Source organism: Odontesthes bonariensis, chromosome 21 (assembly GCF_027942865.1).
Source record: "Odontesthes bonariensis isolate fOdoBon6 chromosome 21, fOdoBon6.hap1, whole genome shotgun sequence".
NCBI lineage: Eukaryota > Metazoa > Chordata > Actinopteri > Atheriniformes > Atherinopsidae > Odontesthes > Odontesthes bonariensis.
In genome coordinates this window covers 17,479,048-17,600,943 of record NC_134526.1, presented here as the reverse complement: position 1 = coordinate 17,600,943, position 121,896 = coordinate 17,479,048, and the positions used below count along the sequence as shown (strand labels likewise).

At 40.2% G+C, this 121,896-nt stretch overlaps 9 protein-coding genes across 11 annotated transcripts in view; 3 read left to right on the top strand and 6 right to left on the bottom strand.

The window, feature by feature from the left end:
* Positions 1–524: 524 nt before the first annotated feature.
* Positions 525–8,918, bottom strand: jpt1b (Jupiter microtubule associated homolog 1b). The gene is made up of 5 exons (XM_075453954.1): positions 8,716–8,918; positions 6,188–6,327; positions 3,016–3,164; positions 2,544–2,574; positions 525–1,080 (listed from the first exon to the last, which is right to left on the bottom strand). Exons 1-5 carry the CDS (start codon positions 8,769–8,771, stop codon positions 938–940), a joined length of 519 nt encoding a protein of 172 aa, XP_075310069.1. The 5' UTR covers positions 8,772–8,918; the 3' UTR covers positions 525–937.
* A 358-nt stretch (positions 8,919–9,276) lies between these two features.
* On the bottom strand, positions 9,277–15,036 carry sumo2b (small ubiquitin like modifier 2b). The gene is made up of 4 exons (XM_075453418.1): positions 14,935–15,036; positions 14,164–14,295; positions 11,922–11,993; positions 9,277–9,954 (listed from the first exon to the last, which is right to left on the bottom strand). Exons 1-4 carry the CDS (start codon positions 14,953–14,955, stop codon positions 9,892–9,894), a joined length of 288 nt encoding a protein of 95 aa, XP_075309533.1. The 5' UTR covers positions 14,956–15,036; the 3' UTR covers positions 9,277–9,891.
* Positions 15,037–15,725: 689 nt separating this feature from the next.
* nup85 (nucleoporin 85) lies at positions 15,726–23,485 on the top strand. Its single transcript, XM_075453412.1, has 19 exons — positions 15,726–15,879; positions 16,621–16,711; positions 16,802–16,958; positions 17,110–17,180; positions 17,268–17,311; positions 18,202–18,271; positions 18,373–18,494; positions 18,590–18,724; positions 19,176–19,298; positions 19,471–19,602; positions 19,684–19,790; positions 19,914–19,997; positions 20,078–20,143; positions 20,264–20,415; positions 20,504–20,621; positions 20,969–21,069; positions 21,610–21,761; positions 22,886–22,987; positions 23,275–23,485. Exons 1-19 carry the CDS (start codon positions 15,847–15,849, stop codon positions 23,371–23,373), a joined length of 1,959 nt encoding a protein of 652 aa, XP_075309527.1. The 5' UTR covers positions 15,726–15,846; the 3' UTR covers positions 23,374–23,485.
* Positions 23,486–23,539: 54 nt separating this feature from the next.
* Positions 23,540–33,416, bottom strand: gga3b (golgi associated, gamma adaptin ear containing, ARF binding protein 3b). 2 transcript variants are annotated; one of them, XM_075453410.1, is made up of 17 exons: positions 33,200–33,416; positions 30,831–30,915; positions 30,674–30,749; positions 30,490–30,588; positions 30,274–30,397; positions 30,052–30,155; positions 29,769–29,849; positions 29,509–29,646; positions 27,826–27,907; positions 27,617–27,739; positions 27,270–27,521; positions 26,913–26,995; positions 26,690–26,826; positions 26,240–26,526; positions 25,933–26,102; positions 25,509–25,619; positions 23,540–25,398 (listed from the first exon to the last, which is right to left on the bottom strand). In XM_075453410.1, the coding sequence occupies exons 1-17, from the start codon at positions 33,237–33,239 to the stop codon at positions 25,288–25,290; spliced, it is 2,103 nt and encodes a 700-aa protein (XP_075309525.1). In that variant the 5' UTR covers positions 33,240–33,416; the 3' UTR covers positions 23,540–25,287. The 2 variants fall into 2 exon arrangements, with proteins under 2 accessions (XP_075309525.1, XP_075309526.1); XM_075453411.1 differs by having other exon boundaries at positions 27,270–27,518.
* mrps7 (mitochondrial ribosomal protein S7) lies at positions 33,009–36,210 on the top strand. Its single transcript, XM_075453416.1, has 6 exons — positions 33,009–33,268; positions 33,420–33,519; positions 34,187–34,378; positions 34,476–34,539; positions 34,621–34,788; positions 34,888–36,210. Exons 2-6 carry the CDS (start codon positions 33,476–33,478, stop codon positions 35,107–35,109), a joined length of 690 nt encoding a protein of 229 aa, XP_075309531.1. The 5' UTR covers positions 33,009–33,268; positions 33,420–33,475; the 3' UTR covers positions 35,110–36,210.
* mif4gdb (MIF4G domain containing b) lies at positions 35,334–39,289 on the bottom strand. Of its 2 annotated transcripts, none has more exons than XM_075453415.1 (6): positions 39,222–39,289; positions 38,244–38,348; positions 37,987–38,096; positions 37,678–37,833; positions 37,274–37,366; positions 35,334–37,020 (listed from the first exon to the last, which is right to left on the bottom strand). In XM_075453415.1, the coding sequence occupies exons 2-6, from the start codon at positions 38,320–38,322 to the stop codon at positions 36,793–36,795; spliced, it is 666 nt and encodes a 221-aa protein (XP_075309530.1). In that variant the 5' UTR covers positions 38,323–38,348; positions 39,222–39,289; the 3' UTR covers positions 35,334–36,792. The 2 variants fall into 2 exon arrangements, with proteins under 2 accessions (XP_075309530.1, XP_075309529.1); XM_075453414.1 differs by lacking the exon at positions 39,222–39,289 and adding an exon at positions 39,057–39,133.
* A 56-nt stretch (positions 39,290–39,345) lies between these two features.
* Positions 39,346–42,844, top strand: slc25a19 (solute carrier family 25 member 19). Its single transcript, XM_075453413.1, has 7 exons — positions 39,346–39,497; positions 39,769–39,924; positions 40,233–40,388; positions 40,461–40,631; positions 41,001–41,181; positions 41,710–41,840; positions 41,916–42,844. Exons 2-7 carry the CDS (start codon positions 39,793–39,795, stop codon positions 42,129–42,131), a joined length of 987 nt encoding a protein of 328 aa, XP_075309528.1. The 5' UTR covers positions 39,346–39,497; positions 39,769–39,792; the 3' UTR covers positions 42,132–42,844.
* A 946-nt stretch (positions 42,845–43,790) lies between these two features.
* On the bottom strand, positions 43,791–88,991 carry pitpnc1a (phosphatidylinositol transfer protein cytoplasmic 1a). The gene is made up of 9 exons (XM_075454654.1): positions 88,452–88,991; positions 61,098–61,246; positions 56,085–56,173; positions 54,692–54,699; positions 53,069–53,140; positions 50,393–50,488; positions 46,940–47,095; positions 46,307–46,370; positions 43,791–45,392 (listed from the first exon to the last, which is right to left on the bottom strand). Exons 1-9 carry the CDS (start codon positions 88,497–88,499, stop codon positions 45,082–45,084), a joined length of 993 nt encoding a protein of 330 aa, XP_075310769.1. The 5' UTR covers positions 88,500–88,991; the 3' UTR covers positions 43,791–45,081.
* A 19,949-nt stretch (positions 88,992–108,940) lies between these two features.
* cacng1b (calcium channel, voltage-dependent, gamma subunit 1b) overlaps positions 108,941–121,896 on the bottom strand; it is a 16,431-nt gene continuing 3,475 nt past the window's right edge. The window contains exons 2-4 of the mRNA XM_075454371.1: positions 111,729–111,803; positions 110,399–110,536; positions 108,941–110,081 (exon numbers count right to left, since the gene is read on the bottom strand). Coding sequence (XP_075310486.1) covers positions 109,849–110,081; positions 110,399–110,536; positions 111,729–111,803 — 446 coding nt within the window. The 3' untranslated portion in view covers positions 108,941–109,848. The remainder of the gene's footprint in view (positions 110,082–110,398; positions 110,537–111,728; positions 111,804–121,896) is intronic.

The following is a 121,896-nucleotide window of genomic DNA, read 5'->3' as shown; positions in this document are numbered from 1 at the left end:
TTCTGTGTCCCCTTTGCGGTTTCCCCTCTAATGCTTAAAAAGGTAAAGTGCTCAGACTAAAACCAAATAAGGAATCTGTGAGCAGAGTAGTTAAAGGTAGTGTTTCATAAAAACCGTCTTGCATGGATCACTTTACTTCTCTTGAATCTGACTTTTGTTTTAAAAACACCCCCCACCCCCCAAATACTTGACACTGAACAAAATGCAACACCCATCTTAAATCAAAAACACACGGCCGAGAGCCAAATATCCAGCGTATGATGTCATGAAAAGATAGTGCAGTTTTCCCTTTGACATAAGTAGCAGCAGCACTTCAGCTGGGAGGATTTCCAGTCCCGGGCCTGTCTTTGCTCTCAATGACTGCCGTCCTCGGGCTCCATTTCAGTAGACATAAATAACACGCACTTTGCTTCTGGACGTTTATGCACATGGAAAAATTTACATTGCATCTTCAGTTGTTCCAAAAAATAAAAAAATAAATAAATCCTACTTATTCTATAAAAAAGGAGACAAGAGTCAGCAAATTCATATGAATCTTTATTGTATTTAGAAATCCACGCATCAAATCTTTTTTATTATTTTTTCTTTTACCATTTACAACTGGGGAGAATGAGGGACAAGCTAAATGTCTTGCCTTTCCCAGCAGGCGCAATGCACTACAGGATGGGCTGAAATGGTTGGGGAAGGGAGGGGAGTACGGTACATAAAGTGCTTTTCTTCTTTTAATAGAAAAAAGGATCAAAACAAAAGGTTTGAGGGTGGAGGGAGAGGACACGAGGGTCCGTGGACGTGACAGCATGAGTGCAAGGCAGGTAGGCAAAGGAGGGGAGACGGTGAAATGTTGATGATGAGGAAGAGAGTAGTGGGGGTTTTTATCTTCAAAAAATAAAAAAAGCGTTTGAATGAAAAACAAAAGAAAAACAAAAGAAAAGTGGTCTCAACCCAGGATGAGGCTGGACTTGCCACCGGGAGGGTTTCTTCGGCCGCCCGCAGCAGCGCTGCCGGCTCCCGACGGGTCAGGGGACTGTGATGTCTCCTTCTGCTCCCGCTCTTCCTGCTCCTCCTCAAAGTCAGGACACTCTACAGATCCAACAAACACAGCATGTCGCTCCATATATGTTGGGGATATCACAGAAACAACATTTAGCTACTTCACTGTGACGCATTTAACTGCTGATGTTCGTTGAAGATATTTTTTAGCGCTTCCCTAAAACCCCAATGGTCACATTCTCAGTTCTGCAGCACTTGAATCTTTTATGAGATTCTGGTTCAAAAAGTACCTGAGTTTAGTGTACAATATGATGACACGGCTTCCAGTTTGTGAACTCATGGCGGCCATATCTAAATGAAAACCATCATGCACTGCCAATGGATGATGGCAGATGGGAAGGAGCCGACACAGCGTAAAGTGTGAATGCAGAATTTACACAACGAAGGGTTAAACCCATATTTAGTGTGCCATAATAGCAGAAATCTTAACTTTAACTAATAAAAATGGTTCAGTTTGAAACAATGTACTCATCTTATGCCTTTCAAGATCAATTAATTTGTACAAAATACACTGCACAACCTCTAAACTCAACTCTGTCCATAAGGGAAAAGCAGACAGCAAAGAGTGAATAAAAAAAGTGATAAATCACTAACAAGGTAGAAAGTAAGCAGATCTAACTTTAACCAAGCTAGCACCTCACCAGCTAGCTGTATCTGTGTTTATCTTTATCGTTTCATTTGCAAACTAAACTTTTTCCACCACTTTAGAAGTATTTTCTTAAAGGCAGAGCCGGCACAACTTCCACATATCATTGACCCGACAGTACCAGGAGTGGAAGGGCTTCTGTGACAGCTGCATTCCTTGTAATTGAATGAAACTGGTGCCATAGACACAAGGGCTGCATCACTTTGTGAATGTGGACATAGGTGTACAAATATTTAACCTCTGAGACGGAGCAAGACAACAGGTTCCCGTCTTCTTTAGACAGTCAAAGTTACGGTGAGTCATTGAACTGGTGGAAGTGCTTGAAAAAGTTCAAATGCATAGAAAACAGATTTCAAAGTGTCCACACATGCTCAAAAGCGGCACAAAAATGTGCTTTAATTTCAATATTTTCATTGAGCTGTGCGGTAAACCCTCCTACTATCCGAGGAGCCGGTAACTTTGATATAAACATGCACCTGGAGGTTAATAAAAAGCTTTTCATACTAAGTAAGGCCTGCCAACAACAAACAGCTGCTTAACTACAGATTATCATGCCATCATGACAGGGGAAACCACATCAAAGAGATCATATGTTGTTGACTTGAAAGTACAGTATGTTAAAAAAAAAAAAAAAAAAAAAAAGCTGTATTACTGCCGGTAGGGACAAGACAAGACAAGCCACCACAATGTTGTAGAGGCAGGCGGGAGTGGAATTACTTGATTTGTTATAGAGCACCACGGAGCTTTTCAGTGACTAATCTAAGTCATGCACTGCTGTTTAGAGACAAAGTGTGACAGTACCTTGGAAACCTTTTTATAAAATGGCTGCAGAGCTTGGGAGACTTACCATCGTTTGCTTGTTCTTGCCCGTTCTCAACCTACAAGAAAAACATGAGACAGGTTATCAGGCTGCCCACTGTAGCACTGTGTGAAATCACTGATAATTCTCTGGGTTTTTTTTTTTTTTTTTTTCTTGTTACAGAGTGAACCCCCCCCCGTGTTTTCTCATAACTCTCTCCGTTTCACTCAGTCTTTACCAAAACTGCTCGGTTCTAAAACTCCTTCCGTGTCTGACAGTGAGGACTTACAGAATAAAAACGAAACCACAAGGATTACAATTGTCAGTGGATATCTATCAGGAAAAAAAAAAAAAACTGGATTCGTTTCAAATAGAAGGATCAAGTCACCCATCCCCCCCAAATATATTTTCCACTGAACTGTTTGGGACTGCACTTTATCTACGACTGTGAGCTCTTCAGCCCCGACGAGGCCGCGGCTCTGTTTTGGAAACAGAGCCTGTCAGACTAAATGACAGTTACCTCTCGTCTCTGGTTCCAGACCATGGCGGCTCCAGAGTTGTGGATGGTGGTCAGTTCCGGCTCAGGATTCTTGGGAAAAAGGAGAGGCTGCTGGCACCGCCTCAGTGGGGCTGATGGCTCCCCGCACAGGGTTCCTGTGGGTGCCCCGCCTGGGTGGGTTAAAAAAATAAATAAAAATCTGCTTTACAACTGTGCAGACATCATGTACTAAGCACTCATGGTCATGCAAGTGTTTTTCTGTTATTTGGCTAACAGATTATGGTGAGGCTAGACACAGTCCGCAAATGACAAATCATGAGTAAGGCTTCAAAGCAGCAGAGTCATACCATATGGACATTAATCCAATTAGCCACAAAGCCAACCCAGACCTTAATGTCTTCAGCTCATGAGATAACCGCGCTCACTACAAGATTCATCTTCTCAGATTTGACAAAAATATCAGCTTTACGAGTAAATCTGACCGAACCAACGCACACCTAAATCTCTGAGAACCAACCGGAAACGTCGCCAAATCCTCTTGGACGGCTGCAACAGACCCAGAAACGCAGTGGAAGACTTCCAAGCAGACGACCTGAGTGCCAAAACTCACAAAACCCTGTAGCGCCTGCAGAAAGAGCATTAAAACACAGTATTGGCCCACTATGGGGAGGCAGGCTGTGCTACCCAAAGCCACATAAGGTAAAAGCCATTGCCCAGAGGGACAGGGAGTGGACAGACTGCCTTTGTCAGGAGGGGAACAACGGCTGCTGAAGAAGCAGAGGAGTGGCCATTGTTGTTAATGGAGTGTGGTGAATCAGCACTGTTGAAAGTCTATCACTCAACAAGAGCTCCTTCATTACTGGATCGATATATATCCGAGTCTGATTAGTTTACCGTCTAGTGAACAACAAATATGAAACAGCAGAGAATTAAACTAGATTGATGGAGGCACATTAAGTTATCATCAATACAAAACTTTCTTCTTCTTAGCCTTATGGATCTCCTGGATTCAAAGCATAAATGTAAGAAGACACTCAGACTGAAAAGCAATTGTGTGGCTGCTGGTGCTCTTAGCTTCCTCTCCCAGGCCAGGAGCTGAGGGCACTTAAACTAACCAACTCCTTAACATCCTGACCGACAACCTGCCAAAGATTCTGGCTGAATGTCAACAATGCTTATATGTTGGCCTGAACATTATAGCACATCCCTATAGTCAAACTAAAACAACAGTGAAATAATGTTTAGTTAAAAACTAAAAGACAAAAGGGCACGTATTATTGAACTCAAACCAACTACAAGAAATGTGGTTGAGGCCCTCTCAGCCAGCTCAGAGAAGAATCATCCAGCCTCTCCATCTTCATCTTCCTCCTACCTGCATGAAATCAGGCTACTTTAGCTGCACCTCACAAGTGGGAAGTCAAAACTCGACCATCAGCAGTTCTATAGTTCACTTAAAAATTTAGCTAATGATTATCTTTGCCAAGAGTTTCGTATCTCAAACAAAAACAATCTGCCTTCCTCTTTTTTCAGAAAGTTGGAAATTCCAAGTTGCCATTTATTAACAACAACGGCAGAACCTACCATTACAAAAACAAACTTAGAAACAGCTGCAAAACATTGTCTAAAATTAGACCTATAAAGACTTTAAAAAAAGCAGAGTAATAACAAAGATTTCTACATCAGTTTCATGTGTGGTAGTGTGAGTACTTTTAGCTCTTTGTGCTAGCGTGAGCTCTCAGGCTAGCTATGTTATACTTCAGGGGTAACGATTTGTGTCAAAATTGACATTTGCATTGCACTGCAAAGCTGTAAGAGAGATTTCAAGAGGCCCACTAAACTGAACCAGCTGCTTTGAACAGAACTGTAAAGACGGAGCTGGAACTGTTCTACTGTCTCCGAGTTATTTTGATCAAAGCACGAGTCAAATTCTGAAAAAAAAAAAATAAGGCACAATAAGCCTCCTTTACAAACACAGAATACTATGGATGCAAATGGCTGAAGCACTTAATGCGAGAATGTGTTCCCAACTCAGTGCAACATTGTTCCAGATAGACGAGACATGTCCCGAGTCTATAAAACGCATATTTGACCATTTCCTAAGGAATCTAGACCGCTCGGTGTGGAGGAACAGCAGGTCGTACACAGGCAGCACAGAAAGTGCAACACTTGTAAAGCATGCAATTTAGATAATTCTTCACAATTCCAGAAGAAATTAACATCCCCATTCAGTTGTACGCACTAAAAGTGGGACAAGTCTGAGAAGCTCTCCTGAACTTGACACGGCCCCAAGTGAAACAATGCATGCAGGAAAGGCTTTACTGTAACCAGCAGCTGGCTGCGAAGGGTCAGAAACTGAAGTAATGATTTTAGGCCAAATTCTTCATTGTCCACACACCAAGAAAATGTGATACACCATGTAAACAGTTTCTACAAAATGGTCAGTGTTTAAACATGTGATCTGTGGAATCTTACTGCTGTAGAGACTGAAATGTTCTCTTTATGCGCTTTATCCAAGCTTAACCAAACAATGATTAGGTGGATAAAAAGAATTCCATCCTTAATTACAAGCAGGGAAGCCAAAGCACACTAAAGGCTGAATGTTTGGCTCAAACGTTCCTTGGTTTAATATAAAGATACTGGAAGGCAATAACGTCAGATCGCATTTAAGCCTCTGTGGCCGTAAGTTTGCTGTGACCTTGAAATCTCATGGGTTTCCTACCCGCCCCTGCCTTCACTGGTCCCATCACGTCTAAGGCCATGAATTTCACCATGTGAATTTTTTCTAACTGACCTGCTATTTCCGTTGAGGACTGATCTTACAATTATCTAACAAAGCCTCGCTTCAAATTACCCTTATCCCAGTACTCTAGAGCTTTTTGGCTGTTACACATGTGGGATGTTGAGTCTGACAACCGAAACGGAAAACTCTAAATAAGCCTGCAGTTTGTATCTTTTCCAAGCTCAAGTCAGGGGAATTAATTCCATGGTGCGTTCTGCTTACTTAAGGCTTCTGCTACTTCTGTCTGCTTTTGCGAGATTGAGCTTGCCCTCAATATGTGCGAGTCTCTCGGTGTAAAACTCAAACTACAGTTATCTTTTAAAAGTAAAACAGAAAAGCTTTGATTCCTTTTGCTTTGATTGGTCACACGTAAAATTAACTCAGGTGGATTAGAGTGAAGTCGGATGAAGTTACTGGGTGGATTGTTCCTCCGATGAGCATGAGGGTCATCAGGCTCTGCGAAGATGCTAGAGGCCATCTTGTTCTTGCGCTGGGGGTTCTCGTCATCTGTGCCAAAGGTGAAGCTGGAGTCCCCACCTGGCGGTCGGAGTACCCTTAAGAACAAAAAGGAACAGATTATAATGTCAGTTGATTGACATCGTTTCGGTTGTGCTCCAAACCCCCATCCCACTCTATAGGCCAAACTACAACACATGGCTTTAACGTCACACGTCAATGATCAGCTGCACAGAAAAGAATCAATAGTCAAATAAAATGGGAGGATGCCCCCAAGCTGCTTGCAGGCTTCTCCCTACTCCACCCTAACGGTTTCATACACATACCACACACAGCAGATACCAGCATGGCCTCCACTCTCTAATCCACGGCTGTCAGCTTGTCAGACAGAAAGTCACAATCTCTACCCTGCAGCTGACTCCAGTCGCATATCATCACGGAGCTAGCCGGCTAGTTGCAGCTCCACAGCACAGATTCCTTTGCAGTGTAATGGCTGGTGTCTGTTTCTGGTAGAATCATCAGTGTTTGGCAAATAAATAAGTTATGTGATGCCTCTTTTAGCTCAATAGTGGTGAAAGATCTGAGGTCCACTGTAAAATAGGTCACGTAATATCAGCCTTCTGGAACAATCTAGGAAGCAGACCCGTGAAAGAAAAAAAGAAAGGCTACTTTCCACCGACATTCCTTTTACCAGCAGAGCAACAAAAGCAGCTCAATAACGTGCAGGGAAACCGTTCTTGCTTGCTGTGCTGAAGGACATTTGGGGTGGGTGACAGACATAGATGTGCTTGCACAGACCGTGTCCAACCCCTCCCTCTTTTTTCCAGCAAATCTTCAGAGTCCCTGAAGCCACCAGCTGACACATTGAGCAGCTGTCCACAGGCCAGGCTGGCAGATGGAGTCCAACAAACTCTGCTCCTTGAAGTACAATGAAAGCAACTAAAGGCAAATCCTCACAGCGTGGACCGCATCGGCATGATTCCTCTCACTCTTTTTTTTTTTTTTCAGCGCACACTGGTGTCCATCACACGAGACTATGACAATAATGCCTAAACCAGACTTCACCTCCTGGCCAGAAAAGATGAGCTCATGGTTTCCACACGGACTGCGACGAGTGAAAACATGGCAGCAGACCCCACCCTAGTGTTAAACTGCAAATAATATGAATTAAAAATAAAATGGAGGATTCGTGTTTAGGAGCAGGAGGGCAATATTTGGGGAGTTGAAGTCAGGGCAGATGCAAGAAATCCACAGCCAAAGATGGCATGTCTGATAAGGCAGGCAGGGTGGGAGGCCTTTGATGGCCTACTATGATTTCAGCCTTATCTCTGCAAAACGTGCTTCTCTACGGACCTCTTTGGTCAGACAGCAGCAGAAATGGCCAGCAGCTGGTAAAAAGGGGCTTTTTAAAAAAAAGGACCAAAAGCAAAGAGCTAAGGAAAGATTTACAGGCTTAGCTAGCCCCCACCCAGGCCCCTGCATCATCCGAAAACAGCATGCGACTTCACAACGTTGATGACTGACCGACATTTGACATGCTCACTCAGCTAAGTCTGGCAGCACTAATTTTTCTCTCAAAAGGGAAAAAAATAAATGTAATCTGTACGCACATGAGGCATGCAGAGGCAGCCATAATTTAAAAGGCATTGTTGCACTCTTTTCACCGCAAAGGGGGAGGAATGCATCCAGACGATACGCATCACTTACAGGAAGGTAATGACTGCGTGCTTTGAGGATGAGTCCTAGGTGGTTTCACATTCTAGATCACGCTGAACAAATTTTGAACACACACACACACACACACAATAGCGTAGACATATATTAAAACCACCCTAAATGAGTTTGTATAACTTCCATTCGCCCCGACCACATCAGAGATAACGACATATCCAGATCCAAGTCTAGCCATGGATCCCTCCTGTAATAAATCACATGCTTAGATTTAGCAGCTCCAACAACCCTTTATTAATGAAATGTAGCACAACGCAGAAAAATGATAAAACACTGCGTTAAACTTTAATGGAGACAGCTAGGAAACCAACCACGGTAGACGAGCTGCGACTTTTGACTACAAATACATTTTTAAACAAAGTTATTTTGTTGTCGACAACAGTCAGTGGGGAGTGGACGTTACGAAGCTTTGTCCACTTCTTGTTTGAAATAAAAGGAAAAGGAAAAATGCCGTTGGGCGATCGGTTTGTCCCACATGCCCAAAGCCCACACGGGCTAACCCAACTAAGTTAGAATAGCTAAAGGGAATGGTGCCTCTGCGACCCAATAAGATTAACTCAATTAGCGAGACTATGTGACAGTTGAGCTCAATCCAGAAATATCCCGCCCCATCCCAAGCGGGATACTATAAGAAGCAGTCAGCTTTTCGACAAGAAGAAAAAAAGGAAGAAAGAAACAAGGCGTTTGCTAGCTAAAAAGCTTGACCGCATCCCACTTCTTTTGTTCCTGCATGGAAGGCTTTCAGCTCCTTTTACCTGGAACTGCTTTTAGCACCAGGGTCCATTCCTTGAAAGTTGGTTGTCGTCGTCATCTTTGGGGAGTATTTCAATCTCTTGACGACGAGTAAACAGTCAAACTAATTAAAAAAATAAAAAAGTAATCCTCCTCCTTGCCCGCAGAGATGCGACGGGATGTAGACTCCACCCGATACTGAAAAACATAACGAAGACCAGATCCGTTGGTTCTGCGGTGCCAGCCCACGAGACCCAGCCCACCAGCATTTGACCCGCTCTGATTGGACAGGACACCGCAGAACTCCGCTCTCATTGGACAGAACCCCTGTGTTCGACTCTCTTGTTGGTGGCAGGTCTCGGATTCATGTCAGGGACCAGAGTATGGATCCCCGAGGCTGTTTTCAGCACGTCTATTGATTGTGACAATCAACGAACATTTTCTAAATTGCGAAAAAATGACGCGGGTAAACTTTGACCTCCGTCTGGGAAAATCCTGCGAGCCAGCTTTAACGGTAACATTTTGTCAGTCGAACTATTTGTTCAGTATCATGTTATTGGAAAAGCAAGCAGAATGAATGAACGTTTGGAAAAAAGACAGTATCTTTATTTTAACAGGCATTTAATAGACAATACAGATGTTTATTTATCTGAAACATCGCTTCTGGCTTCCCAAAATTTGAATTTGAAGTGGGCAAGTAAACACTTTTCTAAACATCCAGTACTATATATATAAAAAAAAGTATAAAATAAGAAAAGAAAAAATAATCTGTTGGCAAAAGAAAGTAAATACCAAAGCCCATTCCCAAACTGGGTAAATGGTTTTACTCACTAGGTGACAGCCGGTCCCAAAATTGTATACTTTAAGAACAGATTTGTTGAACAATGACCAAGCCTATTTCAACAACATGTGATCAATATTTGATCCGTTACCTCAACATTTACCACAATACAGCATGGACAAACAAAACCAGAACCCAAGGTGATCTGTATGTAGTTTATGTACAAAGACAGAAAAGTAACAGGGGCAAGAAATGAAAATATTATACAGCAGTTAAGTGTGGCAGAGAAATGAAAACTCCTTCTGCATGGAATTCTGTTGAGACAGTTGTTTGAGCTGCTAAGAACCAACCACTGGGTGTCTCGGGCTGGGGCTTGTTGGATGAGCTGAGGGTGAAAAATGGTGGCATATGCGGCTGATTAAATCAGGCCTCCCGTCTGTTGTTGAAACACGTCAATTGTGTCTTCATCTTCCATTTCCAACTGTTAAGAAAAGGGAACATGTTAAAATGTGTCTGATGAATTTTCCCACTCTTAGATCCACACGCGCATGTATTTTTCTTCAGCTAATTTTAGCAAAAAAAGGAAAAGGGCAAAGGTCGACATGCTGCAGTTGTTTGGCCTGAGGGTGACACTTTGTCAGACGCAACGTAAATTTTTATTTATTTTTTGTTTGTAAAGGCTACATATAAGGGCAATTCTGCCAACAGAATGGTACACTTTATTTTCCTCGACTGCCGCACACACACACACACACACACACACACACACACACACTGACTTGCCTGGCACAGCAAAAATATACAATAACAAGTTGTGACCACTTCAACCACAAACTGCAGGGAGTAAAACTGGCATCTGTCCATAGGGACATATCCAACAAGACGCACCAGCCAAGATTTAGTGGAGCGCATTCTTACAGCCTGAGGCATCAGAGGCTTCTTAAGTCAGCCCTGTGACTTGCACAAAGACGTGATTTGTGACAGGCTTCAGCCTACAGACCCACAACAGCATTAATCAAGTCTCTGAGAGACAGCGGTTGGATTTTTTTTAAAGCTGTTTCTGCATTACAATAACTATATTCCCCATGTATTTAACAGGGCCCAGAATAATAAGAGAACAATAGAAACGTATAGCACCAAAAAAAGAGAACATGCCTTACCAGTTAAAACATGATATAAACATGATATTGAGTACGGTGAATGTTGAATTCTACAGGTTGGAAAATGTTTGCTAGAAAAACGTGAAAAGACTGATCTAAGTAGTGCTGAAGTGTGGAATCAGACTTTTTAACTTTTTCCATCACTTTCGTGTTGATGGAATCATAGATTGATCAACTCTACTTTACATTGATGTTAACTGTGTTATTTGTCAGGGCAGGACGCTTAAATGCTTCTTAAGAATATAAATGCACAGGACAACAATGCAACAATCAATGTGGCATATTAGCTGAAACACTTTAAAACCTCTGATCAAATTGGAAGAGCGGCTTTTGAGCAGTTTAAACTTGTGAAAAAAATGCCTAACTGGGCCGAAACTATTTAAAATTGCTTCCTTGTTGCTTCTTAATAACACGGTCTTCCAGTTTCTTCGATAGTAAACCATTTATTTATTTTTTTTACATGGTAGATCTTGGGCCGCTATAACAGGAAGTATTGATGTATAATTGTCTCTCAAATGCACCAGCCTTCCCCTTCAACTGCCGCTGCAGTCCGCAATATATAAAGCACCGCTCCCTCTGCACTGCAAAGTTCTGTACTCTTGCTCAGGTGCATGAAACATCCTACCTGGGGGTTGGGAGCAGTCTTTGCCATGTGATCAAGACTTATTTTCTGCCCAGATGCTGGAGTCATGAGAGGACACAGCAGGGGCCCTTTCAGTGCTGCTGCTTCTTGACGTAGGGTTTGTTTATAAGAGGCCTAAGCCAAGTTATCCACCTAGCTATGGTGTCTACTGTAAAAGCCCTTTGGCCTCCATCATTTTGTCCCACTGACATCTGGTGCATTGTCAGCAATGCATTGGCCGCCAGTGAAGGCAAGCTGACCTGTATGCTTTGTTTGTTGTAGTAGCAAAGCTATGAACCTATTTCACTTCACACCTAAATGGGTTGATTCAGTCTCAACAAACTCAGGTCTGTTTGCTCCGTTAGTGAGATTTATTTAAGCTGACGTGAGAACGATGCCTTCAGTGGACTTGCCCAAAGTATTTTACAGCATGGAAAACACCTCATTTTTTACAATTTTGAAACACTTCATAAATTTTGTGCTTTTTTTTTTCCATTCATATTTGGCTGGGTGATTGTTCTGTGATACGACAAACTTACCCATAAATTACTGCTTTAAACAGACTCTCAGGGCAACAGGGTACCTCAAAATATCTCTTTGCCCATCCCTATAGACAGTAAATGGTTTGGAGAAGCAAAAGTCGTCGTTTAAAGGCTTCAGACTTACCTGTGCTGGTGTGTCTGTCTCATTTATCGGCTGTCCGTCAAATCTGAACCTGATTTGCCTCATTGACAGTCCCTGTAAAGAAATAAAAGCCTTTTATTCACACAAAAACCATTCAATGGTGGACCTCCTTGTAGCCTTATCCCTCTTTGTCACTACCGTTTCAGACACGAGAGGTAAAACAGTCAACAGTTGGTAACAACAGTCTGACAATAATGTCGCGTTTTCAATATAGAATAGAAATACTTTATTAATAACATCAATGACGGTCAATGGGAGCAGTTGAAAATGCTGCCCTTCCATATGTGTGAGCTTGTTGAACCTTTGGGTTGAAAAGGACAGTCACTGTCAACTCTAGGAAAATATCTTTCTGTTCAGTGGTGTTCACCATCAGCTGCGTGTGGGTCAAGTTTTCGCTCGTTTATTTGGGTCAGACATTGTGGAAAATAAATATATATATATCTTATCTTCAACCACAGAGTGGGAATGTTTGTATGGAAATGTTATTTATTTCTTGAACTCAGTCTGACAGATACCCCTCAAAAGCAGATCAAACGTCAAATTAAAAGAAACTACAGATAAGCGCGCCCATTCTTGAATGTGACTGTCGCAGATTAGACTCGTACTGTGTTGAGAGGGATATGTATATATGCAAGGTCTGATCTTGTAAGACTGTTGCCACCAGTTGTAAAATTGGAAAAGCAGCAGGATGCTCATTTAGGCACGACACCGACACGTTTAGCTGCCGTCAGGTTAATGGAAAGCAGTACATTTCTGAAAGGAGCTATAAATATATATATATATATATATATATATATATATATATATACTAGACATAAATAGCACTGACAAAAAAGACCTCTACCAACGGATAAAGTATTAAATAGTCTAACAGAGGGGATCATAGATCCCCCACAAACCTGCGTTAAAGGTACTTCAAAAAATTTGAATGCGTAGGCAATGTGTTTTTTTGTTGTTGTTATAACTAAGAAACTGGCAGGTCTTATAGTAATCGACACTAATTGTAGTTACCAATATTGATCCTCTATTACCATCAATAAACCATTAAAAAAACAAGTTATTACATATAAAAACACATTTATCCTTTTTCACGGACATAATCATCCAAAGCCAAGATAAGGAAAAACGAGCACATACTGCTGTAAAACATGGCTCCTGCGGTTTTAGAGTCAAAGAAACATAATAGCTATTGGAGTCAAACACTAAGAATAGAAAAATGAAGACATCTCCTCTTTGTTGTAGTTTTAAAACCAAGGTGAACGACAAACTTGTATTTTGCTCTGCTGATATTTCCATTGGTCGACTGCTAAGACTGATGTTAGGATTTGGTTATCAGTTTAACCTTGATTCGACTATCAAATGAAGAGGAGTGTCAGATTTCTAAGTGCAACTGTTGAGGGAATTTAGTTTGAAAGGTAAGGAGAGTGGTGTGAAAGCAGAAACTATACAGTTTAGGTACTGATAGAAGAGTTACAATGACTCTGTAGCCCCAAATGCACTGGAACAGGGTCACTGCCTGTAAATAATACATATATCAGGAAAGAAATTATGTAAACCATGACCATGATGGATAACTCTTTAATGAGAATCATCTGGCTTCTATTTTTGACCTTTTAGCTTCTTGTGTGTTGGTGTGACATGGTTCAAAATAGCCACTTTGATCATAGCCTTTTTGCTCCATGAGCAAGACTAACATAAGCACACTTAAAAGTTTTTCCTCTGACAAATGAAGTAATTCTAATAAGTATTTCTACATGATGGCGAAGTGTCCCAACTCAGCATCGCTGCTTTTGAAAGTCTTTAAAATATCAAGGCCCACAGGATCTTCACTATGCCAAAAACCACTCTGATGCCGTCAATGACAGACATTTGGACATGCAGGCAAAAGCTGAGGTGCAATTCCAAGGCCAAAGCACGGGCACAGCTTACAAATGGATTTAGAAAACGAGCCGTTATTCATATTATTAGTTTCAACCGTTTCTTCTTGACAAGGAAATGCTTTCCTGTGCAGTGGAAAAGACCAGATAACAGACAGTTTGGTTTACACAAAACACAAAGAAGGTGGTATCAAATGACTAAATATGTGAGCAGCAGTGGAGGTGCACAAAGGAGAAGCAGAACAAATATCCTTCAAATAAAACGACTGCATGTGCAATGAAAATAGCCGAGTGGAGTGATCTGTTGCTTCTTGGGTACATGTCTAATGATATTAGGTCACGCCCACCTGTCTCTCACAGTAGGCCTTCATGAGTTTGATGAGCGGCGTGTGTCTTTTGATCTTAAACTGCACAACAGATCCATCCTGACCTGCTACCTTCAGGTTTATGTGTTCGTTGTTTTCTGTCTTCACCGCCTCCTGAAAGAATAAGCAGAGAGGAAAAACAACAAACAGGGTTTCAGAGCTGGAATCAGGATTTGTTATTCGACGAACACACAAAAAAAAATCTTCAAAACCCTGATATATTAGTTATATGGCCCTGAATAACTATAAAAGTCCTCTACGGTGCATCTATTCCATTTGTTTATATTGAGTTCCAGTTGCTGCAAAATCAGAGCATGCCACAGAGATACTGAGCAGCACAGAGTTAATCCAGATTGAAAACAAATTGTGGTTGTCCTATCATGTACAAATTCCAATATGCTGAGTTATTACCATTGCTGAGAATAAAAACTCCCCCTGTTGTACAAATTAACCCACACGATGCGCAAACCTTTCTCCCCATCACACACACAGACATGAACACAAACATTGGCAGTGACACCAGCTGGTTGGCTGTATGTGATAAAGCGAGAAGCAATCTGCGCGCCTCTGGATGCGCGTTCACAAACCTTCCGGTCTATCAAAGTAGGTATATCTGATAGTTGAATTCTAGCGCGCAACTTTAAAAAAAATAATCAAAACAAAACGTGCGTAACTGCCCCTTTTTCTTAAAGCATCTATATCACACACCCGGTGAAAAACATTAGTATATGGGCACTCAGTGGAGAGACTCACCTTCGGTTTTTCATCAGCCATGGTCACTCTTTTGGCGCTTCTCTACGCTGCCACACAAAGAATACGAGTACGCGCACGTACGCGTGCCCGTTTAAATTATTCTGGCGAACGTGCGCGGTCATGTGCAAGTGCGCGTACACCTAATGTGGCCCTGAGTGGCTATGTGTGGTCACGAGGATTAAAGCGCAGTCTGGGCATGGGCGGGAGAGTCCCATATGCGCGCGACTGAGACACTTAACTCCACATGCACGCGCACAGCCCTGTTTTCCTTTTTGCGTTCAAGTTTAAATGTACAAATACTCCACAATATGCCCTCCATAACCCTAATGACCTCACGACAGCGTTGCGCAGTTCAGTAACCATCATCTTATGGTGTAATATCCATCTTTATGCATCTTTTGTTGTGCTTCTTTTTTAACCCTATAATTCCCTGTGGCCATCTTGTTTTTCTGTGAAGATGAAGGATGTACAACACCAAATGATTAACTTTACTTATATATAGGCGAGATTCATATCAGCACTTTCTTAACATATTATTGCAAGAATATTTGTAGGACTGGCTTGTACGTTTATAACATACAATAACAATTTCGAGATTTTGATAGTTCATTGTCTGCCTCTGGAGGGAAACGCTGATTATTCACAGCTTTAGGCTTCCGATTATTTAAGTTATCTCGCTTAATACATTGGTGGAGCACCAAAAGCTCACCCCGAGATAAACACAAGCGATGTAAAAACAGGCATGAAAAAGGGCAGCGCTTAATGACGCTTTGACGCATGCGCCGCAGGGGCTTTCGAGTGAAAGACAGAGGCGCGTAAGCGGTGTTGTACTACACATGTGTTTCATTGCAGTTTTTTTTAGCGGAATAGCTCGCAGTTTAGATTTTTATTGTACCGATAATATTGTGCCTGATGGAGGAGGTAGACGTTGAACCGGCTGTTACTGTAAGTGATCTTTATAGCGTAGTTTTTTCAATTTACTCCCGCCGAATAGCAGCTAGCAAGCTAGCAGTTTGGTGACAGCCTATCTAAAATAATTAAGTCTTAATAGGTTTACAATTATGAAGCAGTTCAGGAACGCACACATTAATGTTCGCTAACAGGAACATATAGTCTCCAACAACAATTATAAGTGTCAGTCCCAGGAACCCAATCAACACAAAGCTGCTGGTTGAGTTCAAGTATATTGGTTAGATAGATAGGTACTTTATTGATCCCGAATGAAATTCAAGGTTAAGTAGTTTGCTTAAATTGTAAGCAGGTTTACTCTTTAATTTTAAAAGCTAAAAGTTTGAATTGGAATTATAGTCACTCTTAATTGGGAAAGGGAATCAATAAATGTATAGTATAATTGTGACATGGAATTAACTCATTTACGCTTAATGTTTACATCTGGGTGTACCTATTACGATGTTAAGGCACCGCAGGTCTTAATGGGTTAATAATTAACTATTGTAAAATAAGGTTGTTAAACCTGTTAAAATTAAGAAGAATAATTGATTAATTATTGTCAAAGCCTGCCCAATATCTGTGAAATAAAAATGGGCACATATAGCAGTCTTCTTTTTATGATTTACTTTTTTTTAATTTTGGCCAATTGCTAGAAGGCACCAATACAAAACCATGACAACAACTTATTACAGCTTGTTTCTCTGCCGTCATTCAGTTTCTGCTCTTTAAATGCAGAATATTCCTGCTGTCCGAGATGGGAAACATATGGGATTTGCATGGGGCCCCGGTGATATCCTCATCTATGAGACCCAATATAAAGCATCAGGTATGTGCTTACATTTTTGAAGACTCTGTATGTTTTCACACTCTTGCCTCTTCACGTGTCCTCTTTTCCTGCCGCCTTGCTGTGTTTCAGGTGCTTCAGGATCTGGTTGCTTCGTCATCCACGAAGTCAGGAAAGACGAGGACATATATTCCCCCATTTTACGCAAACTCTTTAATGAGTCGCATCACATCTTCGTTGGCCTACAGACAATAAAAGAAGATCTCCCCAGCAAGAGCAAAAAACCCCAGTAAGGCCACTTGAAGGAGTTCCGTTTCTGTGCATGGCTTTGTATTACTTTTCAGAGGCATGACAAGTTACATGTGATCCATGTGATAAACAATTGCATGCATACAGTTTTAAACTAGCCTGGGGACATGTCTCTTATTTTTGCTCCGTAGATTTGTCAGCATCAGTAAAAACTATAGATCTGTGATCAGAGCCTGTATGGAGGAGCTTCAGCAAGTTGCAGGTAAAACCTTTATAGGCATAATTAGGATATCATAGTTTTCACTGCATTCTTGCTCAGAACTAATCACATTGACCCGCTTTCTTGCAGTATCTACAAAAGATGCAGAGATGGCCACGCAGTATGGAAATCAGGTATGTACTATTACTACAATTTGATCTTGAAATATATATCTTGACCCAGTTATTTTTTGCCGTTTACCAAAATATATTCAAGTTACAGTCGCTTAATGAGTGTGACTTTCTCAGTTTTGAGGGTATTCAACTCCAAATTGGATGAAAAGAAATGGGAATTAGAATTACAGCTCGGTCTACTGGAGGTCGGCATATCACACCAGACACTTCACCACAAGCCTTAAGACAGGACAAATTAAGCATGGCCAAAAAACATCTTTAAAGGTCAGAGCAGCCATGAAACTACATCCTACAAACTACAAAGATGACACTGAGATCAAGCTGCAACAGATGATGGGAAGATAAACCTTGCAGAAGAACCCACGAATATCACTGATGACAGCTTCCGTAGAAGATTAATAACAAAGTACTAAAGACATGACATCTTTTAAAGCTTACGTTAATTTATTTAAATACATAAAGTCCCTGCCAAAGAGGGTTCTGCATATAAAGAATTTTTTTCTATGCTGTTGGAGGTTAATTACCCTCAAATTGAACCTGACAGTTTGCACTTAAGGCGTGTATTCATTGTGTAACTATTACTTGGAGATGTCTTTATGAACCGCTAAAACGGCTTGGAGTCCCCACATATTCTTGCCTGCCTGTATGAGTACCGATATAGTTTTCATTTGGAAATTAGACTGATTTACAGACACGACCACCATGTGTGTCGTGAGTACAGGAAATAATTCAGGTGAACTTTTTTATTGCGTGTGTGCGTTTAAGTTCAACAACATTGTGACCAATCATAAGACCCAGTTCTGTGTTGTTATTTATGGGGAAAAAAAGGCACGCAGAACGTTGATCGTTGTGTCATTTTCTTAACCTCAGTTTGTTTTGCTTTGACACAGGTCTCGATTCTCTTGGCCATAGAACTGATCTGGAATCTGTGCGAGGTGCTTTTCATCGATGCTGCTCCTGGTTAGTCTGACTCTGTGTTTAATAAAATTTATTTCACTTTGGAATACCTTTTCCAATATGGCTTTGATATTTTGCCCTGCAACGTTTGTGTGTTTTCTTAGCGGGTTCTCTGTTGCTTCACCTTCTGGACTGGGTAAGATTGCACAAGGCTGATGTGGACGAGAAGGCCAGAGACGTGCTTCAAAGTGAGAGCCCTGCTGAGCATCGCGACTACTGGGATGTGGTATGTGCAGTATATGTGTATATTTAGATCTCTAAGACCACATTCACTCAAGTCTGACTAATGATGGCTACATGTCTTGTGTCTGTGCTGCACAGGTGCTGAGTTATGTGCTGCAGGGCAGGTTGGAAGAAGCCAGACAGATGTTGGTGAAACAGGCCACCCTTAAGCCGGCTGCAAGGAATATGTACAAGCTGATGGATGGCTTGCTCAGTAAGATGCCGTTTTACAATGTAAGTACGTTGTAATGTATGTTGATTCGAGGAGGAGGGCGGCAAGGTCATCTCACAACAAGAAGGCTTTTTATATTTGAAACTCTGTGTTTGCCTACCATGTCACTAACTTCCAAACCTTATATACTTCATTAGAAAACAGAATGTATGGTGTTCTGATATAATATAAATTGACTTGCAGTTCTAATGGTAACACCCTCATCTTAGAGGTAAAGTGCATTGCATCATAAGTGTGCTGCTATTGACAAAATGCAACTTGAACTTTATTATAACGCCGGGGTTAAAATAAACTGGTACAGGTTTTTCCAATATTTCCGGCACACATTCCTGACTGCCAAGTCTCCTTTCACATCATTCACACAGTGAAGGGATGAGGTTTGAACAGAGCATAGAACACATAAACCAACAAATGTCCGACTTCCTCTCTTAATGCTCTGGATTACTCTCTCAGCCTGGAGGCACTCAGACACTGACTGAGTTTGATGTGAAGTGGAGGCACTGGCACGAGGAGGTCGAGCGTTGCCTGCAGGACAACTCATTTGCCAGCAGCCGACATCTGGAGCTCATCTGCAAGGTCAGTAGCATCAGACTTTTGTACTGTGATTATCCATAGATCGGGGCTCCTGTGTGTGCAAAACACATTGTTATGCATTTAATACACTGTTTCACTGCAGAGTTTCTGAAGTTTCAACTATAATTCCAACAATAATTGAATCTTTTTATGTCTGCTTTTCATACAATCATAGATCCTGCTGGGTGACGAAGACACTTTACTGGGGCATAAGGAACTTCTGAGCACCTGGTATCACTTCCTTGTCACAAGACTTCTCTACTGCCACCCCACAGTGAAACCCACAGAGTTACATTACTATGCACAGGTCCGTCATATTCTGCAGCGTTTGCATTCACTGTTGCTGTATGTCTGTTCTACAGTACCTGTGTTTTTGTGTGCCCTGCAGTCATGCATGACAATGTTTCTGGACTCGAGGAGCGTCCCAGAGCCTTTAGACAGTATCCTGCTGGCTGCCTTTGAGTTTGACATCCATCAGGTTATCAAGGACTGCAGGTAGGACAGTAAGATTGCATCCAACCATACATGAACTTACACAATACTTACAGAGCCAGATACCTCTGCAGCTTGTGAGCTTTGACTCTTCCAACATTCAGTTTCTTCATTGTGTCCCTTCAGCATTGCTCTCAACAACTGGTGGTTTGTGGCCCATTTAACAGACCTGTTGGATCATTGCAAACTCCTCCAGTCACACAATCTACAGTAAGCATTCTGTTTGGCGGATTTTTTTACATCTGGAGATTCTCCGCATAATTAATCTTTATTTCTGTGTGTGTGCTCAGCTTTGGCTCCAACTTGAGGGAGTTTCTCCTGTTAGAATATGCGTCTGGCCTCTTCACTCATCACAGGTATACTTACCTCAAGGTTCTTGTCATCCATTCAATAAACTGTTCCATCTCGAAAGCTACCAGCACTTTAGAAGCATAACATAGTAGTTTGCTTACAGTGTGTTTTTCTTTTGTGTAAAGTTTGTGGCAGTTGGCTGTGGATTACTTCGACCACTGCCCAGAGTTTGGCCGCGTCTACCTTGAGCTGCAGATTGAGCGCGTTCCATTGGACACGGAGCGCAAAGCCCTGAAAGTCCTCCGGATTTGTGAGCAGAGGCAAATGTCTGAGCAAGGTAGCCTTTTGTCTTTTCGTGTCATATCCACCTCGGTTACAGAAAAACAGACACAAAAGTATATGAGTCTGTTTCTTTTCTCACCCAGTGCGGAGTATTTGTAAGATCATGGCTATGCGGGCTCTGAGGAACAACAGACTGGGTTCTGCTCTCTCCTGGAGCATCCGGGCCAAAGATGCTGCCTTTGCCACCCTCATCTCAGAGAGGTTAGTTCCGTGAACGATGTTTTAATCTTCAAAGAGCTCTGGAACTGGAGAAGGCCTTGATGTCATTTCTTCATTTTTTTCTCTTGAGCTAATTTAACTGCTCGTCCTGCCAGAGACTTTCACGTCTTCTAAACTTGTGCTTTAATGAATCTTATGATTAATGGGCTTGTACATTGACCTTTCACACAGCAGTGTAGAGGATTACATTTGGATGATTCAAAACAAATCCAAAGCTGAAGTTTTTCAACTCTCAGATAAATTACAGCTTTGTGGAGTCCGTTTTCTTTCTCACTTTGGTAAAGGGTTGCATCCTCCAAAGGATTATGAATAGTGTCTTTGTGTGTTAGGTTCTTACAGGATTACTGTGCCAGAGGGACCTTCTCTGATCTGGATCTGATTGACAACTTAGGTCCAGCAATGCTGCTCAGCGACAGGCTCACTTTCCTTGGTATGTACAGGGAACAGTCTCACACACACACACACACACACACACACACACACACACACACACACTACAGTAACAGCAACACAGCTCCTCTAATGTCTCAGCTGCACCCCTCTCACAAGTTCAGTCCACACATTAAGTGCCAGAACATTCAGTTAGAGGAGATGCCTCCCTCCCTCTTTCTTTGGCGATCACATGAGACCCAGACACAGAAACATGTGTCAACAGGGATCAAAACAGAGCTGTGTTGTGCTTAATGCAACAGCATGTGATGTCGAGGCTTACTGTATGAATATCTGGTAGAAAATGTTTGCAAAAGGGGCTTCTGTGTAATTCAAAACTACAGTTCAAAATGACTCGCTGTCGATGAAGTTCTATATAGAAATTTTCTCAAAATATTAAGCTGCACTTTTACACTGTGATAAAGTCCGGATTAGTGTTAGTGCTTTTTAGGGACATTAAAACTATCAACATGGGTGGCGATCAGATCACCGTGCAGCCCTGTGAGTCTAAAAAAAACTTTGCTGTCTTTTCACTCATCAGGGAAGTACCGTGAGTTCCACAAACTGTACGAAGAAAAGCATTTCAAGGAGGCTGCAAAGCTTCTTCTCTCTCTCATGACCGCCAAGATCGCTCCCCGAAGCTTCTGGATGACTCTGCTGACTGATGCCCTGCCACTGCTGGAGCAGAAAGAGGTCAGTCAACGCCAGGCTTTTGGTATATAATGGACATGTTTTTACAAGGACGAGAACCTGGTTCAGTTGAGATGTGCAGTTAATATTAGTGGCTTGCTGGCTGGCTTTTATTATAAAAGGCATTTTTATCTAAAATATAATTTCTTCTTTCAAAATGCGCATGAAACATAGTTCATGCATTAGTTCTGTTACTTTATTAAGGCTCATAAACAAAAGAAACTGAAAATGACAACTATAAGAGTAATAGTCTTTAGCTTTTGGAAACCATGAAAATAAACTCAACTACAGCAGGTATGTCACATTTTAGGTCCTGAGAAACAGATATTTAATATTAATGCTTTAAAAACTGACTGACTTCATTATCACTTTTATGTTTGAATGCAGGCATAACCTGTCTGAATTTCCACAATAAAACAGCATTTTGTTTTAGTCTCCTGAAAGTCTGGTCTCTGTGTACATTCCTGGGGAAACGGTGTCTTTTGTTAAAACAGAACTTTGCCGTCACATGCGGCCTGTCGTGTGTGTGTGTGTGTGTGTGTGTGCGCGCGCACCAGCCAGTGAAACAGAAATGTTTTCGAAACGTGTCAGTTACAGGAGAGGAAAATGTAAAAGTGTCATATCTGATTAAAGTAGAAAAATTCAAAAGGGAAAGAAAAAAGCTTGGATATTCACTGGAGACTAAATTGGTAAATGAACAAGATTTTACTCACATGTACGAGGAAAAAAAATATATATAATTTGCAATGATGGATCGACCTCTTCACAGCACAGATGCCGCCTTTTACTGTGTGTCACTCTCGCAGTGGATAAACTAATCAAATTATACCTCGCAATCAGGAAATACTCGTGATTTCGGTCCTGCACGATAAGCATGTGAAGCAATCTCTTTTGTATGTCAGATGCCACATCCGTGCATCTGTCAGGTTGCAGCCATGGCCAGTTTAAATGGGACTTTTCAATGAGTGGTCCTTCTCGCTGGTATAAACTAAACTTGATGGATTTTGCGGTCCTCCTCGTGGTAGACGAAGAAAGCAGGGACAGAATGTGACTTTTTTTTTTTTACATTTACAGATTCTGTCTTCACTAAAAGCTGACACACATTGACACTGATTCCTTCCTTTCAGGTGATCTTCTCTGCAGAACAAACCTATGAGCTGATGTTTTGTTTAGAGGAGCTCACCTCTTCGTTAAATACGGCAACTAGTGGCACAGACAAGCCCATGCAGGTACGGATGGCACGCAGCCTTTATTCTGCTCAGACATTACTTTGATCGGATCGTTGGAGAGTATTTCCAGCTGCTGCATTTCATCAAAGTACATTCTCCCTGGTTGTTCATTTGAAATGCCTTTCCACATTCGAGGTCAACAATTTGCCACTAATGCTTTACTTGGCTTCTTCCACACATAACTCAAACCATGGACCTAAAATTTGAATGCACATCACAATCAACAGCTGCTGCAGTGTCTACGACCCGTTGCACCTCTCAGTCTCTCAATGTTTTTGTCCTTTCAGGAGGAAGACATCGAGCTGACCAAAGTGGAGCTCCTGAGACTCGCTCTGGCCAGGAATCTGGCCACGGCCATCGTCAAAGAGGGAACAGTGGAAACATGATGGAAGGCCGACGTTTAAAAAGAAAGGATCTGTTCTTTTTGCATTTTTGTACTGTATATATAAAAGAAAAATCAAGTAATTCCCTTTTGATAATAAAATACTTTTGATGACGGTTTTTTTAGGACTGTGTGTTCAGCATGTCGAATAACCTCAGAACATCAAACTTTCATGAAGAATTTCTTTTCTTTTTTTATTGTCTTCAAGCAGCGAACAAATGGCACATCACATGTTCACAGGTCTTGCCAAACAAACAGCAGGTACATTACATTACACATTATGTACATTAAATAAACAGACTTCTGTACATCAACATGATGAGTTGAGGAATACCTAACATGAGATGAGCGCACAGGATTCAAATGTTTCAGTGTTTGTTCATTTCATTTCAAATACTTGTTTTGTTTTTCTATCATTTTTCTCAATATGCTAAAACGTTTTATTTTACATAAGTATTGGCACCGTTTGCTGTTGTTTAAATTTCGGTTAGTTTTGACCAATTGGGATTAATTATTCAGTGTTTTTTTTTTAACTTAATTGGGGTCTACACACAGCTGAGGAAAATTCGTACACCTCCTGCATAAAGCTGGCGAGCCACAGATCTCAGCTATGATACACAACCGTTTATGAAGCTCTGAAGACGGCTCTGAAAAAGCACAATTAACTGAAACCACACAATATTCCAAAGTTTGAACACTTGCCGACATTCAGTACGGTGTACTTTCGCAGATGCTTCCCATCCGATTTGGTTACCTCAGAGTGGTGCGATTCGTTTGGACTGCTCAAAAAACTCCACATAAAGTGTACAAATCAAATAACGGGAGGGATATGAAACGGTGAATCCAGTGTAACGACAGCTTGATGAAGCATGCTCTCAGCAGAGCCCCATTTCAACCTACAGCTGCAATACCGGAAAGCAATCTGACTACTGACGGATTTAAAATCAGGTTCACATATGGTTAAGAGATGGACTGAAAATACTATGACAATCAATATGACAAAACGTCTTCCAATACTGACACTGGTTGGACAATAAATACGATATTGATCCAGAACGAAACTTTGGATACCTGCTGCCAAAAACAACTGAAATGCTGACAATCTCGGCACATCGTCTTTTATTTACACTATTAAGGCTAAGGAATAAATACATAAAAATCAAATAAAAACCAGCGTTAGTCTCCAGTCCTAATGGCTCACCTGCAGTTAGAAATGACTGTCCAAGTGCTGTTGGTTACATTACCAACACAGCATTGTCAAGTGATCTGGCATGTGGCTAAATAAGACAAAACGACTCACTCATGAAGGTCAAAACTCCTGATGCATCAAACCAATAACGTCCCTGTCGCAGTGGTACGTGACAGAATTCTTCATATAAACTTCATCACTCGAGATTTTCACATCTCTGGATGTATTCAAGTATTTCTTGCAGGCTGTTAAGACTGTTCAGCCAGAGGAATAAATAAAAGCAGACCTGCTGGCTCTTACACTTTCAACTTCAAAGTTCATTTCTTTTAAAACCTTTGCTCAGCTTGCATCGCAACATTTTCCACAGCTCCAATGCAATGATTCATTCTGATTCAGGTCTGTTAGATTCATCTAAGGGAAAACCAGTAAAGTTCTAACTCGAATTACCTTTAAGCACCGTGGCTATCTCACTTTCCAGTGTTTAGCATCTTTGCTTTGTTTTCTATGTGCAATATGGAAGGAGCTATATGGAATGTAAAGCTGAAAGGCAGAGAGAAGCTGAGGTTCTCTACCCTCCTGTTCTGTCTCAGGAATGGAACGCACACACACACACACACACACACACACACACACACACACACACACACACACACGCACACGCGCGCGCGCACCCCTTCATAGAGTAAATACCAGCCTGTCCCTGCTGAGTAGTAGCAGGTCTTCACACTGCTATAGATGACTCCAAGTCTCTGGTGGGGGGAACTGGTCTACCTCTCCGACCTCATTGCACTGACGGTCTCCCAGTATGAACCCCAGCTTGTAGCGCAGACGCACTTTTTCCTGCGAGAACACAAACTCTGCATGATTCCTAACGTTTCTCCCTCGCCGCATTAAGTTAGCTCAGAAGTTCATTGTGATTTGCCGTCTATAAGTTTAGTCGTGCCACCCACCTTGGTTGGATTGGCAAGCAGCATGACTTGAGTGATGGAGGCTGGAGGTAGGATGGGGTTAAATGGTGCCAGTTCCGTTCCTGATGGGGGCTGAAGCTTCACCTTCATTGACTGTTGGAAGGTGACGGAAAGAGTCAACACTTTTTTTTTTTTTTTTTTTTCTGTATAAAAAGATGAATTTAAATGTTTTTTTCAAGAAGATCTTTGTGCACAGGTTTTCTGCGTGCTCCTTGAAGCTTGAAGATCATTATTAAGGTTAGGGATATATACAATGCAGAGATCCAAAGAGAAATATTCTCTTCAAAAAGAGCATTTAATCCAGTCTGCAGCTTGCTTAAATATGTATTAAATACAAATTTTCTCTTCTTTGCAGAACAAAGAACACATAAAATAGCTGAATAAACAAAAGAATGAATGTCTTTACCTTGGGAACAGCAGCTTGCAGAACCACATTGTGAACAGGCAGGGGTGCTGTATTGAGCATGGACACCACTATTACCAACACATCAGGCATCCCAGGGGGGCAGTCAGATGTGAAGTTGAGCAGCACGCGAACACCGTCCTTATCGTAGGCGGTCACAGGTAAGACTTTACCTGAGGACAGGCAGGACACAGCAAATCAGGGACATGCAGACAATAAAACAACCCTTTGATCTGCTGAGTTAAACAGAACCACACAGGAAGGCTCATCCCAACGATTTGCTCCTTTGCTTCATCTTGGTTGCTCTTACTCGGTCTGATGGCCTCCAGAGGGACGTGCACATTGCTGAGGGAGATGTCTGTGCCTTTGACGGGGCTGCCTTGGAGTGGTGGGTGGCAAGGTGACAGAGAGCGGAACAGTGGACTGCCAGGGGCCATGTCCAGGCTCTGGGCTTTGGAATGGGACAGGGCAGGAGAGCCGGGCATCGTGCCGCGGAGAAATGAGGCTGCGGAGGGAGAGCCCTGCCTGCGGAACAGTGGAGGTGTTGCTGCTGGCATCCCAAAGCCACCTCCTTTGGCTGCCGTCTGGCTGGACGACCTGAAAGACATCACATATTTTCTGTCACCTCACAGTTCAGTTTTAGAGAGTTTTTTTTACATTTGCCTCCCACAACAGATAAGGGCACCGACGTCACTTCTGTCAAAATGTGTACAACAAGGTGCTTTTTTATGAAAATGAAGGGATTGTGGAGTTTCTGTACTTCTGCTGATCTGAGAAGCCCATCATGGCCAGATCGTTTAGGTTCTGCAGACTGAGTGTGGCAGCTGGTTCCACTGGTGGTACCGCTGGACCTGAACAAGCTGCACTGCCAAACATATCCACACTAGCCGCTGGGGCCTAAAGAGGACAAGCCGAGACAAGACAGTTTACACTCCCCCGTCGCACACTGAGCAAAATTCTGCGGTAAACCATATTTGACGTACCTGCAAAGAAGCCCACTGACCGGACATTTCATCCAACTTGGGTTTCGTCTGGCAGCTTAGAGAGGTAGGGGGGTCGTTCAGTCCTGGAAAAAAGGTGCAGCCATTTGTATCAAACAAAAAGAGAAAGACTGAGTAAAAAGGAAAGAGGGTTGCTAATTATAGTCTGGACAATGTTCAGGGAATAGTTGCCAAGCAACCAGCGCAAGTTACTGTTAAACATGTTGTTAGAGCACTTTGAAAGAAGCAATGACTCATCTTAATGAATACACGTTACCATGTGTATACCATTGCCACATGTTAAGACTTTTTCTCAAAAAAAAAACAAAACAAAAAAACAGTAAGAAATATATACTCTACCAAGAGACAGCAGCTCATCATCAAGTAAAGAGAGCGCAGTGGCGGTCTTGTCAGGGGAAGGTTGACTTGGATTTCTACTCTGACTACCATGACAGCCAGCAATTTTTTTAGGAGGAGGCGGCAAGACAGGGATGGAGGATGCTGTGGGGTTGTTGGAGACAGGAAGTGAAGACTGGGAGGGAGGGGGAGCGGGTTGAGGCGGGCTGGGAGTATCAAGGCCGCTGAGGTCGATCAGTGTATCTGTTGTCTCTGCTGAATGACAGAAGAAAAGAGGAAAACTGGCTGCCGCGGCTGAAGCGATTTAAAATGGCGAACTAAAAATATAAAAACATAATAAAGTGTCTCACCGCTTCCACTCCGACCAATCGGTCGAGGTTCTTCACTGTCGCTGTTGATCGGCTGACCCTCAACAACCTTCTTGTACGAGTTGATGACCCTGGAGAGATCATCGCTGGCCTGGAGGATGTCACCTGATGAGTCAGAGGACAGTGGTTTACAGATTATACAAAATAACATGTGGAAAAAGAAGACAACAAAAAATACCAATCTGGCAAACCTAAACTGGTGTCATTGTCCTCCGTCTCAGTGGCCATCTTGAAAGCAGAACGCCTCAGCTTGTCACAGCGCTCGTAGAGCTCCTGGGAGGAGAAACAAAGGGAGTGCTGTAGAGTAAAATAATGTTGTGATATGTCAAGATGAGCATGGCAGTTCGTAAAATTTCATCTCTTTGTTATGCTTAAATTTTAAATGCGAACATGGCAGTTTATGTTATGACCGAATAGAAAGATTGTGTCGAAACAACACTTAATTAGCTAAGACAAAGGTAAAAATAAAAAAATATATATAAATAGAAACAATGTTTTTAACACAGTGTAAACTCATTATGCAACAGGTTAGAAGCAGAATAAAAAAATGTTTTCAGAACCACCTGCAATGTACTACGTGCCACATTTAGGCCAAATCAGTGCATTCGGCTAGTATAGAATGTGGTTCCAAAAACAATAATTGTAAATGATTGACTTTGACTCTTGTGGGTTTTTTTTATATTAAAAGACAAAAAACGTTTATGTGGATTGAAAATGATCTCTCCAGGGCTGAGGAGACCGACCGTCGTAGTTTTAAAACTGAAATGTTTTACCATCTTTGGATCAGGTTTAACTCAAGGGGGGTGGCCACTATTCTCTCAGTACTGGAGAACGCCGCGTCCATCATTCCATAAAAGAGTTTAATATTTTGATTTATCAAATAGCAGGGCCACAGAGAGATTGAAGAAGTGGCTGATATAGAGAAGCCCTATCATTGGCTAGAAAAGGCTGGTCTGAAAGACAGCAGAGAGGCACTAATGGCAGCAAAAGGAAAGGCCCTGAGCACAAGAGGAATAGAGGCCAGGGGAGGCCTCTGAGACAGTCAAGCATGTTGTAGCAGAGTGAGATCCAGGCAGGTATGGCATACATGGAACGCCATTAACCAAGTGGCGGGAATAGTGTACAGGAACATCTGTGGGTTGGAAGTCCCAAAGTTAAAGTGGGAGCTAAAGTGGAGAATGACAGAGCTAACATGCTGTGGGGCTTCCAGAGCCAGACCGATAAGCAGGTGATGGCTAATTAACCAGACATTCTGGTGGTTGACAAACTACAGAAGAAGGCAGTAGTGGTAGATGTAGCAATTCCAAGTGACAGCAACATCAAGAAGAAGGAACACGAGAAGCTAGAAAAATACCAAGGGCTGAAGGTGGAAGCTGAAAAGACTCCCAAACTGGTAGAATGGCTCCAACAGATCCCAGAAACAACATCTGAGATCTGTGTGCAGAAGAGCAGAGACGTAGGAGCAGCGAAGACACTGCGTGGAAACCTCAAGCTCCCTGGACTCTGGTAGAGGACCCGAGTTTGAAAAGGGCTATCTGCCCACAAAGGGGGGGTGAGTGGTGTGTTTTACATAGGGTTTAAATAATATTCCAAATATTACATTCTGTTTCTATTTGCACTTTACACTGTCACAAATTTTTCACAAACAGGGTCATGGAGAAAAGTTTATGCTGTCTGGTTGCTTGGATACACACTTTATGCTGTCTGGTTGCTTGGATACACACTTTATGCTGTCTGGTTGCTTGGATACACACTTAATGCCATCTGGTTGCTTGGATACACACTTTATGCTGTCTGGTTGCTTGGATACACACTTTATGCTGTCTGGTTGCTTGGATACACACTTTATGCCGTCTGGTTGCTTGGATACACACCTTAATGATCTCCTTGTCTGAGTCACTCGAATTGTCTTTATCGTAATGGGACAACATCTCAGTCAGCAACTTGACGTTGATGTTCACCTCCTCCAAAGTGTGCGTTCGCTTTGAAACCTTCTGCACCCGGACCTCATCCTGACAACAACCAAACACAACAACACTCGGGTCAGAAATAAAGCAAGAGCCTGCTTGAAGAGTATATGTAACATGAACGGGATGTCTGCGTTTAATATGCACTGAGCTCTGCTGCATCTCACCTCTTTCACCATATTTTTGATTAATCTGTTGGCCTCTTGAAGGTCTTCTGGATTTTTGCTCCGGAGAAGCTCAGCAAGCAGCTACACAGTTACAGATGCACACAAAAACATCCGTTGGTTTGTTACAGAGCAGTAGAAACGCATTGCATACAAATAGATGGACTGCTTACGACTGGCCAAGACAGAAGAAACATTAATATAACAGAAAGCAACGACACGTCGCATGTTTTCCTGAGCTACATCAATGCACACAGAATGCTTTGTTTTGCCCTCAGTTTCTCACCTTGCCCATGTCCTCGTTGTCAAACACCGGGTGTTTGGGCCGTGGTGGAGGGGAAGGGATCAGAGTCCTGTCCACTGGTTGCTCTGGAAGATCTGTCACAAGGCCTGGAAAACAGAGTGAGTCCTGGATCAATGAGCGTCCTTTAAGGTGGAGGCAGGTGCCTTTTCACATGCATTATGTCAGTCATGTCTCCTTATTGATCCACAATCCAGCAGTACACACCTTCAAGCTTCATCACGTGGTAGGCTTCTTTGATCTTGGTTTCATTGGGAAAAGCAATCGTCCAACTGTACACCATTTCAGCAATCTTCCTCTTCACCTTCTCAGGCGTACTGTTACCCACATACTGGAGATATAAAGTGGTCGAAATGAGGCTGGATCGTCATCTAGCTTATTTTCTAATTGCGTAAAATTTCGAACCATTTGAGGGCAGCTCACCATGGGAGAAACAAGTTTTACCAGATCGTTTAAAAATCGATACCTTCCAATTTCATATTGAAACCTTCTCCCGCAGTTCTTCATACATGCCTCCAGTACCTAAACACAAATTATTTACAGCGTGTGACAGGCTGGGACAGCAGCTTAAAAAAAAAAAGAAGAAAAAAAAGAAGCTGTTTCTTACTGTCAGAGCCTGAAGCGCCTCCCATTCTTGCGAGTAGTAGATTTTGCGTATAAGCAGTTGTACCGCCGTCTGAGGGCTGCAAGAAGAAAGTCCAGATGAAAAACTTCTCTTCGGCTGGTTTGAGTTTTGAAAAAAAATTGTTATGCATAGCACATACCCTTCCAGTTCCCTGTTGACCTGATCGCAGAAGCCGATGATGTACTCCCAGTCCTCTTGTCTGTTTGTTGGATGGGTGGCTTTGCCTATCAGAACAATACACTAAACTAAGCTGGTGTGTTTAAAGAGCATCATGCCAAGTAAGGCTCAAAAGCACATCATTAGGGTAAAAAAATACTTATTTTTTTATAACAGGTATGACAATCGGCTACATTTACTGTCAGTTCAAAAATAAATGGAGTCATTCTGTTTACAGACATTTTGACTTCCTTATGGCAGCATCTTTTGATCGATAGTGATTTGAAAATGTACAATGTGTTACTGCAGAGGCTTATAGCAGTAGATTTTTATTTTGTGTACGTGGAAACACACGCAGCCTTAAAGGGAGGTATGATTCATAGGTAAAAAAAATAGTCCTGTAGTTCATGATAGGAACGCAGGTCTAACAGAACAATAACAATCACACGGCGAGGGCTATAATTTTTTTTTTTTTAATTTGTCTTCTTTCTCCCAAGGTAACTCTCCAAGCCGACAGACCAATGCTTTTTCTGCTAGAAGAAGCCAAATGACAGGAGTACCACCATCTGTTCAATAGACGCCAATGATTAATTAAAGCAGGATTTTTTATAGGAAACTAAAAGTCGACCAGTTTCGGACTCGACTCTATGCCAACATTTTTTAAAGCAGAATCAGAAATGTCACAGTGATGGGTGCAGGAAATACAGCTGTGCCAGCAGGAGTGTTTTCAGTGAACATCAGCAGTTTGAGACCAAGTTTGAGTGAATTTTCAGTACGAGTCAGATTGCGCCACCATGGCAACCTTAACTGCCACTCAGAGCTCACAGCTGACGGACATTTAGTTATAAACAGCTTCTTGCCTCTCTGTTCTGTTGGCACGTGCTGAGATAAGTCCAGCTTAAGCATTTTAGCTGTGAGCAAGAGAAAAGAGATGGACAGTCTAAACGGTCCTGATTGTAATTTCAACTGAAATACATGGTACAGTTAAAAAAAAAAAGAACTATAAGGTTTTACTAGTTGCCAGAAAAGGACATTTTCACACATTTGTTTCTTTGGAAAATAATAATAATAATTAATAATATTAACAGGGAAAATATAGATGTGCTTTTATAAAACGACACAGACTTGCTGTCATTACAGTTTATGGGTGTTAGCCCTTCCTTTAGTTAGGTTGCTAGGAGACCTCCCGTGATGAACTGAGCTGACTTTCCTCGCTCTGCTCAATTTTTTCTCCATGTATGCATGTGATCTCAGGTGTCTGTTTAGTGTTATTGTGCTTGTTGACCCTCCTGCCCTCTCAACCTCCAACTGAACGAGGGTTAGGGTTAGACTTTCCTGAGCCTGGTTCTGCTTGAAGTTTCTTCCAGTTAAAAAGGGAGTATTTCTTTTCCGCTGTGGCCTTGTACATGCTTAGGAGGGGGGGGGGGGGGGGGGGGGGGGGGGGCTAAATCGAAAAGAGGATTCAGGATTCAGACACGTTTGTTTCCTCAGCGAGGATATATTTTTATGAATTGGCAAATTAATTTGAATGGCAGTGATAACTGTGACAGTTAGAAAAATAAACAATAAAATTGTGTCAATGATGCTTAATTGTGATTTTGTGTCAACTGACACTGCATAGATGACAGATTACTTTAAGAAGCTTTTGTTTTGCATTATTATTATTAAACAAAGATGAATTTAACTCAAAGTGATTATATATAGCCTATATTTTTGTCAAATTTTCTATAGATATGGAAAAAATATATATTGTGTCCTTAGCGTTCACATCCAATGATCTGAGAAGTTTATCTTTTGTCAACCTTTTTGTTAGCACATGTTAGTAATCATTACTGTAATTCTAACAACATTACAGCATACTGTACTTTTTAAATGTAGTAGTTTACTGTGACTATCATGTCTCTGTGAGTTATAGCCACCATAACAATACATTAACTCTGATCTTACTCACTACCTGTAATGACAGCCGTGGGCTTTGGTTAATTATTTAGAATGTATTTATTCATTCATTCATTCATTCACTAATTTGTTTGTGCCATGAAAGCTGCTTTGAGCTGTACTGATAGCAAACTGTGGAGCCTCTGCACAATCACTACACACACTGAGCCGTCACTGCTACGTGTGCCCCTGACACAGTGTGTATTACATCTCTCCACCCATTCTGCAAAAGATGCAGACACACACAGCCCAGACCTCCGATGCCTCTCCAACACCTCAAAAGCAACCATCATCGCGCTGACAGCCTCCGGACTGGCCGCTCTTATGTAAAAATCAAACGGAGCAATCCATCTAGCCAATTATGCAGTTATGCAATTTTTCAGTTAAATTGATATAACCTGATTATTCACTCACCGAGCCAAGATTCAAGCGTCTCCCCTTCCTGGAACGCCATAGCAATAAAAACATCGCGTGATGTCACCGGTGAGTTCGCGAGACTGCGACGTAATTGAATTAATTACACAAATATCACGAGACACATTATTCGTGAAATAATATATCTCGTCTCGTTTCTAAAATCAAAATTTGTCAAACGAGACGCTTTAAGTGAAAACCAGCTTTTTTCCCCCTCTAGAAGGCATCTCCGGGACCTACTAAGCTGGGGTCCTAAGAGATACTCACATTTTCAAGATGGCTGCTTCCATCTCAGGATTGTTAAAACCTTGGACACCAAGGTAAATATTTCAAATTTCGACTTTTCCCACTTCAATAAAGCGTGTTGGTTAATAAATATCCTCACGCCGCTGACTTATTTTCCTGCAATGTTTTGTCTAATGGTTAAAGTAACTGTTTTGACTTTCGCGAACTAGCTGTCTCAAGTGTAAATGACACATTTAAACAGTAGTGGCAAGACTGCAGCATTAATGAAGGTATCAATACGCCAAATGTACTATTGTAGTTATTTCTCACAAAACTGATTCGTTTATCATACCAAAAAGACGACACGTATTAACCGTCTCTCTCTTCCACTTATCCGCAATTATTTTTCCTTTAAATGTCACCCTGTCACAGCTGCCCAGAGAGTCGTTTTCACGTACCCCGTTTTTATTTAGTTATACAAAACAGACACAAAATAAATTGTGCCAGTAATGCATAAAATATGTACTTCATAAAATATACCTGGATTCCTTGCTACTAATTATGCATAATCCTAATTAGAAAACCATCATCGTTTCCCTTACAAACACATGGCAGTTTTTTTCTCTTGTCTGTAATACCTGGATTTTAATGATGATGAAAAGAGAAATCCTAACTGTCTTTATAAAAAAATAATGATAAAATGAAACAAAAACTTTACCAGAATCTGACTTTATTCAATGTTCAAATTACCTTTGCTGGTAGAGTGTTCCTGGTGAGATGGAGCAGATACAACCCTTACTATCTGGAGCCAGAGGTCAGCAAGGAGGCATACAGCCAACCAGAGTCAGAGCTGAGTGCTGAGGAGAAGGAGCAGCGCGAGCTCAAAACACTCCGACCCATCAAAGCTGCTACCAGCGGAGTCACCAGCTCTGTCTTTTACGACCCGGTCGTCAGGTAGTACAAACACTGCTGTTTGCTCAAAGAGAGTATTTCCTGCTTAAAGTTGAGCTTATGAAAATCAAAGGCAATCCTTTTTGTCTTTACTTTCCAGTAAATTTGTCAACATGATGATGGAACATGGAAACAAGGTTTTGGCCAGAGAGATCATGACACAGGTGAGAAAAGCAAACAAAAAAAGAGCTCAGGTCTTAAAATGAAGCTCATTTGATGGTGGCCTACCTCTTCTATTCTGTTAGACGATGGAGAACGTAAAGAAGAAACAGGTGGAGAAATACCACAAAGCTGCAGTGGGGAAGAAAGAAGAGATTGAGTGTAATCCCTACGCCATCTTTCACCAGGCTCTGGAGAACTGTAAACCAGTTGTTGGGCTGGCCAGCATACAGAAAGGTGGAAAGTACTACCAGGTTAGTCACACGGCACATCAACGCACCTTAAACTTGTGGCTACGATGTATGAATACACAGATGAGTAATCGTACCGTCTTTGTCTCCAACCCAAACTAGGTTCCAATCCCACTTTCAGACAACAGACGCCGCTTCCTCGCTATGAAGTGGATGATCACAGAGTGCAGGGACAACAAACACAGACGCACGCACATGTATGAAAAACTCTCCCAGGAACTGTTGGCTGCCTTCGAAAAGGAGGGCAACGTTGTTAAGAAGAAGTATGAGCTGCACAAGATGGCTGAAGCCAACAGAGCCTACGCTCACTACCGCTGGTGGTAGGCAGAGGCCTCTCGGGACGGAAACGCAGTTTAGTCAAGCAAGTCGTCGGTTGGATGGACATGGCTGCTCACCACACAAAACTCTTTCTGTGGAAGGACGGCAGTGTCGGGAGTACCTAAAGAGGAGTGAAATGTGGAGGAGAGCAGAGTACGGCCTCCTGCGTGGTGTACAATAAACAACCATGATTAACCGTTTTAGCTGATACAGAATAAATACAAACGGAGTTAAGAAAAAAAACTAAACAAGAATTTATTTGAACAAATACATTACTTTTAATGCACAACCCAACTGTAGAAAAATGGAACAGAGCAATGTAAAAGTATTGCAACATTGTAATAAAATATAGGTAGATAAACAGCAGTCAGCTCTGGGGCCTGTTATTAAGGGACTTAATGATTTACACTGTAAATTCTCAACATTCAGGCTTGTTTATTTCAAACCGTATCGTGTATTGAGTTTAATACTCAAATATTTCCATTTTCACCTCTGCTGTTTTAGCATTTTAAGTCAGTTTGGTTTTAATGTGCCATCAAACATCAAAGCTGCACGTTTTAATTCTTCTAACACTTGTAGAAAACTGGACTTTTAGCTGCTGAGCTTTAAATGAAACTCTTCAGAAATTATTATTTTCTTTTAATTCATCCAGATTTTAGTTGGATTTGTTTTACATTTAGCAGGTGTATGTAAAGAAAAAAAAGAAAATTTTCAAAGAGGTGAAATATCCGAACATGATGACATTGCACCAGTTTGCCTGAGTGACTCCAGCTTTGGGTTTGGAGACCGTAAAGCCGTCACTGAGGATCAACCGAGTTCAGCTACAATAGTGTCGCTTAGTGCTGATGGAACCTGAAGATCTTTTTGTTAACCCACCTGGTAAATGTATAAAGCACCTTGACCACAAATGACCATCTTCGACTCTATGGCATCACTGTTCTTGTTGTGCCGGCACAATTTGTTTAGTACAAATTGGTGATCCAGAACTCTATCAAAACTCTGCAGAGAAATGGCTTTCAGTGCAGTGCAACCAAACTTTTGGTCTTTTATTTTATTTTATTTATTGAAGTTGTAACGACAAAAGAAAACCTCCCTGAAATAAGAAAACAGTAACAGGAATCCTGCAGTAAAACTGCAGTTGAACTGCAATCCAAACCTTTAAAGTTTTTTTTTTTTTCAAATGATGGAATTATAAAAACACCTTTTGGCTAATTAAAACCACTAAAAAGTAAAGCGAAGATCTAATGCGTTTGCATCTGACTGGAATGTCTCTTCCGACTCTTAAGATTTGGTAAACTTAAATGGAAATGTTCCAACATAACAGGAATGCAAGAAAGCTTTAAAAACATACCTTAGGGTTCTCTAACTGGAATCGAACCTTAGAGGAAACTTCTCTCGGATACAGAGTGTATGAATGGGGCTAAACCTTGTTAACTGAAATCGAAAGCTTTGTTAACTATTGCACATTCCACATCCTCCGTATCTCAGTCATATAAACAAATGCAGGAAACTATCCAGCAAAATCAAAGTCTTTGTACAGTTTATAAACTACCGTCTAATCAAACTCCTCTGACCTGCAAGATGTCGCTTTCCGTCATAAAGCTGCTGGTTTTATAACCCGTGGTGACCAAGGAAAGGTGTCCAAGGCGCTTGAAGGGTCGGATGTGCCCTTCTCTCTTTGTGACCGTGTCAGTCTGCAATTTCGCTGTAGTAGTATTTGTGGGCAGTGCTGCTGAGCATCCAGCCTCCGGCCCTAAATTCCAGGATCTCCAGCAGCAGCAGACGGGCCATGGAGGTGAGGCCCTCCTGGAGAAGGAAGCCGTCCCGCAGCAGGAAGAACAGCTCGTCCATCCGCTGGCTGCTCACCTTCTCCAGCTGCTCTCCGATGCGGTGCAGCTGCAGCACCAGGCAGTCCACCTGCAGAGCAAACAGGAGACATGTGTCCCTATGAGATATAGATCATCAGGGAGCTGTGAAGATAATGTGAAAAATGCCTCAAAACTGGCATCCCAAAGAAAAGGTATTCCCCATCATCTGGTGAAGATTTAAAATGGACCATATGTCTATTTGGAAAGTAACAAATTAAGAATGTTTCCATCAATCGGATAGCACTTGCATGTTACCCAGGTAGAGAGACATATTTATCTGAAGCACATAAATACAACCGCACCTCTTCTTCATTCAGTAGAGCATCTGGCTGGCCCAGCCTCATCAGACAGTCATACACAGGATGGACCAGGGCCACCATCGGCATGTTATTCACCTAATACAAAAGGAGGAAATCGGTAACGCTGAAAAAGAGCCTTGTTTCAAAGTGTCTTTAGAAAATGTTTTGAGACGTTTCTGGACATTTTAATCAGCTACACTTAAGAGGAAAAAAAGGCTATGAATTACATCCCAACATGGTTGCTAGAAGCAAATATGTTAGAGTCATCTCGCTCAAACTCCAAAGCAGGGGAATTGAACCAAGCTGCTCCGTATTCGTTAAAAATACACAGAGAAATACGAAGGCACAACGAAGTTAGCCTATTGAGAGATCACAGTAACAGAGTTCAAACTGTCGCTGGCTCTTACTTTGAGGTAGTCAAAGACGTTACAGATGAACGTGACGTAGCAAACCCACTCCTGCAGCGAGCGCTGCCTCGTCTCCTCGCGCTTCTTGAACTCCTGCTGCAGCCGGTTCAACAGGCTCCTCCTGAACACACTTCCGTTGCTTTGCTTGGCCTCTGCCTGGACGAAGAGATCCCGAGAGATTTGGGACATATTGTGAAACGGAGGGGGAATGGACTAGATGTTCTTTAAATGTTTCCTAAATGTCCCTTCCTTATGACAAAAAAAAAAAGGAACATAATAATATGCCACAGGAGTGCTGTCAGGGCTGACCTGCACAATAGTGAAGCAAATGCGTCCAGCCTCTTTGCTGAACACCTGATCCTTCAAAGACTGATCAGCGATGACGTTGGACACCTTCTCCAGATTCACCGAACTTGGATCTGAAAGACAGGAAATGGCTTTAGATACACGTTTGTGGTCAATAAGTTTTGATTCCCCAAGAAAACCGTTGTGCAGATATTGCAAAAGGTTTGCAATACAATAAATAATTGGAATCATATAGAACTGGACCACAGTAAAAGACTGACCTTTCAAGGCTGTTTTCAGTAAAATCTGAGTGTCCAGGTCAAATGACTGGATCCTGTAGTCCTCGGTCGAGTTTTCCATTTTAGATGGCTGCGTCCAAATCACACCTGGAAGGAGATTAGACTTTTTTTTTTAACTGCACTTTTCAGTAGATCAAGACTGTTATTCGTCAAAAGGCAGCAGGTCTTTTCACACTCAACGCAAGCCTTTCAAACACACACCGAGGGCAAATAATACAGACAAGAGTACTCAGGAAAACAATACACACTAAATCCTGTAGAGTCATCAGTCTGGCTGTTCCCAGCAGCTCATTGACTGAGGGATGTGGGAACTGTGGCAAATACAGTCAGTCACAATAAAGTCAGCTAGAAACCGCTTAATACCGTAAACTAACGGGTTTAATCGCAACACGAGCGAAGTGTGCTTTTCTTCTGTGAGATGTAAAAGTCTTAACGTTAGCCACAAGTAGCAGCGAAAGTATAGTTAAAGTAACGACGAACATTAGCCAATCATCAACTTTGAAACGTTTTCTTCAAAAAAATTTAATTTTCATAATTGCATTGACAATTAAAAACGAAACTTTGACATAACAACAACATTGACCAATTAATGGGCGTTCAGTTAGCTTGGGCGCTTCGGCTGAGTTTCAGGACGCTGGCTGACGTGCAGCTAACGTTAGGACGAGCGTCAGGTTTAATGCCCAACTGAGCATTTCATCCACCCGCATAAACAGTCAAACATTGAACACATCGAGCTAACATAAAATTCAGCTCAATTTATTGGCGAGGAACACCGAAGGATATGTGAAAATGTACCTGTTTGGCGCATTTAAATTGATCATACCACTGAAGTCAAGGTAAGCTGGCGCTCATCGACACAACCTTTCAGGAATGAAATAGTAATGCCAAGAGAAGTCACTGCCCCTTTTCTTTGCACCCTACGCAAATAACGTAATCATTACCAAAACACGTTCAAGTTACCTCAGTTTCGACCGTAAGACCCCAATTCTTTTAGTCACAAGGCGCTTGATGTTGGCGAGGGTTACGTTGAATGTGCTCCGGTGGCGTGAGGTAGTGATACATCTTGTCGCGATATTTCTTCTTTGAAAGGCGGCGCATGCGCTTTCCGACCCAACGGAAGTAGCAGTAGTTTACAGAAAGTCGTAGAAACGTGTTCTTTGCATATTGATATTCACTTTAACGTCCTTGGTGTCAATGCATGGGATGTGGGTTTATTGATGAAGGACTTTTACTAAGGTAAACCGTTTTATTTTTTGATACCTACAGTAACGGAACAAAGTGAACAGCTTCCATGTTGTTAGCTTAGCTTAGCTTGACCCTATGTCTTGATCTCCCTGTCTGTCCTCCACACGTTGTGATCATTGATTTTTTTTTTAAAACTATAATATTATAAAAAAAAAAAGTAGTATATCATGGAGGGTGCGTCGCAACTGGTCACAAAAAGATGTTATGAAATAATCTCCTTTTTTCCCCTAAAATTAAATGAAAGCTCACTGTTTGTCTCAAGTGTTAATAGGAGGTTTGTGGGGACATGGTGGGCTATGACCCTGGGGCGCAGGGTGTTGCTCTCTCCTCCGAAGAGGTAGCCCTATCTGGTTCAGCTGCTGGGATGGTCACCAGAGCCATCATCAGCCCCTTTGATGTCCTTAAAATCAGATTCCAGGTAATGATGTAACAAGTGCTTATTGTGTGACATGTCCCTGCTGCATCCAGGTGGTGGCAGAGGAGAGCTCTGTAAAGCTCCTAACTTTAAAGAAGGCGAAAATCACAGTGAATTAACCCTTGCAATCGTGGCATATATGTTGTACGCACACTCAGATATGTAAACCAACTATAGGGATCGATTCATATTCTACAGTTTACCACGCAGTCACAATAAATCACATGTTGTACCATGATCATTTTGCTGTAGAAGTGGTACCAGTTCTGTTTGCCTTCTGTATATTTATTAGCATCAGTTTCCCCCCACAGCTGCAGATAGAGCATGTGTCTTCACAAAGGCGTGAGGGGAAATATTGGGGACTATTTCAGGCAACACGCCGCATTTATACAGAGGAGGGACTTCCTGCTTTCTGGAAGGGTCACGTCCCGGCGCAGCTCCTCTCCATCTGCTATGGAGCGGTCCAGGTAGAGCTTCACAAAATGAGAAACATTAACGATAACACAGAGCTCTCCTGATCCAATGTATGCGATTTGCAGTTTGCCACCTTCGAGTTTCTGACTGAGATGGTCCACAAGTCAACGCCGTATGACAGTCGGAAAGCTGGAGTTCACTTTGTCTGTGGCGGCTTGGCAGCCTGCTCTGCTACAGTGGTCTGCCAGCCTCTGGACACACTGCGGACACGCTTTGCAGCTCAGGGAGAACCAAAGGTAGGACACAATACTGCTCATATACTGCTGCTGTCGGTTTCTGAAATAATCTAAATCAAGTAAAACTAGATACATTATTTTTTTTTGCAATTTTTGATTTGTTTATATCAAATAATTTCCTTAGGTCTTGAAAAATTACCTAATTAAATCTCATATAAATATGAAATATTGTGACGTGGGTCACTGTTAACTGCTTTATTATGATTCGGAGATATAATTTAACAGCAAAGTTGCAATGGCATTACTGTAGATTGTGTTGTACTTGCCAGGTTTTTAAACCTTTTCGCCATTACATGTTGGTCATTTCTGAATTATTTGCAGATGTTGCATTGAAAAATTGATATTTCGAACCCTCACTTGTCTTATCAGGTGTACAGTAACCTGCGGCATGCTGTCTCCTCAATGTGGCGCACAGAGGGAGCTCTGACATTTTTCCGTGGCTTGTCTCCAACCTTGGTGGCGGTGTTTCCTTATGCTGGACTGCAGTTCTTCTTCTACAAAGTCTTTAAAGAGCTGTTGGCTCCTCCACCTAAAGCAGGAGAGTCAGGAGGTCAGTGAAGAACAAAACATACATCTTTGGGTCTGTTCCAGTACGCAGGTTTTGTGAGAACTCTGAGTTTGACTGTGAGATGAGGAAAACTCTCGAGAAAGGGACTGAAACTCGATGGCTCAGAGTTTCTCTGACTCTCTGACCCTGCAGCTGAAGCTGAACCTGAACCTGAAGCAGCTTTCTGACACTGTCATGACCTTATTGGTCGCATGGATAGAACATATAGTCAGAATTTTATGTTGGAGATTATTTCAAATATTTCTTAACTGATTTTGAAATCATTTCAGAATGTCTTCAAGCAGGTATGTTAAATTGCATCTAAAAATTCACTTTCATTTCACTTTTTTGGCTTTGTTACCCTTTCGTATAATTAAGTCAGTGAACATACTTGGAGTCTATTGAAGACAGTCTGATCAGCTGTTCAGGTGCCAAAGATTCTTGAGTTGGAGTTTCTGACCCCCTCTTTTTTTTTTACAGTCCAATATCCATGCACACATGAGCATAGAAACCTTTGTGTGTCTCTTAAAGGAAACCTGAGAAGCCTGGTCTGTGGCAGTGGAGCCGGAATGATCAGCAAAACCATGACGTACCCCTTTGACTTGTTCAAAAAGAGACTGCAGGTGGGGGGCTTTGAGGCAGCCAGAGTTCATTTTGGACAGGTAAGCTCTTCTACGACATTTTTTCACATTCCTGGAGCAGATAACAGTGGATAAAGATAGTCTCCTGGTTCTCAGGTGCGGAGTTACAGAGGCTTGACAGACTGCATGGTTCAAATAGCCAAAGAGGAGGGCATCCCAGGCTTTTTTAAAGGCCTCTCGCCCAGCCTTGTGAAGGCCGCACTGTCAACAGGATTCACCTTTTTTTGGTATGAATTCTTTCTCGACGTCATGCGTAACATGAAGACAAGGCGCAGAACAAATGGCCTCGCCAAAGACCCGGCTGAGAGATAATTAGGAAAAAGTTACAGATTGGGAAAATTACGCACATTCAAAATGCACTTATGCCATGTTATTTACTTGCACTGAACAAATGTATCAACTGGGCAGGTGGTGTTTTTTTTGTTGTTTACTTCTAAGAATGGGAAAATATAACCTTATGAAAAAAGTTTTCGGTTGTGTCATTACATCATAATGTCGTACAAGCACTTCAGCTGTCAAAATGTGTTTAATCTTGGTCTTCACATTTCTCATGAAATGTCTCACGTCATTCATGTCACCATTGTACACGTATCTGCCGAAACAATGGTTAGGAAAGAAATGTCATTCATAAACACATAAATCTAATATTAAAGGTTTATGAATGATGTACTTGTACTAAGAGTTAAATGTCAGGATGATATTTCATGTTGAAAATGTCGTGTTTTATCACCAGATTGGGAGAGGGAGTTAATCATACATCAGCTTTAAATTTGTGTGGTGGTATTGTGCATAGATGATGTGTGCTGTATAACAGTTAATATTTAGAATGTTGTAAAACATATTCTGGTGGAAGCAACGACACTGAATATGGATGATAAAAGCTCATTCAGAGATTTGACTTTGTCCTGCTAAGTTAAGCTAACTGAACTGTCACTTTGTGTGTGGTTGTGCTGCCATGTCTGTCCATTACTGACTCTCAGGTCTTTATTTTTCAAATTCATTAAAGGTCGACTTCTGTACAAAGACGGAGTTCTTTGTTGTCCATTGCAGTATGACTGACCTTGCTGTGGTACTTTGACTTCAGTCAGACTCACCTTATAAAATTATATTATATTACTGTCCAGTAACAATTTACAACATGGGGAACAGTTACCAGGAGATGAAATAGCAGTGAATTAAATGTTTTCAGGAAACAAACGAATTGATAAAGAATTAATAAGCACTTGGCTAATAATTCCCAATGGAGGCCGCATAGTAGATAATGAGCTGGTAGAGCACGGAGCAGAGGGTCCTGTTTTGATTGGGCACTGATTAGCTCATCACTATACGTCTTTGTAATCAGTCACACCGAACACTTCTTCATGTTTCCTGATTAACTCAAAAAGAGCTCTTGTGTTTAATTTATTTCATGCTTTACATGCAAAAGAGAATCTTAAAGAGCCACCCCAGCGGCTGCTCATTTTATAAAAACTTGTCTGTTCTCAAAATTTTAGATTTCAGGATTTTCAAGCATTGCCAAAAAAAACAAAAAAAAAAACTTCTCACAGACTGTAGCTATAGCTTGTGTTTAGACTATATTGTTTTCTCCATTGACTGAAGGGGGGTTGGCATAGCAGTTCCCAGCACACTAGGACAATTGAAGCCCTGTGGAAAGTAAAAAGAAATCAGTGGATTAGTGAATAAACCCAGTTGTCTCCAGATAAACCTGAATCTACCTCTGCTAAAGTTTAAAAATTTTAGGTAAGATATGAAGACATACAGAATCTGATATTGTGCTATCACAGACGTAAACATTCCAAGTCTTCACAAGAGAAGCAAGACACAATCTTTAGCCTCTTCGTGCTTCTACTGTCTTTACTTTGCACACACACACACACGCACACGCACACACACAAACAAAAACATCTCAGACAAAGATTTAATCATAATTTCTTTTAATTAGATGGAAACTGTTTGTTCTCATCCTTTAAATTAAAGAAAAGTAGCATCCCAAATCAGAGAAATGGTTTAACATGAAGCTCTAATGCAATTTGATAAGTGCTTTTATTCAAGACCAGTGTAAACAAACAAAACAGTGGATGACATGCGCCTCTTCTGGCTTCAGCTCTATATACTTTACATTTAACACACATCTAAATTCCTGATTTTGTCGGTTTAATTGTAAATCCTGCCCAAGGTTACAGATTTACTGGCTTTAAGAGGTTATGTTTTACTCCAAATGAATTCTATCAACAAAGACTCCTCACACTCATATGGATTCACCGGCATTTAAGATAATTTCTTATACTGAATTAAAAAAAAAAACATCACTAGTATGACCACAGCTGAAATTAGCATAGCAGCAAAACAACACCACATGGTCACTCTGTAAAAACTCATCATGTATGAGGCTGAGGTTACAAAGAAAACATTAGATTGACAAATATTTCAGTGATATCAGTGTCAAAAACAAGCCACCACATGTGATACTTTGTGACAGAACTCACTGTAAGCAAACATAGAAGAAGGGGGCTTGTCTGTTAAAGCGCACAACATACATTTTATAGCAGCTTCATCACTGGATACATGACATTCCTTTAAAAGCACTGACATTTGATCAATTAAATCATGTTCATACAGTATTTACAAGAACAATCCATCACTGTACACATGACTGTGAAAACCTGAAATACTCAACTGATACAGTGGCCAACAAAATGTGTCAAAAACTCTTAACCACATAAATACAAACATCCAACTATAAGCTCCAGTTAACAAACCCAGAGACTCCGGTGTTTAAAGGTAAAGAAGCAAAACGCCGTTTCTGTACATGTAAGGTTAACATCCAGTGACTGAGGCTCTACACAACTTCTCAAGACACCCTGAGCTTGGATGAAAACAAGATGATTCTCTGAGGGATAAATGTTTCAGGAATGTATGCTACACTCAGTTGGGCTAATTGGTCTCCATACTGACTGGTGCACGATGTAGGCTGGCTAATTTGTCTAAAAAGGAAATGAATGAGGAGCCTGCAGCTGCTTTTGTTAGACTCTTATAGGACTTCTTGCTGTGGACATGAGGCTGCCTGTCTGTACCTGCAAAGACAGTCTGAGGGCTGTTGGCTTTGCTGTGACTCGGCGACTTGGCTGGGGGTCAGGGATGTCCAGGAGAGTGAAAAGTCTCCGTCACTTCAGCTGGCTGAGGGGGGCATTGTTGAACGAGGTGGGCAGGCATCCCCTTCTGATCCACAGGTTGAGGGTGTTTGCCAGAGGTGCAGCGGTTCTCATTCAGGCTGCGGACTGGAGTTCCACGAGAAAAAGCTGGGCAGCTTGAAGATTGAATCCCTGCGGCCTGGATCAGGCAGGGTCAAGGTCTCCGGAGCAGACTTCTTCCTGGGACGCTCCTTGGGCACTGACAGGAAGTCTGGGGCTTCGGTTGAAAGGGGAGTGGTCGGGGCGCTGTTGGGTCCGCTGCGTGTGCTGGATGGAAGGGGGGTCTCTGAAATAGAGATGGCAGGGGGGAAGGTGCCAATCTTCAGGTTTGTGGCTTCTTGAGTGGCGCGCTCATACTCCCTGACCTCCTCCATGGTCATATCTGAAGAGATGGAGGCATTAAAAGACTTAGAAACAGTGACTAGGCTGTATGTTTGTCTTTAAGGACAGAAATGTATTTTGATTTTTGATACGCAAGAGTTAGGGCGCTTTATGAAAAATCTCAGTTTCAGTGAAATGTAGAATATTTTGAACTCATTTTGAACTTGTTTTTGTCTGATACAATTTTAAAGTGGAAAAAGAATGGACAGATATACTATACAAAAGGATAACTTTTTATTCCTTGTCCCACCGATCAGCCGCAATGGGCTCATTCACGCTGCCGCATGGCATTCAGGAAATCTTAATAATTTCGTATTGTCCTATACAGCAACAGTGGTGGTAAAGTTAAGGAAGATGAAGAAAACCTGAGCACTGCTCATAGGATTACGCCTACTGAACTGCGCCTTATTATGGGATACTGAAAGCCAAGATCTCACAGTAGATGCTTTTTGCAAGAAGAATTGATGGAAATTTCCCAAATAATAATTAAAGTACCATGGACTCTTTGAAAAAAGCTTCTGAATTTTAAAAGGGAGTGTCAGTATCATAGGGTGCTCAAACATGCTTTTTTTGTAATATAACAGGGACCCTCTGTACCAATAACTTATGATAATATGATATACACATATGATAACACAGTAATTACTCAGGAAAGTAAACAGACCTTGACAGGCATTTATTGTTATGTAGAATAATGAGATGAGCAGAAAAATGAAATGTTGTCCATCTTTGTTTTAACCAAATTTAATTTGTTGTGAATCCCTGCCAATTCATCACTTTGTCCTCCGTGTCTATTGACAAAAGAAATGGCCCTTTGTGTCATTATCTCCATTATCTGACATTATCAGTGCCAACATTAAAAAACTTAACCCACGATTTCTTGACGCGTGTTTATGCCATCTGTAAGAAACTTACCAATCCATTCATCCACCCAGGCAAAGGCCTGCCTGTGTCCTAGCAGGAGGACATCTCGAATCACCTGAGCCATATTTGAAAAAAATAGAGGAAAAGGAAGCAAAAGTGGTAAAGTCACAGAAGAAGAGGACAGGTACGGGGAAGGAAATTCAAGGTGAGAAGATGTGAATCATACTAACTTGGCCCCGAAGGCGAGAGAGATTTTAAAACATTTTGAAGTTCTTATTATGCTACCCTGAGAAATATGTCACTATTATGAGTTACTCCTGGTGTCACCTTGTGAGTAACGGCCCTAACTGTGTGTTAATGTGTGTTTGTGTGTGTTTGTGTCTCAGTGAGCCTCAGGCAGGGAAGAGACAGGGACAGTTTGACCTTAGGGACAGACGCCGCAGAGAGCCAGGCGAAATGGGTTAGGGGAAATAGGATATATGAAGTTTAAATGCTGCAGCCAGGGCGGGTACTGTAGTGGGTGAAAGCGGAAGATATGATTTGGTTCATGGCTTTGGATCACATGTTTTCACAGCAGAAAATTGGACGCCTCGGGCGCTGACAGTAATCTACACGGGTCAAAAAAGTTGACAAAGAAAAGGGTCGATTTCGGCACGGTTGGAGAGAAATAAAAAATATTCTGACCTTGTGCACAAACTGTTCCACACGTGTTTGCAGGCCCCAGACTTCGAACTTCACTGTGACCAGTTTGTACGAGCACATGATGGGGTCTTGGGTGTCGATCCATCCTTCCTGCAGAATCCCTCGGCTAGTCTTCTTTGACTTGAAATGCCGAAGATCCTGCAAAGCCACGAGACACCCTGTTCAGAAAAATCCCATACCCTAACGAGAAGAATCTTATTTCTCATACTTGCAGCCAGCATCGCACTCACATTGATCTATCCATCCCTCCCCACAGGAAAGGAACACCTGCATTCATCACCACATTCAAGCAGAGTGCAGCCAAGCCGCACACACGGCAAACTTTATGTACATTAATCACTGCTCCCTGTAGACTAATTATGCCGTGGTGCTCATTTGTCTCAGGGTCATGTATCTGACTGTGACAGAATGTGTGCGGGGGTGATACAACAGTCTTCAACCCTGCAGGGAATGCAGTCGCAGTGGAGGTGGAAGAGGCCTGTTAATTTGTTTGTGCATAGAATGTGCCATCAAATTTACTGCAAGAGAAAGAGGCAAAGATGTGAAATGGTAATGAGCACCGTAAACACCAAAAATATGGTGTTGGTTAAGCAATATCCTGCTGTGATAGGGACAACTTTTATTTTTTTAAATCACTGCAGGGAAACAACAGTGTGACCGTTTCTGCCAGTAGGTATGATGTGGAAAAATATGCAAAGATTTAAAATTTTATAATATCTTACTTTTGACTGAACATATTGCAAAGACAGCATCAAATATTGGAATTGACAGACCTTATAGTTTTTTGAAAAATCAATGCTAGTTCTGAATTTGATTACCAGCAACACTTTTAGATGTAGGTGGGATGGAGTGTGCTCAGAATGTGGTTTCGCCTTGTCTTGTTGAAATAAGCCAGGCATCTCTATTGAAGCATATGTTGCAGCAAAACACGTATACATTGTTCAGAATTTATCACTGTCACGTGCCCCCATACCATCAGCGATGCTCATTTAAGATGATCCAGGTTAAATGAGCGTAAGGCTAATGAAGGTCGTCCCATCTTTGAAGCTTGATTTGAATACTTTCCTCTTTGCATTGTACAGGTTTAAATTGCATTTGTGGATGTAGGGGTGAACTGTGCTCACTTACAGTAATTTTCAGAAGAGCTTGTGAGTCCATGCAGCGATTTCCAAAGCAAAACTGACTCCGTTTTTAATGCTGTGCTGCTCAAGGGCTGAGGGTCATTATTGTTTTTCAGCCTTGTCTCTTACATAAATGTCTCAGCGTTCTTTGATCCTGCCTTTCTCTTATACTTTGATATACTCTTTATTATACGTAATTGAATCATCTTTTGCTGATAACTTATTAGTTATGACATGTTCCACCAAGGTTTCTATTGTTATTTTTTTTCTTTAAAAAAGTACTTGTACATGACTCAAAACTCTTAAACCATGATGAGTTCAGATCCACAAAAACATCCAATATAATATCTGAAACTATCAGCATTCACAGAGATGTTTTATAACAACCTTCTGTCCTCTGCCCAAGTACATCCATATGGGCCGTTGGCTCATGCATGGCAAAACTAACTATACTTATGTTTGAAGTGATGTCTAGTGTTTATGAGAGCAACTGCATGTGAGGTTTAAAAATCGTGTTGATGACAATGACAAGCTCGTTGTTAAAAGAGCATTTCCTAACCCTAACCAGGTATTATTGTTACCTAAATCCAAATGACAGGAAGCCTAAAATGTTTTAGTACAGTTATGTTGAGTTAATGACCAAATGTTACCCAGAGATTACTTGACATTATTACATTTCGGTTAATGATATGAACAAATGGCCTACAAGATGATGCAAAAATAGATATTTTTTTCCGAATTGTTATTTTATGCGTCACTGGCACCATATTAAAATGATTATGCATATTTAGAATATTACCTGGTGAACCTATGGTGTATTGTTATGGTGGTTTCCTCTCCCAAAAAGACCAGGAGAAACTCATCCATGCATTCATCTCCAGTAGACTCGATTACTGTAATGCTCTTTTAACTGGACTTCCCAAAAAGAGCATTAAACATCTGCAGCTCATCCAGAACGCTGCTGCTAGAGTTTTAACCCGGACTAAGAGATCTGAACACATCACACCAGTTTTAAAATCTTTACACTGGCTTCCAGTCAGTCACAGAATAGATTTTAAAAGCCTGCTGATGGTTTACAAATCCCAGAACGGTTTAGGCCCAAAATACATCTGTGATATGTTCAGAGAATATAAACCCAGCAGAGCTCTTAGATCCAAGGACTCAGGCCAGCTGGTCCAGTCCAGAGTCCAGACTAAACATGGAGAAGCAGCATTTAGCTGTTATGCTGCAAACAAGTGGAACAAACTGCCAGTGGAGATTAAACTTTCACCAAATGTAGACATTTTTAAATCCAGGTGAAAGACATTTCTGTTCTCATGTGTCTATGCATGAAATATCTTTTAACTTATCTAGACTGTTGCCTGTTTTTAAATTCATTTAAATGATTTTATTTGTTTCTCTTTATATTCTTTTATGTATTTTTAATGCTTCTTGCACTCCCTGCTGCAATGCTTTTATTTTATGTAAAGCACTTTGAACTGTTTGTACATGAAATGTGCTATATAAATAAATTTGATTTGATTTGATTTTATTTATTGTATTGATGCAATTTTTAAAAAAGTTAAATGATTCATAAATATCTTCATTTTGCTTTTGTTCACAACGTCCACAGTATAGCAACTTTTCTGGAAACATGGTTGTGTGAATGTGGTACGGGTGTAATGAGCCAGATGAGGCTGTGAATTCCTGCTCTTTTTCATCCAGCTGTACAACCAAATGCACCTTGGCCTCGTTTTTAAAGATTTTTTAGAAATCCCTTTATTTAAGCCAGGAAATATCTGTGGTATGTTAAAAAATATTACAAAAAAATTCAAATAAGATATATGAATAAAATAAACAAACTAAAAAAACCTGTTCATAGTCAACTGGTCTTCAATCAAATGATATTTACATTTGCCATCTGATTTCTATGTTTAGCTCTGGACATCATCTTTGTGCTATTCTTAACTTCAAGTGTAAAAAAGCAGAAGACCATAAAGCCCAATGGGAGGTAGGTGTGTGTGTGAGGGTGTTGATAATAAAACATCACTGCAGTGGTGTCATGACTCCTCTTGATTATTAATAGCTTGGCTTCTTATGGCCATCATGCCCTGATAGATGGGCCAACGCACACGCATACAAATGTCAAATCACCTCAGTTAATGCCCATCATATCCCCCGCACATACGCATGCATTTCTCTTCCTTCCATTACTCAAGGGAGGCAGATGACCAGCCGGTAGTGCACATGACGGATAACACACAACTGCTCAAATCCCATTCCTTTTCTTCGTTTCATATTTGTCAACTCTCCACTTTGTCCTCGATTCCCTCACCTCTGACTGCTTGTAGTGGCGCTCGGGGATATCATCGTAAGCAATGTCCACAAAACACACCTCTGTTTCCTCTTCTCTGGGTTCGCTGCCAAAGATCTGAGGGACAGGGAGCAATTAAGTGTGGGAGGACAGTTATATCCTTTCTGCACTTTAGGTGAAAACAAATGGTGTGGGATGACGTGCCCTGATTGTCTCATGTCTTTTGGCCTGGGAGTAGAGAGACGCTTTAATGCATGCAGGAAATGAGAACCGTTTTATTTGGAAAGGTGGGAAAAAATAATCATGAAAAACCTAAAAAATAAAGCAAGGGCTTCAAAGAGGATAGACATGATGGCCTGTTAGATTTAGTATAGAACACCTTCTGTCCCCTTTCAGACAGTTCTCTAAACAAACTGCGAGTTACACCTTGTGTTCAGTGATGTCCTGTTGCGTGACTCACACAGGAACAATTATCTGCTCCTTTCAGAACAGTTTCACGGCTCCTGCGTCAGTGAGCCTTTATCAAACTTCCTAAACACTTTATATCCTTATATACCTGCTGCAGAAGGTAGAATGTGAAGGTGGATGAATGGAAAGGTGAGAAGAGGGAGACTGGACAAATGATGGGGGCGGTGAGGTGTTAACATGAGAGTGCAAGGAGAAACCCCTTCTATTCAGTGTGTGTTCACCCCAATTAGTTCCAACCTCTTTAAAATGTGAGGTAAAAACCATCTGTGAACCATCCGTGTGGGTGCAGCTCCCTTGATCTACCACAGAGTGGAGCTGCAGCCTTTTATTTTCAAATAAAGAATGCATAAGACAACATTGCATAACTGACAGTCTTGCCCTGACTGCCGGTTAAACTGTTAAGAGTCCCTGAAGGAGAGGTGGAGCGCAAGCAAAGTGCTTTTCACTATGAGGAAAGATCCAATAAATCAAAGGACAACTTTTTATGTCACTGCAGAAGATACTCAACCTTCAACCTCTCACTCAGTTTTTCCTTTCAAATCTTTGTTTAATTTTGATCTTGTTAATATACCACAGTGAGTTTTCTGTGGTAGCTACATGCTTTGGTTATAATATTTCAAAATGTTCAAAAATGCTGACTGAATTAAAAGGGAAAAAAAGTCAGCTGTAATGTCAGCAACGTCTAGCTGTTGACTGTGTAGTTACAACATGTTCTGACCGAGCTCTGGGAAATAACTCAAATTTTCCTCCACTGTAGTTAAAAAAGAAAAAATATGATACACAAAAAAAATGTTTCAGAGAGTGGCTGATGAGTCCCATACATGAGTTTGGAGGAATCTTAGGTTGATCCTCTGCACAGACCTGCTTTAATTCTGACATGTTGATTAGAAAGACAGATTTCTCACATGAAGTGCTTGATCAGGCCCTTCCACAACAATGCTGTCGGATTAAGTTTTGGACAAAACATTATCTTAGGGTTGTTGTGTCACCGTTTGATTTACTTTCTATCTTGAGTCCAGCCACAGACAGATGTCAAGGTATTATTCTATTGTATCTAGTGGTTTAAATCTGAATTCATTGCTTAATCCACAATAGCAAACCACCCTGGTCCAGATGAGGTAAAGTACGCCCATGCCATAATACTACCACCGCCACGTTTCACAGATGGGATGGGGGTCTTATGGTGGAATGCAGGACTTTGCTGTCTCCAAATAAAACTCTTCTTATTCAGATTTTGGTCACATCTATCCACTGAACATTTTTCCAACATCTTCCTGGCTTGTCCACATTATCTTTAGCAAACAACAGAAGGGCAACAATGTTTTTTTTTCTTTTTCTTCTTTCTTTTTAGCTCTGCTCAGAACATTAGTCAATGTTAATGTTCATGAGTTAATTAACAATTAATTGTTCACAAATTACCCTGGGTTCCTGTGTGATTTCAAGGACTATTGCAAATCTTACCCTTGAAAAAACAATCTTAGATTTCTTCTATTTGTACACAGCCTGTCTGACCATTGATGGTTGAGTTTTGGACTCTTCATCAGCCTGTTGAACATTAAAAATCACCTTTGTTCACATCAAGATACACCTTCATGAACAGGTAGATCCCTGTTCTTCAGCCCATTGACTGACCTTAAAATAAACTTCTATCGCTGGAGATTCACATATTTTTCCTCTCAGATATTTGATACTAGACCCCTAAATAAATAACCCTTGTTTTTAGGCCACATTTATACAGAAATAATGACACATTCGAAACGGTTCACAAAGTTTGAGGCAGCACTTTAAACTCTGTGTGATTAAAATATATATTTTTCTAGCAAGGTCGCAACTGTGTTGTTTGTGTCAGATACCACTGAGGTCAAATTCATTTGGACAAATGTCCCGATTTTACTGACAGACTCAATTATGCTAAGAGTAAAAACTCAACAATCTGTAAGAGAGCGAACATAGCTGAATGAGCACTTGTTCTTCTTTATAACCTTCAGTCACCATGATGCAATAATCCTCTGACAAAGAGAATTCATTAGCTTGGAGACGGAGGCTCCGAAGCATGACGTTTGGTGAAAATATGAGAAGAAAAAAAATGAAGCAATAAACCAGACCATAGAAGAATGGCAAATGAACATGAAAGGAGCAAACAACTGAACATAAACTCTTTATTTATTTTTCCTCGGTTCTACCCACACAATTCTTTACCAGCAACAATGCACTTTGAGAAATACTCACATTATCATTGCTCCCTTTGTTGTCCTCATATTTGGACTCTATGTGGATTGAAAACTTGGGCAGGAAGGAGCACTGGAGGGGAGAGAAAAGGGCCAAACAGTGAGAAATAATTATGCACCACGATGGTTTGGTCAAATGATAACTGCACTGTTTAAGGGTGTTTGGGCCAGATAACATGAAGAAGGACGAGACTGTTTCTAAGTTTTATCATGTAAAACAAATGAGCAGTAAGAACAGTCTCTTACTTTCTAGATTTACATGATCACACATGGCACACAATTTATTGCTTAAGGTCATGTTGAAAGCTGAAGTGTTGGTCATGATACTCAGTAAATGCGAGTGTGTGTGGAAAAAGTCTTGCACACAATCCATTCAGTAGGTTTTGGGATGTTTTAGTCCAAATGAATTGAACTCTCCTCCCCTGACAACTTATTATGAAACCCCACACCAGACTAAAACATTATAACATGGCAACCTACTTTCAAGAGCAGAATTACTGTCATTGCCACAAACAATCATTATCTTCATCTTATGCATCATCATCGGCCACCTCAGGCTAAGTGTGACAGCACATTCCCAAGCTGAATCACTCCCTGGAGGCAGCTTGACTACACAAGCACCAACAATACACTCTACAAATACTTCGGACTGTGAGGGGGCACCTGTTGAATAAAATCATGATGGTTGCTAAATTGAGAAACTTGTAAACTGCTTTGACAAAAAATGTATGAAAAAAGTAGCAGTTTCACAGGGATAACCTGCTGCTGCATTAGTTGATGTTTGAAACATTGATGTTTCTGTGCTGCTGCTGTATGTGTGTATGTGTGTATGTGTGTGTGTGTGCGCGTGTGTGTGTGTATATTGGTGTTGGCAACTCACGGGGCATGTCTCCCAGAGCAAATCATTAATGCTTTTTTTTGGCCACGGTCAATGAACCTGTCTTGCAGCCGAGAGCTGTGAGGTTCGTTAATGTCTTTGATGAGAAAACTTCCGTGATTAGTTGATATTGACAAGCAGACCAATGCAGCAGGGATACATGCCATGCTGAGGCAGGTGTCACGGCTCCTCTGGGCCCACAGGTGAAGCTCTGAGACCATTCACATCCCTACTTGGATCTGTGATTATGTGTGCTGGGGTAGTAAATGAAGTGATCTGATTTAAGACGTAAGCACGCAAAGCGAGCTACCTTTACAGGGGGTGTGGGTCTTATCCTGAATGGACAGGGGGAGGAGTTCGGATATCCTGAAAGCCTCCCTGCAGAGGCCTAGCTGACAGGCTTACAGCTCATTGAGAGATCCACCCTACCCCGAGGAAGCATCAAGCATCATCAATCAGAACTAACAGGGTGAAGGAGCCTGGTAGGAGTTACCACTGACCACATGACTCAGAGCAGTGTCTCAGTGTCTTAGGTGCTCTTAAAAGACGACAGCTGAGGTGATATTGATGATCTTCTTGATCTGAGAATTTCCAGTATGTAAATTATGTTTGAATTGTTATGCCACAAAATTCTTGTAATACTGTAATACTCTGTACAGTAATGTACAGCAGGAAAACATTATGAAGACTAACAAAACAATATACATATTGTATGTGTGTGCATGCATGGGTGCAGACACTACTCACCGTGTACTCTGATGATATTGTCAGCAAAGACCATCAGTATAATGGACAGGGAGGGGGGTTGTGAGTGGCGAGGGAGGAGACAGGTAGAAGAGAGCAAAGAAAAAAACAGTTTGAAAAGAGAATAAAGAAAAATAGGAAAAAAGACCATTAAGTCTGCAAAAGTGCACGAAGAGAGCTCATTTTGCTGTTACAGTTCAATTTAAAAACACTGATACTTTAATGTGCACGTGTTGATTGATTTGGGCGTGCGTCAGAACAGCTGCTTGTCCCTGCACGGCAAATTTCATGTTGTTCAGAGTTATTCAAGTTAAATGTAACCATTAGGTGATGTGATGTTTATAGGCTGCTGTATTTCTCTGACATTTCAAACTACTTTACCTCTTCTGAAAGAGGACTGTTTATCAAGGAAGATTACCAAATCATACACTCCCCAACAAAGTAAAGAACAAATTGCTTGACACATTTACAAAGACTGATGCAATCTTTGTGTGTTGTTTGTTTTGCAATTTCAAAAACTGAGGGACGTTGCTCACTACATGATGAAAAACACAACTTAAAGCGTCAAGTATGATATACATATATTATTCCTTTGAATGCTGCTGAACTGGTGCCGTCATATTTTATATAAGATGTCACGCAAACATCTCTTGCTGAGATATGTTGCAAATAAACAAAAACAGAAATGTTACATTGTTTTTGTATTTCTATGTGTAGGGTTCACCACATAGGGCTGTATTATGGTGTGGTGGTTAGCACCATCACCTCTCAGCATGTGGGATCCTGGTTAAATTTAAAATCCTGAGGAGTTTGCATGTTTTCCCTGTGCATGTGTGGGTTCTCTCCGGGTACTCCGGCTTTCTCCCACCATCCAAAAGAATTGCATTTCAGATTAATTGGTGACCCTAGGTGTGAGTGTGCATTTCTGTTTTGAGTCTCGTTTGTCTCTTTGTGGCCCTGTGATGGACTGGCGACCCATTCAGGGTGACGGATAGATGGGTTGATGTCAAGCCCATTTTGGGATGGTCTTTATGTTCATTTTGAATCGTTCCCATCACAAAATGTAATCAAAAAGCAAAAACCTAAAACGTTTAAAACCTTACTCTTTATCCCATTTTTTTTTAGAGTTGCACAGACAATTGCTTTCTTTTCTTCTTGCCCTCCTGCTGATCCAATATACCAGCTGCCAGCGGGTGAAAAAGATCATGTTTAAGGGCTGCCGAAAATTGAAGTTACTGGTGTCACAAGAAAACACCTTTTGAAAATAATTTTGAAGCAGTCATTTTTTTTGCTACAATATCTAAAGCTGCACTCTAAAGTTGAGAAAATGATTGAGTAAACACACGTGCATGACTGTGCACACTTATAGAGACAAGGGACAAACTGAAAGCGTTACCTGTGATAGTGTATGGGTAATAGTTCCAAGCCTTCTCAGTGACATAGAAAATTTTCGGGACCACTGCTCTGGCCCAACTGGGGAGCTTGCTGAAACACAGAGATAGCAGTAGATGGGTTAGTAAAACGTAAGAGGAAGAAGAAATAAGACAAAAGAACTGATGAGACAAATCATTTGTGTTCTACAGAGTCAGTACAATTTTCTTTGGAAGTTTCTTTTGTCCTGTCGACCAGAACAGTCATTGAGAAACATCCAGCTGTGTGGAACCATAATGGAGGCTCGACAATGCAGCCATGATGGACCCCTGGGGAAGTTGAATATGCTGATTATGGCCTGCACCCCGCAGGGGAGTTTCACCAGAGCTTGCACTGTGATAGATATAAGGGGGGACATGGTGGGCAAATAAAAAGGAAAATTTAGAGGAAAAGCTGTTTCTCAGCACAATTGGATTCCAAACGGCGAGCTGGAGTAAAATTACCTGGTCAAAGATTTGAGAAATTCACGGTTGAATAGAGCCGGCTGGCTTTTAAAACTGTGCAAACCTCCTGATTGGCAACATATATCAAGGGGATAGGGGGTGCAGACAGTCATTACTGAGTCCCATCTGAAGCAGTTTAGTCTAAATCACATTTGCAGTTTCTATTGTCTGAATATTAGCCTGTCTGGTACAGCATATAGTACCGTACAAGAAATTGATATATGCATAATTTAAGTTGTGCTAGGCTTCACTTTCAGGATAAATCTCTTTAGGCAGCCACTGATTATTTTAGCACCTACAATATTACCTTCTTTTTGTTATTCTGTGTCGAGATATCATAAAGGGCTGTCTGAGACTTTATAGACTACAGGGACATGAGACAGACGGTTCTCTGCAGCTCTCCAACGGCCTGTCAAACAGCCAAGGAAGTATCCAAACACAGCAGACTGGCCACATGTCCTCACAATGCTTTATTTACCAGCCACATACACATACACACACATGCACAGGTTGCAGCTATAACACTGTAACAGGTGGTTTGTGGGTGGAGAGAGGCAAGCTTGGTGTCCGACTGCGACTGCTCAAATTATCCATCACTTACAGTGACCTCCTCTCACTGTGCCCACACACACAGTGACAAACACAACTGAGCACACACCACACACACTCACACACACACACACATAGCACTGTGTCTTTTTCTTCTCTGAGTTTGCAAGCAGCACTTCATTTCCCAAAGGCCCACTCATTTCTCACTTCTGACCATAAAACTTCACCTTATCTGTCTCTTGGAATTGCATCTCTCTTTTTGGTCTTTTGGGAATAAGAGGAACAGACCTGTATGGTACAGAACTTAATAGTACTTACTGTGGACTGGGATTTCAGTTCCCTATAAAAGACTGATTATACAAAGAAGAATACTCCACATTACTAAACATTATTGACAACACTGCGCACCCTCTACATAACATAGTAATCAAATAACAAAGTATGTTCAGTCAGAGGTTTCTTCAACTCCGCTGCAACAAAGACGGTAAGAGGATATCTTTTCTACCCACAGCAACAACTCAACACGATGACTTTATTTTTTTACACTGACTAATGACTATTACCTGTTACTGATCATTTTTGAGCAAGACAGTTTTCCTCTTTGGGATTTATAAAGTATCATTCAAGATTTGAAATTCAATACGAATACTGTGAAACCACTGTCATGAAGAAAAATGTATGATTATGAAATGCTCTTCTTCATTTTAAACAATAAGAAATGTAAGAGTTATCAAAGTGTAGGTTTTACCATCACTCTTTAGGAATTACCATGAGCAACGGTGTCTTATAGTAATTCAATTTCAACCCCAGAAAGTGTAAAAGCTACTTTGGTCCACAGCACAAATTGTAGCAGTTTCACAAAGAAGGCTCAAAGACTGTAAATTGAGCACAGTTCTTGAGCACATATAACACATTATGGAGTGAGAGTAGGCTGCAGACTTTTGAACTATTTTGCTTCCCAAATCCAACCCTTGCTTGGAATATTTTCACAGACGCTTCTTTCATGCTCCACACAAAAAGGTTGCAATAATAACACAGAAAACATTACTTTGTTGTGACTCAAGTCATATCACATCTCCTCTCAATAACTGCATACATTTGAAGTTACCAAGTAGTGACTTTGATCTTGTGAACAATCAAAATACAATCAAATATAGCGCCCAAAGTATAGAATGTAGTGATTTCCAATTAGCCTACATGAGGATACCTACAGTGTTACAGCCCAGACTCTAGAATACTCTTTGTGCTAAGATTCAGAGCACTTTATCCCTGGATACCTTTAAGAAAATACCTCAAACAGCATCAATTCCCCAAAATTTACACTTTAACTTAGCTCTGCTTCTATAGATTCCATTTAATTGTTTGTGGTTTAGCATCCTTGGGTGCTATGAGAGGCGCTATATAAGTTTAAAAAATAAAAATAAAATCTACTACTTACTTCTACTTTTTTTACTACTACTACTACTAATGATAATAATAATAAACACTGAAACTGATTTATTTTTATCATAACACATGAATGTCACAGCTGCAGGAGAAATCCAGATGCATAGAATGAGTAAAAACATCACTAGTAAGAGCTGCAGTGGTTGTCAAATATTAATACAATATTACAATCTAGCTCAGAAACCGGATGAGTAAATCTGTCAGTCTAGTCCCAGGGTTTATCAGTAGAAATCAGCTTATATGTGACAGCTCAGATAGTGTAAAGGACATTGTATAACATCAGCCTCCATTTTATTCTTCTCTACAAGAGGGAAAAAAAGGAAAGCTTTGCTTGGCCTTCGATACAAAACTGCAAAATGAAACGAAAACATGAGACCAAGATAAACTCATTAAACTCAGATGGGCTCTAACATGTTTGCTGTGAAAGACTGATGCAGTGGATGCATTGTCCAGGTCCAGTGGGGCACAGAGGTCAGAGTGTGACGACTTGAGGGTTAAAAATGTGTTGATGAGATGATATTAAGTGTTGTAACCATAAATACCTGTGGATATATTTTAATACCGGATGATGAGAGGACTTCCAGTCTTCCGGGGCTTGGCAGGACAGGAATATTCCAGCTTGATGGCAATAAAAAGTACACCCCCAAATCATACAAGAGTATAGAAAAAGTGACGAGAAGAAAATATGACGGGGCCAAATACATCAGCTGAATCCAATTGAACACCTTCTCTGTGCATTAGAGCAACATAATCCCTCCATACTGCAGAAGATTGTGTCTTGAGAAAAACACTCAAAGTGCTAATGTTTGAAAAGATTCCAGGGTCAGTCATGAAACATGCACTTTTCTCTTAAATGTATGTTTTTCATTTTGTATAAAAGCAAATACACACTTGTTCTATTCAAAAGTGAAAATATAATCTGATTGCCTGTTTTGTCAATATTTTAGCCTTTATAGCTCGAGTGAAGGACATCAGAGAGGTGCCTGAGTCTGCTTTCATCTAGATTTCTCTCTCCGTCTTACATGATAAGAGTCCAAGAGTACTTTTTTCTAAAGATTCACACGTTCTTCAGCTGTGATGTTTTACTGAAAAGAAGCCTTTGCAGTGGGTGACATTCAGCTGCAAATGGTTATATTCAGCGGATATTCCTAATCATTTTTATTAAATTGTGGAAACAAAACAAAATAAAAATTAAATAAAAAATACGACAGTAATGATGAGTGTAGCTTGCAACCAAGTTGGTTGGAACCAAGAATTGCTTAAAGATGTGTGTTAGTGACAGCTCTGAAGGGATAGGAAATCACATCTCTCTGACAGCTTCATCATCTGCTGCTTAATAACCAGGGATTTGTGCTTGAGTGCTGAAGATTATTAGTGTGAGATGAAATATTAGAGCGATGAAAAGTCTTCAGCTGGATGTGTGGGCTTTGACATTTCTGTGGACGAGCAAGGAATTCTCCTTTGGGAGTATTATGTAAAATCATAATTACACTTTGAATGTGATTTATGCTGATAAATTGAAGAGATAATGGCCAAATTCACGCCCTGATTACAAATGTCAGAATTCAACATTAGGTGAAAGTGTCAACACAAATCCTATTAGTACTACAAGAACAAGCAATTATCAAGCAGGGAATTCTGCAAAATTAAGTTTGCCTGGTTTGCAAGAATAAATATGATATACAGTTTGAGCTGATGGTCAAAATATAAACTGACACAGGCTTTAGTGCTTAGCTATCTTAAACCATAGTGATGAGCTCATCAAATCAAGCTGAGAGGAAGGTTAAAGTAGAACTTTAAAGACTTTCTGCTGTTTTTCCTAATGTTGATGTGCATTTATAGAAGTTATGTTGGGTGTTGTTTTACGGCTTGTTCTTGTTTCCCCCCTTATTCACTGATTACCGCTGAGTGATGCTAAGATGTCAGTAGACTTTATTACGTAAATGCTGATAGTTTGGTGCCTTATTACCGATGTCTCCTATTGCTATAGAGCCTTAGATTATATGTTGCTGTGGCAGTCACTGCATGTTGCTCAGAGGGATGTTTAATGTAATCTTAGTTATTTTGTATATTGCATTTTTGTCTTTTTATTTTTATTCCATGTGGCTGGAAATATGATTATGAAGTTGTGCTATATCATTGCAGGACCTTAGAGAATTTAGTTTATTGAGTAATTATTTGATTATCAGTTGCAACACTTCACTGTGAGACCTTATGGTGGGATGTTTCAGTTAGTATTTAAGCTGCTTGTCTGAATATGACTTTGGTTCCTACCTGCCCTTGTTTGTAGTGGGACAGATGTCAGTGTGACAGTTCAAAGGTGACCTGCAGCTGTGAGTGCAAAAGCCAGTAAATTCCTGTCCTGCCATGTTGATGTAACCACACCCCAAAAGATTTTTGACTTTTGTCAAAAACCTTTTCCGTTGCTTTTTAGCGGGGGTGTTGTCATTCTTTCTCTACCACCAACGTGATACATCAATCTTGGTAGGAAGTACAGTCACGCAAAAAGGAAAGTAAGCATTTAAATGTGAGACACTCACTTGTTGAGGTAGATTCGTTTCTCAGTGAACTGGCCTGACCCGTGCTCTGGATCCTCATATGGCTCGTTCTGCACCACCTCCACACCTTCCCCACGTTCACTCTGTTCATGACTGTGTTTACTGATCATGTACAGTTGGCCAATCCGGTACTGAAACACAGGGGAGAAAAACACAGAGAAACTTTGTTCAAACTAACGAGACACTTCAACCTGTGATATTGTTACTGTTACAGTGGCAAACATATGCAAATGGTGCACTGAGAGTGAACGGTGAATGGAAACAAAATCCTCTTAGTAGAAGTCTAGCGACTGACTCAGCCGTATAATTTTACAGCAACCATGAAAATGAATGCAGAAGGGAAAATACCAGGATTACTGCTCACATTCCTGACACATGGGTGCATTTGCCATAGTGAAAAAAAGCTGGAGGATTAGGGCCTGAATAGTGACAAAGACCTCATATCAAATCATGCCCAAACAGCACAACAACAAAAACAGAAGCAACAGCCAGTTAGGTGACCCTATACCACGATCCCATGTGACATATCAGTCAACACCCGCAATCTTTCACTCATCACTTGTGACCCACTTGGCCCAGTCGCAATTTGACTTTGAGCCGCATGGACAGGCAGGACCTGGGTGTCACATGTCAACTATTTTCCATACATTCACAAAACGATTAGGATGCTCCTTGACAGAGATTTACAACTGCCTGCGGACCTATTTCTGGGCTGGGAAAACCAATACAGCCCTGATGGTGACGTATGCTGCTTCTGCTGGAACGCTGAGGGGTCATGAAGGGCTCAACCGACATACACACAGTGTACTGCAACCAAGGATAGCTGTGATAATCTACTGGAAAAAAGGACAGGGACCGCCTGGGATGTTGACTTGTGACTCAACATCCAGCCACAAGAAGCCAGGAATGGAGTGAAGAGAAATGTGATAGTGTAGTGGAAAAAAGTGGAGCTAGTTTATACAGGGCAACAGGAACAGTGTAACTCGTTATATCACAGTGGCCAATTTTTCCATCTGCCAACCACGAGAGGAAAGCAATGAGCTGTGACAGAGAATTCCCAGTTGGAATGTTGACGATGGTGTGTTTCTGACTGCACAGCTGCTGGAGTCTGGCAGAATTTTTCTGTCACAATAACACAGTCACAAGCCAGGCAGAAGCTGTGTTTAGATGCACATACAGAAATGTCTGCACAGATCCCCAGCTTCATGTGGACTGATTTATCAATCATTCAATATATTGAAATCCCGAACATTCACTGGTCATTCAAATATGAACATTTACTATTTATCTTTGCCTTACAGTGAAGCTTATTGAAGGTTAAAGACAGTTGGTCCAATAAAAAAAGACTTTAATGACATCATCTTATGCTTGAAACCAGTCAACAACAAAATAACCGGCAGATCAATGGCTTTCATTGAAGAAGAACGCTTCAATATTTTGTGCAGATCAATTGCCCTTCTGGTTTTCCAAGGAGTTGGTGGAGACCAATAAATCAGCTAAAAGCTGAGTAAAAACTTTATTTACATAAATAAACATAAGTGAATCATGCTGGTTTTAATGACAGAAAGCACATTTAAATGATACATGAAAAAAATTCCCGATTGTGTTAATCCAACCAATATTATATCAAATCGACCTTTTCTAAATCAGACTAACACACGTAAATAATGTGGTTGAGTATACTCTTGCATGTATCCACTCAAGTAGACTCAAATGGACAGTTAGAGGCATGTGAAGAACTAAGCTGCAATACTCACAAAGCCAGCAGCAAGACAGAAACTGACAAAAAGGGTAAAGAAGTGAAAAAACAGAGCAGTCAACCAGCTGAATCTGAAGGATTTAATAGATGACTTTGAATGGAAGATTGTCAAAGGGGAACACCTGTAATGTAATGTGAAGTTCTGTTTTGACCTTGGCACATGAAACTGTAGGAGTCACTGCATGCTGTCTTAATCTGAGCCATGCACTGCCACTGGGTATGGTTTTATCTGCTGTCGTGCTCACTCACCAGATTTTGTCACACAACAGCCGCTCTGTTTTCTTGGTTGCATTTACGAGGAAATTGTGTTGTTGTTGCTTTTGCTGTATTCCAAATTGCATTTGTCTCTGGGTCTCTGTTGGCTAATATGTTTTCACTGGTGCGCAGAAATGATCAAATCAAATAAAACTGACCAAAAAAAATAAAAGCACCTTTTTAAAAATTTGAGTTTTATTTTATGTTTCTTGATTGTTAGTAACATAACAGATAAATGCAGATATGCATAAATCTGCTCAGATGGCTGTGGTGACCATGATGCAGGACTTTATAGCATACAAACAGTGAGACATTGATGTGAACTAGTTCATTTCAGGATGGTAAACTTAGTTCAGAATTTCAAATGGTGAACTATGAACAGAAAATAATTCAGTTTGGGTACATGTGAACTGAACATTTATTGGGTCACGGCATGGAATTTCTCTGCCATCAACTACAGCACTGCAACACTTACACTTATGAATTTTAAAGAAGCAAAAACTGTGTTACTAAAGAGATAGCAGAGGAAGTATGAAAGATACTTAAACAGCACCTGCTGGATGTTAATCATAGTCAGAGTGTTCACTCGGGAGGACCTCTCGGCACCGCTGATCACACTGATGGCGAGCAGTAGTGAATTAACTTAGAGCTCCATCTTTTTGCTGTCCCTCTGCGCTAAATCAAGGCTGAGACATTTTGTGTAAACCAGACAGCCATTGTGCCATTCTTCCTACCTGCCTTTGTATCAAGCTCCTGGTTGTTGTCTATGTGAAAGTTGCAGCTGAGGAGGGAGAGGCTGCTTTCATTGTTGTCTTTGGCAATCCCACTCTAATGACCACATGGAAGAAGTGGCCCTTGCTGTGGTTCGAGTGGCCATGAATAATTGCTTATTATTTCTGTTTCTCTCCCTCTAAACACAGTTGAGCCACAGAGTAGGATCAAGGACTGACGAGTAGAAAAAAATATGCTGTCTCCTATGCTCGGGTGTAATTGCTTTTCTACACTTCCAACAATCACTGGATTTATCTGCCTTGTTTTTTCTCAGTTCCCTTCTGTTGTTTTTGTTTTTATCTGCACAAAGTTCCAACCTTCTTAGCTCCTTTCACTCACCTCCAAACTTCACTCTAGCTCATTATGTTTTATGTGTAATAGCAGGTCAGTCACCTTCAGCTTTACTGTGTTTGATAACTTGAGTATCATGTTATTCCAAATGGAGCTGCTTTTAGATTCAGAAACAGAAGTCTGTCAGCCAATAGAAGAGCAAGACTGAGAGGATGAACTGTCCCAAGAAAATAAAAAAAGCTACCTTTATCATAAATTTTCCCTTTCCCCTGGAGCCACTGTCTTCTGCGCTAAAAGCAACACACTATGTTGCTAAAACAGCCTATCAGGTTATGCCACGATTGGTCCCACTGAATGCGTTTGCCTCATTTCTTAATAGCCTTCCAGATGACCCTGGTCTCAGTGGAAACAACGTTGGGCTGCAAAGAGAAGAAGAGTCTGACAGGAAGTCAAACATGCCAAAGAATGTGGAAAACTCTTTCATATATCCCATCACAGTATCTATATAACTAGTGGCACCAGGCCAGAAATAAAGTGGTGTGAGGATTTCAACCTTGGGTAATGAGAGTCTCAGTGGCTGAAAAACACAAAGTGTCACATGACACCAGTGAGGACAGGGCATGGAAATTAAACGAAGCAGTTTCAGTTCTGGCAATGGCAATTCTGCTGTATTTAGCAGCAGCATTTGTAACTTTAAAAGCTGTCAGAGAGGTAAGAGGAGAAGGAGAAAAATGTTTAAGTAAAAACAAGGAAATATAAAGCATTGGTTTGACATTTTGTGAATTATACTGATTAATTATTCCATTGTGTTCCACACTGTTTTGCAATTGCAATTGCTTAGCTTTAGAGATGCTGGAAGGCAACTTTTAGCATCTTTGGACACAAAGTTTCTACTTGTCTTTTGTTGGCTGGTTGAAGACAAGAATTCAATGAACAAGGACGATGAGAATGTGCAGGGCTCAAAAGTGTAAATAATCAGTGGGGTGCATGACCATGTCTAAGGTTAAACAGAATACCATTACTCACTGATGCACACTCATCCAATTTATCACAGGACAGTAACAGGTTTAATCTCTAAAGCCCTATCTGCTGCACTCAAAACAACATCTGCATCATAGCCAAAAGATTAAATCGTTGATAAATTACCCAGATTGTGAGTTAACTGTCAAAATTACACTAACACGAGTGACATAAATACTCATTTTTGCCCGTGTAGGAGGAATAAGCAGATGTCCAAAATGTCACATCTTTGCTTTGAATGAACTAATCATTAATCTAATTATCTTATAATCCCCTTCTCTAATTATTCTTTTCTTTTGGACAATCAATGTAAAAAAAAAGCCACCACAATGAGATTAACAATCATTCATGCAACCTGATTATGAGGGCTGAACATTCAAATGTGCAATGTAAAGTACCTTTTAAAGATGAAAGCATTAAGCCGATGCTGTGATCAAATTCTGTGTGTCTGCTTTTCTGGCTCTCTGTTTTAACACAACAGCAGGCGGTGGGAAACTGTGGTGATTGTGCTCCTGCCAAGGAGGGTGTTACTGTGAGTGTAAGATAAGAATCCTCACAGAGAACATACACACAGAGTTACAAACATGAGACAATACTGGGCACAATGCTAGGATGTAATTAAAACTCAAGCACAGACAGTAATTACTACTCTGGATGCTCAGTATCCTGGGATAAATTACTGTTCTCCTGTTGAGATATATAATTTCTGTGCTTGATGCCCATCTTAGTCTCTGTGCTTTTGTCTTGCCCAAGTAGATAGATCTTTCTTGATCCATATGGTACTTACATGCTGAATTAATACAATTTCATATTGTTCAAGAAGCAATCGTCATGTAATAATTATACATGAACTGCATCTCTTGCTCCAACCTGCCATCACGCAGCTACTTAAACTCCTCTGCCTGAGCCAGGCACTCATCCCCGACTCAGAGAGAGCATTCCCCCTTTTTTCTGGTTGAGAACCATGGCCTCAGATTTGAAGGAGCTGACTCTCATCCCAGTCGCTTCACACTCAGCTGCCAGTGAAGGTCTTTCTTTAAAGACGCCAACAGAACCACATTATCCGCAAAAAGCAGAGATGCAACCCTGAGGTTCCCAAATCAGATGCCCCCCTCTCCACGTCTACGCCTCAAGATCCTGTCCATGAAAATCACAAACAGGATCAGGGACCAGAGGCAGCCCTGGCAGAGTCCAACACACCCTGTAAATGAGTTCGACCTAATGCCAAGAATGTATACGCAGATCTTGCTTTGGTTATACAGGGACCGAATAGCTCGCAAAAGCAATTCCGGCACCCCAAATTCTCTCAGCACCCCCTACAGAATCCCTCAGTCATAAGCCTTTTCCAAGTCAACAAAACACATGTTTATCAGTCTTCAATCAGTCAACAATCAGTCGGAGCCTCCTCTCCAACACCCTGGAGTAAACTTTCCCAGGGAGGCTGAGTCATGTGATCCCCGTGATGCATGATATATCATGTGCAAACCCAAAGCCAATAAATACATTTATTTGTGGTCAACACAAATACACTCTGTACTTGGAATGAAAACCATTGCAGAAGCCAATACACGCTTTAGAATAATATTCATGGTTTTAGCTAGAAACAACACATTTCCTCTCTGTGTCTCCAAGCCTCACATCTTGTTACCAGCAAACAGGTGTTGGCACATTCTGTTCTTCTGCAACATCAGTACAATCACACTGTAATCTAAACCTAAGCTGCATAATTACATTAGTGAACATTATCTCACATAAATTTGCCACTGTGCAGCCTGGATGTCTGTTAATGCATCTACAAGGAAAAGAATGAATGAATGAATAAATAAAAGAAAAAGAAAAAAGCTCCCAGCAGATGAAACACAGTTACATATACTGCAATATGACCTCAGACTATATGAAATCACAACCCCCATTTCCCTCTTTATCTCACAGGAGACAGCCAGCATCCTTCATCAGATTGCAAAATTCCATTAAAAACACGATCAAGAAGCCTCTTGCAGAGCCGCACGAGTTCATCGTCAGCTGTAAACAACATTTTATTCAGAGGAAGAGATCTTTCATGTAAGCATGTAGTTAGGAAACTGTGGCTGCCATTACTGCAACTAACCTGTTAGAGTGGAACAGATGGTAATGGAGCATGTGAAAAGGGACAGAGGGCAAACATCTGTACAACTTATGTGAAATGTATCTGTCTGAGGAAAAAAAGCTGACTGCATGTGGAGGAAAATAGAAAGACAAATTACAAAGACAACTTTAAGAGAGTCAATTTAACAACAATAAAAAATAGAACATTCTTGATGAAATTGATGTAGAATTGCAAGATATATTGATGGGAAGCCTGCAGAGCTCATTAAGGCAGTCTCAGCTGCTTATTCTCAAGCTTCTGTCAGACCACAAGCACCCCAGGACACCTAATTCAAAATTATCTCTCCCAGTTAAGTGGCTTTAAATGTTGCTTCATATGAAGAAACAGCAACTTGAAGCCACAAACATTGCATGAAATAAATGTGAATGGAAATATCATACTTAAGCCTATTGGGTCATTGAAAATCTTTACGAGCACGTTGAAGTTCCTTTTTATCTCAACAGTCACACCTCAACAATCGCAATGAATTTCAGAAACACACCAGCTCACATACATTCTATAAAATCCTGCACTTGGGCAACTCTGCAACAAAATATAATTTCGATCCAACCTCTAAAATGGACCTTTCTTCCTTCCACAGGGGGATGAAGTGCATACGCACACTCACACACACCCACACCCACACTGCTGTGTAAGCAGAAACGTGGGAATGCTTTCACGAATGAGCTAATACAACTGACTGTATTTTCTCCATCTGTGCTGCTTCAGCAAAATGTCAAGGTGAGTGTTAAAACTCTGCAAAGATTTGATGAATTCACTTGGCACAGGGGTGACATATGCAGTGTGGCAGGAAGCAGAGGATGGCGGCTGGCGCAAGGCACCGAAGTAGCACAACACTAATGAATTCTGTGCCTCACAAGTTGGCAGCCGCCTTTGGCAATTTCATTGCCTAACCTGAATACTCTAAATAGATGGTCCTTAGAAATGAGAAGTGGGGACTTCGAGGCCAAGTCAACACCATCAACTTTAATTTATGTTTCTTAAACTATTCCAGAATAATTACTGCAGAGGTATAGGGTGCAATAACCCGCTGAAAGAAGCCATTCCCATTAGGAAATGCCTGTCCATGATGGAAATTCTAATAAAAAAAAAAGCTTTTTTTTGCCTACTCTTCTTGCTCTATACATAAGCAAATCTTCACAGTCAAGTTGACTTTGCGCCCTGTCCAGGAGAAGACCAGGAACTCGTTTTGTCAAAATATTCAACAGGCCTTAACTCTACTGTTTCCAACAAAAAAGGGACCATCATGGACCTGTTTTGTTTTGTAGCCTTCATGTTTCTAGCCCTTTAAAACGCATTCCCACATGTTTTGATCATGCACAAAAAAAACATTTAAATCAGAGAGAAATAATCAGCTCAAGTGTATACATGGTGACATTTTTCTCTCGATCACCCCTCTTTATTAAATCAAATGTATCAGCGATGCAGTTCATTCAATATATATATGATTAAATAAACTGAATGTCAATTTTAATTCTTATTGAGCCGGATCAGATCAGATCTGAGTAAGATTTTCACGAGTCATTCATCAAATGGTCAATGTAACCAAAGCTATGTGGTAGGAACATGTTACATGTAAGAATAACACCAACATTATTATCAAGACCAAAAGCTGTCCAGCAGATATTAAACAGAGAATCTCACTGCTATTGCTAGCTTTAATAATAATTCCTCCCATAGTTCTTCTTGCTTCCCTCACATTCCCAGGTAAAACATGGCTGTAAATATGATAAAAAGAAGGCAGGACTCATCATTGCAGCTGCCTTCCTTCAGTGATGGACAGGGTTGTCACTCTAATCTTTCTGCTCCAAAGGCAGTATGCTCAAATGCTGCTGCAATGCTGTGTGTTGTATGTTTCTGACATAACATGAATTCATGTTTTCAGCAATTTGGGCTGTGGTATAACTCTTCTGCACCAACAGTCTTGTGCACTGTCATGGCTGCAGCTGAAAATGTAGTTTAATCCTTTTTTTGAGCTTCTTGAGAGATAATGTCAAATCTAAGGTCAGAATGAAAAAGTAAACTGTCAGCAGAAATGTCATAGAAATGGATTTGCAGTCTCTTATTTGATAAAAAAAATTGTTTATAAATCATGTAGGTAATGCTTCTATAGAACCAGGTTTGAAGTAATATTTCTTTCCATGTTTCAGTGCAAGTAAACAAAATTTCATTTGTGGTACTCAGAACAAGCACGGAGGGTGAACTCAGTGGACAATAAATAAAACATATTGCCAGAACTGCTATGAATGCACCTTAAGGAAAGCCTCTCCTTAAAGCCACATGCCTGAAGCACAAAAGCAGATTACATAAACTATTTCAAAGACGCGTGGTGGGGTGTAACTTATTATTGCTGATCGCTGCTGGTGGGAGAGAGCATCCTGCTGTCCTGCCTGCCTCGTTCTCTACCCATTTTCTCTCCCCACGTCCTCTAATCCTGCAGTGTATGAGGTCACTGAACTACAGATTATATAACATCCAGATCACTCATTGCATATCCCTCCAGCGTGCATCATCTTTACTCTTTGCTTGGCAGCAGATTGAGTGGCCAACTGGAGAGATGTCTTTCTACGCTTGCATGAAATGGAGTGGAAACGAGTGAGGAGAGAAAGACGGGAATGGTCTGAGGTAAAGACAGGGGGAAGAGAGAGAGGGAAGTGCTGGAGAAAGATGTTCAGGAAGCTGACAGACTGTTGAGACATTACATAAAAGGACTTGACTGAGGACAGCTGTCTTTTGCCCTCCCTGTTTCTCTTCCAATCTATATTCTCCTTGATACCCATCAGTTTCTCCTTCAGCCTCTTGTCTGCCAACATTCACAAACTGGCTCTTTCCTTCTTCAGTCTTTCTCATTTCCTCCCCTCTCTGTCTCTCTGTCAGTCTCAAGTTTGACAGAAGCATTATATCAGCTAAATTATGTGTGAGACATAATACAGAGTTGTACTCTTTTCACTCGAAAATATCTTATTTCAAATAATTACAACGTACATCAGAGAACATTTAGTCTCTACTGGGCAGACTGTGAATGGTCATTATGCTTTTGAGCACCTGCTGATTCTTGTTTTATTCTGAGGTGTATAATTATTTGTATGTTAACAAGCAGTTTATTTCATACTTGACTTGCGTCAACTGGTTATTTGTTCAGGGTACTTTCCCCAACTTCACTTTCTACTGTAGATAGTTTCCCATCTGCAGGAATGTGATGAGCTGATTATTAAAGTAGTGCTGCATGAAACTTTTCGAGTTGATGATGATAATAATGATAAAAATAACGTGTAAATATCTGTTTATCTACTGTTGTGGGCTTTATAATTCAAGAATATGTATATTTTACCCACTATCTAACCCACATCTGTGCAAATTGGCAGTCAGCACCAACAGATATGCAAACAAGGCAAACAGTGGCTTTACAAAGAACTTCCTTCTTCAAAAGAACAACAAATTGTGTCGGTGTGTGCAGGATTTCTGTTCCCGTGTTGCTGCCAACATGCTGATGGTGTACCTACAGGTGAAATTTCTCTCTTAGTCGTCTGTAGTGTTTAAAATCAATTCACCTTAATTAAGGTGGTACGAATAGAAGTAGCTACTTGCTATTATGTATTGGAAGCCTTGATTAATAAATAAATTATGTTTTCAGCCCTCTTCTTAAACTTGCACAATCATTAATGAACAAAGTAAGCACTATTTTTGGCATGTGTTGACACTTTGTAATGTTGGTGAATGCTAGCTTTATTACTTAGATCCTAGATAACAGGTAGTGTTTCACAAGATACATGTAACATGGAACGGATTTTTTCGGGAAATGTAAAAAGTGGATGTGATTCCCAAATCCCATACACCTGAGAAAAAAAACAAAAACAAGCAGAGAAATATAAACGTGAACTTACATGAATTAATGCTGCCAGGTAATGTTGGACTAAAACCATTTTGTGGCACAAGTCTTACTGGAAGCTAATACAAAAACATGCATTTTGGAATTGTGATGTTCATAAGATTGAAGCAGTATGAAGATCCTGTCAGTCAACTCATCTATGTATACGCATATCAAATGAGAGTATGCAAATATATTTCACTTTGCCATCCAGATTGTGTGTTTAAAAGGACTCCCTGTAAAGCCTGACACAAAGTCAATAGAGGGAAGGAGCAGGCAGTGATCAATCAACCCCGCTGTGGAGAACAAAGGAGAGGTGAAGCAGTAGCAGTAGCAGAAAGGCTGTTTTTTGACTGATCTTATTTCTTATCTGTACTATGTGCCACAGACAGTAATATTTTAATCTACCAGCAGAACACGGTATTCACAGTCAATCTATATTCAAAACGATATTCAACTCCTCCTGAGCTTTGAAGAAAAACCAGGTGATCTTCTTACTTGATTCATTCAGCTGTTTTATAAACTTCTCACTTTGTTACATAAACCTTTGGTCGCTTCTGCCTCCGTCTGGAGTTTTTTCAAATTTCAGACTGCGTGGCGAAAACCGTCCTATGTATTATGCATAAAAGAGAGCACAGTGCACCTCTTCCAGCCTCGCTGAGGCAGAGAGAGAAAAATGAGCATTAGAGGCCCAGCAAAGGAAAAAGAATGAGACGGCAAAAGTATGACTGTAAGTGTTTTGGTCTCAGGGATTTCATATTATTTTCACTGCCTTTGCAATCTCATCCTAACATCAATCACTTTGGTATAGAGGAGTGCTGCTTGTATGGTTTTCTGTTCTCGGAAGAAAAAGAAGACGTGGAACAAGTTGAACAAGTGTAACATGAAAGGAGCATTACATTATGGACAAATTGGAATAATCAATGCATTATCAAGTCAAAAAGTGCAAAAAGCAGAGGGTACTTCCCTAATTTTTTGGATGACTTTCAGTTTGTAAAAGAGTTTTTTTTTACTTTAAAAACAAATGCAATATTGGAGACATACAATTGGCAACAGCTTTAGTTTCCTGCCTGACATATCTTTGCTTTTACATAAAAAAAAAGAGAAAAAGACTGTGTCACCGTTACACATAAAGTTGAGGGGGGAAACGATCCTGTCATCATTATAAATAAAGGTATAAGAAAAAAAAAATGCAATAAGACAGCAATACCAGAGGAAGTGAGAGCGAGAGAGAGCTCAGAGAAAAAAAAAAACAGGACGACAGACAGATGCAGAGTTAGCTTCATCAGTTAGTAATAAATGTTTGTCTCTCTTGTTCTGTCGGGTTTAATTTGCTCGACTCTGTTGGTGAAGTTGCTGGTGTGTGGGTTTAAATCCATGAACAGAATACAATCGTGATCATTTCTCCCCCTGCTCTGTGGGTTGTAAATCAGAGGAGATTGAAGCTGTGGTTGATTCCTACATTAAAATGAATGAAAAATGTTTATACACAACATCACACTTTTTAAAGTTTTCTCCCAGCAATCAGGTTTGCTTGTAGCTGTGTGATAACTTTACCTATAAATATGTTTATGAATAGTAAACTAATCCTAAACTCATCATATTTACTCATCCAGCAATTCTTACACAACTGCAGACAAATCAATGCTCGCAGTGAGATACATACAAAAAAGGCTCACCAAGCTATTGATATTGCACTCAAATTATTTTAAAAAATAGCTGATTTATTTTGATATCATTATTTAACTATTAGTTGTAAGTTTTCTATCACAAAAGGATGAATTCAAATAGCGACTTATATGGATATAAACATGAAGCCAACAGTTTGAAACTCAACTGTTAAAGTGCAAGACTCTTAATCCGCATTACTGGCACAGAAAATAAATCCAATTGCAGATTATTTTCAATGTTATGCAAATTCCAACTGAAGTGTGATGTTATTTGTAGCATGTGAAGCAGGGTGTGTACGTTATAGCTCTCACCAACTGCTGAGGGTCCTGTATTCAGCTGTGAGATCTTTGTCATACCTTTCCTACAAACTGTTTACAGTTGAACTGAAGGAAGATAAATGCTTACTACATGTTAAAAAAGACACACCATCTAGAACGTATTCATTCTTTATGTATAACACAGTGTTCAATATGAAATGTACAAACACATATTGTCTAAATATTAAAAAGCTAATTAGTATCCACTTACTGTAGAACAATTTAATCAAAAAAGGTAAACAAAGTACATGCATTAAACGCTCATCTTAATTCGTATGGGTTGTCTGTATAGCCAAAGGCTGGACCAGTATGTTAATACCAACTAAACAGATTTCATTAAATGTGAATTATGTTTATTATGTCAGTTATTATGTTCACGTATGGAGAAAGCTGAATGCATGTTATTTGAACTATTCTGATAACTTATTCAGCCTGTCCCTGGTTACCTTTAATTGTGGCCACCACTACACTATACTCAGGCCTTCAACTCTTATTATACATAAATATTTATTTAAAAAATGGACTCACTAGTAATTTCTTACTGACTTTGTAAGAACACGTGCAGCAAAACTTGTTTGTAATAGAGACAGAAAAAAGAAACAGAAGTGGGCACAGTTTTATTTTTTTTTTAATGCTGACAGATACATAATACAACAGTTTTCATTTGAATGTTTTTCTGTCTGTTGTCAGATGTGGGAAACAGTACGAAATGTCTCATCTTATAAATGGGCTCTTGTGCTAACCATCATCAAGTTTTTATCTTGTTAAGGAACCTTTTCTTTTCTATTCCCACTTTGTTGACATTTAAACGAGAGATGGCAGAGAGAGTTTTGAGGGTCATTCTATTCCAGCCACAAAGCACCTGAATGGGGTGCATATACATGTGTTCAGTGCAAATTTTTGTGTGCCAAACTGCTGTTGAGCAATATGATTTGTACACTGTCCACTGGACCCCAGACATACGCTTTATATAACCACACCAACCTGCCCACCACAACCCTAACTTAGACATACGCAGAACGTCAACAACGATAGCGTTTGTTGAAGCTGCTGCAGAGAAGTTTTCCACAGGAATCAGTGTTTGCCCTGTTAAAACAAAGACAAAAACTTCTATTCATCACCACTGCATGTACAACTCTTTTATCAAATACATTTACTTCACTGTCCTCACCTTGGCAGACAGTAGTGTAAGCTGCAGATTTTTTCTTGTAGGAAATGAATCCAGAGCTCCAAATAACAAACCCAAGCATGAGTACTCACAGTCCGACGATAATCTGGATTTGTGCTTCAGCAGGAAGGTAGTTGTCTAAAACAATGAGGACGATTATTTAAACATGTTTCACATTATCTTTACCCTACTGTTTGTATAATTCCTATCAACAGGCATACTTACAGTAGGTGCCGTTTCGTGGAGAAAAAAAAAAGTTTTGATGATCTTATATTTCTGTGAGATATCTGGCTGGGTGTCCACCATCAGGCTGCTTCACTGGTTTAATGTCAACAGTGGGTGCTTTTGTTAGATTTCCTGGAAGCAAAAAAGGTTTTCATGATTTTGTAATATTTGTGTGAGATAAAAGAAAAACATTGGTAGTTCATTGTACAGGCTAAAATTCTTATCACAAATTGCTTTTAAGGCAAACAATTTGAATTAATTGCATTAACATTAGCTCCATTCTATTAAGTGTGGGCATGGGTGGTACAGGAGCCCATCTGGATTCAAGTTAAATAAGAATATCAATTAATTTCAAGAAATATAAATATATTTTTTGTTAAAACTAGTGGAAATTGTATCCTCAACATCCTTAAACTCTGTGAACCATCGTATGCACAACATGTTCTGACCTGGTAGTAATTCTTAACTGAGAAAAACTGTAATAAGAGAGAGAGATTGATCATTCTAAAATGAATCACTTTAATAACAGCTAAAACTGAGAACAAAGTCCATGCATTAAAGTAGAAGAATGAAATGACTCACCTGGGCTGAAAAACGAGAAAACCAAAAAGAGAAGAAAATTATGAACGCGGATGTTTACTCATGAGCTGGAAACCACAGACGCAAAGCTTCTTCTATATGTTGCATTTATTTGTTCACAGTTCACAGACAACAACATTAAATCATGCTCTCTCTTTCTAGCTCAGCTGAAACCTCCTCTTTGTATTACATTAATGACAGTGATTATTGTTATACTGATTGTTACTAATTCCAATCAGCTTTATCGATTAAGCTATTTAAGATGATACCTTCCAATTTGTCAGTGCGCCAGAATGCAAGGGCATCTGAACAAAGTTCAAAGTTGTAAAATGAATTAGTTCATATACATTTCTTACTCTTTGATAACCTCTGAAATGTCATGGAGTGATATGGAGTACTGGTGCATGGGCACCTCATCTGAGCAGATCATCCATTACTAACTATCAAGATACTCAAATCGAACAGACCAACAACTATGATTCCGCTTTCAGGCTTCACTCTTTCTCACTACTTTATAGCTCTCTTCTGAAACTTGCTTTTGTTTTAATGCACTAGCTTTACTTCTCACAGAAGAAGCCTTTCGGATGAGTCCCAAAACGTCTTCAAGATCCAAGAAGGAGTCCAGTTGCCATTATTCAAGCTCTTATGATTACCATGAACTGGATAACTGAGAATCTTCATCAACGAATCAGTTTCTTCCTTCAAAAAAGGGAAAAAACCCCTTTAAATCCCACCTATTTTATTGTAATGATTTCACCACACTTCTAATACAGCACATAAGTGCCTCAAAAACTTGCCTCATGCATCCAGTTTATGCATTTAGACCACTTTGCCAAGAAACTGCCCCTGATAATGGCGATTGTTGATGCTATTTATAGCGTTAAGGACAGTTAGCTGCTGACAGTGAACTATAGACCTGGACACAGATACAGTATGCAAAGTAGGTTTATGTCACAACAGCTGCAGAAAGGTCTTACAGGCCCCTCACTCGCACACACACAACATACAGAGACCAGCTCACATGATCTCAGTCAGCTACTGATAGTTTATGACAGCAGTGTCCATGACATCTGCTTATGAATGCTTGTTTTGGACAAAGTGAACTTCCCCCTTAAAGCACACAAGCGATCGTGACAGTGAGTCTTCTGTTTCTATTTAATTTAGGGATACAGAAAGACATGTACACCTTTGGCAGCTTGAGGAAAAGTTACATCTCTTCTACTTAGAGATGACAAAATGTGTTTAGATCTCTGACGGCAGGTGAAAAAACACAAGAAAGAAAGAGAGGAGAATCAGTGCCTCTGGACACCTACAGTTATGGCCCCTAGCAGCACATAAACACTGAGTCAGACTGACGACAACGAAAATTTAAAAAAAAATGAATGCCACGGTCACCTTATGTTCTACAATAAAAGAAGCCTTTCGTGTAAAGTCATAATGTTCTGTTTCTAATCCTTAATCTTTGTCGACATATTCACTTAGATTTGTCACACTTAGCTCTTCTCTTATGAAGGCAACCTTCATAATTTATGCAGATAAGCAGAAGGCCCCCATTTTGTTCACTGCCCGCAGTAGGAGTCTCTTCTTGTTTGCTGAGGCTTCAGTGCAAAAGCAAAGTAAATTGTACAGAGCACTTAATGCAAATTTTATGAAGTCGTTCCCTTTAGAGTTACAGGATGTTTTAGGTGATCATTTTAGTGTCAGAAGTTGTAAAAACTGATTGCCCCTTTGCCAAATTGTATATGGAACAGAAGGACAAACCTGGCCGATGATCCCTTGTTGTTTATGTTTATATTGTGTGTGTGTTTTCAGGGCCATGCTCCAACAGAATTCAGGCTGAATAATTACAGCCTCCTCACTCATTTGAAGGCAACAAATACTTTGAAACAGCAGGGGTGCCAAAGCGAAGAGCTTTGGAAAAGAAATTCCCTGGAAAAATGTTGAGCAAGGCTCAGCTTTTGCTGTAGTTATACACAATTATTCATAATGTAGCAAAATACACCTTCCTGTTAGATTATAGTGTGAATGCTGCCCTTTTTGCATTTATGATAATATGTAATGTCTCAGCTACACCTGTAGAATCATGTTTAAATCTACATATTGTTCCTTATTGTGTCTTATTGCTTGAGCCAATATCACTCTAAATACCCTATAGTATGGAAAGTATGTGACATCATTTTTTGGACTCACAAACAGTAAACACACACTCAGACCATCTGGTGTTTTGGATGAAGTTCCACCGCAAATGCTGAACCTTTTAGTGACACATTCACTGCCCCACTTTCAACAGCTGTCCACCAGATTTCAAGACTTTCAAAACACACAAAAATAAATCTGTAAAAGCATGTAAATATATTAATAAAAACACTTTTATTCACGATGACAAATGACAAAAAAAAGCTATGACTTATGTTCTCTTTTGTTTTTTTCGCTCCATCGCTCCATTGACCTATCTGTGCTCACTGCACACATGCAGAAAGCCACTTCATCATCAAAGAGATTTCTAATCAGCTGTGCAACGCTGATGTTCCCATGGCAACCAGGGACACTTGTACCTGTGATTCCGGGTTTGCACATCATCAAGCCAAGCACATGTCTGTCCACATATGCAGATGACTTCGGACATATTTCTGTGTGCGTGTCATGGCCTGTACATTGACCACCTGGCAGACCTGTATCTACTTTGCAGGTGTCAGTTCACCAAGAGGACGGCTGTTTCGCTTTGAAGCAACTCTTTGATGTGCTATGGTTCAGATACATCTATAAAGCTTTGAGTGGTAAGGTTTTTATTACAAGAGGGCTTTAATGTAGAAAATGTAATTGCACTGTGGTAATTATCAGGTTGGGGAAGCTGATTGGGGTTCGAGGTGCTGAGTGAACATCTCCTAGTTACCCTCTGGAAGCCTTTTAAAGGATCAAACAATAATTATGCAGCTCATTGACTCAATTGGTCAAATCCTTTCTTTTGATTTGTGAAAGGAAATTAATTAGTCGCAGACAAATTTGTTGTCCACCCTCAGCAGTGTCGCTGTGATTTGTGTCTTAATCAGTGTCGATTCGGTATTATTATGGTGTAGTTAAAAAAGAAAAAAACACAAGTGTTACTTGTTTTTTTGCAGCAAGAATTGACAGATGTTTCCTAATTGTCTAAGATGAACTTTACAGGTAGATGCTACAATTTATCAGTGCTCCAGACGGACTGCACATGCAGGCAGTCTGTTGTAGAAATAGATTTTTTGTTACTGCCAACGCAATCTCCAGTTCCATCATGATATCAATTCATGGACCCTTGTGAAAATGAACACATTTATGCAAGAGATTTCTGGTTCAAGACTCTTCTCGTACAATGTTTTCAACAGTCATTGTGTTTTTCTGCTTCCCACCCACTGGCAGATCCTTCCGGCTGCACACCAGGAGACTAGTGTTAGCTGTATGTCATTATTTTGCTGTCTGCTCTCAAATTAAGAGAGTAGAACATCCACACTGTCTGCACGAGACAGGAGAAATGTATGGTTTTAGTGTTCACAGTAAAATAGTAAAAACATTTGTTGGTCAGCCGATTGACCTCATACCAGCAACAATGCACCTTTCACTGTAGTTCCAGTATGCAGGAAATATGTAAAGACAAAGATAAATTATTCGGCTCACCTGGTGTGATGATGACTGATGATGATAATCATCAGAATTCAGTTATTTTCAGCAGCTGCTTGTTCAAGTTACAGCTGGAAAACTTTAATATCTCTTTACTTTTTCAGTCACAACAACCATGGATTATACAAAAATGTGATTTTATGGTCATTGTCAGAGGCATCACTGTGTCTAAGAATAATTGTGCTGGCAGTTTCTGAGTCACAACTGCACTGCAACAGAGAGAAATAGGTGTAGTGGATACACGCATGCAGCCACTACGCAAGAGTTCAGGAAAGCACACACACACATACCGCATATCCTGGTGTAAAGCCAACCTCACTTTTTTACTGTGCTCTCATCTGTGAGTGGTTAGGATTATAAGTTAAAAGAACATAGTTGTGTGGTCTACATGTTACTAAATGTATGGTTAGATGCTGACACATGTTCACACTCATCTGGAGATTCCTCCTTATGACATATGAATGCTGCCTGACAGAAAAAAAACAGTTTGGGGACAGTTTACTACCTCTCAATTGACAAGGATGGACTGAGAGATTGCTACGCTTTGGAATAGTAGACAGACACTAGAGACTGGGCTACTGGCCATGGTGATATGCTTGCTAAACAACAAGCACGTGGGTGTGTATTGTTTTTTACTAAAAACACAAAATGAGGTGAGCCAGAAAGGCAGAATGAATGGTAACTGGGGTAGTTGCTAAATAATAAATCATAAATTCACTTTGTATTCGTCGCTTGCTTGGACATATCCAGTGAATGGAGTCATACGTCTACTTCATTGTAGCCTCATTTCAAAGTCTGTACTTGTAACTTCTCAGCAAAATCTTAAAATGTGAAGATCACACACACACATACACACTTGTACAGAGGCTTCATGCATGTATTAGAGATATAGCAGAAAGTTAAATGGAAATGTGTATCCGAGAGTCCAAATGATCCTTTCTTATTGCGTTTACAAACTGAACCAGGAATTGTGATTTTGTTATCTACAAAGGCTTTGGGCCTTTGTTTGCATCTATGTTGTCGAGGCTATGTAGGGTATAAAGTATTTTCCCGGTAAGAAACACATTTAGCAAATATCATTGTAGAGAAAACACAATAAATATGGAAATTGTCAGCAGTGTCGCATCTATGTTACAAGTAAAAGCTTACTAAGTTTACGGAGTAAAATGAGAGCTACAAGAGGATTCACAACAAATCCGTGATAAAATATTAGGTTTTTTAATCAAGACATTTTCTTTTTGATTGAGTTCAACATTTAACTGGTGTTTGCCAGCTTAATTTTGAAAATGGGCAAACTACTAATGCATATGAACGTATTATCATCATAGAGAAGGTGTGATCAAATGTAAGATCCATCACCAGAGAGCACAAAGCGTCCTGATACACGGTGATCACATTATGATGTGGCATGCCCAGCTGCTCTCTGCTCGTGCTGCATCTTTACTTCCTCCTGTGCCATAACTCTACTGTCACATTCACAGTGTGTCAGTGCAGCTTCTATTCTCGGTAGCCATTGTTTCTCCTTGTTTAGACAGAATGTTGACAGCAAGTGAGGTTTGAGAGCACAGGAAGAGCGGCAGAAATGGAGAACATACGATTAAGAGTTTCCTGTTTTCAGGAAGCTCGTTTCAGCTGCTGAACGATGCTATATAATGCTTCTTCTTCTATAGAAGAATTTTTTCTAATGATAACAATAAAACCATAACATTGAAAAAAATGGAAGACAACAATAATGAGGGTCAACACAACAGCAACAAAAACGCAGTTTTAACAAAAATATACACAAGGAACTTTCAAATTCTGTCCCTTTTCATTCTTGTGTTTTGGACCTTCTGTTAGATTCTGTACATGCAGAGCGATTCGATCCCCGACGTTAAATCTGTGTGTGTTTGCTTGGTTTTGTGACGCTTGAGTCGGTACAAATTTAAATGATTTTTTTTTTCAATTGTTACGTAAACATGGCCTGCAAACTCAGCCCATTTCAAGGTTGATTGGAAGCCGAGTTCAGCTGGGTTCAACATGCTTAAATCTAATTTATCTACACGAGAACAAATTAACACGGCACATCAAAGAGTTGCTTCAAAGCAAAACAACCCTATTCTTGGTGAACAGATTTTCATTAGGCAGGTTCAGGCACAGTGAACAATGATTATGTGGATTCAAATAGCTTCACTTTGTCTCGATCCAGCAGCATTCTGCTGGCGTGTCACTCCATTAGACACTTCAAAATGAATAATAAATCAGTGTGGCTGCTATATCTTTGAAATAAATCTGCGTTGCAGGGTTCTGTAGACTTGCAGGCACAGTGCGTGTTAATGTTGGAGCATTTGAAAAACATGATACCACTTTCTCTGAGCCCATGGGAGTTCTGTTTGAAGCTCCAAATTACGATGAGGAGTTTCACACACATAGCCAGAGGCTGCAGCATTAAGGCACAACATTTAGAGATGTTTTTTTAAGCTTTGCAATAAGGAGAGGTAGTGACTGAATGACTGCCGTGATTAGTGATTAACTGTCATTTTCAAAATTACAAATCACGTCATTTAAACTGCACAGGAGTCTTTTACTGGCTGCAAAAGCAGCACTTTGCTGTGTTTTTTTTTTAACAGTTTATCAGAAACCAAAAACAACAGTCGGGCTTCTTTTTCTGAATTTCTAAAACATGTTTCACAAGAAAAGACGCACCTCTTCTTTTTGTTAACACACGCGGAGATTTGTGTGTTTCTATTGCCAAGTGGAATTGACAATATCAAAATTACCGTCAGGCTGTTTTGTTGCACTGATCATCAAGGTCTAAATATGAGCACATGTATGAAACAATATCATCCATGAAGACCAGATGATTCTTAAGTCCCATTTAATAGGTTTCTAGCCATCGCTTGCAAGTAATTACCCGGCTGTTGGCTGTTCCACTGGGTTTCTCTAATGCCTAGTGAAGGTAGTGGATGATGCAGTGGGTTACTGGATTAGACACACAAATAATCACCTTTACATTACCCATCAACAGCTAATCTGGCACCAGTGGCCAGATCAGCTGCAAGGAAATAGCCTCTGTCTGCTTCTGATTACACGGATTTAATGCTGGCAAAAAAAAAAAAAATTTGTGCCTTTAACTACACTATATGGTTCTACTACAATAACACGGCACTGATTTCTGAAATGAATCATTTGTTTTCTTTTCTCCTTTTTTATTTAAGAAAGTTTATTCTGTTGGTAAACCCTCTATCTCTCGCCATCACACTATTTTACCTGTAAACCCCCGGTTCTAATGATGCTTGATGCAGCTAAAGAGCAATGAGAGTGACTGCTCTTAAAGTAGAATTTAAGCATTCTCTGTCAAAGACAATGCTTATATAAGTCTGTTTCTCTGTACAAACACTCAAACTTCTAATTAATACATCCAAAGATCCTTCAAATGTCTTTGTCATTGGGTTCGAACGGCACCTTTGCTTTTTTCTAGTTAACCAAGTCTGATCACTGTGTTATCTTCTGTGCAGTAAAGGTTTTGAGATAGTCTCTCATTGCATGTAATTTAGGAGCCACATGTCTCTTTGCTTGGTTTGTTTTCTAATTCCCTCTTCCATGGCATTTTAATAATTACCATGATTCCTTGTTATTCTTCATATCTAACCTCTGTCTTTTGTTTTTGCCTTCTATTGACTGCATGCCTTTAAATGACAAAGTATGCACTCAGTGTGCTGAGTTCTAGTCAATAATAAAGATTTTTTTTAGGCTTAACTGAACTCAGTATAGTTACATGCACAATTGAGTTGTGCTATGATTATAGCTCGGCTTGGCCTTTTAATTTGACCACCATCCTTGTCCTAATATATTAGCACAGGAGCAGACTGAAGCACATCCAATGCTGCGATGCCATGGACTGCCATGAGAAAAGGTTCAAGACATTCTGGTGCTTTTAACTTTCTCTGTGGGAGACCATTGTACATGTAAGTATGGCAAAATTGACAGCTCAGATGTTGTGTACAAGTTGCTTGAATGGTGATTTTGGCAAATGACACTACAGTGAAATCTGGATTTTATCAGAGCTGAGTGACAGTCTGGAAACGCTTTAAGGAGCCACAAGCTGGCACGTAGTCTTAATGGGCTGATTTTCAATCACAATTTCTGACGCCATGAATCATCTGACAAAAAAAAAATAAATGAATAAAAAAAGTGAACAAGAGCAGGTTTATTGGAAACTCTGTTATATCAACAATATTTGACTGTTTTTAAAAGTTGCAGAAAGATGGAACTATGGAGTATATGCAGAGCAGCTTGGTCAGTCTATTTTATAAATGCAGGACCATCTCTATCATCTTTGGCACCATTTGGTTGTGTTGGTCCAGTTTTGAGAAGCTCATTTTCATACAATTCTATTTCTTTTTCTTTCTTTTTTCTCTTGTTATGTAAATGGGACACTGGGACATACTCTCTCGGTCCTCAGAACTAATTTCATTTCTCACCTTTCCATTAGTCATCCCTGTACTCACAACCCCAAGGCACCTGACCAGCTGTTCCTGCACAACTACTCTTTATTTAGCCCTCCACTCTAGACTAAAGATAGAAAAGCATTGACCCTACGTGTTTACCAGATCATTAATGTTGCTATGGAACACAGCTATTTCTGCCTGCTTGTTCTTTTTTCTGACACGTATACGTATTTTAAGATGTTACCTTGATGGCTCTACCTGCCCCTCTTTCAGATACATGGCAGAAGGGAAATACGAGAACTTCCACACAAGTGCAGAAATCATTCCTAAGTCTTTCCTTTAACAAGTCATTATAGTCAGACTTCTTCCCACCATCCAAAAACATGCCTGTTGGATTAATTTGCAATTCTAAATTGGCCGTTGGTATGAGTGTGATGGTCATGGTTAGGACTAAATTACACCCTTTTTACAATGCATCACACACATCTTAGGGACCAGGACAGTCTCAAATAATCAATTTATAGAATGCTGAGAAAACATATTGTGATGGCAAATATATCGGTTTTGTTTTTTTTGGGGATGTGTTGTTGAAAATCCTTAAAATTGTAAAAATTAGGTCCATTAATTTGTATGTGCAGAGACAGAAAAAAGTAAAAACATGCAAACATCTGAAAAAATTTAGTTTATGAAGACATAAATGACACCGTACAGCCGATTCTACGTATTCTATCAAAATTACTATTGTTTGGAGCCAAAAGACAAAACATTAATTTACTCCAATTACCAGTTGAATTCTCTGAAAGATTAGTTCTGCTGATCATTACCCAGAGTCTTCAATGCACGCCAGAGTTGAAAGACTGCAAAGAAAGGAGCCACAAGCTCTGTAAATGTTCTGACAAATGAGAAAATCCTTCACCTGCCAGTGCTTCTAAAACGCACAGCTGTCAAATCTCATTTCTTTACTTTATTGCAAAAACATCTAATCTTATAACATATCTTTGAAATTTGGACAAACGGACTTCTTTACACATGCACTCTGTCATTGGCTCATCTTTTGACATCTGGCAGGTCATCTGATTGAGCATGTTTTCCACCATCTGGTGCAAGTGTACCAAGTCACTCTCTGGCTGAGTGACAAGCTCCTAAGGGAAGAAGGATTAAACAGGCTTTTTTTTTTTTGTTAGTCAGAACACTGAACCTGCACTCTAGCGACATGAGCAAAATCTTTGGCCTGGGCCTCGAGGTAATGTGAGGCAGCTCATGTACGCAGGGGACAGAAACAAACATGTGAAAACCCCAGAGAATGACCTTACACTACACCTGGCTGTTGTCATGATGTTCAGTGTTTTGAGCACACATGCGAAGTGACAAAGCAGTAGAGTCCAGATACCACTGAGACTACACCACACACTGCTCCTTAAAACTGAGACGCAGGGGGATTATTTCAGTGTCTCGTTTAAGCATGAAGCATGTCTTTCCCCCAGGAGACTTTCCATGTCCTCTGTGGAACAATTAATTTTAGGCTTTCATTTTACCTTACATTTTCAATTGTGCTTTAGTTAGGGTGAGGCAACAGAACATCATTTTTAGGTTTGGGAACCTAGATGGAACCCATCATTTTAACACCATTGTCCTTTAACACCATTGATGTGGCCATAGTGTATTGTACACAAGTTGTCATGGTAAAATGTCACTCAAAAAACTTTGGCTGTAAACCGGGCACAAGTCTGCATTATCTTATCCATTTAACTTCAAATCACACTGTGACCCTTTCAGAAGCAGAGCAGCTCTACTTCGCTATACTGTGCAGATCGCAATCCTGTAGTAAACAAAAAGACATACATGATTTGAAAGGTAATTACTGGGTTGTTAAACCTATACTCCAAAACTCCACCATTTCAATTACACACTTTTTTCTAACTGATGCTGTTCTCAAAAGAAAACAAAGATCCATGGTGTCACGAAACTACAGTTACATGTACAGTTGAGTCAAGCTATGGTTGGACCACTGTGCTTGTGCCAGTATATGTACACAGGAGCTGAATCAAGTTATTGACTGAAGCATGTCAGACAACCGAGACTCTGTACTGTGTGAGTACATGTTCACGACATTCTGCAGCTTCTAACTTTCTCTGTGAGAGATAATCGTACATGAATGTATGGCTGAAATCACCGCACAGACATTGTCTTTAAGTAACTTGAATGGTAACGTCTGGTTTCGTCTGATAAAGCTGTGGTTATCAAATCTGGATTTTACTGGAGCAGTGATTCATTCTCCAACTGCATCATCTTCAATGTAAAAATCACAAACATTCTCTTAAACAGAGCTGTAATCTATCCATCCATCCATTTCCTATATGGGACAGAGGTGGGGCTACTCCACCTGATGGACCTGATGGACTGTGGGACAAGTCGCCAGTCCATCAGAGGGCCACACAGAGACAAATGAGACAAACAACCAGGCACTCTCACACAGAAAGCCCACATGAACCCTCTTGCTGTGAGGTGACAGTGTTAACCACCACACCACACCACTGTGCAGTATAATTTAATTTAATTTAATTTGATTTTTATTATTTTTTTTTTTTTTACACCAAATCCCTTATTAGGGTGTAAACTGGCTACCCTCTATTGGCTCTAGCTATTGACTCTGCACATTTTTAATTTGTGTCCAAAAATTGTCAGTGTCAGAAAGTAGAAGTATTCACTGAGGTGGCAATTAAATCACACACACATATGCACAAGGGAAAAGACAGAAATGTGTTTTGTGACTCAGCGGAGATTCAGCATCATTGCCACTGGAAGATCAGGGTCTTGGAAAGAAGCCCTTTTGATATCTGCTGGTACCGAAATTCCTTTGCTCTCTAGTCATGTCTTTATTACATTTATCTGAAAAGCAGCATGTTACCTTCATGCTGCAGTGCCGTTTGAACAGATTCTGATTTGTGAGTGTTGATGTGTCATGAAAGCAACACAAACAATATAGCAGGACACCAAAGAACCAAAAATAATCTCATCATGAATTCAAAAGAAAAAAGAAACTGAGAATCTCTGGGTCACCATTCCAGAGGATTCCACTGAAAGATACTGACTCCTTCTAAACATCAAAGGTTTGGCTTTCATGTGATTACTAGTGAGCTTTATCCTTACATGGAAAATAATGAAAGAATAAAGAATCAAGGGAAGATGATAAAGAAAGGGGGATATGAACCTCTCGTTATTTTTTGGGGGTTGTTTTCTGTGTTTAAAACAGCCACGAATTCAAAAAAAGTCCCACTCAGTGAGTGAGTATATGATTCTATATGATGACATCTGCATGAATCATGTGCGTGCAGGTGCATATTTGCAAGCTGTGAAAATGAATAGTTTACAAACACTCATTTACCAAGTCATTGTGAGATCAATAAATTAGGTTGGAACGCATTATTGTCAATACAACAGCAGATGGAATAGCCTTTGGCTGGCTGCAGAGGACAGCTGAGGGTTTCATCACCAACAGAGCGAAGAAAGAAAAAAAAAGCAGAGGAACCAATCAGCCTCAGGACAAGATGTGATGAAGCAGCATACTGGTAATCACAAACATGAAACACACAAAAACCCCTTAAAGGACCATGGATCAATAAATTTCAGAGAACGCTGTTGAATCCAGCTCTGATTGAACTCAAATAATAATAACTCAAATATGGCTTTGCTTTATAGCAGTGAGGGATTGAGAGGTGTGCATATCCCTCCACCAGTGGTAGCTGTCACATTATAAACTTTACAAACCTTTACAACATAGTGAAACTCAATAAAACATGTTGTTTTGGTTCAGTTTGCATTGGATCTGAAGTATGTTACTCCTAGTTACAAATCTTACACCACTCATAACTGCTACATGAAAGCAAAACAACGTGACATGTGGGAGCTCATTCTTGTTTAAAAGTTGACAAAATCACCATGATGCACTAAATTATCACTCCAATCATTTTGTTTTACAATGCAGAGACAAAAAGAAAAAAATGCGTGAACTTGTTGCATCACATAAAGTTCTATTAAAAAATTCTCACCATACCTTAAAAAAAAAAAAGCAGCAGAAAGGAAACATTCCCTCTGACTTTGTAACAAATGTTCTTCAATCTTCATTTGAAAGGAACTGGGTTTCGTTTTTATTGTGTGCTTCTTTCTTATTTAAGAGGCTTGTCCTACCAAATTTGGGGTCCCTTGCACCGAACCTCCTCTAGGTCCATTAGCACTCATTCATTCACTCATTCAAGGTCATTTATTTGTCTTCCCTACATCAACCCTGCCATCACGTGGGTCATTAGAATGACACAAATCAAGTGAAAATGATTTGGTGAAACTGCCTGAGAAATGTCAAGATTACATCACATCTGACTGCTAGGTGGGTGCACCACCTGTGTTTAGGGATGGTCGCTCCAGTTTAACATGGATGACTTCTTCAACCTCCTCTGTCTGTTCTCAAAGAAGTGTTGCATGTGTCCATGGGGAGGTGTCCCTTCAAAAGTATAAATAGGGGAACAGAATTCTCATTGTGCTGGACATCTTCTACATCATTGCTCCCCTTGTGTTTGGAAATTCTGATTGACATTAGACACAGAGTGTTACATAATTTAATGTGTCATATAACTGAGAAAACAAATTAGATGAGAGGGAAAACATCTTTTAAAAAAATCAGCTGGTTCTACTACAGCTCTTAGGATGAACATGATCTGGATGCTTGAGAATGTGCAGTAACATTGCTCAGTGGTGTTAGGTAGACTAAAGGAACTGATGTGTTAAAAGTACTTGTTGTCTACACACTTCCACTCACGAACTCTCACAATCCAAACGCTCAGAGTGAAACAGATTAATAATTTGTCCTTCACTGTCAACAATTACACAACTCCCTCTGCTGCTTCTGTATTCGCTTAAACGGCTCCGCTTCTCTGTGGCGCAACTCAGCAAGGTAACAGAAAGCGGCAGCTCCACCCAGCGGTGGATGCCTGACCGAGAATCTGTTGTTGCAGCCTTGGTGCAAACGCATCACTGACAACTTTACAGCAATCAGTTCAGCCATAAAAATGACAACATCATAAAGATCTGTAACTCTGAGGATGTCAGGCTCGTGTTTAAGGCTAAAGAGTGGACATCCAGCAGACAGACCAGGACGAAACTCAGAGAAAATCACAACAACTTCTCCTACCTCCTCCACTGAGAGAGGCATGCAGATGCGGTACTCCTTCATCAACATAGTCCCGCACGCAGGTGATGGCAAAACGGAGGAAGCTGTAGGTTGTCGAACTTCGGTCTTGGGGACGATCCACAAAATCACCAAACCCCCCTGCTCACTTCTGCATCAGCAACACTTCCAGCGACCGTTCCGCAGTGGTCAGGCTGCTCTACGCACACCAGCTCCACGAGATGTTCTTCCAAGACATGAAAGCACCTCACTGCGAGCAGCAGTTACCAGTTCTCTAAATTACTCCACCGGCATCTATGTTGAATAAAATAGTTTAAAAACGAAAAATGAAAAAAGAAAAAGAAAAGAGAGAGAGAGAAACACGATAAACTCCAAAACAGTCCCCTACAACAGCGAGCACAGCTTCAAGCAGCGTCTTGTGGCCACTTGGATCCCTGAGAAGACCTGAGTTTTCCCACTGAAAGGAACACTCTCCGTTGAACTGTTTCACCAAGTCAGAGCTATTTGCATGTATCCTTGCCTTCTGAGGGTTTGTTTGACAGCACGGTCCAAAGATGCGCAGCGCTGCGCAGCAGCTGCGTCAAGTAAGTGAGAGTGAAGCAACGTTGTAGGCGTGCAGGAAATAAGACGACATGACCCTCACTGCAAAAGCATACCTCAAAGAATCGAACAGAAATAACTGAACTGAAAGGAAAATTTAAACAAATCTAATGATTAGAACTGCACCGGAACAACCCGATTCAACCCAAATCCAGCCTTTACTTTTTTTTTGGTTTAAATAAGATCTTATTTCTAAAGAAATGATCGGAAGTTGTTTCCTGTGCGTTTTTGTTGACTTTATCACCGTTTGCCAACTGCACCGGCAGAGCAGGCAAGCAGCCAGGATTTCAGGTCACGGATTTATAGACTGGCTTGCATCGGTGAAAACAAAAATATCAGGACGTTTATAAAACTTTAATGTAATCGGGTACTTCCTCCATGTCTCTCCTCTCTTGGTCCCATAGTTCCTCACCGTCAGGTGTCTGGTTCTGTCCCTGACCTGAATGCAGGTGTGAAACTGGCCTTTGTTATGAACCCGGAGCTGACCGTGGTTCTGAATTTTAGCCAAGATTAAAGGTTTTTACACATAAAAAAAGGCTTTTGAAATCAAATAATTCAAGTCACATCAACACAACTCTATTAGAGAGAATATGTAGAAATAGTTAGGTTCCACATAAAGTCAGAAAGGAGGATCTCAGCAGTGTTTCTTAATCAGTATTCAAATAGTTAATGCTTAACAGGTGTGTTGATTATTTCAGAATGGATCAAGTGTTCCTTGCTCATCATAAACAAAATGTTAAGTCATCAGGATTCCAAGTATTAAGTTTATAATTCATAAACAGAACCTAATGAATGTCAATTTGCATTTGTATATGATTTCATGGCTATTCCCTTATCACATTAGGTGGATTTCAGTTACAAGTATTGCAAAATGTATTATTTACCTATAAGAACAAGTACGGTGGTTTTAATTGTAAAAACATTCAAAAATTGTGCTCTTGTTATAATGTTGAAGTACGACTTGAGTATTCCTGCGAGAGGGAAGCATCCTCACAGCAACCAAGAAATGCTCACCAGAGCGATGAAATTAATATTGTCTAGCCTCGTGGCTTGGTGTGAATATGTGCACTTTCATGTAACTACTTCTTGTTTTTATCACTGTATGAAAAGCTCCCAGATAAACAAACCAAACACGGATTCTCCAAATTCTTCAGTGGAGGAATATATATATATGATAAATAATATATACATATATGATAAATAATAACACTAAATAATGTGTGGCAAAATACAAATCTCCAATTTCCATTTACAGTGAAAACATGGACGCTGAAGTTCAGAATTGATATAATCTGCTTTCAATTTTTGCTTTCAAAATTCAGAAGTGGCGATGCTCACAAATGACCTGCCGCTGGTCATTCTATAAGCTGCACATCCATCCAAATGATTTATTCGGTAATCTTTATAGATAGGATCAAATGTTATTCATTAAATCCTTGGGTAATCTCAGGGGATTTCAAAACCATCCACAACATCACGAGGGGAGTAAAACAGGACCTGCAGTACCCTTTATCACCCAATAGATGTCACTAAAGCTCTTTATATTGTAAAGAGGACAGCGGTCAGTATCACATAAGTTATGCATTTATTTTGTAATGAGGAAATCACACACGAATCATCTTTGATTTGTACTCAAAGTTTTCTCTTGGAGAATTTAGTCACTCATTTACCAAGAAAATGACTCCATGTGTTATTTACTGGAGGTAACATCTACAATATGCATGTTTTTGTGCGACAGCTGTGCATGAATGTGTTGAATTTAATCAGATCCACAGAGACAGAGCGATGAGAGTCTATATGCTCTGGGAAAAATCTTTCAAGATGATGTGTTTTTAAAAGTAAATTTAGGAGGAGAAAATGTGTATGCCTTACCTATGGGAAGATATACATAAAGGTATGCTCACAAATTCACAATGAATCATTTTTGAAAAGAAATACGTTTTTTTTACCTAAATTAATCTTGGCTCGTCATCAAAAATTACTATGATGTTCCATGAGTGCAGCAAAACATATACTCCATTAGTTGTGTATGAATAAAAGTCACTTATTCACTTTAGTTTTTCTTTAATGGCTTTGTTATCTAACAGATTGGCCATTGATTGTAAAATGATCATTGTTTTCACTTTAGAATAAAGATTATTGAGAATATATCAAATCTGTTTTAAAACTGTAAGCATTGTGCAATGGCAGTGCACATTTTTCAACGATAACATACGATCTAACCTTTTAAAAGATGACAGTTTACTTTTTTTCTCTAATTAATACAACAAAATCTATAAAATGCCACAATATATGATGTAATTGAATATTCTAACTCTTTCATTAGAGCTGCAGTTAACTTAATTCTGACCTCAAGATGGTGCAGTTCACCTTCCCTTCACATCCCTTCCACAACAACTGGCTGTGAGCTCTTATTAGAAAAGAAGAGCTCACAGGCAAGGCTCAAAAGGACAGCTCATAAACATATGAGCCCACACTCTAACAATGCAAGCACAAAAGCAGGAAAAAAACCCCAAAACAACTGAAATCCCTCTCACTGGTCGAAAAGATGAGAAACTTGAGCTCTATGGATGCACCAGGAAAATACTGTCAATTTGACATAAAAAAAATAAAGGTGAATTACCTGATTCATTGTCCAGTGTGTTTAGAAGTTGAAGAAAACGTGCAGGGGTGCAGATCCCATCCTTTGGTGATATTATAGAGTTTTTCAGAAGTATTTAAAATATGTCATCGTCCACTCAGAGAGGTGTTCTTAGGCACATGGACACTGAAACCCCCCCCCCCCCCTACAAGGTGCTGTAGACCTTGTATAAAGGGGTGAATGAGAAACACAATGTAAAAGCACTTTGTGGAACCTAGGTTAAAGCTTCTATATGAGTGTGAACCACTTATTAGTTTGTGGTAGACTTGAATTTGCCTCTTTTCACCAGTGTTGGTTAACCTTATTTCATTAGTCCTCATGCATGGTTTCAGTTGTAATTAAGTAGTTAGCACAGTGTTTGAGCGTTGATTATGTCTGGTATGGTCACACCACATGTTCTCACTTTACTGAAGCCAGAATACCTGTACACGCTTACACACAGTCACACATCCACACACACACATCACATCTTCGCTAAAGTGCCAGGCAGTTAACAATTGGAGGATGATGCAAGTTACAGTGAAACCTCTTGAAGTCTTCTACGCTCTGTTCTCCAAATGAATTCATTATACACACTCACACAAGGGAAATATGCACGCACATGCTCACCCACACAAGTTACACATGCAAGTAATATTTTGGAGTGAGTTGCCACATCTATCATCTACCTCTAATTGGATTTAAAAGGAAAATAATTTGACATTATGCTTCGCTGTTTGATACGTCAAACTGATGACACCTGCTACAATTTGGAAGACACGCTTACTCACTCAGTCACACACACACAAACATGGTAAACTATGTTTATTCCAGACCACATCAGTATTGGCAGAGAGCGAGAAACTATTGCTAAGAGACCTGGCTTTCTTGCCTCATGCCGCTCAACATCATTAGCTGGCCTTTATTGTCACTTTCTTAACCACTCACCCCAAGTCAGTACAATGCTACTGTGGAGAAAGCAACTTGTTTCTCTGCTTTGCCAGATGTGTATATTGTTTCACAGCCAAAATGTGTAAGTGTTTTATCAGAACTATCAGTTTTGAAGAAGAAAATAATTAACTGGTGTTGGATGCTTGTCAGAGGGAGCTCAATGAAGAATAAGCTGAGACAAGGGTCTGTTGATGGAGGGGGAACGTCTTCATTTCAGTTGATAGCCGACTTCCTCTTTGGACACAAGTTCCATTCAAAAGCTGAGCAGGTGCTTTCAAGATAGATGATTTGCACACTAAAGGATTTAGTTTTTTTCTAAATCTGTGACATCTTTGATCTTCCTAATACTTGATGGGTCTTTTTTTTCTGTGGGTTGTTGAGCTTTTCACCCTTTGTTCTCTTTGACTTGAAGACATTACAAGACATTAATCATGAACCGAGGTGGTATCGCACATTCAAAAGTCCCGAAACATGAATTTTTTATTAGTTTTTTAAATAGTTTTCTTTTATATGCTGTATGACACAGAAATGGGAAGACAGAATGAAGCAATTCTGAGAGATGGCAACATTTTAACGTAATTGTAACTAGCATACTTTTGTTTATCCTGATACATGATATAATCTGTTAGTAGAGACCTCACCAGAGAGTTGGGCATCCATGGCCTCTAAGTCACATTAATACGATCATTTGTGTCTTGTTGTCCAATTACTGCAAATCCAATGACATCACAAAGTCCCATAAAAAGTTTGGATTAGCTGTAAAATGTAAATAAAAACCACCCCATAAAAAACATAAAAAATGTGGAAACTATTTTTTCTATTTAGAAATGTTGGGTTACTTTTTCATTTATCTGTTTATTTAAGCATTTTTACTTCAGAAAAGTTAGAACAGAGGCAACAAAAGAAAAGCTGTGCAGTGCCAAAAAAAGAAACCTTTGATGGAACATCTCCCTACTAATAAGATTAACAGGTCCAGTAACAGGTCAGTAACACGACTGGGAACAAAAACAGCATCTCTAAAAGGCTGAGTCCTTAAGAAGAAAAGATGTGGAAGTGTTCACCACTCTGTGAAAAACTGTGAAGACAGTTTAACGATTTTTAAATAATGAAATCATAATAATGAATTAGAACATTTACTGTACATAAGTTTCAGAGAATCTAAAGAAATCTTTTTTATGTATGAAGGCTGCAAAGCCATTTTGAACTGTTCTGACCACCGTCATTAAACACAATCACTCATATGAAGTATGAACTGTAAAAAATGGACAAAGGAAAAAAAACACGGTGACTGTACCTCAGGAGCAAGAGCAGTCGTCAGTCAGTCGGAAGGTTGGCGGTGCAATTGTCTGGACTACATGTAGAAATGTCCTTGGGCAAGACACTGCAACCCACGTTGCCTCCAATGCAGCCATCTGTGTGTGAATGTGTGTGATAGAAAAAAGAGCACTGTATGGACTCAGACATGCAAAGAGAAGTGCTAAATAAGTACAGTCTTTTCACCATTTATCAACAAAATCTGTCTGGCAACAGGTGTCTGTCCCTTTTTCACTTTCCTTTACCCCTGTGTATGAAGTTAGTCTGGTCTTCTCTCCCTGTGTGAGTGAGTGTGGGTGTGGGCGTAGTTGTCTCTCTGCACTCTGGAAGGCTCCTCAGTTTGCAGCTGTCATCCATCAGCTCTGCTGTTTTTCTACCACAGTCAAACCTCCACCCGTCACCAGACCGTTGAGTTTGCCATAGTGGTAACATCTGATCTTGATATTTCCCTTGTTCCTGTATCTATTTGTGAAATCTATGTGTCCTCCAGGATTCCTGTGTGGTTCATTTAGTTATTGAGCCACCCCCATTGGAAAATACACTTTTAAATGGCTGCTGCTTACATATGAAATGTATGAACACATACTATAGACATCCAAAAGATGCCACAAATTTAAACGTACTTTTCTAACACATTCGCCAGAGGTGCACTTTCAAATGCAGAAAGGTAAGGCGGCAATTTGTACTTGACAAAATTACATTGAGGGTGACACTGGCACCCATTTAAAGACACAACACACTTGAATGATTTTGTGAAATGAGGTGACAGAGTTTAGTCTGCCTATGGAGAAAATGTAGTCTCACCATTGCTGTTGAAAACCTTCTGCAGCAGCACCCACGGGTTACCTCTTGAAGTTTAGTGTCATTGAGGGTCTAATGAGCATTAAATAATAACTCAGTATATATCAACAAATTTTTAGACAGAATTTATAGGATGTTCAATCAGAGACACAACAAGAATCTTCCTCCGGTTAGCATAGAGAGATGTTATTTTCCCAGTGGAGTCAATGTTGATGTTGTAAAATCCTTGAAAAAGCAAAACAACCCCCAGACGTTTTCTCAAGGGTGGCAGTGTTGATTTGCCACGAATGCAAGATCAACTGAAAAATAGGCCGTAGTGCACTTATTCACAATCAAAAACAAGCGCCACAGACAACAGGAAGGCATCAAGTACCTTTTCATCACTTTCAAACACACACATCGCCAACAAGTCTGCCTCTTTCACCACATCTGCGCTCATCCTGATCAATCATGCCGATGTAACCTTTGCGGAGCAGCGGTTGATGCTTCAGTGTCATGATTGTTTCCATGGATACACTGAGATCCAATCCACTTCAAGATTCCAGGGTGCTGGTCAAAAACCCAAACATGTAGGCAGTGGTGGTTCAGGACCAGCATTTCCATGAAGAAAATCTACCAATCCTGTGGTAGAGGTAACCATAATGTGTCTTTTTATCCAGTTAATTTCAGTCAACCGATTTCCCAATCTAGTGGGTCAAAAAGCCATCTAGGTGTCATGCACATTTCATTTAGAGAAGAAGATTGTCTCTTGCATAATGTATAATGAAATCTGGACTTATTGCCAGTGGGGAGATATCGCTGTGAGAGAGGTGGGATCCTTTTTCATCTTGGGACTCAGCTTGCATTTCTCCTTAAAGATTAAACGACAAAAACCCAATATCAGGTGAAGAGCGCCTTCAGATATGTGCATATGTGCACGTGTGTTTACTTCCTGTGCACATGTGTGTACTTTTGTGAATGTGCACGTGCATCTGCTGAGGGAGAGAATTGCAGGCTTTTACAGACAAAATGATTTCCCTTCATCACAATGGCCGCAGTGCTTTTTAGGTCTGGTGATCCTCCCCTGCTCACAGCCAAACTGCTGCTTCCATGTCACTATGGAGACACTGGTTGCTATACATCAACCAATCAGTGGAGAGTAAAGGATGTCAAACTCTTTCCAGGATAAAGATTATTTTTATTGTTTGGTTTTTGCTTGAGAAGGTAATTTGCTTTTGTCTGTGTCAGTTATCTTTCACAGTCACTCATCATTAGCAGGTTTACATTGCCTGTAATATCATGGTGTATAGAAACAAAAAATAAAGAAATTAAGTGATTTAACACACCACTAAATTGCTTTGTTGAAAGAATCTAACGAAAAGTGCTAAATTTCACACATTCCCAAAACAATGACTTTAACAGTACAGCTACGGTTCTTGTCTGACGTTTTCCAAAACTCATCATATGCGTGATTGTCGTGTTAATATTGGGCTTTTAATCATGTCTTAGATGTTCTCTTGCTGGTGTGAAATTATTTTACAGCATCCTGCCACTTAACCACTGACAGGTTAAGTGGCAACACAACTCATCTTGCATGCAATGCTCATGTTGACATTCATATTGATTATTATTTTGATGGGATCTCATGGCATCAATCTACAAAGGCTCCATTCTACAACCCACAAGAACCTGAGGATCTTTTATTCATGTCCCTGACACTACAAGACACTTCCAGATGTTTTGTGTCCTCATCTTGACTGGTCAGGTGTTCGGAGCACTTTTAGCAGCATGTGGAGGACCTATTCTTTCATTTCATAGTCGTTATACTCTTGCAGGAGCAGAAAGCTTGAAAAACACTGAATTCACAATTCAAGTGGGTGTTTAAATGTTTTTGAACCTATATGTCTTTATTGTATGCTGATTCTGGAAAACCCAAGGCAAGGCAAGGAAATGTATTTATATTGCACAATTCAACAAAAGGGGATTCAAAGTACTTTACATAGGGCATAAAAGCATTCAAAAAATGTATGGTAAAAAAGTAAAATAGAGTGACTGGGAACCATACAGTAAACATTATTAATCAAAGTCCTTCATTTCAGGTAAATCAATTTATTAAATGCAATGGAGTTTATTTCAACCCAAAGCAAATGAGACTCCATTCACCAACTGCTTGTTTATTTTATCTAGTTCATTTTTCTAGTTGCCTGTTTAAATCCACCAGAGAGTTGGATGTAAACTTTCTGTGTAGCTGTTTTCAGGCTCCTCAGTCAGTTTCACGCAGCATGTTCTCTGTATCAGGTCACACGAGGACCAGTCAAGAAAAGGGATATAAGTGCCATAAAGAATATTAAAACACAATGACAAGAGATAAAAAATGCGAAGCAATCAAACCCTCTCAGAGCTGCATTAAATTTTCATGTACATGTGACTACAGTGTTTCATCCATAAATCAACTTCACAGCTTACTGTCTCTGAAGTTCTGCAGAATGAATTTTGAACCCATTAAAAGCCTCTCAAAGATTTCCAGTATTGTATCCTAAAAAGGGATTCAACCATTTTTCTAACATGCGTCATCAAATCTATTTAGACTTGCTGTTTTACTTTATGATTTGGACAAGCTCACCAGCTTGTGCAAAAAAGCATTTTTTTCTTTCTTTGAGCTGTTCTGACTAATATGTTAGGCCTTTAAATGGATATCATCATCTCTTACCATAGTTATAACCAGAAGGTGTTTTCCACCTCCCATAAGGCTCAAAAGGCCTCAGTAAGTAGAAGAAGAAGGACTCCTACTGGCCATGTTAATTATATATTTATAACAGTTGCTGACATCTATTTAACGAGCTGATAGCGGACTCTGGTCTTTGGCAAAAGTTTTTGAAAAACTTGTGTGATTAACTGATCACACTGCTTTCCAAACTTGACACAGTGCTGTAATGATGTGACGATGCGGACGCATAGCCAAAACTGCACTAATAAGACCCCCCAAACAGACTTGTTTAAAAGCCTGACTATTAGGAAGATTATGGCTGCTTTTGCAGCGGATACTGACAGCAAAGAATAATGACAGAACAGTAGAGAAGCAAACATCAAAAAGGAAAATGAAAGAGATAGAGGAAGAAGAGGATGAAAAGGGAGGAGTGGGAAGAGGTCAAGCTAGTGAGGGTATGACAATGACAAAGATGGGAACGTTAATGATCTCTCAGGTGGAGGCTAATGAGTTCTTTAGAAGAGCTCCAAGGTGCTAGCTCCACCATGATGAAAGCTGTACACACACACCTCCCCTCATCCTCCTTTTTACCTGTGGAGTGGGAACACAGACAGACCATGAATGCATTAATTCCTCATCACAATATTACTGATGATATTAGCTTCCTTTGGGCTGCTTCGTTTGGCCACAAACACACATTCTGGTTCTATGTTTTGTGTCTAAAACCTAAATGGTGATAAAAAACTTTCTTTAAATCCTTGTTGATATTCCGTAATTGGTCCCTATGAAGACAAATATGATTTCATCCCAGTAAAATGCACTTTGTTCCTTCTTTTCCACCATTTCTCTCTATCCTTTCCTTGTTACTACTTTGTGAATGTATTTCAACTGAGTTCATTTTCATAAATTAATTGATTTACATTGAAAGTCTGGGAGAATATCTCTTCAGTTTTGCAAATAACAGATGAGGAAATACTGGAATATGCACCATTGATTTTCCCTCTGCTTTATAATTAGCCTCTGAAATAACATTTGGTGGTGTGGTGCTGCTGGTGGTGGTGGTGGTGGGCTGCACTGAAGTCTTTGTTGTAAATGGCTTGTTGTCTTTGATAGCCAGGCTCAGTCACCTGTGTCAGCCTGAAATGCAGCAGATTAATAATGTAGGCGCCTTGCTCCCTCAAAGAACAGCAGTGATTGGAATGGAAAAGAGTTTGTCACTCAATGTGCTGTAAACACACATACTGTCAATACAGACACACGCATTGGCCTGCTTTGTGTTTTTCACGCATTACCCTGAAAACAAAGCAGAACAGTTCTCCCCTTAAAGTTTGATTATGTGAGAAATGATCATAGTGAGACAACAGAAATCCTAACAGATGTGTGCTAACATGACTTTTTTTGTTTTTTCAGTGTGTCAGTTCTCAGCCGGATGGCAAGAACGAAACTATGAAAACAAAACATGATCATGGAAAACAAAAGAATAAACTTGCCGTGGCGTGCGGGCGTGCGTGAAAGATCAAAGTGCAAGGCGCAAGGATCTCACAATGACTGAGAGCAAACAAGGAACCGAAGTACTGTGGGGACTGAAGAGTGAATGAGTGCAGCTGATGAGAACGAGTGCAGGTGACGTGACCTGAACATGGGGACTGAGGAAAGAGGAACTGTGGGGAAAACAATGGCAAAACTAAAACTAAACATGAACTAGAAAACTAAAGACTAAACACCAAAGCATGAGAAAGTAAAACATGATACACAAAACTAAAAACATGGCGCCAAACCCCATGTTCATGAAATGCAGTGGGGCTGGAGCCTATCCCGGCTGTCATTGGGCGAGAGGCAGGGTACACCCTTGACAGGTCGCCAGTCCAAGGCCACATGGAGACAAATGAGACACACAACCATGGACACTCACACTCACTTTTAGGAACAATTTAGAATCACCAATTAACCTGACACGCATATTTTTTGCATGGTGGGAGGAAGCCAGACAAAAAAACTCCACACAGAAAGGCACCCAGCCAGGATTCGATCCTGGAACTTGTAGAACACCAAAGTTAAGGAATTTGGTTCAATGTTACTGAGTACCGTTACTGCTTTTTAGTATTGGAAAAGGGAATCATGAAATCAGATGATTATCCAGGGGTTGGAGTAAAATGTGTTTCAAAGTGGCAAAAAACTATGCTTGAGATGAGAGTCTTGGATCTTTCAGCAGAATATGAACACAAAGCACTCGTCCAGCTTCACAAAAGAACGGTTGACAAGAAAAAAATTAACAGCTGACATGACCTACAATAACTGCGTACCTAATTTCCATCAAAGCCTTTAGAGAGAGCTAACATCTTTCACTGCAAAGAGGGCATCTGCAAACTTGAAATATCTTGACTAGCAATGGATGAGTTGCAGAAACTACCAGAAGACACAGGGAAATTCTAGACAGAGGAAACATAAAGAGTTTTTATTGTTTATAAATATTATAATTGTTCTTTCTTTGGTTGTTCTTGTGAGAATGGTTTGCTCTGTATGAGATTTTACAGTTGGCACAGGGTGACATTATGAATAGCTGCAACCAAGACTTATGATGCAGAAATGGGCCATTAAATAGATCAATCAAATGAGATCTTAGATGATCCATGGGATAAGAAGTAATAAAATCTGTTTTTAAATCTTTGGGCCTTAAACAAAGACGATATGGCACGGTAATGTAGTGGATTAAAAATGACTATTTTGTTTGCTGGCATATAGAATGGGGAAAAAAAAGTAGTGTAAAATGGAAAGCCTTAAATTAAGGTATGTCTACTTGACCTAGTGCTTTACTTTCAGAAAGCAAACTCATAATCTAAATATATCACCCTGAATAGGCAGTGTCACGCCCAGGGACTCGTTTTTAGTTTTCATGTTTAGGTTATGCTTTTGTTTTCAGTCCATGTTTAGTTTTTTTGTCATGCCTTAGTTTCCCTGCACTCTGTTTATTAGTTCACTCACTTCACCTGTGTTTTTTCCCTCAGCTGCACTCACTCTCCAATCACTCTCACTCCCTATTTAGTTTCCTGCCTCCCCTGTCAGTTTGCTGGTTCTTTGTTGAATGTCAAGTTTGTAAACCCATGGTAAGATTCCTGCGTCCCATGATTTCCACGTTTTTGGAAAGCTAAGTATTTATTTCATGCCATGTTCTTTTGTTTTGTTTTGTTTATAGCTACGTTTTTCTCCGGCTCTGCCGCGTTTTATGTTGTTACTTTGTTTTTTGTTAATAAATCTACCTTGTTTTTGGAAAGTCCGCATCCGTGTCCTACCTTTCCCAAACCACCCTGACAGGCAGGCAGACAGATGGAATTAAGGGATATATTAGATAAGGAGCTGGGTACATACAGTACTGTATGATGACGCACAACTGATGCAAATTAACAAAGTAAAAATAAACCAGTGTCCAAACAGAATGATGATCAAGGTGGGTGGACAACCGAGATGGATAAAGCAACTTGATAATGAGACAGAATTAATTTCATCCACGTTTTCTTGATTGGAGGTCGAGCAACTGACAGCTTTTGTCAACCGTGAAACGGCCATTCATGTTACGGAGGAAACATCATTTTGCCATGGCTGCTGTGGCCTGGAAGTGGAATCCGAGGAGGCATATAACATGAGGGGAGATTGCTGAGCTGAATGAGTAACACACACCTTTTATCAGCTAAAAGTAGGGATAAGCTGCTGTGTTCGCTGACTCTAAAGAGACTTAAGTTTTGTGAAGAGCTGAAATGGATATCTGTGTTAGGGGAAGAGTGTTTCTCTGACACTCCCTTTGTGTTCACTGTTAAAAAAAACATGCTAATCTATAGTGCAGATGTTGCATATAGCAATCACTTTTTTCCTGTGCAAAACCCAAAAACCATCCTGTTAAGGTAAACAACACGTTGACATTACAGGCCATTGCGTTACACAGCACGAAAATGGTTTTCTTTCTCTGTGTCTTTCATTTTTGCTCTGTCATGGTCACCATGGTGACCATGGAGCCCGAACCAAAATGTGAGCAAGCGGTGTATAATGAGAAAAATTAAATTTAAGATTGAGAAAACTTTGGCCATGCTTATGTGCTTTCCTCCCACGTCGCCTCTGAGTGAGTCACAGTCGCTTCTTGATGGAGACGAGAGCTTTTACCGAACAAGTGAGAAAGCGGTCATTCTGCGTCATTCATAGGAACGATAAGCTGTATGACAGCGTAGAGAGCACCTGAGTGTGTGGTGTGAATGCATTATGCTCTGAACAAAGAGCTGGGCCCCTCTTCTCTGACAAAACATAAAAATGTTCAGAACCTTTTGCTTGAACTTTCTACAGTTAACAGAAAACTATTCATGCCCACGGAAATTTTTCATTTACTCTTAATTCTCATTTGATTAACACGTTTCTTGTGGTTGAAAATGTCATAAAACAAATTACAAAGAATCAGTAAAACTCAGAAATTGAAATTGTCATGTCACTTTACTGAAAAGCTGAGCTAAAAAGCCATTTTATATCGTCTTGGTTCTTTGTGTTTTAGAGAAATGTAATCAACTATAAACATTTGGTGCAGGAGGTTGCTGTAAGTCGAAAGCAAGCCACGAGGAACCTTTATGTTGAACTCCAGTTTCCCATTGTGGATCCTTACAAGCAATCAACTTTTTAGTCCCAGTGGTTATAGCGCAAAGCGTATAAACTACACACAGGTCCAAACAAATGAAAAGATCACCACAAATAGCATCCTGGAAAATATGAGCAATCTGGCGAAAAAAAACTGTTAAAGCAACAAAGAGGCCTGAAGGTTAGTTTTGGTACAACCTGAGCAAGCTGGACTCCACTTTGCCGAAGCATCACCTGGACAAAGAAGAACGCATATCATCCATTCTGAGGTCAAATGTGTACAAAAACGAAGTTGTTTGGATGCAAGGACAAGACTTCTTGTTGTCAAAAAAGGAGAAGCATTTAACCCTAAGAATACCATGCCTGTGGTGAATTATGGAGGTGGGATTGCAGTGCTTATGTTTTCATTGTGGTACAGCTAACGAATCAGCAAAACTCATCAAAGTTAACGGCAGCGTTGAAAAAGAGAACTACATTAGAATTGAGGAGAACTTCCGGCAGTCTGTAGAAAAACTTGAACTTTGGCGGTTCAATGTACCTTGAAAGAAAACAGTTAATGAACACACACAGCCAAAGCGTTCGAGAGGCGGTTAACAGAGAATATTATCATCATTATAGAGTGGTCAACTGGAGTCCAGTCCTGAATCTCAACTAGATATTAAATGGATGGCAAGGGAGCATTCAAACCTTAAAGCCTCGAAGGTGGACGTGCAAAAAGCTTGAGAGTAACCAAAAAGGAACAAACAAAATCAGTTTGTATCTTGAGGAGAATTAACATCAATAGTAAAATGATGATGGTGTTGATGCAAAATGAACAGGAGGATAAAGGAAAGCTTTCATTTATTTTTGTGGAAATAAAAAAAAAAAATTATAAGTTCATGGACTGTTATCTCATAACATAATATCAAACAGCGAAGAAAAAAAAGCTCGTTAGAACTTGATCTGTTCTCTTTTTCAACACAAATGATCTTATTATGGCTCCATTTGAACAAAAGAAAGATATCATTCAGGATCAAGCCAGAGGAAAGTGAAAAACAGCAGATATGGAAACATCAGACACAGACACCAATAAGGGAGAAAAGGAAACTACTGTTGCATTATTACTGTTTACCAAACTCTCCCAATAAAAACTGAAAAATATGCTGTCCTTTGTGTGATTACCCTGTGCTTGCTTTGTCAGTCAGAGAACTACTCATTTCTTCCTGTCACTGTTATTCTCCTACACAACATAAAAAAAAGAAAAAGAAAAATAGAACACACACAATAGTGGTGCTCAAATCTGTTTTACAAAAGCCCAACTAAATGATCCTCCCATGCTCGTCATTAACGGCTGTTTCCTGTTCGCATGTGTGTGTGTTTAGGGCAGTTATTGCCTGACCTTTTCTTCAAGGTCTCATCCCTCTTAATTTTGAAAACAGGCTTATGTTAATATTTCACAAAGAAAAAAAAGTGGGACTTTTCACTGCTCTTTTTTGCCCGTGGTAGGAAGACCAGGGCATGTGTTGGCCTTTGTGTGTGGGTTCTTACGCTGAGCACATCTGATCTTACCCTCGATCTGGGGCCACTGCCTATAATCACAATGAATGAAGGAACACTAAACACTTTGATAATCTTATCTTAAATTCCGTTTCAGATATATGGGGCCTTAACAAACATGCCAGGGTTTTGAGCTGATAGTGAATGCAGACACACAAATATAAACTCTGGAGCACAGAAAAAAGTGATCTTACCATCATATATACATATATATATACCCTTTAAAATCACTCAGGAGGGGTCTATTTATGAAATGTGCTACATCAAGTTTTGGATATTTAGAATATCTATTTGATAAAATACACCCCTTTCCTCTTTTGCTAAAATATCTCTCATACATTGCTGTTTGTTTTTGTTTTTTTGACCAGAAATGCATCAACATATTTGAATATGACAAAAACTGTTAATTTCTACATACATACTACATCAGCTCCTCTTCTGCTGCTTCCAGGCTCAAGTACAGTCAATAACACATACAGATGAAGCACCGGTAGTGCTTTGCACTCGTGTGCTGTGTTGAACTGCCCTATTACAGTTCTATCTCTTCTCAACAGTCACCACCGATCCAAGTCATTAGACAGCAGAGTGCCTGCTCAAGAGCTCACTGGAGAGGAAAGATAGAGAGAGAGCGAAGGAGAGAGGGAGTAGAGGAGGAGGAGAAAAGCGAGGAGAAGCAGATAAAAAGAGGGTGGCGATAAACCACTGCCTCACTGCCACCTGCAGAGGATAGAATCAAAGAGGGGAAAGTTGAAGAAGAGGGAAAAAAAGAGGAGAAGATTGTAGCCGACTCAGAAAACAAAGAAAAAGGCTGAGAAATGAAAGAGATTTAGAAGTGAACACGTAGAACAAAGTGTAGAGGCAATAAAAAAAAACAATTCAAGAAAAAGATCAGAAAAACAACGATGTGAGACAAGGAAGAAGAGAAAAAGTAGAGGCTATCTGGAAAGAGGAAAATTGGAAAGAGCAGAGTGTGGGCAGTAGAGAAAGACATAAAAAATGACATGATGAGGAGGGATAGAAAATGGCAGTGAGTCAGAAAGAGCGAGAGGCAGGGTTGAAGGAAAATACATCTAGTCACTATAAGAGAGTAAACTGCAGTAAAACTATGACCTCAAGCCGACTTGAGTGTTGGTGTTACTGTCTTCTTAAGGTGAAAAGGCTGTAGTTTGAACAAGCGTAGAGTAAAGAGTAATCTTGGCAAACACCGCTCTCTCTTATCTTCAGATTGTGGAGTGCAGTCACATGCTGCCAAACAGTAAGAAAGAGTGTCCCACGTCCAAAACATGCCAAAAGGCACTACACTTCTGCCAAGTGTTCGCATCAGTAGACAAACCGAGACATTTGGCAGACAATGTAACGTATTCGTGTATCGAGAGAAATTATCATCGGATAGATCAGAGTTCCCACTTCGAGTTAAAAAATTGGAGTCACAACTTGGATATTAAAATCTTAAACCTAATTGTTGTTGGCAGTATTGCGTATACAAACTTGAGTCGTTTGTTCATCACTGTTTACTGTGTTTTTCTTGTTAATGAGACATTTCTATTTTATGCACAGTAGAATAACATCTGTTATCTGGACAAGGCATGTTTTTCATATATAAAAGATAAGATAAGATAAGTGAAGATAAGATGGAGGCTCATGTTTTCTTTTAGTCACTCTTCTTTGCTTGCTCATGCCCATCTGCACTTTTTTAGGTTGCTATGTATATCTGGGTCTCTGATTTGCTGTCCTCGCTCCAGCCCAATCATTTTGGTTTCATTTTTCTTTTTTCTTTTTTTCCTCGCCTTTCCAGACAACTTGCGAGAAATGTAAGATTGTGATTTTAAACTTCTTTGCCAGCTCATGCTCTCCCCAAGGGACAAGGCTGAATGAAAAATGCTTGTTCTGTATTGTGGTGAGTAACAGCTTTGACAGCACTCAGTCAGAGGTCAGGGAAGGGACTGACGGCTTTACATTCATAGCAGTGACTCAAAGGACTGGACGATTTCTGCAAACATCAGCTTCCCTTATCAGTAAAAAGTTGGGAAGAGTTTTTCATCTCATAATCCAATATTCATATTGATGACAAAATAACAACTTTGTTCATTTTCCCGCAACATTTGGAGCGATATTGCAGTATTGATAAGTCATATAATCTAAAATATATACTAATATAATCACAGACTGTCACAGAATGTGTTTTTTAGTTGGTTTGACAAAATATCGACTTGTCTTGGATGTTTGAAGAAAAACAAAAAAAACCACAGCTTATCATTTCTTCCACAGGAGACTCGTAGGTCTTGGTTTATTTTCAGAAAACAACGTGTTCTCACCGTCTCCATCCATTTATACTACGTATGTGATGTCGAGTCAGTTTGACCTGAGAGTAATCATGTGTAAGAACTGTTGGTTAGAACAAGTCCCTCCTCTGTCTTCTTTCTACAATACTGTACCTCTGCTAGCTGTTAATGTGTCAGTTACCGTGTGTGTCCGGATCTGTGTTCCATTTGTTTTACAGCATGTTTCAAACCAAGACATCCTCCATGCCTCCATCACTCCCTTTTCCCAGCCCCATCCAATAAACCTTTGTTAACGGGATCATACACTGTTTGTCCATAAGCATTCATTTTTATCTTTTATAAGAAATTAAAAATCAACTCACTCTTCTCTGAGTCACAGCGCAAACAAGCACAGTCAAGGTTTTTAGCAAAATTCCAAGAGCTACAATCTACAGAGTGTGAAACTGCATATTGTACACGCAAACCCTGTGACGTCCATGAACTTGGGCAGCCTCTGAAGTAAATTCTAAGTCCGGGTACTGCAGTGTTTTATTCAGAGCGTGTTCAGAATGACTGACAAGTTCAGCAACGTTTTCATAATAATCACTGTTTTGGCATCGATATCAGTATGTGTTTTGGATAATTGAAATTAACAAATTAAAAAGTGAAAAGCAACATATTGGCAAGGCAAAAGGAGCAGGAGGCAGCAAACGTCATCACTCGAACAGCACAAATTCTACTAGAGTTGTGTATATTAATTAATGAGCTCATCTCGAACACTTTGCACTGTACAGGAAAGCTGGCAGGGCTGCACAAAGTCCAGTCTGACCGATTTGGACAATTGCTTCATCACATTCACCTCCTCCGGGGAATGTTCTGGAAATTTAAGGGCTGCAGTGAACATTTCATCCACAGACAGCCTGTCTGCTCTCACATATTTTGTCCATATTTGACCCTTTTTAGAGGTGTGAAACTACTAAATGTCTTTGGGATCTTGCACAGCAATATTTCTCTTTTTTTCCCCTTTTAACAAGAATCACATGTTTTATTTGTCCTTACACATAGGGCTTGCACAGTGTGGTCTGATGCATTTCATAAATCTATCCATTGTGTTAATTGACACTTTGAATATTCTAATATTTTAAAAAGGACATTGTATATTTATATATATATTTCTTCTTCCTGCTGTGCTCCTCTCGCTTGTCAAACACATGTTTCCCACAGGTTAACGCCACATTTTCTTCACAGCTTCAACTTACAATAAAAAAAATGTAGAAATATGAATAAATAGTCTCTGGTTAGTTTCCTTGAACAAAATCACAGTCTAAACTTTATCCTTTGTCTTGCTATACGTAGCCTTCTTACCATTTCTCCAAAATGTCTTTAAATGTCCTATCTTGGAATTCCTTGTAATCCTTTGAATTTTTTTCTGTGTCTCTCTAGTGGTCAAACAACTCTCAAAAAGCATTACACAGATGTGAAAAGACATAGAAGATCTACCCTGTTTGGAAAACTTCAATGCTTCAAAGCTTTGGAATCAGTGTGCAAATTCTGTTGACATAATGTGACATATTATGTGATATATTTGTGTATAAATACATAGATATATATGGGTTTAAAGCAGCAACAAATAAAACAAAACCCAGAGGAATTTCCAGGGATAAAAAAGATGATATTGTATAAAGCATATTCATGTTGTATATTGGTCTGCTCTCTGGCTGAGCTGTTCCCATAACTTAAAGGTAAAGGTCTCATGAATGATTAAGGAGGCTCTGTGCATCTATTACATCCAATCCTGAGAGGCCTTGACATGCTGTGTGTAAGGTCTCTAGAGCATTTCCAAGAGGTTTGTCTGTCATTTGAACCGCATTTTCTGGTTGAGAGACTCCCCTGAACTGTATATGAGAGTATTGTGTAATGACATGAAGGTATTTGAATGCTTGATAATAAAAAATACTTGAAATGTGCCTGGTTAAATGAGCTTCGGCTCTCAATCTCAGTATGTAAACATACCAAATGATGATATGGGGGAAAGACCTTGTTTGATTGAGGTTAAAATGATTTCAACAGTATCTGAAGTGGCTGGCACTGGCTTATTCGTGTTATTCGTCGAGGAATTCATATAAATTCATTTAAAACACAGTAAAAGCTTTGTTTTATTATTTTGGAAAAAGACAACCATTGCAATATCAGAGCATTTATAAATGTAGAATACAAACGATGTTCATAGAATTACTAAATTTATTGAGTCTTACACAAAAATCTGTATTTTTCAGATGGTATCATGAAATAGCAAATAGGTAAAAGCAGAAGAAATATTTTCCCTTCTAATAATATTTTATTTATTTATTATTTAATGGACAGCTCTCTAACTTGACAACAACCCTGCCGCTAACCTTTTTGGCTGTCATTCAGTTCTAAAAAAATGGCACTTGAAAAGCATGAAATGTGTAGACATGATATGCGAAATGTGCTTGAAGTTGCATGCTATTTATATGCAATCCCATGACATTAATTAACTCAACAGGCCAGCAGCTTCTCGTTATGATGGCAGCAATCTCATGATCTTTGCACTGTATTTGAGCAAAAATGAAGATACAGAAGATGCAAGAAAAAAAAAAAACTATTAATCATCCCTTTACTTGGAAATGTTCCACTAAGAAGTTACTAAATGTAATGTTACTGTCATAATCATTTACGCATCTTTAATTTCACTTCACCTGCACTCGCTGAATAACTGCAGGGCCACTATGACTCACTGAAAAATGATACCTTAGAAGGAGAAAATATCTATAACAGCTGTACAAAATCTACTGTCTAAATGAGGTTTGTATCAAACTGCAACATTACCACGGAACACGCTTCAGGCTTTAAAGTACCATTTTAAAATCAATACAATACTTACGCACAAAAAAAAATCATAAAATCAGAGCTGTAAAGAAAAACAGGTGCAGCATAATATTCACAATATAAAATTTTTCTAAAAGTCAAATCTCTTATCAAACGTTGAAGAAAATGTGACGGGATAAAACAAAGTTATATATACATACATACTTGCAGATTACAATTTAAATACAAAATTTAGAATTTGCTCTCATTTCTTTTCATTTATTTGTTGCTGATTTTGTTGCTAACACAAGCTCTTTGACTTTCTTAAACTATTGTACAAATTCAATAAAACTTCTTAATGTTTAATGCATGATGTTTAAGGCTTAAGCAGCTCTTTGCAGGCATACAGTTTGCTTCCTCCCATGTCAAACTGACATAAAAATGTCACAATATTTGTGTATTGTAATGTGGAAATAGTAAGTGATTATGAACAATTGGGAGACTGTCCTGCTCCCTGCAATGTTTCTATGGGTTGTTTGTTCATGCAGGCAGATAGGACCTAAAATTATGCTCAAAGAAGATGTGACCACTCATAGTCGTGAGAGCAATTGAATGTGAAGTGTAAAACTGGTGTCCATGAGGGTTAAAGTCACATTGTAAAAGGAATGTGTTTTAACGCTAAATGTGATCATTTGTGTAGATAATGTTGTTATCTACACCCCAACTAGAGAGTGGTGTTAGTGATTGTGTTGGTTTTGATCTTGCAACACAACTCGTAAAAGATAACCTTTAACCACTCATTTCCTTTTGTAAGGGACCTCTTCACAAACATTCTGCAGAAAAAGTATTGTGTGTGGAGAGATCTTTGTTTTCTTGGTTTGTTTTACCTTCACATGTGATATGGCGACTGAAAATGATCAAATCTTGTTGACATTAGAAGAAATCATTAAATGAATTTAGGAAATGCACAATGTCATCATCATGCTAATTATAGAATACAAAATGGCTTCTTTCGGAGCAGTTTTAGTTGCAGTTCTTCATTCTTAACAGATTCCTAATGTATTCTACATACTTTATTTCCTCCCTTCAACTTGTGATTTACCGGACAGGTAGTTAAAGGGCTAGATCATACAAAACCTCTTAATTTTTGTTTTGTTTTTTTAAAAGATATGCCTGTTGAATCACCTTTGGCTAATCTAAGGTGTCAGGCTCCGCGTCCATGCAGGTTTCCCAGGGGTTACGAGGCATGTGGGGCATGGAGATAAGAAGCAGGGCAACCCCACTGAGGATGAGCAACGTGAAGGCGGCACAAGCGCAGGTAAAAGACCAGGAGTAGTGGTATTCAATCCAGATGGTCTCATCACTGGCGATCATTCGCTTGACAGACTGACGCATGACCTCAACAGAAATGATGATGCAAAGGCCTGTGTGCCAAAACAAAACAAACGGCTTGTAATAAACTTTCCAAAGCAGACAGTTCATTTGCATTAATGCAATTAACAGCAGAAGAAACTTTTATTTTGACTTCCTCACACTTAGCGCTGGGCTGGATGAGACTTAAACAACTCGAAAAAGATCTGTGAAAAATCAACTTTGTCAATTCTAAATTAGTTGCATAAATCTTTTTTATTATGAAGCAAAAAGATATGTGAGAAAATGACCATGTGACACTTTATTTCAAGCTGAGCTGTCAAATAAGAAGCAAAAGTGTCTGTGATTGTCCTTGTCTGCAATATCTGACCTGCAAAGGCGAAGAACATCCCAGCAGGCCGTAGCAGGTAGTCCCGCCCCTTCCCAAAGGAGAAGATGACACACAGGGTACCCAAGATCATAAAGAACAGACTGAAGATGGCGATGGCTGCTGCTGAAATGTTATACTCTGGGCAGAGAGGAGAAATTACGAAGAATTACAAAACAGAATGAATAACAAGAAAAGGTAAACAAAGGGAAATATTGAGAGAAAAGAAAACTGAGGGGTCAAGAGATGGCAAATACAAACGTGGAGGAACAGATGGGGAGCTTGCAGTATCGCTCAGATAATAACTGTTTTGATACAGCACTTAACCAGTCATGATACAGATAATTAACCTTTCAATTAGCACTCACTTTAAAAACAACAGTCATTTATCCAAACCAGCATTACTGCCATTTGCATGACAGATAAGATGCTGAAGGTTTATGACAAGATGATGAGAACATGTCTCCGTCTTCCCATCCCCTCCCTTTTTGTGTGGTTTCGAGATAAAGATAATCTCGTCTTTGCTTCTCTGTAACACGCCAGCTATGATAAAAATTACCATCAAAGATCCTTTTCCACTTCACCACACCAACTCTGAAATAATGCCAAGGGTAAATTAACCTCTCACACGCTCACGTCTTCATTTAGTTCATACTTATACTTCATGCTAGTGCAATATACCATTTTTGTCCTCGTACCTCCTGTTATACCCATTTTTAAAATTTTGCAACATTAAATGCACATTATCCCATGTACCAATGGTGAATCCAAACACAACTTCGCATGCTGGAGGCTGAAGGATGAGAAATAAATAAATATGGGACCAAAATGGGACTGACCTAAAGGTGAAAAAACAAAAACAATAAAATCAAAGATCATTGCACATTGTGATGATTATAATAAATGTGAGCTGCAAAATGTTTTTCATTTCATAAATGCACATACTTAATCTGTGTGAAACGTAAGGTTCAGTAGTTGTTGGGAATGTACTTACAAAAAAAAATTTACTTTGCTGATCCTGTCTGTACACCGTTCTGTCCTCACAATATATGTACAATATCATAAGTGACTACTAAAGGTACAGAAGGGTACAGAAGGGGACATCAGTGTACGTCATTGTTGATTTATCTAAGGCAATAATCAGTAATTGCCTGCTTTCATGAGTGTCTGGCAGTGTTCTCCAATGGTTTGGTGTCTCAAAGCTGAAAGCATCAACCAGTCTCCATAGAAACAGAAGAGCTGTTTCCTGGAAATATGTTTGCTTCTGTTTCTGCAGGTACAGTCGTTTTGCTGTGGTAAGCTCATGTCTGAGTGACTGTGAGGCGACACCCACCTTTCTGGGTCTTGACTTCAAAAACTTCAGCTTCCTCTCCCGATGTGAAGTGTTTGAAGTAGGAGCAGTTTTTTGCTGCAGAGTAAAAGGCAGGAAGGGCAACAGGAGAATGAGAAAGAGACAGAATGAAAGAGATAAAAAAAAGGAGGGGCAGAAAAAAAATCTGTCAGGTCGTGTCTGTTTCTCTGCGCCACCAAACATTTTTCTGGAGTGCAAAATCTCAGTGAATCCCATTAACTAGCTGAAAAATTACACCTACAATAATGAGACACGTAGCTAATGCTTTATCATGTACTTTCAGTGCAAATTCTTAATTTGTGTTTTGCTATTGGCAAATCAGTAGTTGTATTAAATGCATCCATTACCTTCAGCAGCCTATTGTTTGCTTAACAAAATTATTGTTTCCATTTTCTATTTTTTTATCAAGGTCTGGGTCATAAGGGAAGGAGTTTAAGCAGAGATGATCAGACCTCCGTCTTATCCTCCAGGCCAATTCCTCAAGTTTTTTTTCTGAGAAGACACCAAGACATAACCAAGCCAGTAAAGTGACATAACCACTACACTACCAGTGTAGGAAATGCCCGAAATACCCCACCTGGTAGGCATGTGAGAGGTATCCTTGACCATTGTCTAAACTATCTTATCTGGCTCCCTTCAATGCAAAGAAACAGTAGCAGCTCCTTTGACTGAGATTTAGTTTTTCCTTTTTCGAAAGGCCAGACTTGACTGAAGAAAACTCATTTCCACCACTTGACTCCACTTTTTTTTTTTTTTCAGTCTCTACCCACAGTGACCAAAGGTGGGGGTAGGAACATAGATTGGACAGTAAATCATCAGCTTTGCCATTGGGTTCAGCTTTCTCTTCACAACATGTAAAAAGTAAATCTCCACTCTTCCCTTACTTAGGAACAGGAGCCCAAATACTTTAGTCCTCCACTTGTGGCAACAATTGATAATCATCCAAAAACATAAATCGTTTTTCTTTGGCTTAATGCAGTGGCCTCAGGTTTAATTCCAGCTGCCACACCCTCAATTAAAACCCACTCCAGTTCAGTGATACCAACACGACCACACCATCTGCTTAAAGTAAAAATGCTTTTAAAAGAATTATGAACAAAACCAGTGGTTCAAGCAGAGTTCAGCATCCACCAAAAAATGTGTTTTAACTTGCTACAATCCAAACCAAGCTCTCTCTCTCTGGTTGTAGAGGGAACAAATGACCCGCAGCAGCAAGGTCGTTAGTCCATAAAACTGTCGCGCTCCTTGCAGTACACCTCTAAAAATCTGGCTGTATTATTTTTACTGTGTCAACACACAATAAGCAAAACCACTGAAACTTGCAGTATCCTTGCTCAAGAGCTATTCCAGTGACAAACAGCCACAAAGAAACCATCACTGCACAGGATGAATCCCCCCAGCTGACTGATGTAAAACCCTCCTGGGGATTCTGAAAAGTGAGAATTCCTTGAATTTAAGATTAAGATTAAGATCCGATTTATTGGTCATGCATACAGACAAAATTTGTCCTCTGCTTTAAACCCATCCAGGTTGGCACCTTTTGACACACACGCACAGGGTCACACACTCAGAGACAGATGCCAACCTGGAGCGGTGGGCAGCCATTCAGCACCCAGGAAGTATGGGGGTACATTGCCTTGCTCAAGGGCACCTCGGCCATGACAAGGAGGTAGACTGACACCCCTCCAGCTTTCAGTTCCAACAATTGTTTTTTGAGTGGCGAGAGTGGGAATCAAACCACCAACCTTCTGGTTATTAGACGACTGACTCTAACCACTGAGCCACGGCCGATTTGTAACAGAAAGTTCTGAAAGTTTTTAATCTTTTAAAGTTTTAATACACAAAAAAAAGATTGATCAAGACAGAAAACATCATTCTGTACTTTCCTCATTTCAAAACGCAGTTATTGGTTTCTCTTTTTCTCTTCTCTTGATCACAGTCTAACTAACACTCCCTCTACATCAAAGCAGTATTCTGTGATTGGCCATCATCTCAAAATAGAGTCCTTAAAGGTAGGGTAGGAGATCCTGGATTTTGAGTCCAGCGAAGCTGCATTTTGAAAATACACAGGTAAAAAGTCCCAACCCTTTTCTTCACTTTCTTCCCGAAGGCACGCCTCTAGAGTACATGAACGCGCACGAGCACGAAGGTGCACGAGCGCTGTTCTGACAGCAAGCATCGATCGTTGCCGTATTTAGTATTTAGTATTTAGTTTATTCTAACTATACGTTTAATAATGCTAGGTGCTAGCCAAGCTGGCTCTAGTTTAGCTTCCTGCCAAGCTTCTGGACGTGTAATTCGTTCACGGAGCAGGGTACGCGTACGGGGGAGGGGGGGGGGTGGGGGTAGGGGGGGGGGGGGGGGGGGGGAGGGGGGGGGGAGGGGGGGGGGGGGGGGAGGAGGGGGGGGGGAGGAGCAGATTGCAGTTTGATAGACGGCATCAGAATCCAATCATTGTGATACTGTTTTTCCTAGATTGTACGTTCTAGAGGCCACTAAAACTTTTCATATTTGTGTCAAAACCTTTAATTAATTGGTTGCAATGGGGGTGTGAAGAGTATTTCAAGCAATATGTAAAAAAATGTTCCAGAAAAAGATCCCCTACCCCGCCTTTAAATCCTTAACTGTTCTCCAAGTTGCCTGTTTTGACTCCACAGAAATGAGTCTGCACCATTTCTTTACGGAAATTCTAAACTTTTTCACTTGCTTGTTCAACCTTTGCTCCTTTGACCACAATCTTTGGTGAGGCCTCGTCGCTGTGGAGAAATAATGCTGGGAAGCAGCCATTTCGCACTCATCTATCTATCTATTTGCTGTCTCCAAAGGCAGCTGGGCAGAGAAGGAGGAGTGAGAAGGACCTAAAAGCCAAGTGAGTGTTCTTACTTTCCTCGCCTTGATATCTTTTCTTGTTGAGATTAAACCCATAAAGTAGACAGGTGCCCTCCCGGTCCACACAGGGACAGACAGTGTTTGTGTGTCGGTGTCTGTGTGTACGCACAAACACTGGCTACGTGACTGTGTGTATGTGTGCACCAGGCAACAGAGGAGCTGTTTGTTACCCAGGATGAGAAAAAATCACTAAAGAGGTAACCTAGCAACAGACTGCTGCAGGTCTTGGCTAGTCCTATCTATTTACACATGTAAAAGCACATATCAAGAAGACTGTGTGCATACATGTGTGTGCGTATGTACATGGATGTGAGTGTGTGAGAAGGGATTAAAACATTGGTGATAGAGTGAATAGGAGGCAGACACAGTGCAGCTGATCTGAAAATAGATTATTTTCATTAGTTTTCTTTCATATTGTGTCTTTACCTCTGGGGCCAAGCTAATCTGAGCTAATATGTGTTTGGGTGTTGCTGTAAGATTTTCTCCAGTCTCTATGAAAACATAACTATTATCTGCCTGCTGCACAAAGATAAGACTAAAAGACCTTTGCATTATACAGGGAAGCTTCAAAAGGCTAAGCCATTATTTATTTTTCTTGATCCACGTGAATTAAGAAGGATAATGGAGAAAACAGTAAAAGTTACTATTGCTATGTCTGTAAATGTCTCCATTCTTGCATTGGTAGAAGTGGAGGTTTGCTTTGATAGAACATAGAAATACAGAAAAGCAGCCATCTCATTTCCAATTGAGTGTAGACTTTTTGTCCTCAGCTCTAGCTCATTATAACCCCCAAAAAACAGACTGGTTAAAAAACGTCATTCCAGCCAAAATTTCAATATTTACAGTAGATCTAATTTGAATTAGGTCCAACTACAGCTAATGTCTCAAAGGTGTACAATGTTGATCCCATTATAAACATAGAGCTTACAGCAATATTATCTGGGAAACAGGTTCTATACCCTCAAATATTTTGTATTATTGCGACAGGTTTTAAAATCTAACCCACCATATATGATATAATATAAGATATAACATCTCCCATGCCTTTGGATATGAGAATGTTACTCCACTTCTGATCATTTATAGTTGGAGCCCCATGCATGCCATTTTAGCATTTAGAGAAATCTAAAGCTTCACAGTGCCAGTCCAGGAAAAAGGTGCAGGCAAATTTAATTAACTTACAGGGTGGGAGCTGTAAGAAATTAATTTGCATATTCACAGGCCGAAACATTTTTTGAGGAAAAGGCTTCGAGATCCATCCGTGAAAAAAAACTTCATAATGTTACAGCAGGGTTGACTCCAAATCTAGGCATTCAGGAGTCACGATTCCATCCAGTGATGGAACAAAAGACTTTTAAAAACTTTAAAAACAAACAAACAAAACAGAAGACACAGTAGATGCAGGACATCATTTAATGAATTAATCGAAAATGACAATCTGAACAAACTAAATTCAAACGAGTCAGAAAGAACAAAAAGAGGAACTGAACAGGCCCAATAGGGAGTAGTTGGGATGGAAGCTGAGAAGAAGGAAACTAGGTATTTTAGGTAGAGATGTGGATGCAAATCACAAGACTCGGACTTTGGTCAAACTTTTATGACTTCAGACCTGACAAAATTAAAGACTCTGTCCATACTAACATGGATATTTTGCAGAACAAAATCTTTTTGTCTACGTTTGCACCTATGATCCACATGTGATTGATGCTTTCAGTCAGAAAAATTTAGATTTTTTTATCCACGTGCAATGGACAAGTTGAGAGACTTGAGACCTACTTTGCCCCACCTTTAGGAGAAGGCAAAATCCCAGCAAAACAAAACCTTAGACTAAAAACAAAAAAAAAAAGTCTAAACTAAAGAAAGGATAAAGAAGTTAAAATAAAACCAGTACATGTTGGTGCTAACATGGCTGCAGGATCATATCCCCGACTCCAGCGTCTCTCTGCCGGGCTTCCTGACTGTACGAGCAGATCGAGATTTAAAGAGTAGCAGGAAAAGGAAAGGGGGTGGATTGGCAGTGCTTGTCAACAACAGATGGTGTCATCCAGGACATGTTACTGTGAAGAGTCGTCTCTGCAGTCCTGACATTGAACTATTGGCAGTAAGTTTTCGTCCATATTATTTGCCAAGAGAGTTCACCAGTGTTGTTTTGGTGGCTGTTTACATTCCACCCTCAGCTGTTGCCGACACTGCATGTGATGTCATTAGTTCCGTTGTTGCTCAGATACAGACACAACACCCCAATTCTTTTGTGGCCATATCTGGTGATTTTAATCATGCCTCACTCTCTGCTACACTGCCAACTTTTCAACAGTTTGTCAGCTGCTCTACCAGAGAAAACAAGACATTAGATTTGTTTTACACAAATGTCAAGGATTTATACATTTCCAAATCAAGACCTCCCCTGGGTAAATCAGATCACAACCTTGTTTTTCTCTGTTTAGCATACAAACCCCTTGTCCAGAGACTATCTGTCACAAAAAAGACTGTTAGAAAGTGGTCACAGGAAGCTGAAGAAGCCTTACAGGGTTGTTTTGATGCAACCGATTGGATTTCTCTTTGTAAGCCACATGGAGAGGACATTAATGCCATGACTGAGTGTGTGACTGACTATATAAACTTCTGTGTGGACAACACCATCCCCACCAGAACAGTGAGATGCTTCCCTAATGGCAAATCCTGGATCACCAGTGAGCTAAAGGAACTATTGAACAAGAAAAAAAGAGCCTTTAGGGAGCGAGACAGGGAGTTACTGAGGAGTATACAGAAGCAGCTCAAAGTCAAGATCAGAGAGAGCAAGGAGGTGTATAGAAAGAAGCTTGAGAGTAAACTGCAGAGGAACAATATCAGAGATGTGTGGTCAGGAATGAAGAATATCACAGGCCTCAAGCAGAGGGAGGATCGGATGGATGGAAGTCTGGACAGAGCAAATGAGCTGAACACATTCTTCAACAGGTTCAGTTCAGGAACAAGCTCACCATCCTCCCCTCCTGTTCTCAGCCAAAGAGACATCCCACCCTCCTCTGACCCACAGCTTTCCTGTAACATCTCCAACTCCACCTCAGTCATGGATTCTTCTGCTTCCACTAGTTTGTCTTCAACCCAATCAGGAGATGCTGCTGTCCCCTTTGCCCCCCCCCCCCCCCCCCTCCCACTTTTCTGTTTCTAGAAGTCAGGTGAAGAGGCAGTTGGAGAGACTGAACCGGAACAAGGCTGCAGGTCCAGATGGTGTCAGCCCCCGAGTCCTGAAGGCCTGTGCAGAGCAGCTCTGTGGGATTCTGCAACACCTTTTCAACCTTAGCTTGACCCAAGAGAAGGTACCACTGTTGTGGAAGACATCCTGTCTGGTTCCGGTACCAAAGAAAACTCATCCTTCAGACATCAATGACTACAGACCTGTTGCACTGACATCCCACATCATGAAGGTCCTGGAGAGACTTCTGTTGACCCACCTGTGTAAGCAAACCAGCACATATCAGGACCCCCTGCAGTTTGCTTATCGCATGGAGTTGGAGTTGAAGACGCTATCATACACCTGCTTCAACAAACCAACTGTCATCTGGACAAAGCAAGCAGCACTGTGAGGATCATGTTCTTTGATTTCTCCGGTGCATTTAACACAATTCAGCCTGATCTGCTTCGTCTGAAACTCCAGAAGACTCAGGTGGAGGCCTCAACAATCACCTGGATTAATGACTACCTGACAAACAGACCACAGTTTGTCAGACTAAAGAATTGTGTGTCTAACCAGGTGATCAGCAGCACAGGAGCACCACAGGGGACTGTACTCTCTCCATTCCTTTTCACTCTGTACACTTCAGACTTCCAGTACAAGTCAGACTCCTGTCATCTACAGAAATATTCAGATGACTCTGCAGTTGTCGGGTGTATCAGAGATGGACAAGAAGCTGAGTACAGAGAGCTGGTGGACCGCTTTGTGGCATGGTGTGGGAACAATCATCTCATCTTGAATGTTAACAAAACAAAGGAGATGATTGTAGATTTCAGGAGAAACAGGGTCAGCTCAAACCCTGTTTCCATCATGGGAGAAGAAGTGGAGGTGGTTGAGGAATATAAATACCTTGGTGTTCATGTGGACAACAGACTGGACTGGAGACACAACAGTGAAGCCATCAACAAGAAAGGACAGAGCAGACTGTACTTCTTGAGGAAGCTAAGGTCCTTCAAGGTTTGCAACAAGATGTTGCAGATCTTCTACAAGTCTGTTGTTGAGAGCGTCATTTCCTCTTGCGTCATCTGTTGGGGCAGCAGCATCAGAACCAGGGACCTAAAAAGATTCAACAACCTGATAAAGAGGGCTGGTTCTGTTCTGGGGATGACTGTGGAACCTCTGGAGACAATAATGCAAAGAAGGATTTTGCATAAAATCAAGAGAATTATGGACAACCCTGAACATCCTCTCCGTGAGACTGTTATCGGAAAACAGAGTCTCTTCAGTCAAAGGCTTCTTCAGTTTGGATGCAAAACGGACCGCTACAGGAAATCATTCCTGCCCACAGCCATCCGCATCTATAATAACTCCTTGATTTAATTGAGCTACATCAACATTTAATTTCCCTCTGGGATAAATAAAGTATTTTTGATTTGATTTGATTTGATTTTAAAACATACAGAAGATAAGGAGGGCAGATGCACCAGTGCTGATTTATCCAAAAGATTTGAACATTTTGCTGTGTTTTCATCACTTTTACAGTATTGTCCAAAGGTTTTATATTGTATTGGTTGAGTTTACTGTTTACTTTTGTCATTTCTTATTTCTTCTTTTTTTCCTCAGCATTTCGACACGATAAAAACTCAAATTTTATGATAAAGCGTACGATCATGATCATGACTCCAAATAGCGAATGACCACTGAGGAGGAGAACATCTGGGTGCGTATCATCGACCTTGCAGTCAGGCTAATGGGGAGATTTAGTTCCAGGGGGAGGGTGATTAGAGCGAAGTATTGCCTGTCATTTTAGTTTCACCTCTTCCTATTAAACTGCTGGCCTCTCTCTTTGATGTGCAGCTCCTAATTGACCATTTTCCTGACTCTCTACTCTTCACCAGTCACTATTTCTCTTCCTCTCTTTCAACTCAACTTTTCCTTTTATGTCAATATTCTTTTGGTTTTCCTTAGCCTTGCACGTTGTTGTTTCATCTAGAGGACTGTCACAGAATATAGCTTTTTTTTTTAGGTTAATGTGCGTGAGAGGGTTCTTTTTCTAGCCGCACAGCATGACCAACTAGTTCAGGGTCAGTGTGAATGAGATGCATGGTGGCGGTATTTGAATGGCTATTCCACCAGGAGCTCTGATAACTAGGACACAACAGCACAGGGGAGACCTCGCTTCCCACAAGATCCTGCATGCACGCATGTCTTTGTCTTTGTTATGACAAAACAGTAAGATTTGAACGTGATCGTCATATGGACATCTCATTCTGGAAGTGCAGCCGTTCTCTTGAATACATATATTGTTTCATGAGTATTGTTTAGTCACACTTTTAAGTGAGTCAATCAGATTCTGAAGCTGTAAGTTGTTTCATCCGTGGCCATTTCAACCGTCTCACTTCCACAATTTTTTGGCTCCCTACAGGAATCCGGTACACTAATAAGGAAAATAACTGGGTGACGAGAAAGTGAAAGAGGTGGTTCAAGGTGAGATCATTGCTTTTGAGTGCATGAATTGGGGGCATCACCAAGGCATTGTGCTACTGAAAAAAACAAAAGAGGAAGATATTACATGTGAGGAGGTGCTCTGGGGGGTAATTTCTTTCTACTGCACTCTGGAAAACATGATGCTTAACCACTTGGAAGCTCTAAAACATCTCGATAATAAACTACTGTCCCTCGCCTCTTCGTGCACTTATGTGTTGGAGCACGCACATGCACGCAAAAGCTTCATTTATGCTCTTTATTTCCCAGCCGTGCATGATGTGATCCATAAAGGGTTGGTTTGATTTTTTACAGCACTCAAGCTGTCATGCGTCATTTGTGGGAAGCAAATTTCAAAAGTCTTTTGGGTTTACTGATTTGCTGCTGTTGATGTACACCCCCATCGCAAAAGCAGTCTCACAGTGAGATATGAAAAGGTGTTTTTGTACTCTCCTCTTGACAATGAACTCCCTGCCTTGTTTCAGAAAATGCTAATTTGTGTTATTTAGTCCAATCACTGTTGCTAACTCGGGGATATGGTTCATCAAGGATGTAATCCGTTATAGTGCTCTCACCATAACTCTGTTACTTTTTTACGAAATACATTTTTTAACATATTACATTGGGAAGCGGATAAAGTAACTGTAGCGTGGTGGTGCTGGTTAATAAGCCATCCTGTTCAGCTCTAGTTTCAGACACCCTATTAAAGCTCTGTCCCTACAGAGCCCCACAGGCCCTTGCATCCTGCGATAAAAATATCACTCATGAGTGTAGTTTTCATATTTGACATCTGTGTTTTGCTGCATGATCTAATGAATCTAAAATTTGTAGAAAATGACATTAACTTGCCAGCTACACCAGATGAGGTACAGTTAACCTATTTCAGGTATAGACAAATCTATGTGAACAATCAAAATAGCCCCTCTGTGTATACCATGTCAATTGGTGTTTATTCCTGTGGATGCCTGCCTTTCAAACACTGCCACCTTAAATTAAACAGACAAGTACAACTGTACTGGACACGAGAAATCACAAATAAAGTGTGTGATCTGATCTTCTTTATTCATTCAGCTTCCAACAACACTCTATCAGGCAGTATCAAGCAAATTGTGGTTGGCAGGTAGTGTCTGCTATTCTCTCCTGACCTTCAGAGTTACCCAAAAGCTTCCAGCTTTTAGATACATTTATCTAGCTGGTGGATAAGAGCATGCCTCACTTTCTGAGAGCAGTCACCCGCTTGCGCCCCAGGCTCTGCATTTCAGTTTTGGGGTCTGTGTGTAATTAAGTTAGACGTAGTTATTACATACAGCAGTTCAGTCTCGTATAATTCCGTGTAACTATTACGAAAGAAAGTCTGTATTTTGAAGCTCAAGGATGTGGCGGTGGAGTTACACACCTGAATGTCATCCAATTTACAATTCATCTGATCCTTTTATAATACGATTTATTGTACCTTTCTTTTGTCTTCACTCACCATTTTGTAAGGTTTAGGCATCACACAGATTAGAAAGATCATAATATACACAGTTTGCCGCCTAGTGCTGTGCCTAAGAGAATGCACTTTGTTGTAAATGGATGGAAACCACTTCAGCCACAAACTGGAGG

Excerpts from the sequence above, each read along its gene's own strand:
- jpt1b (XM_075453954.1), bottom strand. The coding sequence starts at position 8,771 with ATGACGACGACAACCAACTTTCAAGGAATGGACCCTGGTGCTAAAAGC. Across the intron at positions 3,165-6,187 it reads TCGGAGGAACAATCCACCCA|GCGGGGCACCCACAGGAACC; the intron begins GTAACTTCATCC and ends TAACCCACCCAG. Across the intron at positions 1,081-2,543 it reads GCAAGAACAAGCAAACGATG|AGTGTCCTGACTTTGAGGAG; the intron begins GTAAGTCTCCCA and ends TTGGATCTGTAG.
- sumo2b (XM_075453418.1), bottom strand. The coding sequence starts at position 14,955 with ATGGCTGATGAAAAACCGAAG. Across the intron at positions 14,296-14,934 it reads TGGCTGATGAAAAACCGAAG|GAGGCGGTGAAGACAGAAAA; the intron begins GTGAGTCTCTCC and ends TTATTCTTTCAG. Across the intron at positions 11,994-14,163 it reads AGGCCTACTGTGAGAGACAG|GGACTGTCAATGAGGCAAAT; the intron begins GTGGGCGTGACC and ends ATTTCTTTACAG.
- nup85 (XM_075453412.1), top strand. The coding sequence starts at position 15,847 with ATGGAGGAGGTAGACGTTGAACCGGCTGTTACT. Across the intron at positions 17,312-18,201 it reads CCACGCAGTATGGAAATCAG|GTCTCGATTCTCTTGGCCAT; the intron begins GTATGTACTATT and ends GCTTTGACACAG. Across the intron at positions 18,725-19,175 it reads GTAAGATGCCGTTTTACAAT|CCTGGAGGCACTCAGACACT; the intron begins GTAAGTACGTTG and ends TTACTCTCTCAG.
- gga3b (XM_075453410.1), bottom strand. The coding sequence starts at position 33,239 with ATGGCGTTCCAGGAAGGGGAGACGCTTGAATCTTGGCTCG. Across the intron at positions 30,750-30,830 it reads GTCAACAGGGAACTGGAAGG|CCCTCAGACGGCGGTACAAC; the intron begins GTATGTGCTATG and ends TTCTTCTTGCAG. Across the intron at positions 26,996-27,269 it reads TGATGAGCTGCTGTCTCTTG|GACTGAACGACCCCCCTACC; the intron begins GTAGAGTATATA and ends CCTTTTTTCCAG.
- mrps7 (XM_075453416.1), top strand. The coding sequence starts at position 33,476 with ATGGCTGCTTCCATCTCAGGATTGTTAAAACCTTGGACACCAAG. Across the intron at positions 34,540-34,620 it reads CCAGAGAGATCATGACACAG|ACGATGGAGAACGTAAAGAA; the intron begins GTGAGAAAAGCA and ends CTATTCTGTTAG. Across the intron at positions 34,789-34,887 it reads AAGGTGGAAAGTACTACCAG|GTTCCAATCCCACTTTCAGA; the intron begins GTTAGTCACACG and ends AACCCAAACTAG.
- mif4gdb (XM_075453414.1), bottom strand. Across the intron at positions 38,097-38,243 it reads ACTGAAAACAGCCTTGAAAG|ATCCAAGTTCGGTGAATCTG; the intron begins GTCAGTCTTTTA and ends CCTGTCTTTCAG. Across the intron at positions 37,021-37,273 it reads CTCTACTGAATGAAGAAGAG|GTGGACTGCCTGGTGCTGCA; the intron begins GTGCGGTTGTAT and ends TTTGCTCTGCAG.
- slc25a19 (XM_075453413.1), top strand. The coding sequence starts at position 39,793 with ATGGTGGGCTATGACCCTGGGGCGCAGGGTGTTGCTCTCTCCTCCGAA. Across the intron at positions 40,389-40,460 it reads TCTGCTATGGAGCGGTCCAG|TTTGCCACCTTCGAGTTTCT; the intron begins GTAGAGCTTCAC and ends TGCGATTTGCAG. Across the intron at positions 41,841-41,915 it reads CCAGAGTTCATTTTGGACAG|GTGCGGAGTTACAGAGGCTT; the intron begins GTAAGCTCTTCT and ends CCTGGTTCTCAG.
- pitpnc1a (XM_075454654.1), bottom strand. The coding sequence starts at position 88,499 with ATGTTGATGAAGGAGTACCGCATCTGCATGCCTCTCTCAGTGGAGGAG. Across the intron at positions 56,174-61,097 it reads AAACGAATCTACCTCAACAA|CAAGCTCCCCAGTTGGGCCA; the intron begins GTGAGTGTCTCA and ends TCTGTGTTTCAG. Across the intron at positions 45,393-46,306 it reads CTGGGTGGATGAATGGATTG|ATATGACCATGGAGGAGGTC; the intron begins GTAAGTTTCTTA and ends CCATCTCTTCAG.